General features: G+C 32.9%; 4 protein-coding genes across 11 annotated transcripts in view; 1 reads left to right on the forward strand and 3 right to left on the reverse strand.

The window, feature by feature from the left end:
• Nucleotides 1–3,348: 3,348 nt before the first annotated feature.
• On the reverse strand, nucleotides 3,349–67,220 carry LOC127730586 (histone acetyltransferase KAT6A-like). 3 transcript variants are annotated; one of them, XM_052239045.1, is made up of 12 exons: nucleotides 53,937–54,073; nucleotides 51,329–51,397; nucleotides 45,176–45,286; nucleotides 41,266–41,405; nucleotides 26,632–26,842; nucleotides 23,563–24,141; nucleotides 16,161–16,202; nucleotides 14,597–14,854; nucleotides 13,814–13,971; nucleotides 9,147–9,209; nucleotides 7,663–7,770; nucleotides 3,349–6,205 (listed from the first exon to the last, which is right to left on the reverse strand). In XM_052239045.1, the coding sequence occupies exons 2-12, from the start codon at nucleotides 51,381–51,383 to the stop codon at nucleotides 5,249–5,251; spliced, it is 2,682 nt and encodes an 893-aa protein (XP_052095005.1). In that variant the 5' UTR covers nucleotides 51,384–51,397; nucleotides 53,937–54,073; the 3' UTR covers nucleotides 3,349–5,248. The 3 variants fall into 3 exon arrangements, 2 of the variants coding, with proteins under 2 accessions (XP_052095005.1, XP_052095006.1); XR_007995173.1 differs by lacking the exons at nucleotides 3,349–6,205; nucleotides 7,663–7,770; nucleotides 9,147–9,209; ... (3 more) ...; nucleotides 23,563–24,141; nucleotides 26,632–26,842 and adding exons at nucleotides 54,592–54,703; nucleotides 55,513–56,678; nucleotides 66,391–67,220 and having other exon boundaries at nucleotides 41,388–41,405; nucleotides 53,937–54,214; XM_052239046.1 differs by lacking the exons at nucleotides 3,349–6,205; nucleotides 7,663–7,770; nucleotides 9,147–9,209; ... (5 more) ...; nucleotides 41,266–41,405; nucleotides 45,176–45,286 and adding exons at nucleotides 45,310–45,913; nucleotides 54,592–54,703; nucleotides 55,513–56,678; nucleotides 66,391–67,220 and having other exon boundaries at nucleotides 53,937–54,214.
• A 23,066-nt stretch (nucleotides 67,221–90,286) lies between these two features.
• LOC127728825 (uncharacterized) lies at nucleotides 90,287–91,167 on the reverse strand. Its single transcript, XM_052236428.1, has 2 exons — nucleotides 90,993–91,167; nucleotides 90,287–90,495 (listed from the first exon to the last, which is right to left on the reverse strand). Exons 1-2 carry the CDS (start codon nucleotides 91,075–91,077, stop codon nucleotides 90,383–90,385), a joined length of 198 nt encoding a protein of 65 aa, XP_052092388.1. The 5' UTR covers nucleotides 91,078–91,167; the 3' UTR covers nucleotides 90,287–90,382.
• A 16,975-nt stretch (nucleotides 91,168–108,142) lies between these two features.
• Nucleotides 108,143–111,234, reverse strand: LOC127730601 (uncharacterized). The gene is made up of 3 exons (XM_052239063.1): nucleotides 111,014–111,234; nucleotides 109,722–109,902; nucleotides 108,143–108,840 (listed from the first exon to the last, which is right to left on the reverse strand). Exons 1-3 carry the CDS (start codon nucleotides 111,221–111,223, stop codon nucleotides 108,728–108,730), a joined length of 504 nt encoding a protein of 167 aa, XP_052095023.1. The 5' UTR covers nucleotides 111,224–111,234; the 3' UTR covers nucleotides 108,143–108,727.
• Nucleotides 111,235–130,566: 19,332 nt separating this feature from the next.
• LOC127730600 (putative L-amino-acid oxidase YobN) overlaps nucleotides 130,567–144,179 on the forward strand; it is a 15,796-nt gene continuing 2,183 nt past the window's right edge. Inside the window, exons 1-8 of one of the 6 annotated variants that reach the window (XM_052239057.1) lie at nucleotides 130,597–130,666; nucleotides 137,887–137,941; nucleotides 138,886–139,006; nucleotides 139,533–139,785; nucleotides 140,000–140,084; nucleotides 142,543–142,683; nucleotides 143,141–143,236; nucleotides 143,495–143,697. In XM_052239057.1, coding sequence (XP_052095017.1) covers nucleotides 137,920–137,941; nucleotides 138,886–139,006; nucleotides 139,533–139,785; nucleotides 140,000–140,084; nucleotides 142,543–142,683; nucleotides 143,141–143,236; nucleotides 143,495–143,697 — 921 coding nt within the window. In that variant the 5' untranslated portion in view covers nucleotides 130,597–130,666; nucleotides 137,887–137,919. Of the gene's footprint in view, nucleotides 130,667–137,886; nucleotides 137,942–138,880; nucleotides 139,007–139,532; nucleotides 139,786–139,999; nucleotides 140,085–142,542; nucleotides 142,684–143,140; nucleotides 143,237–143,494; nucleotides 143,698–144,179 lie in introns of all 6 variants that reach the window. The other 5 variants (XM_052239058.1, XM_052239059.1, XM_052239060.1 and 2 more) reach the window with 5 other exon arrangements.

The raw sequence follows: 144,179 nt of genomic DNA on the forward strand, positions 1-144,179 counted from the left end.
TTGCAGGACTGACGGATGGACAGACAGACAGTTATACAGACAGAGTGCAAAACTAAAGTCCCCTTCGACTTCATCGGTAGGGGACTAATTAAATAACTCCCCAAAAGAGGTGTGGTTTGTGAAACAGCTGCAACTTTCAGTTTGGATTTCTATGATTTTATAGATAGCAAAAACCAAACTAACAAACAAACAACAAAACTAAATAATTCTTAAAAATGCCCATGCATTAATATGCCCTTCAAATATGTGTGTGAATTGTATTAAAAAAATTTAAAGAATAAAAACATTTGCATTATTGATTTTTAATCTACCAATATTGAAATAAATGGGGAATGTGTCCATGGGACACAGATGATGTCCCCGCTGGCATATAACGTTATAAAGGGACATAACTTTAAGAACGGTAAAAGTGACGCTAACCAAATTCTACTTAAGTTTTTTTGGAAAAACGCATTGTGTATAAGTTTCATAACATTTGGTTGAGGCAAACTTAAGTAAGAGAACGGAAACGAAAAATTCAGCAATTTTTCCATTTGCAAAAGGACATAACTCGAGGAAAGGTAAAAGTGACGCCACCCTAATTCAAACTTGATCTGTATTTTGTGGTAATAAGCATTGTGTATAAGTTTCACAACATTTGGTTGAGGCAAACTAAAGTTGGAGAACGGAAACCAATTTCAGGACGTACAGACAGACAAGGGTAAAACTTAATGCCCCCTCCGCTTTGGCACTAACTTATTGTTATCATAAAATGTTGATGATTCTCTAAAAGATATACCACAATGTATAAAAGGTAAAACAAGTTCTTTCCTGAAAAATTTTAGCCACCAGCAGCATATATATATATATATAAGAATCTTAGATTATTGTAAAACATCATTTCATCTGGATTCTTCCATAGTAATCTCCCTTCTTTGACTTCAGTTTTCTCCTATAGAAATTGGTGATTTTTTTATTAGATTTGATTGGTAAATTTGTTTAAATCTTTTGTTAGAAGCTATATGGAATATTGCACTTTTAAAGAAATAGCATAAAAAAGTGCATATTTTATTTTTTTAAATCTATACAATAAATATGGAGCACAAATATGGAGCATTGGGGCATCCTTTCATATCTTTATTTAAGCTGCTTCATAGAAATACATACTGTATGGTTTGGCAGAAAATTAAATCAAATCCACCATGACGTCTGAAACTGTATGATAAAAATAATTCAATTGGGGCTTTTTTAAACAATTTTTAGAAAAGGTGTTGAATGATTAATTTCCTTGAAACTTATTTATCTTGAAAAGAGAGATATTAACTAATCACCCAATCTTGTTAATTTAGATACTATATTATCCTACTCTTTCTGTGAACTGGGGTAAAAAAAAATAATACATTGAAGCTGAGGCTCTGCAATGTTTGTATGTAAAATTTTCATTTAACAATGTTTAACAGCACTTATTTACCTGGAGAATCGTACAAATGAGAAGATTATAAAATGCTCTTGCTTCTTTCACTAAATGAAGAACAAACAAGTAAATATAAGAATGTTATCACTTATAAAACTCATAAGATTCCAGTACACTTTATGCATTGTATCCCATCAATCTTCAAGTCAAGTTTTGTGTAAGATATAATCATGTCTCAACAGAAAATCTTTTAAATTATTTTCCTCTTTTTCAATCAATTGAAAAACTATCATATGGAAAATAATTGATATAAATTTTCTGTTCCCTGATTTTATTTATTGCTTACACAAAAATGACTTGAAGAACTGACTTATTTAAAGTCAAGTTCAAGCAGCTATTACTACTACTATCTTTTTTATCAGGTAAAATTAAATCCAAGTTGGTCATTTCCTTAGAGGTCAATATTTGTTTATATCCACATCAGGTTTGCAATGTCAAAAAATTTTCACAAAAAAATCTTTTGCAGATTATCTCGTTTGAGCAGTCATGGAATGCAGTTTATAATCAGCAGTCACTACAATATGAAAAGGTGTACCAGTAGGTAACCTATAAAAAGTTAGAAACAGCATATTTCAGAGTTCGGTTTTGTAAACATATAAATTTCACATATTCATTCAATTGAAACTAAATACTGAAGAATAAGTAATGCAAGAAATGTCACTTTTGTTTATTTTACATGCTTGTGAAAATAAATATTATTTGATTTGGTGCAGCAAAATATGCAAATGCTACACTAGACCCACAAAAAAGAAAAGTGTGCTGCAACTTTTTCATGAGGAAAAAAGTGCATTTTTGACAGTTAATAAAACTCCCTTTCTATTGTGAATTAAATTAAAACGAATATTTCCATGTGCATTGTTGGTTAATCCTCATGAGGAAGGCTCATAGCCAAATATGTGAAAGTTATATCATTTATATTAGTGTGTGATAAAAATTAGTATGGAAAATAAACGAAGATGAATTACCAATTTTTATTGTGATTTAAGTTGAACAAGTTAAAAAGGATGAGGGTTGAGATCTTAAAAAACTAGTTGAACCCTGCTACAGTTTTATGTGCCTGTCATAAGTCAAGAACCTCGTCAGATGATGTCTTATGTCATATCTTTAATGCTTTTTGTTATTTGAGCGGATGGGACTTTAATGGCAGATCTTTGATTGTTTCAATTTAATTTATTCCCAACTTATATAAATTTAGGATGGTTTAAAGCTTGGCATATTGTGAAGACACCTGTCTATTATTAAAGACTGTATGTTGCCTTCTACAGATCTTTTCTATTATGTATGTCAGTTAGGCTGATGACTCATTGATGCATACTAAACATCTTCATTTATTCAAACACCATTATTATGACATCATAAGCTTTCCAGATCCCATTTTATTTCACAGTATAAGAAAAATGTATCTATCCACATGAATAAAAGTTTTAAGAAGATTTAAGTCTTGGTGACCATCTTGGATGATATCAATGTAAGATTTTTTGCAATGCTAATGAAATGTTCAATTTGTCCTTATTTCAAATTGGTAAATGGACAAGTCAAACATGCCCTTATGAACTGTAAAGAACTTTCACAACATCTTGTCGAACTATTTTAGAATCTGGCATCATAGATTTTATAATTGTCCCTAAGCAAAACACTTTGTATCTTCCCAGCTTTGTACTATAGAATTATGAAATTATGGACTAGATAATATAAGTGATGCATTGGATACATTTCACCATATATATCCATTTATAAAAGATATATATGTTATTCATCAAGTTCATCTACATATCAAAAATATTAACAAACTGATCAAATATACTAGTCATAATACACAAGCATTACATTTTTGTGGAGCTCAATTGGTTGCTTACGAAAATGTATTGCTCCTGCAAGAAACATGACAAACATAATATATTTCCAGTATTTATTTTTGTACAACAATGCTGATAATAATACACAATTATATTTAACAACTAACTCTTTAAAAACAGTTACAAGCAAATTTTCATGAATTGGTCCAAGTAAGTTTTAGCAACTAAATTATTTAGGTACACTTTACCAACATATCATCTTGTTCCATAATAAGGTGTTAATTGTATTTGTTGCAATGACAAAAGATGAATTAGGTTAACAAAATTCTTCACCAAAACTTCCACCTCAGTGATTTTTTACACATTTTTTGGGGGTAAAATTGCTACTTAGCTGCATTTAAATTCTTAAGATTGATATTGTTATGTTTTGACAAATCTAAAAGAACCTCTTATTCTTGTCTATTATTGTTTAATTTTGCAAAACATATTCAAACTAGAAAACTGACATGTCAGCAACGGCCTGCTTGCACATTCTTATGTGAGGCAAAGAGACTTGATGCATACAAAGCAAATGTTCATAGGTTGTCAATTTTCATAAATTTTACCACCAGCAATTCATTCAGGATGTGTTCTCCATTAATATATGTTTTGTTAAAATCCAAGCATTTTGGTGGGCATTTTCGTAAATGGTTGGCAACCAATAATTTTAAGACAGAGAATCATTTATCATTTTTCTAACAAAAACTAAGTTTTTAACACAATTTTGACTTCAGGAAACATTTTGGAATGGATATTTTGCCTAAATTATATATCAATTTTTTTATGACATCCTATCACAAGAAGATGCTTCTGAAAATTGATTTTTGAACAAAGAGTAATTTTTTACCAAGTTTTTTAATATATGTGTATCTATATATTATGCTCAACAACTGTGCAAAATTTCATTGGCCTCCTATCTATACTTTTGCAGTTTTTGGGCTCTATATAAAGTAAGTAGAGTGAATTGTTTACATTTAAAATATAAGATTAAACATGAAATTGAACGCATCGTTTTTGAATGCTCACAGTAGTTGGAGAAAAGATGGTCAGGACTACTGTCTGTGCACATTTAGCTGAATCAATCAGATGCTTTAAACAATATTAAAATTTAACAATAAAATGTATATTTTCTGCAAATTCTCATATATATGTTAAAAGATGTAATTAATTAATTGACTTATATGAATTGGTAGCAAAATTCAATACAAATGTCCATTTTGAAAGGCTTATTGATCTTAAAGATATTCACAATTTCCTATTTTCCCAATTAAAAAAAAATGCACTATGAGAATTTTGACTTTCCTAAATAAAGTTAAAGTTAATTGTACTTGTATCTCCTTCATTCAAAACACTCAAATTTTAAGTTTGAACCTCTTAAAGAATTTTTTTTTTTTTAGGTTTAGCACCAAATCATTTTTATCATATTTAACCATTAAAAAAAACTGTATTTAATTTAATTAATTTAAAACCTGTGGCCGACAGACCATTAATTCACTACTTTAGACTTTGTAAAAATAGCCTGTTTAAACAATAAACTAAATAATAGGCTTCAAGGACCCTATGTTCATATTTTTCTAAATATAACAATTATGCATTAGATAATTCAAGACAACTAGAGTTCTAATTTCCCAGTAGTTTCAAACGAGATGATTATTAATTTGCTATTTTACGGATGAAGAAGTGATGGCAATATCTCACATTAGTCACGTAATTATCATTACATGAATACAGATCAAACCCTTTAAAAATAAAATGGATCATATGTATAATAAACACAAAGGATAGCCGAGATCTGTCTTTGGCTAGCACTTTAAAATGTTATATAAACTCCTAACCTGCAAAAACATACAATTCAAATTGTTATGCAGTAAAAACAGTTAAGACAGATTTTAAACTGTACATTTCAAAAAGTAAACATGTTTAGGAATAGATTTTAAATAAAAAACATTATAACATTGATTCATTCTGGGGGTGGTGGAGGTTTGGGATACTCAATAGGAGGCCCTGGTGGCAGAGGGGGTGGTGCTAAATCCGGCAGTGGTGGCTGCACCATTGGAGGAGGAGGAGGCACCATTGGTGGAGGTGGCACCATGGATTGAGCCATATACATATGATTCCAATCCATGGTTGATTGATATGCATTTCCATCGTACATCTGACCTGGTGGAGTTTGCTGGAATTGCTGGTATGATGCCATTGTGTATCCAGCATTTCCTGCAAAAGTATAATCACCACCAGGTTGAGGTTGATAATAAGATATTGGCAATGATGTCATTCCCTGTGCATCAAAAGCTTGTGACATTTCTGATGTCATCATTCCTTGTGATGATGTATAATAAGGTTCAGATACCTGTGATGTCATCATTTCTTGTGATGTATAAAAAGTTTCAGATACCTGTGATGTCATCATTCCTTGTGATGATGTATAATAAGGTTCAGATACCTGTGATGTAATCATTCCTTGTGATGTATAAAAAGGTTCAGACACCTGTGATATCATCATTCCTTGTGATGATGAATAAAGAGGTTCAGATACCTGTGATGTCATCATTCCTTGTGATGATGTATAATAAGGTTCAGATACCTGTGATGTCATCATTGCCTGTGAAGTCTGATACATATCGTTTTGTGGAGTTACCACCTGATTGTCAGTACTCTGTGCTGATGTTGTTTTTTGTACATTTTGTACAGCACATTTCTGACTTTTTGACTTGGCAGTTGTATTTGACACTGACGATTTAACAGACGTCACAACCAAGTCTGAAGATGTTGTTGCCTGTGTCTTTCCATTTATCATACCGTATGCATCAAATCTGTGTTTTTTGGTACTCTGTTTTTTAGGTTGATGTTTACCTGTGGATAGATTTCCTGTCTGCTCCTGTAGTTTTTGGCGTTGCTGCTCAACTGTATCCTGCAACTGTCAATAAAACAAAATTATTAGTTCTCAATCCTTCCCAAGTCCTCAAATCTATTTACTGGTACATGATGAAAACATACAATTTACTAGCAAGTATTAGTAGGATAAGATACAAACTACACACACTCATGAAACATTTTGTAAATTGCAGTGAACATAATATTCTCATGAATGCAATACTTTATAATACTTTCATCAATTAATATAGTATTTTGTGTATAAATAGGGTGCTGTTTAAATAAAAAAATGTACCATTGAGGGATACAATAATTTTTTATCCTTTGTGAGTCTCTGATACTGGTATGTAGATACAGATTCAGTCAGATAGAAACTTAGTTATGATTGACGTTATTGAGGTTTGAATTGGGGTAAAACGCAACTTATATTCCAGAGCTGTTTCTGAAATATATACAGACATCTCTGTGAAGTTATCCAATCACAAAAAACTCATTTGTAATATGTAATATTTTGTATTGTTTCTTGATTTTACTATGAGATTGTAGAGCAAGTAAAGACAGTTGTGGATTATGCCAGTTATAGTCTGTAAGTTGTTGATATATGAAATCTGCATGCTTCAATGCATTGATGGAGCATTATCAACATGTACATATACAGCATTTATGCTTAAGATGATGCTAGGGGCCATCTTTCACCTAGGTGTGAGCTCAATTTTAAAATTCTTATTGTGATTTTGAGATGATAAACAGCCAATATAATTCTCTTTTTTCATACAGGGTTTTTTTCAAGTGCAAGTATGGTCTTTGTGTCATGAAATAATACACAAAACCCCTTCTTTTTTGTTAAACAGATAAATTAAGTGCAATATGTCACTTCTGTGAATTCTGTGAATGAGTTTGTAAGTTAATATTCAGGGGCAGGTCAAATAAAATGTTAGAACTAGTACTGACCTCTTAGGATGCTTTTCTGTTTGTTTTCCCTAAGGCATAATCAGTATGAAATAATCAAGGACAAACTGAATCAATGGATACACAACCAATACTCACCTCTTTCAATATTTTCAAAAAATTGATATTCCAGAACAAGCTGAATCAAAGGTTAGAACCAGTACTCATTTGTTTGAATATGTTTGAGCAAATATTCCAAGACAGTCTGGAACTCGAAGTTACACACAGTACTCACCTTTTTTTAACGTTTTTCAGTTGCTATTAGAGGACTGGTGGAATAGAGGTTAGAACTAGTACTAACCTCTTGTGGTGTTTTAAGCTTATATTCCAGGACAAGGTGAATCAACGATTTGAACCAGTACTCATCTTTTTGGATATCTTTTAGTTGGTATTTCTTGACAAACAAAGTCAAAAGTTTGAACCAGTACTTACCACTTTGGATAAATTTTCAACAGATATTCCAGGACAGGCTGAATCAAGGTAAGAATCAAGTCTCACCTCTTTAAATATGTTTTAGTCCATATTCCAGGACAAGCTAATCAAAGGACTCACCTCTTTAGATATGTTTTTGAGTTGATATTCCAGGAGGGCTTGAGTCAGGGCATTAGACACCTGTAATGCCATGGCTGCTTCATCCTCTGAACTGATCATAGATTTGGACTACAACAGAAACCATTGTTTAAAGTTTTTTTTACTTGACTGTGTAATTTGATTATTTTTTCTTCATATCTATTCATTTTTATAAAATTTTAAAGCACCGTTATTTTTTGTCTGTTGAAGAAAAAGGCTAGGGTTGACAAACCTCTGACAAGCAACTGACAGTTTATTATAAAAATCTAGAGGCTCTTAAGAGCCTGTGTCACTCACCTAGGTCTATGTGCTTCTTCAACAATGGATACTCTCCATCTTTGTGATCTAGTCTTGCTGATCATTTTTGCTTACTGGTATTTAAGTTTCTATCTATCTAATATAGTTTTTCAGATAGAAGGCAACAAAGCAAAAAAAATGTAAAAATCTTTATTAAAGATAAAAACTCCAAAAAGGGGTCAACAGACAATTCAAACCATGTTGACTTAATGTAGATCTTGTCTTGCTGATTAAGGAGAACAACTCCAATAAGGGGTCTTCAGACAGTTCAAACCATGTTGACTTTGTCTTGCTGATTATTTTTGCCTATTTCAGTTTCTATCTATCTATTATACTTTATCAGACATTAGGCAAAACGCAAAAAATTAGTAAAAATCGTCATTAAATGGCAATAACTCTAATAAGAGGTCATCAGACGATTTCAACCATGCTGACTTATTTGTAGAACTTATCTTGCTGATCATTTTTGCTATATAAAGTTTCTCTCTATTATAATTTTCATGAAAATAGGCAAAAATTTTAAAAGTTGGTAAAATTCGTCATTTAAGGGCAATAACTCCTATAAAAAGTCGTCTGACAGTATGGAAGTAAACGGACAATAGTAAGATCTCATCATTCCAAACATTTCTGCCCTTGTCAGATTTCCTCTATTTATAGTAGTTTTCAAAATAATAGACAAAACTTGCATATTACCTCCATGTTCTATTTTTAGCCATCTTGGTTGGCAGGCGGGGTCATTGGACACATTTTTAAAACTAGATACCCTAATGATGATTGAGGCCAAGTTTGGTTGAATTTGGATCAGTATTTCCAGAGAAGATTTTTGTAAAAGTTAACAACGATGGACGACGACGGAACGCCAAGTGATGAGAAAAGCTCACATGGCGCGTTGGGCCAGGTGAGCTTAAAAGTCTGTGTTTAATCACATAGGCAAGACTATCACAACTTATATGTATTGATGTGTTTCACAGATAGATCTGTAGGGAAAACTTTCTATATTTATAACCACTTTTCCCAACTACAACATGTATATGCTTCTAAGGAATCATAAGTCATCCAAATATATTACATGATTCAATGACTTTGTGTATGACATCATGAATTCCTAAATAATCAACAGATATATTTTTCACTCATAGACCTTTTTAATCATCATGAATTGTGCTTACCAAAGTAGACATTAGTTCTTGTACTTGTGGTGGCAGGTGTGGCTCACTTGATGTTGCTTCAGGCTGAAAGAAATCAAATAAAAGTTCACCATTGATTCCAGCATAATATGACAGTAATCTAAGGACTGTTTCTTAACTTATCATTGCCAGTGATGACAAATAATTACATTAGAAAGATATTTCATTATATACCATAACTTTGATTGGTCGACAACAATCATGATTGAGGTATTCAAAAATTATCTTTTTTCCAAAAAAATGCAGCATCTATGAAGTGCTCTCCATGACAACATTACAACATATGGGAAAAAGTATGGTAAGTACATGTATTTATCATCTTTTAAGACTGACAAAAAAAAACTGATCTGCAAGGTCATCTGTATGCATTTATACATTATGTACTGTATTAAAAACCTAGGTAAAGCTGACAAGGAAAGGCATCACTCTACTAATGAAAGCTGTATTTTTATATAGCCTAGTTGGCAGAGTGGTCTAGGTGGTGGGACACAGTGCAGGCCGAGTTGCCACCATGTCACAGATGCATGGGTTTTAATCCCATTGAATGAAGAAAAAAAAATGCAGATCTAACATTGTTGAGTAAAATTTGAGACCAGTACATCATTTTAAGTAAATATTATAATAAACTGTTGACATAGATATGTCTCGCCTGTCAGCATAAAATTTAGAAAAAGACATCTGATGGACAGCAACATTGCTTATTAAATTTAGTTGCTGGATCATGATCTAGTGGGCAGGGCCTCAAATGGTTGACAAACTGAGATGAAAAGACAGTAATGTAACTTTATAGAAAATACTGTTGTCTATTGTAAGTAGTTCCTATCAATTTAACTTAAGCAGAAAACTTAACATTGAAAATTGCTAATTAATTGAAAGTGGCTGGACCATGACCTATTGGGCAGGGCCTCAAAATAGTTGTCAAACTGATATAAACTGAAAGTAATGCAACTTCATATAAAGTATCATTGATATATCACAAGTAGATTCTATTAAACTAACTTCAGCAGAAAACTATCATTGAAAATTGCTAATTGATTCAAAGTCACTGGACTCTGTGCCTCAAAATAGTTGTCAAACTGATATGTACTGATAGTAATGCAACTTTTCATTAAATATCAATGATCTATCACAAGTAGTTCCTACCAAACAAACTTAAGCAGAAAACTTAACAATTGTTGACGCTGACGTCGCCGAAGCCATCGATGGAAAAGCAATCCCAATGTCTCGCTTTCCGCGACGAAAATGTGCCTTAAACCTATTTATTTGAGATTTTATTAATGTAGTAGTTTATTTGTAATTTTATACACCACCCAAGTTGGGGTTATATATCTCTTTGGAAAAAGCATACAAATTTTCATAGTAAGATATTGTGTTAAAAAGAGTCAAGAAATTGACTCATTTGAAAAATTGGTTTCACTATGTTTAACTACTGTCCCTACTTTTAGAATTTGTGAATGCTTGACAGTAAAAGCCTTCCTAGGAAAGATTACCTAATATCTTAATTTCAAGGTTCAACTGGAAAACAAACTAACCTAGTGTCCCATTCATAAAAACACACTATCAGCTCTAATATCTAGAAATTTCTAAAACATTTGAGGTCTTGGATCAAATTATAAGAGTAGTTCATTCTTTAATGATAGTCCAAACTTCTGGTCTTCTGGCCAAGTATTACATGACAATATAAACTTCTGGTCTTCTGGCCAAGTTTTACATGATAATATAAACTTCTGGTCTTATGGCAAAGTTTTACATGATAATATAAACTTCTGGTCTTCTGGCCAAGTTTTACATGATACTATAAACTTCTGGTCTTCTGGCCAAGTTTTACATGATAATATAAACTTCTGGTCTTCTGGCCAAGTTTTACATGATAATATAAACTTCTGGTCTTCTGGCTTGGTTTTACATGATACTATAAACTTCTGGTCTTCTGGCCAAGTTTTACATGATAATATAAACTTCTGCCAAGTTTTACATGATAATATAAACTTCTGGCCAAGTTTTACATGATAATATAAACTTCTGGTCTTCTGGTCAAGTTTTACATGATAATATAAACTTCTGGCCAAGTTTTACATGATAATATAAACTTCTGGTCTTCTGGCCAAGTATTACATGACAATATAAACTTCTGGTCTTCTGGCCAAGTTTTACATGATAATATAAACTTCTGGTCTTCTGGCCAAGTATTACATGACAATATAAACTTCTGGTCTTCTGGCCAGGTTTAACATGATACTATAAACTTCTGGTCTTCTGGCCAAGTTTTACATGATAATATAAACTTCTGGCCAAGTTTTACATGATAATATAAACTTCTGGCAAAGTTTTACATGATAATATAAACTTCTGGTCTTCTGGCCAAGTTTTACTGATAATATAAACTTCTGGTCAAGTTTTACATGATAATATAAACTTCTGGTCCTCTGGTCAAGTTTTACATGATAATATTAACTTCTGGCCAAGTTTTACATGATAATATAAACTTCTGGTCTTATGGCAAAGTTTTACATGATAATATAAACTTCTGGTCTTCTGGCCAAGTTTTACATGATACTATAAACTTCTGGTCTTCTGGCCAAGTTTTACATGATACTATAAACTTCTGGTCTTCTGGCCAAGTTTTACATGATACTATAAACTTCTGGTCTTCTGGCCAAGTTTTACATGATAATATAAACTTCTGGTCTTCTGGCCAGGTTTTACATGATACTATAAACTTCTGGTCTTCTGGCCAAGTTTTACATGATAATATAAACTTCTGGCCAAGTTTTACATGATAATATAAACTTCTGGCCAAGTTTTACATGATAATATAAACTTCTGGTCTTCTGGCCAAGTTTTACATGATAATATAAACTTCTGGCCAAGTTTTACATGATAATATAAACTTCTGGTCTTCTGGTCAAGTTTTACATGATAATATAAACTTCTGGCCAAGTTTTACATGATAATATAAACTTCTAGTCTTCTGGCCAAGTATTACATGACAATATAAACTTCTGGTCTTCTGGCCAAGTTTTACATGATAATATAAACTTCTGGTCTTCTGATCAAGTATTACATGACAATATAAACTTCTGGTCTTCTGGCCAGGTTTAACATGATACTATAAACTTCTGGTAATCTGGCCAAGTTTTACATGATAATATAAACTTCTGGTCAAGTTTTACATGATAATATAAACTTCTGGTCTTCTGGCCAAGTTTTACATGATAATATAAACTTCTGGCCAAATTTTACATGATAATATAAACTTCTGGCAAAGTTTTACATGATAATATAAACTTCTGGTCTTCTGGCCAAGTTTTACATGATAATATAAACTTCTGGCCAAGTTTTACATGATAATATAAACTTCTGGTCTTCTGGCCAAGTTTTACATGATAATATAAACTTCTGGTCTTCTGGCCAAGTTTAACATGATAATATAAACTTCTGGCCAAGTTTTACATGATAATATAAACTTCTGGTCTTCTGGTCAAGTTTTACATGATAATATAAACTTCTGGCCAAGTTTTACATGATAATATAAACTTCTAGTCTTCTGGCCAAGTATTACATGACAATATAAACTTCTGGTCTTCTGGCCAAGTTTTACATGATAATATAAACTTCTGGTCTTCTGATCAAGTATTACATGACAATATAAACTTCTGGTCTTCTGGCCAGGTTTAACATGATACTATAAACTTCTGGTCTTCTGGGCAAGTTTTACCTATAATATAAACTTCTGGTCAAGTTTTACATGATAATATAAACTTCTGGCCAAGTTTTACATGATAATATAAACTTCTGGTCTTCTGGCCAAGTTTTACATGATAATATAAACTTCTGGCCAAGTTTTACATGATAATATAAACTTCTGGTCTTCTGGTCAAGTTTTACATGATAATATAAACTTCTGGCCAAGTTTTACATGATAATATAAACTTCTGGTCTTCTGGTCAAGTATTACATGACAATATAAACTTCTGGTCTTCTGGCCAAGTTTTACATGATAATATAAACTTCTAGTCTTCTGGCCAAGTATTACATGACAATATAAACTTCTGGTCTTCTGGCCAAGTTTTACATGATAATATAAACTTCTGGTCTTCTGATCAAGTATTACATGACAATATAAACTTCTGGTCTTCTGGCCAGGTTAAACATGATACTATAAACTTCTGGTCTTCTGGGCAAGTTTTACCTATAATATAAACTTCTGGTCAAGTTTTACATGATAATATAAACTTCTGGCCAAGTTTTACATGATAATATAAACTTCTGGTCTTCTGGCCAAGTTTTACATGATAATATAAACTTCTGGCCAAGTTTTACATGATAATATAAACTTCTGGTCTTCTGGTCAAGTTTTACATGATAATATAAACTTCTGGCCAAGTTTTACATGATAATATAAACTTCTGGACTTCTGGCCAAGTATTACATGACAATATAAACTTCTGGTCTTCTGGCCAAGTTTTACATGATAATATAAACTTCTGGTCTTCTGGCCAAGTTTTACATGACAATATAAACTTCTGGTCTTCTGGCCAAGTTTTACATGATAATATAAACTTCTGGTCTTCTGGCAAAGATCTACATTGAGATTTACTGAATTATTAATATTTGTAGGTAGTGAAGAAAATAACACTCTGACTTACCTTGACACTTTTACTATTGGAAGATTCAGATAATGTTTTTGGAGCAGAGTGGTCAGAAGTGGTATAACTTGGTAAATCCATTGACTGTTGGTCCATTGTCACCTCAGGAGTTGAAGCTGTAGGTGGTTGAATCTGGTAATTCTCTGATGTAACAGTAGCTGAAATAAGTTGAGATATGTAAAAGTGATGAACACAGTCTGTCATGAAGAATCTCTCTAATGCCTTTCAAAGAAGACAAATGATGGAAGAGACTATATAATATTTCTGCAAATGTTAATTCTATAGCATGAATTTGTGAATCTATTTCATCCTAAACCCAGATATTCATTTACAACCCCTCCCCCCACTTGAAAATGTATGAATATGGACCTTAACAAAAATTAAAATGTATCTCAATAAAATATATCTCAAGACAAAATTTCTGAATGCATTTACATTAGATCATTTTTTCCTTTGACCAAATAGAATTCCTCTCCTATTTTGTTTAGCTTAAAACAAGATATTTGAAAACAGAGATGGATTAATCAACCATCATAAAGATTCCTATCTCCATTTATCCATATTCTAATGGGATATTTTTCATTTATGATAAACTTTATCCAAAACTTTTTTCTTTTCTAACATCACTTATTTCAGATGATTTTTTTTAATTCATTTTTGAAATATATGCATCAAAATAAAAACAAAATTAATTGAATATTGTTTCAAATAGATCAATGACTATTACCAATAAGAACTTAATAAACTTATTTTATAGATCATATATCACCGAAACTTTCCTACCTTGATAGGGCGGCTTTAAAATAGATTTAGATTTTTTCCACTTTAAGAATTCTTGAAACAGCTCTTCATCAGTCAATTCTCCGTCTGTTTTTCTCTTCATAAAAGACCTCTCTTCCTCTGTCAGACCAGTTCTGACTTCTTCTACAGGACTTTTGGTTCTACTGTGGCCATAGTCCACGACAACTACTGGTTTGATAGAGACTTCTCTTGAAAGGTATCTTGAAGGTTGATAGTATGGGTCATCATGTGACCTAAAACCTAAAACAATTCCAATCAAGTTCTTTTAGTTCTTGTCAAAATTTCAAAAAAGTTCACTAACATTTAGACTACCAGTATATCAATTAAACTTATTGCTTTACACAGTCCAGAACTAAATAGATATTTGAACAAAAATCACCAAAGGGATTTTAAAGAGGAGAATCTATTTGCATCAACACATAAATATTACATGTTTTCTATGCCAAAAATAATTGACCTACATATTCAACCTATGTTACAGGCTTTTTCCTCTGACTAGTGGGGATTATAGTAAAAGTCTGATAAAAATAAACAGCTTTTTATGAAAAAAAGTTTTTTCTTGGACCCTCAACAACAACTAGACATTTTTCATCATTAAAATGATCTTGAGGTGATTATTTGTATATTAAGCAAATTGAATGGTTGTACTGTACTAATATGGTTTTGACTGAGAAGCTCAACTTCAGCCTGAACTTTGTTCTTAAAAATAAATAGATCACCATATCTTCACATTGACTATGCATCTAAATGAGCATTATTGGTCAAGATATTTGATGACAATTAGAACTGAATTTGATGTATCAATGGTAAGAAATTGTTATCATTGGTATCTCATGATTCCACTATTAATTTATATATCTAACAATCTTGTATCTTCACTAAGATTTTAGTATTGTGTCAGACTTTGTCATGAGCATGGTTATCTTTTCTAAGATTTCATTTAATGTAAACCAACTAACTTCAATTGGCAGATTTATTTGTGTTGACTTTCAGGAATAGATAAATAATGCAAATATAAATTCTGTTCTGAACATGAATACACCAAAAATGCTACAAAATCCCCAAATAAGTCAGAGTGAAATTGGCTAGACAGCACAAAATGTGAAAATAAATGGGTTTACAGCATAAGATGTCTCAGTTTTCTGGTTTCAAAATAAGATGTGTCAATGTTCTGACAATTTCTTTCTGAACTAATTTAGCATTTTCAGTTGCCACCAATAAAAATTGGCTGCCAGAAAATAGCCAATACAATTTATTATTAAAAATGGCTTGAAACACCAATCAATCAATTAATCTACAATAATTGTATGGCTGAGTTATCTCAATTTTTTGTCATCTGCATGTGTAGCTTTAAATTGAATAAGATTCAATTAAATTATTTCAATTTTTGTTTTTAGCAACACGTGTTTTTTTTTCTCTCAGTTTTTTTTTCTCTCAGTTTTTTGCTATCACAATGAGCTGTTAAAATACTTTGGAAGGTTGGAGTTTTATAAATGGTGACCCCTGGCATGTCCTTCATAAAGTAATTTCATGTTTTCTGACAAACCTCTTCTTCCGTAATAGGGATCATCCATTGGTAATCTTCTATCTACAAATATAAAATGATGAAAATTTTAGTTTATATTACCTTTGTTAGTGAGTGAATGCTGGTATATTTCATGGTTTTAAATCATGAAATGGAGATCTATTGATGCCCAATATAGGCCTAACAATTCAAAGTATATAAAATAGTGGCCAAATAAGCATTAATGGTGTTTGAGTACATTAATATTTTCTAAATCATACCTTTCTGGTGCTTTAAAGTTCAATGCATACAAAGTGGCTTATATCTAAAACTGAATCATTTGATACTGTAAATTCAGAAATTATTGTGAGGTTTTTATTAATGTGAATAATGCCACTGGATGAGCATCGCAATAATAAGAACTCACATTCTGATAGGAGAAGCATAGATCTGTATGCAGATTTTTTTGAAATCACAATAATTAAACTCGTATTTTTGTCTATTCTTGAAAAATCACAATAATAAATGCACGCAATAATTTCTGAATTTACAGTATTTATCTTAAAAGGCTAGCCACAGTTTCTAGACTTATGCAATTTGGATAAAAAGATTTAGAACATTAAGAAATATATAATCAAAAGCTTTATTTAAAATCCAAACATATAAAAAACAGTACAGTGCTCAGTATATATAATAGCAAAAATTAATTTTGGTCAGAATAGGCAGCCAATTTTTTCAAAATCATAAACCATCGAGGAGTAGCCCAAAAGTTGGTCCTAAAATAAGTTTTCTGAACCAGATTACGTAGCTATGATGTCATTATGTATACAAACAAGGCCAAAATTCAAAATTAAAAAAAATGGTTTGTTTGCCATAACCTGACCAACCGGATTGAAACCCTCCTAACTGTAAAGTTTCTATTGAAAAAAAATTGTGAAGTTATTTTTATTATCTTTATGATTTCCGGATTTTTTTCGGTACTTTTCTGTATCCAGTCGTCTTTTCCTCTTCCACTTTGGTCCCGGTCGCAAAGGTGCTTTGAATGTTAACCTGGAAGCCTGCATATACTCATGGTTTAAAGCGCTAAACAGATTCGGATGTCAGAGGTTTCATTTGAAAATTTTGTCCAGACATGGACGCCAACAAGAACTTTGACAAGCTGAAACAAAAATTTGCGGCCATTGAAGTCGAACCTGGACAGAATAACAAGTCACTCTTTGTTCCAGCATTTTTGTCTTACAAGACAAGAATTATTGCATAAAAAAACGCCAATATCGGCATTATTTGACCGACACTTGGGAGGATGTTTACAATGAAAATATAGAAGGAGAATCCTTTACAAGTAAAAGAAGCGACCAGATCACAGTGGAACTTTGTAAAACAAATAATTTTACAGACACATTCATGCCAGATCCTATCAAATAAACACAGAGAAATCTCTTTTCATGTGCAATTGTCAGAGTTCTTTTCAGTGGGTTGTGTTCAAACTATTTTAATTACTTCTACAAAGTCTGAGTCTTTTTCATTTTTATAACCTTCAAAAGGATAGAAGGGTATTTATTGTAAATAGTTACTGTTTAAAATTGTAATTTTGCATTTTCTTCATATATTCATTGAAAAGCAAATACTGTTGCCACTATCAGAGAGGTTTAATACATTTATGATGTACATGTCCAGAAAGCAATATCTAGTCATACTTAAGCAATATACATGTACTACTAAGACACTTTCAGTACTAGTAGTATTGTCCAGAAATCAATATGCCATATAATGCTTATAAATCAATATCTAGTCATTTTCATTTAATATGCAAAGACTGCATGTCTGTCAGACATATTAAAATTGTATGTCGAGTATAAAATATTTCTGGTCATTTTCATTTTTAGACATTTGTCAGAGGTAAAATGCTTTACTACTGTGAAACTGTTCTTGTAATTACTGCTACATGTAGTTTTGTAAAGTTGTATGACTTGTCAGACATGAATGCAAGCCTCTTGAATAATTGATTATAAAGTTTGCAATAAATCTGTTTACACATTAAAATGTCATATTTCATTGCAGGGAGGCACAGGTATAAGACAACACAACAATACTACCAAGAACTATACACAGGAAACATGTATCCCACATTCCTCAGACTTAAAGTTTATACTGCAATTTCAGACAAGTTACTGACAGTTATAAGACTTAATAAAATGCTTCGCTGGGCGCAGCTTGATACGACCGCAGAGGTCGAACCCTGAACAGTTGGGGCAAGTATGGACACAACATTCAAGCTTGATACAGCTCTGAATTTGGATTGTGATTAAATATTTGACACAGCATAGGTTTCTGACACAGAAAGAATGTGGTCTAAGAACTTCAATTTTTTTAATTTACCTATTATGGTCCAATGTCCAAAATCAAAATACATGGTTAGATTCAGCATATCAAAGAACCCCATATATTCAATTTTTGTTGAAATCAAACAAAGTTTAATTTTGGACCCCAATTTGGACCAACTTGAAAACTGGGCCAAAAATCTAAAATCTAAATACATGTTTAGATTCAGCATATCAAAGAACCCCCATATATTCAATTTTTGTTGAAATCAAACAAAGTTTAATTTTGGACCCCAATTTGGACCAACTTGAAAACTGGTCCCATAATCAAAAATCTAAACACATGTTTAGATTCAGCATATCAAAGTACCCCAAGAATTCAATTTTTGTTAAAATCAAACTAAGTTTAATTTTGGACCCTTTGGACCTTAATGTAGACCAATTTAAAAAACGGGACCCAAAATTAAAAATCTAAAAACACGGTTAGATTTGGCATATCAAAGATCCCCAATAATTCAATTTTTGATGAAATCAAACAAAGTTTAATTTTGGACCCTTTTGACCTCAATATGAACCAATTTGATAGCAGGCCCACAAAATAAAAAATCTAAATACATGGTAAGATTCAGCATATCAAAGAACCCCATATATTCAATTTTTGTTGAAATCAAACAAAGTTTAATTTTGGACCCCAATTTGGACCAACTTGAAAACTGGGCCAAAAATCTAAAATCTAAATACATGTTTAGATTCAGCATATCAAAGAACATCATATATTCAATTTTTGTTGAAATCAAACAAAGTTTAATTTTGGACCCCAACTTGGACCAACTTGAAAACTGGTCCCATAATCAAAAATCTAAACACATGTTTAGATTCAGCATATCAAAGAACCCCAAAAATTCAATTTTTGTTAAAATCAAACTAAGTTTAATTTTGGACCCTTTGGACCTTAATGTAGACCAATTTAAAAAACGGGACCCAAAATTAAAAATCTAAATACACGGTTAGATTTGGCATATCAAAGAACCCCAATAATTAAATTTTTGATGAAATCAAACAAAGTTTAATTTTGGACCCTTTTGACCTCAATATGAACCAATTTGATAGCGGGCCCACAAATAAAAAATTTAAATACATGGTAAGATTCAGCATATCAAAGAACCCCATATATTCAATTTTTGTTGAAATCAAACAAAGTTTAATTTTGGACCCCAATTTGGACCAACTTGAAAACTGGGCCAAAAATCTAAAATCTAAATACATGTTTAGATTCAGCATATCAAAGAACCCCCATATATTCAATTTTTGTTGAAATCAAACAAAGTTTAATTTTGGACCCCAACTTGGACCAACTTGAAAACTGGGCCCATAATCAAAAATCTAAACACATGTTTAGATTCAGCATATCAAAGAACCCCAAGAATTCAATTTTTGTTAAAATCAAACTAAGTTTAATTTTGGACCCTTTGGACCTTAATGTAGACCAATTTAAAAAACAGGACCCAAAATTAAAAATCTAAATACACGGTTAGATTTGTCATATCAAAGAACCCCAATAATTCAATTTTTGATGAAATCAAACAAAGTTTAATTTTGGACCCTTTTGACCTCAATATGAACCAATTTGATAGCGGGTCCACAAATAAAAAATCTAAATACATGGTTAGATTCAGCATATCAAAGAACCCCAAGAATTCAATTTTTGATGAAATCAAACAAAGTTTAATTTTGGACCCTTTTGACCTCAATGTGGACAAAGTTGATAACGGGGCCCAAAAATCAAAAATCTAAATACATGGTTAGATTCAGCATATCAAAGAACCCCATATATTCAATTTTTGTTGAAATCAAACAAAGTTTAATTTTGGACCCCGATTTGGACCAACTTGAAAACTGGGCCCATAATAAAAAATCTAAATACATGTTTAGATTCAGCATATCAAAGTACCCTAAAAATTCAATTTTTGTTAAAATCAAACTAAGTTTAATTTTGGACCCTTTTGACCTTAATGTAGACCAATTTGAAAACGGAACCAAAAATTAAGAATCTAAATACACGGTTAGATTCGGCATATCAAAGAACCCCAATAATTCAATTTTTGATGAAATCAAACAAAGTTAAATTTTGGACCCTTTGGACCTCAATGTGGACAATTTAAAAACGGGGCCAAAAATCCAAAAACTTAATACACGGTTAGATTCAGCATATTAAAGAACCCCAAGAATTCAAGAATAAAACCCCATTGAAATTGATCAAGAAATAAGCAATTTATACGAAGTATCTTCTTTTGCACAATACTGTGCAATTGAATATTTCTTGCTATTGTGCAATACTGTACAATTGACAATTTCTTGCTATTGCGCAATATTGTGCTATTGGATATTTCTTGCTATTGCGCAATACTGTGCAATTGAAGATTTCTTGCTATTGCGCAATACTGTGCAATTGAAGATTTCTTGCAATTGTGCAATACTGTGCAATTGAAAATTTCTTGCTATTGCACAATACTTATTAAATAATAATTTACACATCCTGTTTGGTGTGTATCTCCTACCATATCATTATTATTTGCTTTTAAATATTAATCAGAAATAACCAACTTAAAATGGAAAATTTTAAAAGAAAAAAAAAAGGAAAAAAAGAAAAAAAAAGAAAAAAAAAAATCCCCCCCCCCCAAATTTTTTGAACCCCCTTATGATTCATCACCCCTAAACTCAAATCCAGCCTTCCCTTTGTGGTATGGTACCTTGCAGTTCAATTTCAGAGAGATCCATACACTTGAACACAAGTTATTGTCTGGAAACTAGAAAAATGCTTATTTTTGGCCCCTTTTTGGCCCCCAATTCCTAAACGTTTCGGGCAATTACCCCCAAACTCAATTCCAGCTTTCCCTTTGTGATATGGAACCTTGTAGTACAATTTCAGAAATATCCAAACACTTACACACAAGTTATTGTCATGAAACTAGAAAAATGCTTGTTTTTTGCCCCTTTTTTGGCCCCTAATTCCTAAAATTTTGAGGCAATTACCCCCAAAATCAATTACAGCCTTCCCTTTGTGATATGGAACCTTGTGGTACAATGTCAGAGAGATCCATACACTTACACACAAGTTATTGTCTGGAAGTTACAAAAATGCTTATTTTTGGCCCCTTTTTGGCCCCTAATTCCTTAACTGTTGGTACCATAACCCCCAAAATCAATCCCCACCTTCCTTTCGTGGTATTGAACCTTATGGTAAAATTTCATGGAGATCCATTCACTTAAACTAAAGTTAGAGTGCGAAAAACAATGCGTCTTCGGACGACGCCGGACGACGCCAGACGACGACGACGCCGACGTCATACCAATATACGACCAAAAAATTTTCAATTTTTGCGGTCGTATAAAAAATCACACTAAAGAACAAAGACAATTTCTTTTACTGAGTTTATTAAATAGTCCACTATATTTTTCAAAAAAAGATCATCCTACGGTTCCTATCAGTCAGGCGTGGAATTCATGTAGTTCAGCAGGATGATAATAAAATGCTCCGCTGGGGCGCAGCTTGATACAACTGCAGAGGTCGAACCCTGAACAGTTGGGCCAAGTATGGACACAACATTCAAGCTTGATACAGCACTGAATTTGGATTGTAATTAAATATTTGACACAGCATAGGTTACTGACACAGAATGAAAGTGGTCTAAGAACTTAAATATTTTTAATTTACCTATTCAAACCATATCATTATTATTTGCTTTTATATATAAATCAGAAATAACCAATTTAAAATGGAAAATTTTAAAGAAAAAAAAAGGAAAAACAAATCCCCCCCCCCCCAAATTTTTTGAACCACCTTATGATTCATCACCCCCAAACTCAATCCCAGCCTTCCCTTTGTGGTATGGTACCTTGCAGTACAATTTCAGAGAGACCTATACACTTGAACACAAGTTATTGTCTGGAAACTAGAAAAATGCTTGTTTTTTGGCCCCTTTTTAGGCCCCAAATTCCTAAACATTTAGGGCAATTACCCCTAAACTCAAACCCAGCTTTCCCTTTGTGATATGGAACCTTGCAGTACAATTTCATAACGATCCATACACTTACACACAAGTCATTGTCCTGAAACTAGAAAAATGCTTGTTTTTTTGCCCTTTTATGGCCCCTAATTCCTAAAATTTTGAGGGAATTACCCCCAAAATCAATCCAAGCCTTCCCGTTGTGGTATGGTACCTTGCAGTGCAATTTCAGAGAGATCCATACACTTGAACACAAGTTATTGTCTGGAAACTAGAAAAATGCTTATTTTTGGCCCCTTTTTGGCCCCTTCTTCCTAAGCTTTTTGGTCAATTACCCCCAAACTCAATTCCAGCTTTCCCTTTGTGATATAGAACCTTGTAGTACAATTTCAGAAAGATCCATACACTTACACACAAGTTATTGTCATGAAACTAGAAAAATGCTTGTTTTTTGCCCCTTTTTGGCCCCTAATTCCTAAAATTTGGAGGCAATTACCCCAAAATCAATCCCAGCATTCCCTTTGTGATATGGAACCTTGTGATACAATGTCAGAGAGATCCATACACTTACACACAAGTTATTGTCATGAAACTAGAAAAATGCTTGTTTTTTGCCCCTTTGTCTGTGTCATCATGAAAGAATCACAACATAAATCAAACAAAACTTTATTGGCTGTCAAAAACAAACTCATAAGAGTTTTGTAGATAATGAATACAGTATCAATACATCATTGAAACAAGAGTATGTGTCCATAGTCCATACAATTTTAAAAGTTTTCATTAAAATGGACATGTGTCCTATGTTTTAAGTTGACCATGACATTTCTCTATCTACATCATCTATAATTGTTTTCAAGATAATAAAAGATACATGCATTTTGCTGCTACATTTAACCTTTATCAGCCATATTAGTTGGATGGCGGAATAATTGGACAAAATTTTTAAACTTGATATCCAAAGAATATTGTGGTCAAGTTTTGGTTTCAACTGGCCTAGTTGTTGCAGAACAAAAGTTACCAGAGGATGAAAGATGACGAACTCCAAGTGATTGCATTAGCAAATTTAGATCACATAACTACTCATTCAACATTTTAGATTTGGAACCAAAATCTTACCATACATTCTTCGTCTTAAATATTCATCCTCATCTGGTCTTCCATATCGATCTGATAGCAACCTCCCTGGTGCTAATCTATCTTCTGGTCTTCCTTGAAACATTCTTTCTTCTGAATGCCTAGGTAACAGTCTATCTTCTGGTCTTCTAGGTAACATTCTTTCTTCTGGATGCCTAGGTAACAGTCTATCTTCTGGTCTTCCTGGTAACATTTTGTCTCCTTGATGCCTAGGTAACATTCTATCTTCTGATAACCTTTGAGGTAACATTCTCTCTTCTGATAATTGTTTCGGTAACATTCTCTCTTCGGATAACTTTTTAGGTAACATTCTACCCTCTTGTCTAGTTGATGACATCTGATCATTGTTTTTCTGATAAAATGTTTGACTTTCAAATTGTCTGTTTAATGATTGGGGTTGGGATTGGGGTTGGGGTTTAGGTACTGTTCTCTCTATCAATGACCTCTCTTCCACATTTTTAATTACTGGCTCAATTTTCACTGCTTCCATTGTTTCTTGAGCTGCTGGTTTTAAACTTTCCAGATTCAGATTTTTCAGATTTTCTTTTGTAAGACCGGTTCCTGAAAAAACAAAGTAAAGCTGTTACACATATTGACAATTACAAATCTATATGTTTTAGTTCAGTGGGCATAAAGAGGCCATTTGTCAAGGAAAATTATTCAAGAAAGACAAATGTGATAATGGTCAAAATAGATTTTGCAACAGTTTTAATTCCATATTATTGGAAAGTCATTTGAGAGCATATTAGTTACCATATTTTTCTAAAACTCACCTGATTGTATGTTAAAAGCAAAACTGGAGAGAGAGTGCAATTTGAATCTGTAATGTGGTTGACACAAAAAAGTTTGGTAAAGTAATCTCCTGATAAATGTATTCGACAAAACATATTATTTTATAAACTCAAAAGAAAATGGGATGAACAATAAAAAATCTATGTACCATATAACTGCATAATTTTCTAACCTTATGCAATTTCTAGTTTGAGAGTCAATATAATTAGCTATATTTTGAAATCGTAAGCATTTATCAAGAGGAATACAAATTATTTGGACCATAAAATTGCAATATTTACCTCTTTGACATCTTACAGCTAAATAGCTGGATTTTTAATGAACCTTCTGCACCCTATAACAAGTCCAGCGAGAAAGACGTATGCCAGGGGAGCACCCTACAAGAAGACCAGCAGGAAAAAAGTACTTCAGGGGAGCACCCTTCAACAAGACCAGCAAGAGAAGTACTTCAGGGGAGTACCCTACAACAAGACCAGCGAGCAAGAAGTACTTCAGGGGAGCACCCTACAAGAAGACCAGCAAGAAAGAAGTACTTCAGGGGAGCACCCTACAACAAGACCAGCGAGAGAAGTACTTCAGGGGAGCACCCTACAACAAGACCAGCGAGAAAGAACTACTTTAGGGGAGCACCCTACAACAAGACCAGCAAGAAAGAAGTACTTCAGGGGAGCACCCTATAACAAGACCAGCAAGAGAAGTACTTCAGGGGAGCACCCTACAACAAGACCAGCAAGAGAAGTACTTCAGGGGAGCACCCTACAACAAGACCAGCAAGAAAGAAGTACTTCAGGGGAGCACCCTACAACAAGACCAGCCAGAGAAATACTTCAGGGGAGCACCCTACAACAAGACCAGCGAGAAAAAAGTACTTCAGGGGAGCACCCTACAACAAGACCAGCGAGCAAGAAGTACTTTAGGGGAGCACCCTACAACAAGACCAGCAAGAAAGAAGTTCTTCAGGGGAGCTAAGTTTTTAAAATGCTCCATAACGAATTTAGTTTAAGCTTTAATTGGAAGGAAATCTTTTATCAAATTAATTAATATTTTTTTGGTGTTTGAATATTGCTACAAGTGGGGTAGAGATGGATGTGTATGGTAGATCAGGTTTATTTCTCATCAGGTAATGATTGAAGTTCTTACCATTTGTGGCTTTGGGTGATGGGAAAGGGTAGGAAATTCATTTTTCTTGACATTGTTAAACTATTAGCATTTAGAACTTAATATTGATAATTTAGCAATTTTAGGAATGAATGATGTAGCAAAATAGGATAATAATATGGGCTCAACTTGTGGCATGAAATTGGGCATGAATTGGTAAATGTGATTTATGGTATTGTCATTCTAAGTGGTTAGGATGTTATTTTAATTAGATTTGTGAATTTGTGGAAAGAATCTATAAAAAAAGAATCAAAAGGTGACATTAATGTTGTGTGTTTTTTAGTGGATTATTATTAAATTGTGATTTGACTTATTTCCCTTTGAACAGAGATATCAATATGGAGGGAATTTGTTTTTACGTATATGTGGAAAATGTTTAAATTATTATTGAAGTGGATTGGTATATTTGAATGAGAATGCTGATAATTTGATAATTTTGGTGATGCAGCTTTTTATCTATTTAAAGTGCAGAAAACAATTAATGTGATGTTATGGAGGAGATAATTTTTCATTGTTTATTGGTTTTACATATGACTTTGATTGTTAGAATGTTATTTTGAATTAATTCTTTAATAAATTTGTATAGACCAAAATTCTAAATGTTGGGCAAGATTAAGCATACCATAGATACCCAATATTTCAAGATTATTTCAACCCCATAGAAATTGGTCAGAAAACAGCAATTCAAACAAAAAAGTTTAAAATTTTTTACCCCTTTTTGGCCCCTAATTACTAAGCCCATATGGCCATAACCCACAAATTCAATCCAACCTTTCTATTGTGATATGGAACCTTGTGGTAAAATTTCATACAAATCCATATACTTATACTCAAGTTATTGTCTGGAAACCAGAAAAATGTTAGCTTTTGGTCCCTTTTTGGCCGTAAATTCTTGAAGGTTCAGGCCATAACCCCCAAAATCATTCCAACCTTCCTTTTGTGGTATGGAACCTTGAGGTACAATTTCATAGAGATCAATACACTCATACTCAAGTTATTGTCTGGAAACCAAATGTCTTCCGACGAGGACGACTACAATACCATACCATTATACGGCCGCATAAAAAACCTAATTAATGTCAATAACAACACATAAAATACCTTCCAATAAATGGTTCAAAGCTCCACTTTTGATCAAGTCTGCAGCAGCTAATTCTGTTGATACATCAATTTCTAGTTTGACCTTTACATCCTGACGACCTTCACGTGCTTCAATGTCTCTGGCAAACTCTTCAGCAAATCCATTCTGTTCAGATTTCTTACGTGATGTGTAAGCCATCATCTTCTGATAGGTGTCTGGATAATGCTCCCTCTGTAATATGTACATGGAACCACTGAATGTATCATTTTATATAAAATCTTAATGTGAATCTTAGGCTGTCTTTTTTTTGAAGAAATATATCCTCAGCATGCAAATACTTTGGCTTATAATTTGTGAAAAGTTGAAATGGACATATATGCATTACATGACTTCTTGACTTATGCAAGTTTTGTATAAGCCTAGGTTGTGAAATATACATCTTTTCCTGTTTCAGTATTGTTCCTTGAACTGTCAAATTGGTATTTAAATGTTGGAAACTTGCTTCTCATACCAATCCACCTGCAGACATTTAATAAAAAATCTATTTTTTTGATAAAAATAATTAAATAGAACAGTGAGTGAACTCACATACAGATAACCTGGACTTACAAGAGACTATTACAACAATTTGTAATATTGAAGTAAGTAAATTGGATTATCTCCCATTTTACAAGTGGGACACTGATCATATACAGATGACCATACATTTTCTCGAAACTAAAATTTATTTGTACAAGGCTTAAAAACAGGTAAAATGCGATGCTAAAATATTTTCAATTTTATTCTCTGGACTGTCTTTTGATAGAGAGGAAGCTTCTATCCAAGTTTTGTAAAATTCCATTAAGTTTTGAATAAACTGCTTCGCTGAGCGCAGCTGGATACGCCTGCAAAGGTCCAACCCTGAACAGTTGGGACAAAAATGGACACAATATTCAAGCTTGATACAGGTCTGAATTTGGATTGTATTAAATATTTAACATATTATAGGTTTCTGAATAAATGTAGTCAAAGAACTTGAAATTGGTTATATGAATTGAATTTATATTCAATTAAAGATTTCTTGCTGTTGTGCAATACACTGTGCTGTTGCGCAATACTAAGTAAATCTGTTGTCAGACTATAAACAATTAAAGTTCAATTAATTCTCAATGTCATATTAAAAATTTATGAAAATGTAAAGGGAGCTTACATCAAAAGATATAAATAATTCACTAAGGTTTCATGAGAATTTCTGACAGCATTTTTGAGTTATTGTCCAAAAACTGGAAAATCCCCCCTTTTTTAATGAATAAAACCCCACAACTCAGAAATGTAAAATGTAAAATTTATAAAATTCTAAGAGCTTACATCAATAGATATAAACAATTCACCAAAGTTTCATAAGAACTGCTGAAAGCATTTTTGATTTTTTTTCAAAAAATTGAAAAATCCCCCTTTTTTTTATGAATAAAACCCTGTAACTCAGAAATGTAAAATCTAAAATATATAAAAATCAAAAGGGAGCTCTTGTCAATAGATATAAAAAATTCATCACAATTTCTTGCAAGTTGGTGATAGCATTCTCGAGTTATTGTCCGAAAACTGGAAAATCCCCTTTTTTTAATGAATAAAACCCCATAACTCGGAAACGTAAAATCTAAAATTTATAAAAAATGAAAGGGAGCTCACGTCAATATAGATATAAACAATTCACTAAAGTTTTATGCAAATTGGTTAAAGCCTTTTTGAATTAATGTCCGACATGTTGATGACGGACGGACAGAGGTATAGCATAACACATCCCGTAAACGGGCGTATAAAAATTTAATGATGTTCTAAAAATTCTAAAAAGACTGATCCTTATAATTTATGTTTGAACGATGACAGAATGCTGAATTGCTATGTCAAGCTTCCACTACTTTTTTTGCAGGTTCAACAAAAAACAAGAAATGATTGTAACAGGATGCTGTTACGAAGTCTCCCAAACGAAGCTCCCATAATTCGTAATTCCCAGGGTCGCCTGACATTGGGCAACGTCCATTGAAAATTGGTTTGGTCCAGTAAAGTTATATGCATTAGTGATGCCTGGGGACTAACCTTGTATATCATTCAAATCATCTTGGCATGACAAACCAGAATATATATGGTTTAGGGGTGGGGTCTCAACCATTTACAAGATACTAGAATATTGGGGGTGGGGAGGAACCCCTGGGGACTGGCCCTATACATCATTCAAATGTTCATTACATGACGAACAGGAATATATATGGTTTAGGGGTGGCGATCTCAACCATTTACAAGATATTAGAACATTGGGGGTGGGGGAACCCCTGGGGACTGACCGTATACGTCATTCAAATGTTCGAGACATGACAAATAGGAATATATATGGTTTAGGGGTGGGGATCTCGACCATTTACAAGATATTAGAACTTTCTCAAATGGCAGGGGGTCGGGATGACCCCTGGGGACTTACCGTGTATATCATTCAAACCATCTCAGCATGACAAACCAGAATATATATGGTTTAGGGGTGGGGATCTTGACCACTTAGAAGATATTAGAACTTTCTTAAATGGCAGGGGGTGGGGGTGACCCCTGGGGACTTACCCTGTATAACATTTGATGTGCTTTATCATGACAAACCAGAATATATATGGTTTAGGGGTGGGGATCTCGACCATTTACAAGATATTAGAACTTTCTTAAATGGCAAGGGGTGGGGGTGACCCCTGGAGACTAACCCTGTATTTCATTTGATGTGCTTTATCATGACAAACCAGAATATATATGGTTTAGGGGTGGGGATCTCAACCATTTACAAGATATTAGAACTTTCTCAAATGGCAAGGGGTGGGGGTGACCGCTGGGGACTAACCCTGTATAACATTTGATGTGCTTTATCATGACAAACCAGAATATATATGGTTTAGGGGTGGGGATCTCGACCATTTACAAGATATTAGAACTTTCTCAAATGGCAGGGGGTCGGGATGACCCCTGGGGACTTACAGTGTATATCATTCAAACCATCTCAGCATGACAAACCAGAATATATATGGTTTAGGGGTGGGGATCTTGACCACTTAGAAGATATTAGAACTTTCTTAAATGGCAGGGGGTGGGGGTGACCCCTGGGGACTTACCCTGTATAACATTTGATGTGCTTTATCATGACAAACCAGAATATATATGGTTTAGGGGTGGGGATCTCGACCATTTACAAGATATTAGAACTTTCTAAAATGGCAGGGGGTCGGGATGACCCCTGGGGACTAACCCTGTATATCATTCAAACCATCTTAGCATAACAAACCAGAATATATATGGTTTAGGGGTGGGGATCTTGACCACTTTCAAGATATTAGAACTTTCTTAAATGGCAGGGGGTGGGGGTAACCCCTGGGGACTAACCCTGTATTTCATTTGATGTGCTTTATCATGACAAACCAGAATATATATGGTTTAGGGGTGGGGATCTCGACCATTTACAAGATATTAGAACTTTCTCAAATGGCAGGGGATCGGGATGACCCCTGGGGACTAACCCTGTATATCATTCAAACCATCTTAGCATGACAAACGAGAATATATATGGTTTAGGGGTGGGGATCTTGACAACTTAGAAGATATTAGAACTTTCTTAAATGGCAGGGGGTGGGGGTGACCCCTGGGGACTAACCCTGTATTACATTTGATGTGCTTTATCATGACAAACCAGAATATATATGGTTTAGGGGTGGGGATCTCGACCATTTACAAGATATTAGAACTTTCTCAAATGACAGGGGGTGGGGATGACCCCTGGGGACTAACCCTGTATATCATTCAAACCATCTTAGCATGACAAACCAGAATATATATGGTTTAGGGTGGGGATCTTGACCACTTACAAGGTATCAGAACTTTCTTAAATGGCAGGGGGTAGGGGTGACCCCTGGGGACTAACCCTGTATTTCATTTAATGGGCTTTATCATTTAGAACATTTTCAATTAAAAAGTTTGTGTCTATCACGAACGGTTTTCAATTTATAATCATTTGAAAATTTAAAAAAATAAAATCCCATAGGGTTCTATAGTAAAACCCTCTTTTCTTTTTGCCCCTCAAAGTACCCCTTTATAAACCCCATTGCAAAAACAAAACCCTGATTGCACCACTAGACATGTTAGTCTAACATATTGTGAAACCCTAAGTTAATCCGACAAGCGGTTTTGGAGAACGGGTGCGGACAAGTTCAAATTTAAAAGCGGCGGAAGAAGAAGAAGAAGAAGAAGAAGAATAATAATAATAATAAGAACTGAGCAAAAACAATAAGTCTTCCCAAACTTCGTTTGGGAGACTTAATTATGTAACTAATATTTTCGTCTGATACGAGTAAAAAATTTGTGTCTTGCCTGCGATTGCTACTGTCAGTGTAAAAGTGTAATGTTGACTTAATAAAATGCTCCGCAGGGCGCAGCTTGATACGACCGCAGAGGTCGAACCCTGAACAGTTGGGGCAAGTATGGACACAACATTCAAGCTTGATACAGCTCTGAATTTGGATTGTGATTAAATATTTGACACAGCATAGGTTTCTGACACAGAATGAATGTGGTCTAAGAACTTAAAAATTTTAAATTGGACATTCACCTATTATGGTCCAATATCCAAAATCTAAATACATGGTTAGATTCAGCATATCAAAGAACCCCAAGAATTCAATTTTTGATGAAATCAAACAAAGTTTAATTTTGGACCCTTTTGATCTCAATGTGGACAAAAATGATAACAGGGCCCAAAAATCAAAAATCTAAATACATGGTTAGATTCAGCATATCAAAGAACCCCATATATTCAATTTTTGTTGAAATCAAACAAAGTTTAATTTTGGACCCTGATTTGGACCAACTTGAAAACTGGGCCCATAATCAAAAATCTAAATACATGTTTAGATTCAGCATATCAAAGAACCCTAAAAATTCAATTTTTGTTAAAATCAAACTAAGTTTAATTTTGGACCCTTTGGACCTTTATGTAGACCAATTTGAAAACGGAACCAAAAATTAAGAATCTAAATACACGGTTAGATTCGGCATATCAAAGAACCCCAATAATTCAATTTTTGATGAAATCAAACAAAGTTAAATTTTGGACCCTTTGGACTTCAATGTGGACCAATTTAAAAACGGGGCCCAAAATCCAAAAACTTAATACACGGTTAGATTCAGCATATTACAAAACCCCATATATTCAATTTTTGTTGAAATCAAACAAAGTTTTATTTTGGACCCCGATTTGGACCAACTTGAAAACTGGGCCCATAATCAAAAATCTAAATACATGGTTAGATTCAGCATATCAAAGAACCCCATATATTCAATTTTTGTTGAAATCAAACAAAGTTTAATTTTGGACCCCGATTTGGACCAACTTGAAAACTGGGCCCATAATCAAAAATCTAAATACATGGTTAGATTCAGCATATCAAAGAACCCCATATATTCAATTTTTGATGAAATCAAACAAAGTTTAATTTTGGACCCTTTTGATCTCAATGTGGACAAAGTTGATAACGGGGCCCAACAATCAAAAATCTAAATACATGGTTAGATTCAGCATATCAAAGAACCCCATATATTCAATTTTTGTTGAAATCAAACAAAGTTTAATTTTGGACCCCGATTTGGACCAACTTGAAAACTGGGCCCATAATCAAAAATCTAAATACATGGTTAGATTCAGCATATCAAAGAACCCCATATATTCAATTTTTGATGAAATCAAACAAAGTTAAATTTTGGACCCTTTGGACCTCAATGTGGACCAATTTAAAAATGGGGCCCAAAATCCAAAAACTTAATACACGGTTAGATTCAGCATTTTAAAGAACCCCAAGAATTCAAGAATAAAACCCCATTGAAATTGATCAAGAAATAAGCAATTTATACGAAGTATCTTCTTTTGCACAATACTGTGCAATTGATTATTTCTTGCTATTGCGCAATACTGTACAATTGACAATTTCTTGCTATTGCGCAATATTGTGCTATTGGATATTTCTTGCTATTGCGCAATACTGTGCAATTGAAGATTTCTTGCTATTGCGCAATACTGTGCAATTGAAGATTTCTTGCTATTGCGCAATACTGTGCAATTGAAGATTTCTTGCTATTGTGCAATACTGTGCAATTGAAAATTTCTTGCTATTGCACAATACTTATTATATAATAATTTACACATCCTGTTTGGTGTGTATCTCCTACCATATCATTATTATTTGCTTTTAAATATAAATCAGAAATAACCAACTTAAAATGGAAAATTTTAAAAGAAAAAAAAAAAGGAAAGAAAGAAAAAAAAAAAAAAAAAAAAATCCCCCCCCAAAATTTTTTGAACCCCCTTATGATTCATCACCCCCAAACTCAATCTCAGCCTTCCCTTTGTGGTATGGTACCTTGCAGTACAATTTCAGAGAGATCCATACACTTGAACACAAGTTATTGTCTGGAAACTAGAAAAATGCTTATTTTTGGCCCCTTTTTGGCCCCCAATTCCTAAACGTTTCAGGCAATTACCCCCAAACTCAATTCCAGCTTTCCCGTTGTGATATGGAACCTTGTAGTACAATTTCAGAAATATCCAAACACTTACACACAAGTTATTGTCATGAAACTAGAAAAATGCTTGTTTTTTGCCCCTTTTTTGGCCCCTAATTCCTAACATTTTGAGGCAATTACCCCCAAAATCAATTACAGCCTTCCCTTTGTGATATGGAACCTTGTGGTACAATGTCAGAGAGATCCATACATTTACACACAAGTTATTGTCTGGAAGTTACAAAAATGCTTATTGTTGGCCCCTTTTTGGCCCCTAATTCCTTAACTGTTGGTACCATAACCCCCAAAATCAATCCCAACCTTCCTTTCATGGTATTGAACCTTCTGGTAAAATTTCATGGAGATCCATTCACTTAAACTAAAGTTAGAGTGCGAAAACCAATGTGTCTTCGGACGACGCCAGACGACGCCGGACGACGACGACGACAACGACGACGACGACGACGACGACGACGACGCCAACGTCATACCAATATACGACCAAAAAATTTTCAATTTTTGCGGTCGTATAAAAAGTGAGCCCTTAAATCAGTGAAATACAGAGTTTAAAAAAAAATCAAATTTATTTTTAGATGCTATTTCTTGGTCTTGAAGATTAGCTTCTGCCCAAGTTTCATAACAGTCCATGAAGGTTTACAAATTTATCATGTAAAAAAAAAATTAATCCCAGACTGTGTAAATGTTAATTGTAAAAAACTAAGTCCATCTATCAGAAAAGTACTGAAAATGAAAAAATGTATTTTCAAAAGTTTCCTCCAGACATTATCTCTTAATCATAAAAAAGCTTCTTCCAAAGTTCTATGAAGGTTTGACAAAGTTATTGATGACTGAAAAACTTTAACCTCAGACAAAATCTGAATGTTGACTGTAAACAAGTGTGCACACGCTGAAATGTCTCACCTACTATACCGACCATTGATTTTATGTTGATAGTCCTAATTATAAAGTTTTATTACAAGTATCATATTAACATTTATGATCCATGAAAATGAGGTCAAGGTCAGACAAACCAAGCTGGAAATACATGTACACCTTTAATACAATCATTCCATACACCCAAATATAGATGACCTATTGCTTATAGTATAAAAGAAACAGACCAAACCATGGACATTTTATATTGACCAATGAACCATAAAAATGAGGTCAAGGTCAGATGAACCCTGCCAGATAGACATGTACATCTTAAAATCATTTCATGCATAAAATATAGTTGACCTACTGCTTAAAATATTTAAGAAATAAAGTTAACCAGGAGAACTGAACATTGACCAATGAACCATGAAAATGAGGTCGAGATCATATGATACCTGCCAGACAGACATATATACACCTTCCAATCATTCCCTGCACCAAATATAGTTGACTTATTGCTTAAAGTTTAAGAAAAAGAGACCAAAACACAAAAACTTAACACTGAGCAATGAACCGTGAAAATGAGGTCAAGGTCAAATAAAACCTGCCAGACTGACATGTACATCATAAAATATTTCCAAACACCAAATATAGTTGACCTGTTGCATACAATATCAGAAAAACAGACCAAAACACAACTAGATATGGACAATGCATCCCCCCCCCCCTTTTCTGCTCTGCCATATGCATGAGTATAGTTCCACATATTTTAGATTTGACAAACAGTGATGTTGGCATACAACTTGAAATTGTTATGTGTCTGTAAGACACAAATGATGCCCCCGCCTGACCATAGGAAATTATAAATTTAACACTATGTATGATGATGTAACTGTAGGAGGAGATAGCCTGAGAAACCATGATCTCTTCATGCAGCTAGTACCAAAACTAGAGGCTCTTAAGAGCCTGTGTCGCTCACCTTGGTCTATGTGCATATTAAACAAAGGACACAGATGGAATCATGACAAAATTGTGTTTTGGTGATGGTGATGTGTTTGTAGATCTTACCTTACTGAACATTCTTGCTGCGTACAATTATCTCTATCTATAATGAACTTGGCCCAGTAGTTACAGTGGAAAATATTTTGTAAAAATTTACAAAAATTTACAAAATTTATGAAAATTGTAAAAAATTGACTATAAAGGGCAATAACTCCTTAAGGGGTCAATTAACAATTTTAGTCATGTTGACTTATTTGGAGATCTTACTTTGCTGAACATGATTTTTCTTTTATAGTTTATCTCTATCTATAATAATATTCAAAATAATAACCAAAAGCTGTAAAATTTTCTTAAAATTACCAATTCAGGGGCAGCAACCCAACAACGTGTTGCCTGATTGCTCTGAAAATTTCAGGGCAGATAGATCATGACCTAATGAACAATTTTATCCTCGTCAGATTTGCTCTAAATGCTTTGGTTTCAGAGATATGAGCCAAAAACTCCATTTTACCCTATGTACTATTTTTAAGCCATGTCGGCCATCTTGGTTCGCCGGCGGGGTCATCGGACACATTTTTTAAACTAGATACCCTAATGATGATTGTGGACAAGTTTGGTTAAATTTGTTTTAGTAGTTCCAGAGGAGAAGATTTTTGTAAAAGATTACAAAAATTTACGAAAAATGGTTAAAAACTGACTATAAAGGGCAATAACTCCTTAAGGGGTCAACTGACCATTTTGGTCAAGTTGACTTATTTGTAGATCTTACTTTCCTGAACATTATTGCTGTTTACAGTTTAATTCTATCTATAATAATATTCAAGATAAGAACCAAAAACAGCAAAATTTCCTTCAAATTACCAATTCAGGGGAAGCAACCAACAACGGGTTGTCCGATTCATCTGAAAATTTCAGGGCAGATAGATCTTGACCTGATTAACAATTTTACCTCATGTCAGATTTGCTCTAAATGCTTTGGTTTCAGAGATATATGTCAAAATCTACATTTTACCCCTATGTTCTATTTTTAGCCATGGCGGCCATCTTGGTTGGTTGGCCGGGTCAACGGACACATTTTTTAAACTAGATACCCCAATGATGATTGTGGCCAAGTTTGGTTAAATTTGGCCTAGTAGTTTCAGAGGTGAAGATTTTTGTAAAAGTTAACTGATGAACGCCAAGTGATGAGAAAAGCTCACTTGGCCCTTTGGGCCAGTTGAGCTAAAAAATGACTAAGTCCAACTACCTGTCATTTTCAGAATAATTGAAATAAAATGCTTCGCTGGGCGCAGCTTGATACGACCGCAGAGGTCGAACCCTGAACAGTTGGGGCAAGTATGGACACAACATTCAAGCTTGATACAGCTCTGAATTTGGATTGTGATTAAATATTTGACACAGCATAGGTTTCTGACACAGAAAGAATGTGGTCTAAGAACTTCAATTTTTTTAATTTACCTATTATGGTCCAATGTCCAAAATCAAAATACATGATTAGATTCAGCATATCAAAGAACCCCATATATTCAATTTTTGTTGAAATCAAACAAAGTTTAATTTTGGACCCCAACTTGGACAAACTTGAAAACTGGTCCAATAATCAAAAATCTAAACACATGTTTAGATTCAGCATATCAAAGTACCCCAAGAATTCAATTTTTGTTAAAATCAAACTAAGTTTAATTTTGGTCCCTTTGGACCTTAATGTAGACCAATTTAAAAAACGGGACCCAAAATTAAAAATCTAAAAACACGGTTAGATTTGGCATATCAAAGAACCCCAATAATTAAATTTTTGATGAAATCAAACAAAGTTTAATTTTGGACCCTTTTGACCTCAATATGAACCAATTTGATAGCAGGCCCACAAAATAAAAAATCTAAATACATGGTAAGATTCAGCATATCAAAGAACCCCATATATTCAATTTTTGTTGAAATCAAACAAAGTTTAATTTTGGACCCCAATTTGGACCAACTTGAAAACTGGGCCAAAAATCTAAAATCTAAATACATGTTTAGATTCAGCATATCAAAGAACCCCATATATTCATTTTTTGTTGAAATCAAACAAAGTTTAATTTTGGACCCCAACTTGGACCAACTTGAAAACTGGTCCCATAATCAAAAATCTAAACACATGTTTAGATTCAGCATATCAAACAAAGAACCCCAAAAATTCAATTTTTGTTAAAATCAAACTAAGTTTAATTTTGGACCCTTTGGACCTTAATGTAGACCAATTTAAAAAACGGGACCCAAAATTAAAAATCTAAATACACGGTTAGATTTGGCATATCAAAGAACCCCAATAATTAATTTTTTGATGAAATCAAACAAAGTTTAATTTTGGACCCTTTTGACCTCAATATGAACCAATTTGATAGCAGGCCCACAAATAAAAAATCTAAATACATGGTAAGATTCAGCATATCAAAGAACCCCATATATTCAATTTTTGTTGAAATCAAACAAAGTTTAATTTTGGACCCCAATTTGGACCAACTTGAAAACTGGGCCAAAAATCTAAAATCTAAATACATGTTTAGATTCAGCATATCAAAGAACCCCATATATTCAATTTTTGTTGAAATCAAACAAAGTTTAATTTTGGACCCCAACTTGGACCAACTTGAAAACTGGGCCCATAATCAAAAATCTAAACACATGTTTAGATTCAGCATATCAAAGAACCCCAAGAATTCAATTTTTGTTAAAATCAAACTAAGTTTAATTTTGGACCCTTTGGACCTTAATGTAGACCAATTTAAAAACGGGACCCAAAATTAAAAATCTAAATACACGGTTAGATTTGGCATATCAAAGAACCCCAATAATTCAATTTTTGATGAAATCAAACAAAGTTTAATTTTGGACCCTTTTGACCTCAATATGAACCAATTTGATAGCGGGTCCACAAATAAAAAATCTAAATACATGGTTAGATTCAGCATATCAAAGAACCCCAAGAATTCAATTTTTGATGAAATCAAACAAAGTTTAATTTTGGACCCTTTTGACCTCAATGTGGACAAAGTTGATAACGGGGCCCAAAAATCAAAAATCTAAATACATGGTTAGATTCAGCATATCAAAGAACCCCATATATTCAATTTTTGTTGAAATCAACCAAAGTTTAATTTTGGACCCCGATTTGGACCAACTTGAAAACTGGGCCCATAATCAAAAATCTAAATACATGTTTAGATTCAGCATATCAAAGTGCCCTAAAAATTCAATTTTTGTTAAAATCAAACTAAGTTTAATTTTGGACCCTTTTGACCTTAATGTAGACCAATTTGAAAACGGAACCAAAAATTAAGAATCTAAATACACGGTTAGATTCGGCATATCAAAGAACCCCATATATTCAATTTTTGATGAAATCAAACAAAGTTAAATTTTGGACCCTTTGGACCTCAATGTGGACCAATTTAAAAACGGGGCCCAAAATCCAAAAACTTAATACACGGTTAGATTCAGCATATTAAAGAACCCCAAGAATTCAAGAATAAAACCCCATTGAAATTGATCAAGAAATAAGCAATTTATACGAAGTATCTTCTTTTGCACAATACTGTGCAATTGAATATTTCTTGCTATTGTGCAATACTGTACAATTGACAATTTCTTGCTATTGCGCAATATTGTGCTATTGGATATTTCTTGCTATTGCGCAATACTGTGCAATTGAAGATTTCTTGCTATTGCGCAATACTGTGCAATTGAAGATTTCTTGCAATTGTGCAATACTGTGCGATTGAAAATTTCTTGCTATTGCACAATACTTATTATATAATAATTTACACATCCTGTTTGGTGTGTATCTCCTACCATATCATTATTATTTGCTTTTAAATATTAATCAGAAATAACCAACTTAAAATGGAAAATTTTAAAAGAAAAAAAAAAGGAAAAAAAGAAAAAAAAAGAAAAAAAAAAATCCCCCCCCCCAACTTTTTGAACCCCCTTATGATTCATCACCCCCAAACTCAATCCCAGCTTTCCCTTTGTGGTATGGTACCTTGCAGTACAATTTCAGAGAGATCCATACACTTGAACACAAGTTATTGTCTGGAAACTAGAAAAATGCTTATTTTTGGCCCCTTTTTGGCCCCCAATTCCTAAACGTTTCGGGCAATTACCCCCAAACTCAATTCCAGCTTTCCCTTTGTGATATGGAACCTTGTAGTACAATTTCAGAAATATCCAAACACTTACACACAAGTTATTGTCATGAAACTAGAAAAATGCTTGTTTTTTGCCCCTTTTTTTGCCCCTAATTCCTAAAATTTTGAGGCAATTACCCCCAAAATCAATTACAGCCTTCCCTTTGTGATATGGAACCTTGTGGTACAATGTCAGAGAGATCCATACACTTACACACAAGTTATTGTCTGGAAGTTACAAAAATGCTTATTTTTGGCCCTTTTTTGGCCCCTAATTCCTTAACTGTTGGTACCATAACCCCCAAAATCAATCCCCACCTTCCTTTCGTGGTATTGAACCTTATGGTAAAATTTCATGGAGATCCATTCACTTAAACTAAAGTTAGAGTGCGAAAACCAATGTGTCTTCGGACGACGCCGGACGACGCCAGACGACGACGACGACGACGACGACGACGCCAACGTCATACCAATATACGACCAAAAAATTTTCAATTTTTGCGGTCGTATAAAAACAAGAATGTGTCCATAGTACACGGATGCCCCACTCGCACTATCATTTTCTATGTTTAGTGGACCGTGAAATTGGGGTCAAAACTCTAATTTGGCATAAAAAATAGTAAGATCATATCATAGGGAACATGTGTACTAAGTTTCAAGTTGATTGGACTTCAACTTCATCAAAGACTACCTTTACCAAAAACTTTAACCTGAAGCAGGACAGACGGACGGATGGACGGACGCACAGACTGAAAAACATGATCCCATAATTGGGGCATAAAAATCAAAATCCTGTGGCCATGCACACCTCCATTATGTGTTTGCACATCCTACAAAATATTAAAGCTGTACCACCAAAACTGTAGGAGGAGATAGCCGGACAAACCATGATCTCTTTATGCAGCTAGTACCAAAAAAATGACTAAGTCCAACTACACGCATTTTCAGAATATTTGAAAAAAATCAAATACCTGAGGCCATGCACACCTTCATTATGTGTATGAACATCCTACAAAATATTAAAGTTGTACCTCCAAAACTGTAGGAGGAGATAGCCGGACAAACAATGTATCCTAATACGGACAGATAGACTGACGGACAGATGGACGGACGAACAGACAGACAGGGGTAAATTAATATGCCCCTCGACATTTTGTCACGGGGGCATAAAAACTTAACTTTTACCACTGAACCATGAAAATGAGGTCAAGGTTAGATGACACCTGCCAGTTGGACATGTACATCTTACAATCATTACATATACCAAATATAGTAGACCTATTGCTTATAGTATCTGAGATATGGACTTGACCACGAAAACTTAACCTTGTTCACTGATCCATGAAATGAGGTCAAGTGCAAACTGTCTTACAGGCATGAGGACCTTGCAAGATATGCACATACCAAATATATTTATCCTATTACTCATAATAAGAGAGAAATTAACATTACAAAAAATCAACTTTTTTTTCAAGTAGTCACTGAACCATGAAAATAAGGTCAAGGACAATGGACATATGACAGACGGAAACTTCATATCATAAGGCATCTATATACAAAGTTTGAAGCATCCAGGTCTTCTACCTTCTGAAATATTAAGCTTTTAAGAAGTTAGTTAACGCTGCCGCCGGATCACTATCTCTATGTCGAGCTAGAAGTCGCATGCTCCACAAAAAACTAAGTACATTTATCAGTAAAATACGGAAAAAGTTAACAAAAAATTTTGCTCTGGATTACTGTCATAAACAAATTCATAAAGTTCCACAAAGGTTTGACAAAGTTATTGATGACTGAAAAACTGTAACCTAAGACTAAATCTGAGTGATAACTGCAAAAAAAACATCAGATTTCTTCAGTGTAATTTTAGAATGGATACTTCAGATATTTTGTAAAAATAATACATTGAAAACTTAAAGACAGATTTCCTTCTGATTGATAGGTAAATACAACAGCAAAATCAACATAAAGGCTTCAACTGAATAGCTTTTTTGTTAATAGGTAATAGAAAATACCAAAGTTTTAATTCACATATCTTACATGTACACTTACAAAATAACGTATTCTGTGTTTGATCCCTGTGATATGTGATAGAATAGAGTTACCATCACACTTTGATTCACACATGTTGCACACATATTTAGATGACAGTTTATCATCTTGTTTCTGAAATTCTGTTACATATTGTAAACCTGTATAATAAAAGATAAAACATTACAAATGTACCATGGGTTTATTAGCAAAATATCTCTCAAAACAGTCATACTGTATTGACATTACCCTTTTTTGGACATATATGGTTTAATATCACCAGAAACCCAAATTCTGTCCCAATTTCAGTCTATTGATTATTGCGTTGACCCAGTGATTCAAAATCCATAGGGGTCTTTTTTGGTTAACGTTGGACATATGGTTCAAAACATGGTCAAATTTCAGTTTTAGATGTGACCTTGACCTTTGACCTATTGGGCAATGGAATAGATTAGACATATCTGTGCAAAAAATATAGAAACATTATCTAAATTAAAAATGTTTAAAATAAAATAAAAAAGAGTTCTGGAGTAGGAAATAAAACGGACCCTTGTTACTATGCCTATGGTCCCAGAGACATCAATATTATTTTCAAGCAATTTGTATGTTCAGCTACATTCCTTAATTTAGAACTCTTTAAAATAAATACTGTATCAGACCCATCTTGTTGCAGTGGCTTTACCCATGAAGATTCTAATAATTTCTTCTTTAAATGTTCTTTATATACAAATTTACATCATATTCTTTAGAAATAGTCGTAAATGGATACCAGATGACCTTGTATTGGATCTAGAGATTATAGCAACTGGTAGTTACAATCTGACAAATGAGCAGACTGAAGAGGAAACTTTAGGAAATGTTTTTAACTATATTAAAAAGATCAATAGATTCCTTGTTTTATTATATGTATAATCTGAATGTAGTGATCCAAACTCAGAGATGACCAGTCCTTGTTTTAACTCCTTAATGCTCCTTGCTAAGAGGAGAGGCAACAATGCTCCAACCATGGGGGAAGCATGCTATCACAATACCCCAGACTTCGATAAAACAGTCGTACCTGTCGGTACTGACAGCCAAAATTTCACCAGGTCCACCTTTTTCACATTTGAGCACGGCAGATTGACCGACAGACAATATAGGTCACTGTGATTTGTTTCATCACGTTGGTAGTTTGTCAAATCATCAAACACTAGTTTCCTTTTATACCTTGCATGGTTAGAATTCATAATTTTAGAGCCAGTTGAAGTAATTCAACGGCAGAGTTACGGGTAACATTCGTTGTAGGCACACGTAATTGAAAACAACTGCATTACGTTGAAGGACATTCGTGTGTTCATGATTTCCTGACCGACCACATAGTATGGACACTCTAATTTTTTCAAAGTAAACGTTCCAGCCACCCAAGACACTCAGTCAAGAGCACCAAGGGCAAAAAACCGGGAGGTAGGTCAGGACGAGCAGTAACTGACAGGCGTCGGACCGCACGCCTGGACCCGAGATCCAACTACGAGCTTTTTAACTGCAACAACTTTAATATACGCTATTGGAGCTGGAATTACCGTGGCTGCTGGCACCAGACTTGCCCTCCAATAGATCCTCGTTAAAGGGTTTAAAGTGTACTCATTCCAATTACGGGGCCTCGAAAGAGTTATTTTTCATCACTACCTCCCCGTGCCAGGAGTGGGTAATTTGCGCGCCTGCTGCCTTCCTTGGATGTGGTAGCCGTTTCTCATGCTCCCTCTCCGGAATCGAACCCTGATTCCCCGTTACCCGTTACAACCATGGTAGGCATATCACGTACCATCGAAAGTTGATAGGGCAGACATTTGAAAGATACGTCGCCGGCGGAGGCCGTGCGATCAGCACAAAGTTATCCAGTCTCACCAATCTGACGGGCCCTTGCGAACCTGACTGGTTTTGATCTAATAAACGCGCTCTTTCCGCGAGGTCAGAGCCGTGCTTCATGTATTAGCTCTAGAATTACCACAGTTATCCAAGTAGGATTGTACGATCTAAGGAACCATAACTGATTTGATGAGCCATTCGCGGTTTTGTAAGGATTTTTTCAACTTATTTAATTGAAATTTATGATGGACCATTCGACAAAAACCACATTCATTTTGCTCATTTCCATATTGCAAATGGCGAATATAATTATGATACAGGAACTGGACTCAGTGTAAACAATAATTTTTGTCTGTATTGAAACAATATTTTCCGAAAAGTCTATATTAAAATTTTGACCTACAGCCCCAAAGATATATCAAAAGGAAACACTTTAACAAATTTTTGGATGGACCAGCAAAAGTTTGCTTTCTGTCAGTCCTTGATCTGACAGAAAAAAAATTATAAGTTTTGTGATCTCTCAATACCAAGAAGGATGCATCACAATTCTTCAGACTAACCTAAACGGACAGAAACTCTCATCTTTCTGAATAAAATATCAATTTTGTCATTTAAAGGTCAAACTTCAATGAAGAAATAGCAATTGTTTAACAGTCCACAGAAAGTTGTTACAGTGTTCCAGCTAGGATTTCAAAAGGGCAGGGTGCCAATCCTGAAAAAGGGCATTTAACGCGTGATATGATAATATGAAAAGGGCATGTTTTAATAAAGATTATAATCAAACATTGTTTGTTCATTGAATCACTGGTTATATATATATACAAGAACAACATCATTAGCCCAGAGAAAAACTATCTTTCTACTTTTTAGGCTGAAAACTTATCAAGCAGCTTGTCACACAAGTTTTAAATCATTGCTTGGCACAGTTAAGCTTTATATGCAGTATTTTTTGAAAAATGTCCTTCTTCATTCTGTTTCTATGGTCTGACACACTTTACAAGTTTCACCTTTCTACCTTTTCTGTGCTTAATGACAATACAGCACAAAACAGCTGTAAATGCACAATGTTAGGATATAGTGAACAGTGAAAATTTGGATTGAAATAAAAAATACAGAAAAAGATGACCAAGGCACCCTACCAACCCTGCTACTAAGACCCTCTTTAACTTTTCCCATAACTCAAAACACCTAAACATATAAATTCTAAAGCCAGAAGTATGCAGACATATTTTATAATATCTTAGTAGGTTACTCAATGCTAGGAAAAAATAAGATTGAGTTATCTTTCTTTATTTGGGTGTGCTCCTTCTTTGGAGGATAATAAACAGTAGAAGATGTAAATACGATCAACAATATGGTGGCCGATTTTTTTATTTTCGTATAAAAAATGAAGGCAGTCAATGAAAAATACGTCTTAATTTGCTATTTATTTCACAAAAAAAAACAATAAGAGCAATGTTTTTAACGAGTTGATTATGGTTTTCGACTTTCTGTCAATTACGTTTTCTCCATAAAACTACGGTAAACATTGCTAATTGTGCCCAAGTTGTATGAACATTTCTTCAAGTTCAAAGACAAATGCCGACTGACCGATTCTATTTGAATGAATTAATGTTGATGATCATTAAACGACCCATCCGATAAACGGATTACCTATAACAACAGATTATGACACCTGTTGTAACCGTTGATTAGCTTGGGGTTGTAAACAAAGTCATATACTTGTCGCCAGGTAAATTTTCGTAATTGGCTGATCATATCAATACGAACAAAATAATATACCAATCGATCTTCAAAAAAGGCAGGGCGCCCTGCAAACTGTAAAAAAAAAGGGCATAGGGCGGCACTCGGGAAAGGGCGGGCGGACTGCCCTGTGAAAACGACCTAGCTGGAACACTGGTTGTTAGATATAAGAAGAGGTTGTATGAGTTCCAATGAGACAACTCTCCATCCAAGTCACAATTTGTAAAAGTAAACCCATTATAGGTCAAAGTACGGCCTTCAATGTATATAAATAAACTTGCATATTCAATAGCTTACATGTTCATTTCATGACTGTTAAGAGTAATGAGTGTAATTAACTTACCTATCAATGGCTCACACATACTCTCAAAGGTTTTTGTGATTTTAGCTGGCCTGTCACATGGTACAAGTTTAATGTTGACTGCAGTCAGAGAAGTTGTCTTCCCGCTTACAGCTAAAAATATAACAGAATGATATATCATACAATCTTCACATTTTTACATAAGTGTATAATGTGCTGAATACTATGTACACATATTGTTTCTTTTGGTTTTAATGCAATTGGCACATGATATCGATAAATATGAAAAATTTCATTGTTTTCTCCAGAAACAATATTATTTCTAGAGTCTCTATATATGTTTCTAGAGTTTCTAGAGAAAAACACTGGTATTCTTCTGAAGGACAAATAATGAAAATTTTCTTCTTCCAAATTTACAAACATGTAATTCATACCAAAAATAACTAAAACATAAGTGAAATTCAGCATATTCTTTTTTTCAATATGATTTATTTTTTTATAAAGTAATTTGCATGTCAATGATCTCTGACATTGAACATTTTCTGTTAACATTAAAAATTAATATCTGTCTGATGTTATAAATGTCAAATTTCTTTAGTGATTTCTTTTTTGTTCCAAATTTCAAACAGTTACACAATACACAACATTAAATAGTTCCTGCTAGATCAATTTAATTGAAATGAAGACTTTTTTCTTCAAAATTTTTTTCCAACACAGTTCCATGTTTGTCCTGTATATAATATCTGTAACCATATTCTGTAAATTACCTTTGTCAACTTTCTGAAAAGATACAAAATTGAACAAAAGGTAAATTTCCTGATTTGTTTAAATGCCTGTACATTAAATTTTATCATTATCAGAAAAAATAATCTCTACTCTCTGTTTAGTTTTAGCAAAACAGTCAGTTAAAGTTTGCAACCACTTAATAAAAAATGTATATCCAATATAATGCATGTCCTTCTATCAGTACCAATTACTCTGCTTTTTTGTTTCAATGTTAACTACATATTAATTTTTCATGTTCAAAAATATCATTTCAAAGTCCCTTTAACAGAGGTAGATTGTCTGTAAATGCCTTACTTGAAATCCAAGGTAAATTTTCAGTGTAAATATAATGCAGAAAAGTATAAAAATTGGATAAACATAAATCTTTCAGACAAAATTATGTAGCTTCTGTCAGATACTTTTGTCAAGACAGAAATTTAACATCAAAAGACAATATTTCTATAAATGTCCCTATTTAATTGGTTATCAAAACTGACCTATCACAAATAACATACATTCCTCACCTTTCACATTGTTTCTCTGCTTAATGACGCGAACCGTTCAGTTTTCAATTGTGCCAATCTCATTTTGGAATATGTTTTCACAAAATGTATAAATTAGCACAACTTTTTCAGATTTTCAGAACATATATAATAATATACTGTGAATTTTTATTTCAGAACTTTAAATTTAAAGTATGCTTTTTTGTTGCAAATCTATGACAAATGAAAATCATGCAGGATGAATTTATTTGATTCCTGTAATTGTTGAATTTTTTAGTTATTGTCAAAAAACTGGAAAATCCCCCCTTTTTATTAATAAATTCCAGAACTCGGAAATGTAAAGTCTAAAATTTATAAAAATCAAAAGGGAGTTTACATCAATAGTTTTTTAACAATTCACCAAAGTTTCATGAAAATTGGTTAAAGTGTTTTTGAGTTAATGTCTGACATGTTGACGACGACAGACAAACGGACCATGATATACCATAATACATCCCATACACGGGCGTATAAAAATACATGTAGTATCAAAATCAAACTAACTAAATATGATAGTTTCTAAAATGATTGTTTATCTAACCAGTATTGTATTGGTCTGTTGTACATCTTTGCAATATTAAGAATTCTTTGTATTCTGTCCAACATCAGACGACCAGAAAACAATCAGCTGTTGTTGTACATCACATCCCAATGACACTTTTCACTATAACACTGACTTAATTGTTTAATTACCAATGACATGATAACTTGGTTGATAATTTCTCTCTTTAACCATAATCTATTCATTTTAAGGCATGGTGGAAAACAAAATAAGGGCGGCACTTTAAAGTCAAAGGTGGTGAGCCCCAGACTACAAGTAAGTCATTTTGATCCATGCTTAAAGTAAATGTGCAATTTAGTTCATTTATATGTTTTGGAGTTTAGTATGACGTCCATTTTCACTGAACTAGTACACATTTTCATTTAGGGGCCAGCTGAAGCCGGCCTCCGGGTGTGGGATTTTCTCGCTTTGTTGAAAACCCTTTGGTGGTCTTCGGCTGTTTTCTGCTCTTTGGTCGGGTTGTTGTCTCTTTGACATATTCCCCATTTCCATTCTCAATTTTAATAAATCTTTGAATCAAATGGTACAAGGCAATACTAGTACATGAAACATCTCTGAAATAGGGCTAATCTGAGAGCAAAAATTTGGTAACCTGTTATCAAATATCTTAAATGGTGTATTGGTGATACAACTTACATGTATGAGAGTGTTCAGGAAAATTCATAAAAACTCGTAACAACATTATTTCTTCAAATTATTTTGTTTTTCTTAATTTCAGATTTATTTCTCTTAAACATTTTTTTTGAACAAAAATTAATTACTGGTCAACAATAATAGTCAACAGCCATGGATCATCAGCAATTTCCAGTTTCCTGTCAGTACCTGTACCAACACCGGAAAGTATTTATTAACTGTCACAATTGCAAATTTCTGGCTACATTAATGTAACAATGAATTTTCTTTCTTTCATAATTTTCAAATATTTATCAGTTGGTGGAAAATCCATTTTTGTTCTATTTATGTATAAAAGGAATTGTCTTTGTAATGAGGTAAGTTAGTTAACATCATCACAAAGTTCTAGGTGTTTTCTAGGAGTGACACCAGGGGCGGATCCAGGAATTTTTTAAAGGGAGATTTATTCCCGTTATTTGAAGATAAACCACCAAGCGGAGCGAGACGGAAAAATATTTGGATATATTTATGCTAAATAAACTGCTTTGCCGAGCGCAGCTGGATAAGACCACAGAGGTCCAACCCTGAACAGTTGGGGCAAAAATGGACACAATATTCAAGCTTGATACAGGTCTGAATTTGGATTGTGATTAAATATTTGACACATTATAGGTTTCTGACACAGAACAAATGTAGTCAAAGAACTCAGAGCAATCAAAATACTTATACACAAGTTATTGTCCTGAAATTAGAAAAATGCTTGTTTTGGGCCCCTTTTTTGGCCCCTAATTCCTAAACGGTTGGGACCATCACCCCCAAACACAATCCCAACCTTCTTTTTGTGGTAGTGAACCTTTTGTTTCATAGAGATCCATACACTTAAACTAAAGTTATTGTCCAGAAACCAAATGTCTTCGGAGGACAATGACGCCGACAACTATGACGACAACGTGATAACATTATACGAACACATATATTTTGCGGTCGTACAAAAATCAAATGAATAGCAGAAAATATGAGATTTTTAAAAAAAATTGGCAATCAAAGAGGTAAGGCCTCTACACCCTATCCTGGATCCGACACTGGACATATTCATTGATATGACTGTGTTTTTACAGCTATTTTCAGTATGTTGATGAGCTTTAATGACTTTAAAATTTGGTATGTTGAAGGAATCAAACCTGACCTGAGTAAATTTTTAGCAACAGTTACTTATACTATCTAATATAACCTGGAACATCTTCCAGTAAACCACGAATCTTCAGTGAAAGTAACAAATAGTCTTTCACAGATAGGTAGACCTCAGTAAAAACTACCAACAATCAGTTAGAGAAATCAATTTATTGTAAATTCAGAAATCAATGCAACTAATTGAGTATTGCAATAATAAGAACCTGCATTCTGATATCTGATACATATATCTGAATGCAGATTTTCCTGAAATCGCAATAATTAATCTCGCATTTTTGTCCATTTTTTAAAAATCACAATAATATTATTACATAATGATTTCTAAATTACAATACTCTTTCACAGACTTGTTGAGTTCAGTTGAAACCACTTATCATCATTAAGAATAACCTATTTACTCTTTCACAGACTGGTTGATATCAGCTAAAACCACTTATCTTCAATAAGAGTATATAATTTACTCTTTCACAGACCTGGTAGATCTCAGTGAAAACCACTAATCTTCAATAAGAGTATTGAATTTACTCTTTCATAAAATGGCAGATCTCATTGAAATCCATCAACCTTTAGTAAGAGTAACTAATGTACTTTTACACAGACTGGTAGATCTCAGTGAAAAACACTAATCTTTTATAAGAGTAACTGATTTACTCTTTCACAAAATGGTGTAAAACCACCAGCCATCAGTTAGAGTAACTGATTCACTCTTTCTCAGACTGGCTGATTTCTTTGAAAAACCAACCTTCAGTAAGAGTACCTTATTTACTTTTACAGATTGGAAGATTTCAGTGAAAACCATCAACCTTCAAATCTGAGGAGTACATTATTTACTCTTACAGATTGGAAGAGTACCTCATTTACTCCTACAAACTCGTAGATCTCAGTGAAAACCATTAATCTTCAACAAAAGTAACTGATGTACTCTTCCACAAATGGTAGATCTTATTAGTTAACCACCAACCATTGGTGAGAGTAATCAATATAGTATCATGATCTATCAGGTCTTGAAGAAAACTAGTCTAAATAACTTACATTCTCAAAAAAAACCTGATAAGAAATTTAGCTTCAGCTTGGATACTGACATACTATTATCATATTTGATATGTTGTGTTTATATTGAAAAACAATCACACATATACACAAGACTTTTCTCAAAATTTGCTTACAAAACCTATACGTTTTGACTTTTAACTTTCCATCTGCCTTGAATGAAGTAGCATAAAACTTTATTATAATTATCTGACATTGTATTATCTGCACTGTAAAGGATAATTTATATACCTTTCCATATTATGTATTATGTGTTTTGAAAAAATAAAATGAATATAAAAAATATCTGAGAAAACCATTAACATATAGTGAGAGTAATTGACTAACTCCTTCTCATAAAAGAGCAGGGATATCTATTGATGAAAATTTAACCATGGGAGAACTTTCAACAGAATAAAAATCCCTAAGGTTTGAAGTGATCAAAATTATTTCTACCTCAAATTTGCTGTAAGAAATAGTAAATAGGCTGATATATATATATTTTGTCGGTTATAAAAGCTCAAAGAGCTTATGTTATTGTTATAAGACATGCCGACTTTAAATAAAGCTTTTGATTGTTTATCATATAAATTTCATTATAGAATAACCAATGTTATCATTAATTGTCATCTGCATCAAGTATCAACCCAGTCTTCCTGTCCTAGGGTCTCTTGGTTTATACCAGTGAGAGATTTCTAATCACATTCTTAAACAATCTGCAAGTCTTAGTACTTATCCTGTTGATTAAAGTACTTAAACCTCATTTTACTTTCTGAACCAGTGGTTCAGGGATTTTCCTACTATAAAGTTTTTCAGTCATTTTTTAGGACTTGTAAAAAATCTGTGATCATTTTTCATACTACATGTACCAAATCATAGTAAAACGAACTCATTTCAATGGTTTGCAGCATGCACATTTTTTGTAAAAATGTTTATTTAGATTTGTGGAGGGTAACTGTAAAATTGAAATGATTTTAATGACTTAAAATTGCAATTACCTCTGGAAAAGACCATATATCTTTCAATTCTTATAAAATGTATCGAACATGATTATAAACCAAAAATGAGTAAGGTTTCCCTACATGGATTTCTTTAGATTGTTAAGTGACATTTAACATTCATCTATAAACTTAATACTTATAAAATTCATTTAATTTGATTGATAATTGTTGTACATGTATTTGTGTAATTTGCTAATTGTTGTACATGTATTTGTGCAATTTGCTAATAATTTGTTTTTACGTTTAAGTGTGTAATTTTGTACTTGTTAAATATTTATAGGTATGCAAATCATATAAGAATTATAACAAAATATCATCTATATTTATTCAAAATTACGACTTAAAATAAAAGTACATTTTTAAAGTTCATCACAAATAACCTACAACTATTATGAACAAACAAACACCCTCCCCACAAAAATAATGTTTTGACAAAAAAAAAAAAAAATTTATCAGAAACAGTCCATAAATATTTGTTATAACTTATACATACCGTTTTGTGTTTGTTCCCCTCTACATGCATCTTGAAGGTTACAGAACCTGTACATCTAACATCACAAACCTATAAAATATATATAGCAGGGCTTTGGACACTACTATACCAAAAGTCATAATACCATAAAATGCTCTGCTGGGGCGCAGCTTGATACGACCGCAGAGGTCGAACCCTGAACAGTTGGGGCAAGTATGGACACAACATTCAAGCTTGATACAACACTGAATTTGGATTGTAATTAAATATTTGACACAGCATAGGTTTCTGACACAGTATTAAAGTGGTCTAAGAACTTTAAAAATTTTAATTTACCTATTCAGACCATATCATTATTATTTACTTTTATATATAAATCAGAAATAACCAATCTAAAATGGAAAATTTTAAAGAAAAAAAAGGAAAAAAAAAATCCCCCCCCCCAATTTTTTGAACCCCCTTATGATTCATCACCCCCAAACTCAATCCCAGCCTTCCCTTTGTGGTATTGTACCTTGCAGTACAATTTCAGAGAGATCCATACACTTGAACACAAGTTATTGTCTGGAAACTAGAAAAATGCTTGTTTTTTGGCCCCTTTTTGGCCCCAAATTCCTAAACGTTTCGTGCAATTACCCCCAAACTCAAACCCAGCTTTCCCTTTGTGATATGGAACCTTGCAGTACAATTTCATAAAGATCCATACACTTACACACAAGTTATTGTCCTGAAACTAGAAAAATGCTTGTTTTTTTGCCCATTTATGGCCCCTAATTACTAAAATTTTGAGGGAATTACCCCCAAAATCAATCCCAGCCTTCCCTTTGTGACATGGTACCCTGCAGTACAATTTCAGAGAGATCCATACACTTGAACACAAGTTATTGTCTGGAAACTAGAAAAATGCTTATTTTTGGCCCCTTTTTGGCCCCTTATTCCTAAACTTTTTGGGCAATTACCCCCAAACTCAATTCCAGCTTTCCCTTTGTGATATGGAATCTTGTAGTACAATTTCATAAAGATCCATACACTAACACACAAGTTATTGTCATGAAACTAGAAAAATGCTTGTTTTTTGCCCCTTTTTGGCCCCTAATTCCTAAAATTTGGAGGCAATTACCCCCAAAATCAATCCCAGCATTCCCTTTGTGATATGGAACCTTGTGATACAATGTCAGAGAGATCCATAGACTTACACACAAGTTATTGTCATGAAACTAGAAAAACGCTTGTTTTTTGGCCCCTTTTTGGCCCCAAATTCCTAAACGTTTCGTGCAATTACCCCCAAAGTCATTTCCAGCTTTTCCTTTGTGATATGGAACCTTGTAGTACAATTTCATAAAGATCCATACACTAACACACAAGTTATTGTCATGAAACTAGAAAAATGCTTGTTTTTTGCCCCTTTTTGGCCCCTAATTCCTAAAATTTGGAGGCAATTACCCCCAAAATCAATCCCAGCATTCCCTTTGTGATATGAAACCTTGTGATACAATGTCAGAGAGATCCATAGACTTACACACAAGTTATTGTCATGAAACTAGAAAAATGCTTGTTTTTTGCCCCTTTTTGGCCCCTAATTCCTAAAATTTGGAGGCAATTACCCCCAAAATCAATCCCAGCATTCCCTTTGTGATATGGAACCTTGTGGTACAATGTCAGAGAGATCCATACACTTACACACAAGTTTATGTCTGGAAGTTGCAAAAATGCTTATTTTTGGCCCCTTTTTGGCCCCTTATTCCTTTACTGTTGGTACCATAACCCCCAAAATCAATCCCCACCTTCCTTTTGTGGTATTGAACCTTATGGTAAAATTTCATTGAGATCCATTTACTTACTAAAGTTAGAGTGCGAAAACTAATGTGTCTTCGGACGACGACGACGACGACGACGCCAACGTCATACCAATATACAACCACAAAATTTTTTTTGCGGTCGTATAAAAATACCAATGACAATAATTTTACAATTTTTGCAACAAATTTTCTTTGAAATCTCTAGGAATAATGGGTTAAAGAAGAAATTAAAATGTTGGACATAAATACATAAATATCATACATGGAATTTTTGTGCTGTTTAAACCACTGTCACAGGTTAGGGGAAGGTTGACGCCTTCAAACATATTTAACCCAGTCGCATTCTGTATGTGCCTGTCCCAAGTCAGGAGTCTTTAATTCAGTGGTTGTCATTTGTTGCTGTATATCACATTTGTTTTTCGTTCATTGTTTTGTACATAAATCAGGCTGTTACGTTTCTGGTTCGAATTGTTTTACATTTGTCATTTTGGGTCCTTTTAAAGCTTACCATGCAGTATTGCTTTCGCTCATTGTTGAAGGCAGTACGGTAACCTATAAATGTGAACTTCTATGTCATTTGATCTCTGGTGAAGAGTTGTCTTATTGGCAATCATACCACACCTTCTTATTTTTATAACTAAAAAAATCCAAGAACTGATGGATTTTAAATCTCACATAGTCAAATATAGGCAATCCGCTCTCCATACTGAATTGTTTTTCTTGAGAGCTGTTTTATTTGTCACAAAATAGAGAATATATCATAAAACTGCATATGACTTTCTTAAATACCCTTATGATACAGTTGATAAAACATGTAAACTGTATTTTACCTCACAATAGAATTCATCAGGGAACTGTTCCTTGCCAACATCATTAGGATTGAGGTCTTTTTCCCAAGCAGGTATCTTCGGCTTTTGTTCTACTTCAACATCCATCCAGTTGGCTTTGTTAAAATCATAATCTCCACTATCTGCAGCCTCACCAGATGAATTCATAACCATCTTTAATCTTTCTTGAATTGACTTTTTGTTTTCTTCTGCAAGCTGCTGTCTTTCTCCGGTTGATAGGATTTTTTTACCTTGCTGATCTCTCCTTTCATATTTTGGACCTGTATACATAGAAAATTTATGTCTATGTTAGCAAATACATTAAAGTCATATGAAACGAGTTACTGATGATTATTATGTTAATTATTGAACCAAGGCATGCATTTATACTTAACCATTTTTACATTTTGACGAATCCATAAAATATCATTGACAAAATAAATTTCATTCAGTGATTGTTGATCAAAAGCTTTGGTTACTAATCATGTTTGGGTTTTGGTGCCTAGGTTTATCTATTGTGACCTTGATAAACAATCATCACAGAATCTTGATGGAACCTTTTTCTGGACTGCCAATTACATCTTTGTAAAACTAAATTTCCCACTCATTCAATAGCCAATATTATTTTGATGAATACAAAAGTATTTAAACATCTTACCAGCATCTACTATTTCTGTTTTAAAGAACTCTTCTCCCTCATCTTTCTTTTTTCTCTCAAAATCCATCAGCTTCTGTGTGTGTAGTAAACCTCTTGTGTGTTTCCAGTACGACTGCAAAATAAAATGTTCTTATAATACACTTATCTTATTGTTTACATGTATATACATGTAGCTTACATTTTTGCACGAAAATATTTATAAATATATATATATATATATATATGCAGGCGTTGTTTCCCACGATATCTCAGATGCAGGGGTTGGAGTTCCACTGAGGGAAGAAGGAAAATTTGCAACATGTCATAAAGTTGTCACATATTTAGATGTACAATAAAATCCTGTATATATATATATGCTATTGTGTTGTGAATATTTGTTAAATGTATATATTTATATGCTGTATTGCTACGAAAAAAGTTATTATTATATACATGCAGCTTATATTGAACTGTGAATGTTTTCAACACTAGAAAGAAGGAAAATTGGTGCTAAATATTATTGATTTGCTTAACTGGCTCTGAAATTATTTGAGTAGACTACAAGTACAAATCAAATCTCAAAAAAGTTCTTGTATACTGACACTTTGGCATAAACATGATAAACAGCAGTAAAATGCAAATGCGATTCACTGAAAATACATTAACTGGAACTTGTGTCTGCTAGTAGGATTATTCAATTTCCTATCTAATGTTTTGACTAACATTGTTTTTTTTTGTGTTTTTGACTATATAATTTTAACTCATTATTTCAGTATATTGAATTTATATTTGTTTAATAACACTTGATTTATCTGACCAACTTTGGTTTAATTCATCTTCCTTATATTTGATCATTCAAACATTTTGTGAACATCATACTTCAAATCAGATCAGATGAAAGTGTCCTTAAAGTTCACCCTCTTAATGTTAAACATAACTTACATCTGGGTTATTAAAGTTAATGTTACAGTACTGACAGTAACCAGTATCAATTTCCTCATCAGAATCCTCCTCCTCTGCCTCTTCCTGTGTTTCTTCCTTTACTTTATATTGAGATAAACTGCTATCCAACTGTCCTTGACTGACAGAACTTTGATTTTTTTCTGATACAGAGGATGGCTGAAATCCATGTTTTAACGGAGACTGCACAGTCTGTGGCCCAGGTGATGACTTAAATGCTTGCATGACTGGAGACTGTATTTTTTGTGGCCCAGGTGAAGAATGAACATTTTGTGATCCAAATGGGGGTGTTTGATGTGGACTCCTCTGAAGTATAGGACTCTGTGATCCAATAGATGTCTGTGGTTGAGGTCCATCTGATTTATCATACTGTGGTGAACTAGTTGGAACATACTGTGGTGAACTAGTTGGAATATACTGTGGTGAACTAGATGCAATTTGCAGATTACATGAAAGTGTACTTAGCAGAGGAGAATTTGGGTGAAATGGTGGTAACATATACTTTGGTTTCCTTATGATGGATTCTTCTGAATTGACACTAGACAATAAACTCTGTGCAAATGATGCTATTAATTTGTCACTTCCTGCCACCAATGCTTGACTCTCTGTAGTAATGGCTTTGTTGGCTGTACTTGAAGCAGTAGCTGTGGTAGCTGTGATTGATAACTGCACAGTGTTGTGTGCACTACTGGTCACAGGAGCTTCAGAGGAAATAGAACCAAGACTTGGTAAAACAGAAGGTCCTGATACAGAGTTGTTCTGACTGGTACTACTAACAACTGCAGAACTTGTTACAACTGATGTCTCACTTGATGATTGAAGGCTTTTCAGAAAAGATGGACTTGACAAGAAAGTTGGCTGAGACAAAGGTGTCTTTGATTGATCTGTTTTAAATGATAGATTTTCTAGCTTTTGGGTGGATTGTTCTGAAGTTGCTGGTTTAGTATTGTTGGACACAAAAGTCTCTGTACAAAGACCTGGAAGTCCTGACGTCTCTGAGACTGAAGTTTGCACACTGAAGTTTTTAGGTTCTGCGGCATGTTGCACTGATGTCTTTGTTTTAAAGTCTTGAGGATCCAACTCTTGTGTGGCTGATGAACTTTCAGTTTCATCTTTTGATAATAATGAGGTCTGCTTAGTCATTGGCTCTGAAGAAAAGAATGGATTGTGCTTGTAAATAAACATGAATATTTCCCTTACACAACAGATTCTTTCATGCTGATTTTTCTTCTGGCATATTCAAAATTTCAGAAAAATAACAATTCAAAAAGCAAACTCTTTTAACATTGCATGAACAAAACACATGTGGATTATCATAATAGATTTAAAAATATAAATGTACTCATAACATGAAGATTCCAATGGTTGAATTTAACCTTATTCGGTGCAGCTGGATACGACCACAGAGGTCCAACCCTGAACAGTTAGGGCAAAAATGGACACAATATTCAAGCTTGATACAGGTCTGAATTTGGATTGTAATTAAATATTTGACACATTATAGGTTTCTGACACAGAATAAATGTCATCAAAGAACTTGAAATTGGTCATATGATTTGAATTAATATTCAATTGAATATTTCTTGCTGTTGTGCAATACACTGTGCTGTTGCGCAATACTTAGTAAATCTGTTTTCAGACTATATACAAAGAATTAGCAAAAAAAATTAAGACCCCCAATTTTATTTTTGGAAAATTGATAATTTCTTAAATCTTTAGGAAAAAAATTGACCCCCCTTTAAAAAAAATTTTTTTTTGGCCCCTAATTCCTGAACGGTTTGGGCAATTACCCCCAAAATGAATCCCAACCTTCTACTTGTGGTATTGAACCTTGTGGTACTATATCAGAGCAATCAAAATACTTATACACAAGTTATTGTCCTGAAACTAGAAAAATGCTTGTTTTGGGCCCCTTTTTAGCCCCTAATTCCTGAATGGTTTTGGCAATTACCCCAAAAATGAATCCCAACCATCTACTTGTGGTATTGAACCTTGCGGTACAATTTCAGAACAATCAAAATACTTATACACAAGTTATTGTCCTGAAACTAGAAAAATGCTTGTTTTGGGCCCTTTTTTGGCCCCTAATTCCTAAACGGTTGGGACCATCACCCCCAAAAACAATCCCAACCTTCCTTTTGTGGTATTCAACCTTTTGATTAAATTTCATAGAGATCCATACACTTAAACTAAAGTTATTGTCCGGAAACCAAATGACTTCGGATGACAACGTGATAGCATTAATTATACGAACGCAAATTTTTAATTAAAAATTTAATAGTAAATTTATGCCAAATTTCTCTTTACCTGCACCCTAACTTTGATCAGCTTTAGATCAAGGACTAGACACCAGAAGTACAGATAGATTAATGCCATATGACATTAAGTATATACACAACATAAAGTCAAAATCAGTTTATTTATCTATTAATCTTCGTCACATGTTAGAGTGAAATTATTATGATTGCTTTTAGGTTGAAAAGAAACATGCAAGAAAGTTGTACGTATTTTAAACAAAATAGGTCCAATGTAGAGCTGTAAAATCAGTAAAATATTTGGGTTATTCTGGTATAAAATGAAAGCTTAAGGTCTTGGGATCACTGTAGGACCCTTGTTGAAAGTTTCTTTTGAATTAAAAAGAAATATATGAAAGTATACATGTATACATGTACATGATACAGGAGGGCATATTTGCCCTGTTCTGATCAGAACTTCAGAAGTACCTGATTTTGTACTACCAAACTATTGGGAATCTGCAGTGTGCTCTAATGTGCAATTAAAGGTATGTTGAATTTTTTAGCACAAGTAACAATAAGGTATTGTCTTGACATGAAATGACTGTCACTTTATTTGAAACTTCAGACAAAATAGCTATGAATACTTGAAATTGCAGAATTTTACATAGAAAGTAATTGGGCTATGAATTAGTGGTTTTATTCCTTTAGGGCTTGCATTACAAAAGAAAATGCATGATGTACATTATATACAGAAAACATGATAAACTAAGTAAAATCAATTACAAATAACTGCTATCAGGATTGGTAGAGATTAGGTCGGTATTAAATTCACTCTTTGTCAAATGCAATTTGTCAAAGAAAACAAAATAAACATAGTTTTGATTGATTCTGTCACGAACTTTGATTAAATAAATTAGCTTTTAACACAACTAAAATATTGGTGAAATGTTTTTTGATATCCTCATTTTTGACATTATACATTTGTAAGTTTTCTTGACCTTTGACATGCTTGACTGCAATCAAAACATATAAAAACCTTGTGTCAGTGGCATACATGTTTGACTGCATTCAAAACATATAATAAATTGCTTCCCCGAGCGCAGCTGGATACGACCACAGAGGTCCAACCTTAACAGTTGGGGCAAAAATGGACACAATATTCGCGCTTGATACAGGTCTGAATTTGGATTGTAATTAAATATTTGACACATAATAGGTTTCTGACACAGAATAACTGTAGTCAAAGAACTTAGAATTGGTTATATGATTTGAATTTATATTAAATTTTTTGCTTTTGTGCAATACACTTTGCTGTTGCGAATTGACCCCCCTCCTTCCCCCCACACAAACTGAATAAAAAATTTACCCCCCCCCCCCTTTTTTTTTGCTTTTGTGCAATACACTATGCTGTTGTGTATTGACCCCCCCCCCTCCACTTTTTTTTTGCAAAAAAAAACATATTTGAAGAATTTTTCCTTTATAATTTCTGAAATCTGAAATGAGAAAAAAATTGACCCCCCACAATTTCTTTTTACCCCCCCCCCCCCCCAATTTTTTTTTCACCTCCCCCCCCCCCCTTTTTCCCAAAAAATAAATTTTTTCCCTCAAGATATGGTCATAATCTCAATTCAAATTTCCAATGGAGTTTGCAACCATAATTACCCATTTAAATACATCATAAAAGTCTTTAAATAGAAAATGACATACATAATCATGGCTAAAATTAATATTCCTTAATAGTAACTTCTAAAAATAAATTGACAGCTAATAATCTCAAGACATTAGAACATTTCTTTATACATAATTCAAAAGCAGTGTAAGGGAGGTATTAAAAACGTTGTTTGGATTACCTCCCTTACACTGCTTTTAAATTGTCTTAAGTAATTGTCCATTAACCAGGAAACCCTTGTTTTTCCCCCCTTTTTTGCCCCATATTCCTAAACGGTTTGAGCCATAACCCCCCAAAGCCAATCCTAACCATCTCTTTGTGGTATAGAAACTTGTGGTATAATTTCAGAGAGTTCCATACACCGTTCCACAAGTTATTGTCTGGACACTAGAAAAATTCTTATTTGGGCCCCTTTTTGGCCCCTAATTCCTAAACTGTTAGGACCATAACTCCCAAAATCAATCCCAACCTTCCTTTTGTGGTTATACACCTTGTGTTTAAATTTCATAGATTTCTATTTAATTATACTAAAGTTATTGTCTGGAAACAAACTGTCTTCAAACAACGCTGACGACGGCTACGTGATACCAATATACGACCGCAAAATTTTTTGCGGTCGTATGAAAACCTTGTGTCAATGGCATACATATTTTGCTTTGCTTAATTCATCGATCACTGCCATCAAAATAACTTTAACTCATTCTAAAGTTATGATTTGCAATAACAAAATATTACATGAAATACATATACCGGAAAGCAGTGTCCTCTATCTCACATTGCACATGTTGTGAGAACATTTATACATTGTATACATGTATGTGTGTACAAAATGTACCACAATTACTTTTTAAGGAAAGAACAGTTGGACAATTGATATCGAACATGCACAAAACTTTAAACATGTTAATACGGAAGATCTGGTTCAATTTAAGCTATATAAGCCGACAGGTCAGACAATTTTCATCAATTCTGATTTATCTATATATAATTTGATTTAATCAGATACATGTACAAAATCATTGAAAATGTACATCTGTTAATACTACTATATGTTCAAATGTATATATAATTCCTGTAAATCAATCACTGTCAATCTAAACTATAGATACAAGTTGCAGATCGAATTTTACCCTACATATGAAAATAATATAAATATAATATTATTTATACGTCAAGTTTGCAAGACTGGCATACTAAATATAACCAGATCCATCTGCAATACATTTACTTTTCACTCTAAGAGTGCAAAGAACACTCACAATGTTCATGGTAATGTTTCACAAAAAAACGGGTACCATGATTTCCTGAGAACTCCCAAAAACTCAATATGAACCCAAGAACCGATAGATATTAACCCAAAACTTGATTTTATATGGTGTAATGCTGCCTTTAATGGATAACTATGACTATAAATTTGAGATATTTGTCATTTTTACTCACTAAAAGTACAATTTAACTTCAGGAATTCGATTTGTGTTTCTTATATGCAAGTTCCTTGTATAACAATAAGTCGACATAATTATTCAAAGGGTTGATAAGGCCAAAATAAAATATGTTTGTTTAAGATTACATACTTTAAAAAAATAGGGTAGGTAGGTCGGTATTTCCATTTTAATTTAATTTTTTCATTTTATTTTTTGTGACATAATTTTGAGTCATGCCGTTTCGTCTTGTCGTGGTCCGAGTTAATGTTGATCATGGGCCGAGTTTACCCGTATTTTGAATATTGGATTATTTCCCTTGGTAATTGATAGGAAAAAAAATGGCGGCAAATTGTTTATTTCATCACACGAGTTGCGAATTTCCTTAAAACAGCTGTCATATTCACGATTGTTAACATTGGGATGTATCAGGCAATTGATTTATATTATTTGCAACACTAACTTCGCTTTTGACACAAGTTCAGTTTATTTTTCACTTTACGAAGGAAATAAAATGACTTAGGGTCGGCACTCAAAAGTAGGGTCGGTCGGGTAAACGTAAACAGACATATATTTTTTTTTGGCTTATTATTGTCTATATACATGTACATGATATATATGTTATATTGAACTAGTATACATTATTGTTTAGGGGCCAGCTGAAGCCTGCCTCTGGGTGCAGGATTTTCTTGCTGCATTAATGAAGACCTATTTGTGGCCTTGGGCTGCTCTTTGGTCGGGTTGTTGTCGCTTTAACACATTTCCCGTTATCATTCTCAATTCTATAAAATTTAAACAATAAAGTTATCTATTTCAATTATACACAAGGCACAGGCATACCTTATGCATTCTGTGATCAAGTTTGAATAATCATATTTGGCATAGTCTAGATGGGAACTTGCATTAAAGACACACAAATCGAATTTATGAAGTTAAATTGTACTTTTAATGAGTAACAAGAGTGCATGCGCTGAAATGTCTTGCTGCTTTACTGACCACTGATTTTATGTTGAAAGCCTTAAAGATAACGGTTTTACTAAAAGTATCACATAAACTTAACATTTTTAAAGATCTGAAAATGAGGTCAAGGTCAGATTATACCTGCCAAAAAGACATGTACCCCTTACAATTATTCCATATACCAAATATAGCTGACCTATTGCTACTAGTATTTGAAAGACAGACCAAAACACAAAATCTTAACATTGACCAAGAACCATAAAACGAGGTCAAGGTCAGATGATACCTGCAAGACAGACATGTACACCTTACAAACATTGCACACAGCAAATATAGTTGACCTATTGCTTATAGTACTTGAAAAACAAAACAAAACACAAAATCTTAACATTGACCAAGAACCATAAAAACTAGGTCAAGGTCAGATGAAACCCGTCAGACTGACACATACCCATTACAATCATTCAATACATCAAATACAGTTATAATAGTATTTGAGAAACTGACTTAATTTTGATCATTGATCCTTGAAATGAGGTCGAGGTTAGTTGAACCCTGTCTGACAGATATGTAGATGTTTCAAGGAACCCATATACCAAATAAAGTTATCCTATTACTCATAATAAGAGAGAAATTCACATGACAAAAAAAACTATATCTTTTTTCAAGCAGTTGCTGAAACACGATAATTAGGTCAAGGACAATGGATATGTAACAAACGGAAACTACATAACATATGGTACATACATGTACATACAAAATATGAAACATCCAGGTCTTCTACATGTGTACCTTCTGATATATAAAGCTTTATACAAATAGTTTATATCGTGTCCCTGCCGGATAGCAATACCTACATGCACTACAAAAGTCAAAAAGTCTGAAAAGACCAGTTTTTGTCTGAATTTGCATGAATTTTTACTTGACATTCTTAATTTGTCTGAATAATTTTTAAAAATTCTTGACATAGTATGAACTTGTCTAATAAGGTTCTTGATTTTTCTTGACAAGTGTCTTGACAGTATGAACATTGTCTTAAAATTTCTCGACACTTCCTGTATCATCTGATAAGAGTCTGGATTAGTCTCGACCAATTCTTGACTGTCTTAAATTTGTCTCGATCTGTCTTGACATATTCTTGACATTCTTAATAATGTCTGAATATGTCTCGACATATTCTTGACCTTCTAAATAATGTCTGAATATGTCTCGACACATTCTTGACAGTCTTAAATATGTCTTGACACTATCTCAACAGTATAAATTTCGCCTGAAATGTGAACACACTTATTCTGCACTGTTTATGACATTCTATTGCTGTTATATACTCCTTTTTATTATGGCTAAACTAAACTTTGAAGAATCAAGGATTAATTTGGTATATATAGTAAGATACCCTTTTGGTGCAACTAAGTTGTAATACCCTGAATAATCCCCCATGTAGTTTAATTTTGATTTATTTTAATTAAACATTAAAGTAATTGTTTTCACTTGGAATATAAGTAGAAGGTATTGACAAACAGCATTTAGATTTTTGCCGTTCGTAAAACTGCCAGTCAAATTTGCTTTACTAAAATAGGTGTCTTGTATCTCTTTTGGACCCCACAATTCATCTTTTGGGTTTGTGTAGCTAAAAAAAGAGGGGGGGGGGGGGGGGGCTTTCGTTTAGGTCAAAGAATTTGTTCCCATCTTGATTCAAAAACCTTATTCATTTTTTAGAACAACCCAAAAACATTTTTTATTCAAATTTGAGTGTTGAATTTTATAAATTTTTTATCAAAAATAAATATTAATAAATAATAAAAAAACTCCTTCCTGAAAAGAAAAAAATGTTTAGATCTATATTATGCATGTCTGTTTGAAAACCATTTCTATAGAAATCATTGATGGGACCCATTATAAATACATTTTTTTTATTATTCCTGGAGTAGATAATAATTTTCTTTTAATCTTTGGAAATTATTCAATTTGTTTTTATGTTAAAATAATGAACTTCATAATTTTGATGAAGAAAATCCATTTCAATTCAATTTTTTTTCATCAAAATGATGATTTTCATTTTCATCTATCAACAAACTTTTTAAATTGTAGTGGCATGTTCGGTCAACTGATAAGTTGTATGGCTGATTACAGGTAAAGCAATAACTTCTATTTGACAGTTGCATGTACTCTGGGGTGTGGAATACCTTAATTTTATGGGGAACATCCTGTCCATGTGTTATACTTAATATATTCCAACAGATGACATTACACAAATTTTTCTTCTGTTAAATGAATGATTTGTATATCATCATAATTTGCTATTTATATAAACCACATTTTGGTATAATAAATATTCACCATATCAACATTGAATATTATGAATGTAGAATGAAATATGTCTACAGTATGATTGGTTTGAATCATTTAATTTATAAGATTTAGGAATCAAATTTTGTAATTATTTAAAAACCCACATTGAAATTGTTTTATACTTTAGATTTCATAGCCATATTTGCATTTGTAAAAATATTTATATACCCAAATTTTCAATTATTTTACATGCCCAACTTTTATTTTTGTTGTAAAGAAGGTTTCATGTCGATCCGGCCCAACGTCGATCCGGCCCAAGTCGATCCGTCCCACGTCGATCCGGCCCAACGTCGATCCGGCCCATATTTAAAGTCGATCCGGCCCAATAAAAAAATATATTTATAAGGAATAAAAATAAAGATATATATTAATTGTAGTTCATAAATGTTTATGAATTTTATTATAATGTAAAAGGTGTACGGTAAAAAAAATTGGCCTTTGACAAATATTTTCTTTAGATGAGTTTAAAACAACTATGTTGATTATGTTTTCATTACAAGTTTTCAAGATTATTGGGTATAATTATAATAAAAACGTATATAACAGAATTTAGTACAATCAACAGACATCAACATTAATCAGCAGTAATTAGCATTTTCTTTCAATTGACTGTGATCTTAACAAGTCTTTCATCCTGTGTAATAACAAATAGTTACATACACAACGGTACAAGCCGATCCCCAAGCTGATACATACAAACTCCACTTCTACAAGATGGTTCCAGCGCTCATCAAGGAAGCCAAAACTGTTTCGAGGCAAGTGCGTCTGGTAGATGAACAGAGTCTTGCCCGTTGTCAATGCACCAAGTATCAACAGTCACAGGGACGCCTCTCTTCACTATGGGAGCAACTTCAAGACGGTACCATCACCACCTCATTCTTCCTTCGTGCCGCGGGACACATGTACGACATTCCTGTGCCAGACCCAGAACCAGAAGAAGACACTGACAGCGAGTGATTGAATTGACATTGAGTGAACTGTATGACTTGTATTATGTTAGTGCATATGTGGCTACAATCTATATGTTTATATAACATTTATTTATTAAATGCTTCATGAGTATTCTTTATGTTTAGAATAATATATATAGTGCGTTTGTTCTTGGTGAGCTAATCAAATTGAACAATTATAGTGCTGTTAGTTCTATATATTAGTATATGTACTGCGTATGATAGTTACTGTATATGTTATTGTAGTGCTGCAAGTGTGACCCCTTTTATATTATGTAAGTGACAGTGTAACTGTTAGTGTAAATGATTTAAGTGTTATATATATTTATGTGAGTGTCAGAGATAGTGTGTTTGTTAGTGTGTATGAATTTATTGTTATATTATAGTAGTGCTGATATTATATTTAAGAGAGTGAAAATGTGCATTCAGTGTAATTATTTTGTTATTTATACTGTTAAAATTTGTCACAAAATCCTCCAAAGTCAATATATTTTATTCATATTTTATTATGGGGCCGGATCGACGTAGGGACGGATCGACGTGGGCCGGATCGACTTGGGACGGATCGACTTTGGGCCGGATCGACTTGGGGCCGGATCGGTTTGGGGACGGAACGACCGGATACCGTAAAGAAGTGTAACTTGAAACAACAGTATATCATATAAAGAGAAATATAGATTAAAGTTATATCATGAATATTGGTCATGATTTGTAAAACTCAGAACTGTCAAGTAAATTTAAGACACGATTCAAAATGTTCAGAATATGTCAAGCCATACTGAGAAAAAATAAGAATGTCGAGAAATTTCAAGACAGTATTCAAATGTCAAGAAATTTTAAGACCATATTCAGAATGTCGAGAATATGTCGAGTAAATTTCATACAAATTTAATATAAATGAGAATTTGTCAAGAAAAATTAAGACACAAGTCATACTTTTGGAGAATGTCGAGTAAAAGTTCATGCAAATTAAGACAAAAACTGGTCTTTTCAGACTTTTAGACTTTTGTAGTGATGTATGTCACGCACACTGCGCAGGCGAGCCAAAAATGACATATATATCTCAAAGTCATGAAAGTTATAGACTATATTAATTATAAAAGCAGTATTACTCTATATACATTAAAGTTTTCAGGTAACATCTATTGGTTCTCAGGTTCTTATTGAGATTTTGGGAGTTCTCTGGAAATCTTTAATTTGTACCACAATAAATCTTACAGTTGATCATACTTATGGTGTACATGTACATCAAATGTAGATTGTATTTATACCTTCGACATGTTTGTTTTCATTAGTGCTGCTGCTTAAAGGTAATCTATTATCTGCTCTTCCTCTATTACCAGGACTGTAATATCCCCTGCCCCTTTCTGGTAAACCTCTGCTTGGTTTCTGGAGAAGTCCCTGCCCATGACCACTCAAAGTATATGGTTCTATTGTCTCATCATCTAAGTATTCTGTTTGCTTTTGTTTTTCAAAAGCACTTGCATGTCTAGTCTGGAAATCTCTTCCTCTGTTTGCATGTGACTGGCCACGAGCAAACCCTCTGCCCCTGCGGAAAGCAATAGGAGTCACATGACCATCAATACCAGTGGAAACTGAGCCACTATTATTGTAGGTGACATCACTATATTCTGTTTCAGTGTTGACAGTCTCTTGATCTTCAAATTCTGAGTATACTGTCTGTTCTGTTTCCCAACTTTCTTGGTTGAATGGTTCGGTTTGTTGATTTGGATTTGCTTGAAAATACTCTCGATTGTATGGATTAGCATACGCTTCATCAGTGTTATACTCCTGTGGTTGATTTTGTAAATAACTGGATCCTTTCCTTCCAAGAGGATCTCGTGGACGTGGGTAGTTGGTACCAGATGATCGTGGTAAAAAAGGAGCCGGGGGACGACTACGGAGTGGTGTTCTTGGTTGGTATACACCGGGAGGGTGGTGCTGTCCTACAAATGGTGGTCGAAAGGAACGTGGCCCAGGTAATGGTGGTCTATATTGTGACTTTGAACGTTGTGATGATGGATATAACGATGCAAAACGACTCATATTCAATCAGTAGATACTTTTAGTCCCTTTGACAATCGAAGAAAATGGCGAAGGCGTGATTAAAATACGACTCGGATACGTAAATTATTTTCCGGAACTAGAAGAAATACTTGGAAAGATTGAAAACGTGTCCAGAATATACTGTTATGAATTTCACAAAAAGAGATAATCCACCGAGATATAACGCTTCCATGGGTCGCACAGCTCCCCATTAAGACACCAATGACAATATTTACCACCATGTGTCTATATGATATATATTATCAATAGTAAAATAGTAGAATCTAGCCGTTTAAAACTTTAGTGTGAACTATATGCTTAACTATCTGCAGCATTAATATCTGCTTGCTTACCTCTAATACACAACATATAAAAGCCTGAATGTGCGTATAGCTAGACTTTTTAAATCTGAGTAGATCTATCTTTTATAACGCAAAAATACATCATTTTGTATGTCAACATTATCTAGAAAATATCCATCTTTAACATCTCTGGAATGCAAAGTTTTTTAGACTTACTCTACTAGGCTTTCATATGAATGATGTCTCTTAACACATAAACTCTATCCAGTTTCTTCAAAAGTTAAACTAGTGCCGACTGTTCCTAGATTTTATTAAGCTAGACATTGCTTTTATCATCGAATCTACATCCTGGCAAACGTATGGTTATTCGTGTATATAATATGTACATTTCTGTAAATAAATTTTGTACATGTACAACGTTCTGGTGGAGGATTTCTTTTCAACATTTTAAATTTGGAAAAACTTGTGAATACGTTAACATTTTTAAAAAACTAATCCGTTAAGGGAACACAGCTAGCTGTGTTTGCTCCAACGCTAGAGGGATTTACATAAAGATGAAGGAGAAGAGCTAAGCGCATAATGTTTACACTATACTTCTACTTCAGTCTTGTTCTATTTTTACTTTTAAGGACCTTTACCGATAGGAGCGAAGGTAAAAGTCACTGCATCATTTTTTTTCATACACATTTCTTTTAGGTCCATTTCAAGTGATAGTCAGAGAGGTTTAGCTGTTTAGTTAGCTATAAAATCAGGTCACGTTAATCAAGGATCTTACTATACAAATCCTTGGTTTAATCCACCATTTTCTACATAAGGAAATGCCTGTTCCAAGTCAGGAATATGACAGTTGTTTCCATTAATTTCAGTTTTGAGCTTTCGACTTTGCCATTTGATAAGGGACTTTACGATTTGAATTTTCCTTGGAGTTCGGTATTTTTCTTATTTTACTTTTTACTGTGTCCGGCGTTATCACATATCACTCCGCATCATGCCTTTTCAAAATTTCCTTAAACACGATATGTTAAAATTTCCATGTTATTGACACAAAATCATAGAGGTCACCGAATTCGTGTTCGCTGTAGAGATTTAACTATTTATTTACATCGCTGGGTGCTTTGTTTTATATGTTTATATTTCAGTGGGTAAAAGCTCATCAGACATACGCAGCTTTACATTGTACAAGACACAATAAGGGTCGATAACTCTGTCGCTTCAGATTAGCCTGGCTGGCCCAATCTTTATACTTCGTCGATAGGTAAGTGTTAGCCATCAGTGAGCCAGGACCCCAGGCTAGCTTCAGATCGGCTAGTAAAGGGTCGATAAGTTCTTACATTTAATTATCTATGTGCACTTTATCTCTACACTAGGTAAAAATTCGATAAGAAAAACTGATTTCAAATAAAATAAACAAAAAAATAATTAAATTGTCCAAAATCATTTGCATTGAGTTTAGGCTTAATTTTTTTTTTATCAAATGACAAATTTTAAAAACAGAAAATAAAAAAAAAATCAATGTACTCATCAATTCATATATGATTTATAAAAATCACTATGGTAAACCAAGGATTTGTATAGTAAGTCTTACTATACAAATCCTTGGTTAAACCATTGAGAATCAGAAAATATTCTTTTTTTTTTCATTATTATTGTTCTGATACATATGTGACATTTTATTCGGTGATGTGAAAGAATTTGATGCTTGGAAGCATTTCCCTTGGGCAAAATATGTCGTATATTTAATTACTTTAAAACTCCGGAAATAACTTTATACTCGGTTTGATTTTAACAAGTATTGGTAAATTGGTTTGGTATACGTTTCCTGTGTAATACCTGTATAATTGTGTATTGTAGACTATGCCCAAGTTAGGATCCTGTAATTCAGTGGGGCAGAATTAATCCATTTGCGCCAATTACAGTTTTGAAAAGGTATCAATTGCGCCACTCTTTACTTTTCGGATGAAATCAATTGCGCCAATAAATAGAATCAAATTGCGCCACATTCACCTGTACATTTTTACCTATAGCATAAATGTAACATGTACTATGAATAACCTATCAACTTTAGATTAAACTCAACACTCATCAAAATTGAGAAAAAATCACCAAGAAATAAATTATTCAGTAACAGAATAGTTTTTCACATGTAAAGATGTCTGATATATCGTTCAAGAAAATAAAGTTTGATAGAGGAAAACCTGTCACCGTTGTCGAAGAACACAAATTTCGTCAGGCATTTGTTCAGAAAAATAGAGAAATTAGATGGAGATGTACAGTTAAGTCGTTGTGTGCTAGGCTATTTACAGATGAATCTAGTACAGTTATATTGAGTAGGGAATTAGATCATTTACATGAAACTTATACTCAGAACTAGAAGGACAGATTTTGAAAACAGCATGCAAACGAAAAGCAACTGATATGTTAATACAGTGTAACCTGCCTTATCCGACACCTGAGTATTCCAACATCCTGCTTTAACCGACACATTTTCATGGTCCCAAAATATGCCTATCCTTGCAGAAAAAACCTGAGTATTCTGACACCCTGCTTAATCCGACATTTTTTCAGTCTGGTCCCCCAGTGTGTCGGATTAATTCTGAGCTCTTCAAAATTGACGAAGAAGATTTAGAAAAAAAAGATTTTGAATATCTCAATTCATGTACAGTGATAGAAGAAACTGCACTCATCTCAACCAAAAAATCAAGCCAATTTCACAGAATTCTTGGAGATATTTGTGTTGTAACAAACGAAGACGATGACTTTGTTTTGTGTAAAATTGATTAAAGATAAATAAATTCATAAAATTAGCGCAATAAGATGATTTTTCAATTGGCGCAAATGATACCTATAGTTTTTAAAATGAAGTGGCGCAGAAGTAGCATTGGCGCAAATAAGTTGTGGCGCAAATGAGTTCATTTTTGGCGCAAAAAGATATCACCCATTCAGTGGTTGTCGTTTGTTGCTGTGTAACATATTTGTTTTTCGTTCATTATTTTGTACTTAAATTAGGCCGTTAGTTTTCTCGTTTGAATTGTTTTACATTTGTCATTTCGGGGCCTTCTATAGCTGACTATGCGGTATGGGCTTTCTCATTGTTGAAGGCCGTACGATGACCTATTATAGTTGTTAATTTCTGTGTCATTTGGTCTCTTGTGGAGAGTTGTTTCATTGGCAATCATACCACATCTTCTTATTTTTATATGTTTATCATATTTTTTTTTCGTTCATTATTTTGTACATAAATTAGGCCGTTAGTTTTCTCGTTTGAATCGTTTTACATTTGTCATTTCGGGGCCTTTTATAGCTGACTATATGGTTTGGGATTTGCTCATTGTTGAAGGCCGTGTGGTGACCTACAATTGTTAATTTCTGTGTCATTTGGTCTCTTGTGGAGAGTTGTCTCATTGGCAATCATACCACATCTTCTTTTTCATAATATCTACCTGTCTGTAACTTTTCAGGCTTACCTGGTGTTTACCTTTCTCAGAGACATACATAGACATGTATATATATGTCTGTGGTTTTCTGTATGTTAATGCAGATGTTATAATATGTATGGACTGTAACGAAATTAATTTTTTGCATCGAAAAAAGCTACTATAAAAATCATCCTGGTAAAAACATGCAACCTTCAGAAATTTGCCAAAAAAGGTAATGAGAATAGCAAATTTATCTGAATTATGAACACGATAAATGACACAGCCGCCATTTTGAAAAAAATCACGACATCGCCGAAAAATTCATGGTTTTTATACGACCGCAAAAAAAATTTTGCGGTCGTATATTGGTATGACGTTGGCGTCGTCGTCGTCGTCGTCGTCGTCCGAAGACACATTGGTTTTCGCACTCTAACTTTAGTTTAAGTGAATGGATCTCTATGGAATTTTACCATAAGGTTCAATATCACAAAAGGAAGGTTGGGATTGATTTTGGGGATTATGGTACCAACAGTTAAGGAATTAGGGGCCAAAAAAGGGCCAAAAATTAGCATTTTTGTAACTTAAATTCTAGACATAACTTGTGTGTTAGTGTATGGATCTCTCTGACATTGTACCACAAGGTTCCATATCACAAAGGGAATGCTGGGATTGATTTTGGGGGTAATTGCCTCCAAATATTAGGAATTAGGGGCCCAAAAAGGGGCAAAAAACAAGCATTTTTCTAGTTTCATGACAATAACTTGTGTGTAAGTGTATGGATCTTTATGAAATTGTACTACAAGGTTCCATATCACAAAAGGAAAGCTGGAATTTAGTGTGGGTGTAATTGCCCTAAACATTTAGGAATAAGGGGCCAAAAATAAGCATTTTTCTAGTTTCCAGACAATAACTTGTGTTCAAGTGTATGGATCTCTCTGAAATTGTACTGCAAGATACCATACCACAAATGCCCTAAACATTTAGGAATAAGGGGCCAAAAAGGGGCCAAAAATAAGCATTTTTCTAGTTTCCAGACAATAACTTGTGTTCAAGTGGCTGTATGGATCTCTCTGAAATTGTACTGCAAGGTACCATACCACAAAGGGAAGGCTGGGATTGATTTTTGGGGGTAATTGCCTCAAGATTTTAGGAATTAGGGGTCTAAAAGGAAAAAAAAAACAAGCATTTTTCTAGTTTCAGGACAATAACTTGTGTGTAAGTATATGGATCTTTATGAAATTGTACTACAAGGTTCCATATTACAAAGGGAAAGATGGGTTTGAGTTTGGGGGTAATTGCACTAAACGTTTAGGAATTTGGGGCCAAAAAGGGGCAAAAAAACAAGCATTTTTCTAGTTTCCAGACAATAACTTGTGTTCAAGTGTATGGATCTCTCTGAAATTGTACTGCAAGGTACCATACTACAAAGGGAAGGCTGGGATTGAGTTTGGGGGGTGATGAATCATAAGGGGGTTCAACAAATTTGGGTGTGGGGGGATTTTTTTTTCCTTTTTTTTCTTTAAAATTCCATTTTAAATTGGTTATTTCTGATTGATATATAAGAGCAAATAATAATGATATGGTTTGAATAGGTAAATTAAAAAAAATTAAGTTCTTAGACCACATTCATTCTGTGTCAGAAACCTATGCTGTGTCAAATATTTAATCACAATCCAAATTCAGTGCTGTATCAGGCTTGAATGTTGTGTCCATACTTGCCCCAACTGTTCAGGGTTCGACCTCTGCGGTTGTATCAAGCTGCGCCCAGCGGAGCATTTTATTTAAAAATCGATTAGGGACGTATTTTGCCAACGAATTAAACTGTTAAAAATAGGATGCAGTGCTAGACGTATGTTTAAGATATTACAATACAGCAGCAAAGTAATGCTATTGTTTAAGGAATTTGTGAAATTGATGTATACGAAAACGAAGTTTAAAACTTTGATAGGTTTACAATACAGTCAACGGGCAGAGGAGGGGGAAAATAGCAATATTTACAATTGATCAGGAACGTAATTTCATTCAAATTTAAACTGTCAGGGTCAACAGTTTAAGAAGGATTTATGTTCGAAGACAAAGGAAAGAGCATCAAAAGTTAGAAAACGAATCGGATTAACGAAAAAATTAGAGTTTGTTGTCAGAAGATCATATGCATTTTCTATACCTTAGACAAATTTACTTAAGATGGCGGATTGCTACGTCATCGAAGTCACGTAATGTCTTACACTCTTAGTTGGATATGTTTTATTGGTTCAAATCTTACTATACAATGTCAAATCCTTGATAAAAGCAGAGACATATAATACAATTTATATGTCTCTGATTCAAGGTACCCAACTCGCATCTGTGAGAACTGACATTGCCATTTGGCTGTGAGACGACGAAATAATTTACGGTCGACCTACTTGGAGGGCCTGCTCGAATGATTCCGACAACAGAAATAATTGTGTCATGCATCACTTTGTAGATAATGCAATGTAGATTTACTACATAACAAGTTTTAGTGGGATAGACAACTGCGGAAACGAAATATAACGAAAGTTCGCGACCGAGTATCAATTCTCAAAAATGAGAGTTGGGTACCTTGTGTTATGATATATATATGAGAGAGAAAATGTCAGAAGCAAGTGCCTGTGTTTCAAATGTTTGTCAGTATATGCCGAATCAGAATGATGTTCCACTTACTTATTCAATCATCCAATTGCCTCTGTAATATGTAAAAACGTAAAAAAATATCGATGCAAAATACAGTAACGACGTCATGAATATTTTAACCTTTACGTTGGTGCTATTCTATATCTCAGAAAGTATATAAGTTACATATATCGTCTTCGATGTTTATGTTCTGTTACACATGCTCTAGTTGTATGCAAAATTTCGTAAAAATAGTCCATGGGATCACACATTTGTGTACAACGGTTACCTGAAGACAACTGTCACTTAGTGGTAGGGAACCTACATTAATTGTGTTTACCATGTACGAAACTGTGTTTATAAATCCTTTGAAAGGAGAGGCTCAGAAATTAACATTCTCATCACTATCGTCTTATTTACTTAGAACCAATTAAGATATACTCTGATACTACGATTGAAAAAAGAAACCATGACCCGAAGATAAACAAACCAGGTTAAAAAGGGGGGGGGGGGCAAACAAAAGAACAAACAAAAGCCCAACAAGACACTTCTGAGAAAACTCAGTAATAATTCTGCGATACAGCCCCAACCAAACCCGAGGGGTGAACACAGTTGCCGGTTTTTGTACGACAGTTATTTGATTTGAAATTAACTATGAATCACAGTTTCCTTTTCCAAAATTTTTCCAAATATATATCCTTTTCCTGGAACAATCCATGTTGTAGTCAATACAGTAATAAATGATTTCCAAATTTTATTCGTATACTTTGTTAAATATGAAAATCATTTCACAATATGCATAGTCATCTTCCTGTAATTTTGATAAAGAAACCGTTGTATGTTTTTTGTAGTTATTATTTTATTGAATAGTTAAAATTGCTCTCTCATTTACGTTTACCCATCCACTTTGTATTATAGTCGTCTTAACTGGACGTTTACTGGGGAATAAATATAGTTCTTGGTTTTGTGAAATAAGTGAGACACCCAGTAATTTTTGTGTGGAATCGCAATTAATAAATCGCATATCTGTAATTTGTGGCTATATTTTCTTATAAGTCAGAGGAATCGTCTAGCATCTATCCACTCGTCTTTCATTTCTAATAACCTACCTTTGCATTTTGAAATTTTCTTTCTTGGAGACCCTTTTAATTGACAATGTGAGAAAAATCGTACTTACATATTGAGTAAGTAAATATGAACAATCTAAACATTTCTCATAAAGTTTATTAGTTATCATTTGATACGAAATTTTTATATAATTCAGAAGTTTCGACGCAAGAAGCAGACTATTACAAACTTGAATGTATATCTAAATTACAGGTTCCGAGATTCAACAACATTTAGATCAATTTAAGGGAACTGATATATTAACAACACTCCTCTAGAATGACCGTCAATAATATACGCTAGCTTTGAGTAACGATCTTTAGAGGGCATAGTAGAGTTCCAGGCATTGGTTAAGGGAAGTGACACAAACAAGAAATTTGATCAAAACAATTTCTTAGAAAAATATCGCTTGAAATATTTCACACATGCATAATCATTACTAAAAATCCTAATGGTCAAACTAGATTTTATCACAAATATAAGGATTTATTGTGGTATAATATGGATGTATGATAATTATTTCACACCCTGATTTTTATGCTGAAATGATTTATTCAGCAGTTGTTTTTCAAATATTTTTAGACTAGATAGTCTTATTGATAAAAGTTATGATGATTATAATACTCAGACAGTACGTCTTATATTTTGCCCCGTGGAGTCATATATTGGACTTTCAGCAGGACCAAAGTAACATCGCCTAGTGAGCACGAAGTATCGAAACTTAGTGACTGCACCGAGGCAAAATCGAAGAATTTTTACATAAAATTAAGATTTCTGGAATAACAAATTTACCGACTATTTAGTTGAAATAACGGGCCATCTACGGACCCACCAAAGAGTTGATGCAAGGGGTTCTTAAATGCAGGACACTCTCTTCAACCCTTTCTGACCGGACGTGGCTGCGTTTTTATACATTTTCTTAACCAATGTTATCTTTAATTGCTAGGGTACAAGTACATGTACCAGGAAAAGACTTATAGAATGTTTCTTTCAAGAATATACATGTACTGTGTTTTTTTTTAAATATAAAAAATATACCTTTCCAGGAAAAATGCACTTTTTTTTATTCAAGACTATGTTTTAAATACATGTAGATAAGGAATGACTGTAATATTTTTTTCTGTCTATGAAGAAATAACATTAAAAATGTGGTGCACACTGAACAACCCGCGTAGCGGTTTATTTAAAAGTGTGCACCACATTTTTTTATGTTATTTCTTCATTAGACAGAAACAATATTACAGTCATTCCTTATAATTTAATTCTAAATTCAATTTTCAAGGAGTAAATCATGAAAAAAACGTTGATGACGTCACGGTCACATGACAAATTTAATGATATTTATGAGCTAATAGACAAAAAACTTTCAGCCAATCTGAAAACGTGTTACATCTAAAATTAAATTTTTGCTTTTTAATGTTTATATAAACAAATAAAGACTTCTCTTATTATATTAAGTAAAACACAGATAAATTACAGGTAAGTCACGCAAAGGTAATACCATTTGTTCGCGCAAACATAATAGCTGTCAAAATGTAAATTCGCGCAACCGGGCTGAAGTACGTCCATTATTCATTTTTCATTATTCAAAATTCAATAATGAATAATGAAATAGTTCACTATTCACTATTCAATGTTAAGTGATGAATAATGAATAATGAAATAGTTTATGTTTCATTATTCAAGTTGAAGCGGTGAATAGTGAAATAAAAATAAAAAAAATGACTGTGACACTATAGCTATATCCCGTATTTCTAAATTAGTCTTTTGGTGTTATCTAACAAATATTCAAATTCATATCAGAAAAAATAAATAAAAACACTCTTTAAATTTTAATTTGATTTATTTATCTGGTTCTTAGTTTCGGAGGATAAACTAGTGGGTTTTCCTAACTATTTTTAACAGAATTTCCTTGGTTCAATGTATGGACGACCTGAATACCAAAACATATATATATATATATAAATTAAAATACTCTATGTGGTCTTTTTTTATTTTCACTGGACCTTTGCTATTCTTCATCCTCTAATCATAGATATAACAAGTCGATTGTTCAGCAATGACAATTAGAGGGGTTACGGAGGACCTAAATGCCAAAATACGCGTGAAAATTAAGAAATAGCCAATTTTGAATAATGAAATGGATATTTTGAATAATGGAATGGACTGCTGCGACCCTTTAGCGCCTAATTATAGATATACCTTATACCTCATTCGAAAGCTTATTAAGAGAGAAACAAAAGGTATATAGTCAATATGTTCCGCAACGCATATTAGAGGAGCAACGAAGGACCTAAATATCGAAATACGCGTGAACAAAAATAGCTTATGTTGAATAATGGAATGGACTGCTGCAACCCGTCAGCCCCTAATCGAGGAAAAAATTTATACACCAAATTAAAGCTTATTGATAGAGGAATAAACTGAGAATAAACGATATGTGCCGCAATGACCATTAGAGGGGTTACGGAGGACCTAAATGCCAAAATACGCGTGAAAATTAAGAAATAGCCAATTTTGAATAATGAAATGGATATTTTGAATAATGGAATGGACTGCTGCGACCCTTTAGCCCCTAATTATAGATATACCTTATACCTCATTCGAAAGCTTATTAAGAGAGAAACAAAAGGTATATAGTCAATATGTTCCGCAACGCATATTAGAGGAGCAACGAAGGACCTAAATATCGAAATACGCGTGAACAAAAATTAGCTTATGTTGAATAATGGAATGGACTGCTGCAACCCGTCAGCCCCTAATCGAGGAAAAAATTTATACACCAAATTAAAGCTTATTGATAGAGGAATAAACTGAGTATAAACGATATGTGCATGCGGCAATGACCATTAGAGGGGTTACGGAGGACCTAAATGCCATACGCGTGAAAATTAAGAAATAGCCAATTTTGAATAATGAAATGGATATTTTGAATAATGGAATGGACTGCTTCGCTGCTGCGACCCTCAGGTTCGCCAATTTTTTTACTTATTACTTATTTATTATTCGTTACTTATTCTTTATTCCTTATTCCGTATTTCTTACCTATTCGTCACTGAATCATTATTCCTTATTCGTTACTTGTTTTTCCTTATAATCTTTTCATATGTTGCCCCCTTTAACGCTTTCTTTTCTTTCCTTAACTCTGGTTTGAGGAGGTAAAAATTACCTGTAAGCGCGTATGTACCCGTTTCAGCGCTCAAATGATACCCTATTACTTGTTCGCTACTTATTCGTTCCTTATTACTTTTGATACGCTACCCCTTTTTGATGCTTTCTTTTCTTGTCTTTTGTGTTAGCTATGGGTTCGGTGAGATGATATTTCCTGTTAAAGCGGATGTCTCCGTCTTTGCGCTCGACTGATACCCTGTTACTTATTCGCTACTTATTTGTTCCTTGTTCGATTTTTATACGTTGCACCTTGTTAATGCTTTATTTCCTTTTCTTTTCTTGGTTTTTGTTCTTGGTTCGTAGAGGTGAAATTGTCCTATTAGCGCGTATGTATCTGTTTTTGCGCTCGACTGATACCATGTTACTTATTCGTTCCTTATTCGCTTATTATACATTGCCCCTTTTAATGATTTCGTCTTATTTCTTTTCATGTCTTTGGTGTTGATATAAAAAAGAAGATGTGGTATGATTGCCAATGAGACAAATCTTCACAAGAGACCAAATGACACAGAAATTAACTATAGGTCACCGTACGGCCTTCAACAATGAGCAAAGCCCATACCGCATAGTCTGCTATAAAAGGCCCCGAGATGACAAAAGTAAAACAATTCAAACGAGAAAACTAACGGCCTAATTTATGTACAAAAAATGAACGAAAAACAAATATGTAACACAGCAACAAACGACAACCACTGAATTACAGGATCCTGGCTTTGGACAGGCACATACATACAGAATGTGGCGGGGTTAAACATGTTAGCGGGACCCCCCTAACCTGGGACAGTGGTGTAACAGTACAACATAAGAACGAACTATAAAAATCAGTTGAAAACTCATCAGATGGATACAAATAGAAATACATCTAACAAAAACACAGAGTGGACGTGGCCGGGTACTTGTACATCCTTTTTAGTTCTTTTCATGTCTTTGGTGTTAGTTCTGTTTTTGCAGAATTAGAATAAGCCCGTTAGCGCATATGTACCAGTTTCAACGCTCGACTGATACCTTGTTACTTATTCGCTAGTTATTTGTTCCTTTTTCGCCTTTCATACGCTGCACCTGTTTAATGCTTTCTTTTCTGTTTTTCTCTCTGGTGTTAGTTCCTAGTTCGTAGCGGTGAAATTGTCCTATTAGCGCATATGTACCCGTTTCCGCGCTTGACTGATGCCCTGTTACTTATTCGTTCCTTATTCGCTTACCCTTACTCTTTTTTTTTAAATGGTTGTAGGATTATTCTAACTTGATTTTTTTTTTCATGCTTGGAATGAAACATTTACACAAGCAATATATTGAACTGGGAAGGGAAGTTATATAAAAATAAGGAAATGTGGTATGATTGCTAATGAGACAACTATCCTTCAAAGTTCAAACGAAGTGGATGTAAGCAATCATAGGCAACTGTACGGCCTACAACAATGAGGGGAAAAACATACCATGTAGTCGGCTATAAAAGGCCCCGACATGCAAAAATGTGAAGCAATTCAATTGAGAAAACTAACGGCCTATTTTATAACAAAACAGTTTACAGTAAAACAAATATAACAGACATGAACAAACGACAACAACTGAAATAAAAAACCCTGACTTGGGACAAGTACATAAAGAATATGACGGGTCAAAACATGTTTGTAAGCGCTCAATCTCCCCTAACCTGGGTAAGTGGTGTTACATCACAACATAAAGCATTGAAATAAGAGTACTCGCAGTTACTCAAACCCAATTACCAGTAAAAGATAAATTATGTTATCCCAGACTTATATATCAATCTTTACACATCCAACATAATTAATGTGAAGACGTCATAAACAGTCTGAGAAATGCATTACACTGTGCAATGCCCAAATATGTGTTAACAGTATCGACAGGATGTAGGAATATATATAGCAATATATATTTAGTTTTCATGGTTCAATTTTATCAAAAACAAACTCAATGTTAATACCAATAAAAACAATCTTTAAAGATTTTTCTACTGTGGTAAGTTTATAACCTTTAATGATAAATTTATATATAGGACCAATTAGTTTACATTGATCGTATTTATATTTACGGGCTTTATAATCAACATTGTCGTAAAAATTAGGATGTGATATTCCACTTTTAATAAGAACTCTTCAGGTACAGCCAAACTTTAAACTAAATATTGAATTTGGATAAGGTTTTAATTGATTTTTGATAACGAAATCCCTGACTTAATAATCTACCAGTTAAACATGTGTGCAAATCAACTTGTATCTAATTAAACACTTTATCAATTTAAATCCTTAAATAAGGGCGTGTCATGTCAGAAAATATAGAAGGGCACTTTGAATTACGTTCATTGAAATCTTAAACATGACTACAGACATGGGCAAAGAGAACATATTGTGAAAAATACACACCGTAAGTAGGGGCGAAAGGAACGCCACCATTCTAAAGGCGAAAATTAACAATAAATCGTCTCTTTTGTCTTAAATATTTGTATAGAGTTTCCGTGTGGAACTGAAATATCCGAATCTAGATAAAGAAAAATATTGCTGTATGTATTAGATTTATTCAAACTAATTACCTTTGAGTGAATTCCTACAGTAAAATTAGAAAATTCTGGATTATTTAAAGCAAAACGGATTTTTACTGATTTTGGCCATAAAATGTAATTCATAACAATACAACAAGAAGTCTACTATTAAAGGGGCGCAATTGGTACCCACCGGAATACCTACATAATTTCGTTAACCTTTATTGCCGAAACGTACATATATGTTGTCAAGAAGAAAATTTAAAGCTCTAATCATCTCATCACAGTTCCAGTAAGCATATTTGATAGAAAAGCAAAGGATATGGGTTATCCATCCATGACACAAAATGAGTACATGCACAGCAAAAAAAATAAACCAAACACACAAAAAGCAAAGGAACAGCGCTTTCATTGCTGTTCTTCATCTCTTCAAATCACAGTGAGGCCTTCAACACGGAGTAAAAGATAAACTCTCACCTTACTGCAAGAGTAAGACGGTCCCCAGCACCGGTTTGAATGAAATTCTTTGTAAAATACTTCGGGTAGACTTTGTAAGATGCAACACCACTAAATCGGGGACGGTAAAAAGACATACTGAAAAGTAGCATATTTCCCGTTTTCATTACAGAAGAACCTTATATGATTTGAAGCAATTAAATCTGCGACCATATTGTAATATAGTGTATAGAGTCGAAAATATCATAACTGTCAACCGAATTGAACGGACCATCAAAAGCACGTAATTTATCCAAAACATCCAAATAGTTTATAACACTCCAAAATAGTTAATTCAATTATTTTCATATGCTTTATTACAGAAATTAATAACAAGTTTTGTAATAAAAGTAAGGGGACCAGTTAACAGCCAAGTAAGATTAGAAGTGGAACATTTACTAAAACCCGAGAGGAAACGAAATATGCACGTTTTTGTTGTGTAGTTTAGGATGCTAATACATAGTAGGGACTTTCAAATTTTCAGAGGAGTCCTTTGGCTGTACTGTGGTAGCGACAAGGTTATTTACTATTTGACTCTGTATGGAGGCCACGGCCTTGAATGTAGTTGAATGAGTAATTTCATTCTTAAGGACTTCCGTGTAGTATTTACGTCATACCACCACCAGGCTGCTTTGTCGGCCGGTACGAACACAAAATGCTTTGCGATTACTTAAATTGTGTTTTTAGTCCTATAATTGGAAGTATTACTTACTTTTGTTTATTTCTAAATTATTTTCAAAATGTGATATGCGGATATCTACAATATTCAGACATTTTAATATTGAAATAGGAATCAAGTGAATTTTTGTGAGATTTCTCTTGTTTATACCAATTTTCACGATAGGATGAAAGAGAATCTTAAATGACCTGACGACACACTTTCCAATTTATTTTCGACGGAGAACAATATTTCTATCTTTTTAATCAGAATGTTTATACCTTTTAGGAGCATTATTTTCTTTACTGACGTTTTATGTAACTGACTTATAATTACAAATTAAACTTGTACTGGATTTTTGTATACGTATGAGAAAATTTAGGTGGTTCAAAATATGGAGGTATAATATTTTGAATGGTAGAGTCATTAAAAAAACTAGAAAAAATAATGTAAATGTATTTTTTTTTAGAAAATACCTTTTATGATCTTCGGGTTTGTTTATTCGAGGGAACAGTCTATGGTGACAAAAAACTGTTATGATACGTGAACACACATATGTTGGACTAAAAAACGATTTTTTTCATACTCGTCATAAATATTATGTAATTTTACTAATTGGCATTTGACCCAGTTTGCATACTAATTGATGTCTACCATTGTTTTTAAACATATATAGGGGATCATTTATCGTAGAATTAGAACGATCATGTTTATTTCGTTGATTGTGGTTAATGCGATTGGCATGAGACCCATGATTGCGTTGTCTTTTATCAAAAATAGTAATGATATCAATGAAGTTTTCGATATGTTTCCTTGGTCAATGATATTGTCTTTAAGACCTATGGAATACGCTGTCTGTAGTCGTTTAATCCAAGACAGTTTGCAACTTTTACGGGAATCTTTTAATTGTTAATGTGAGTGGCTTGGTTGTTTCTGGACAGTTTGAAGTGGTTATAATTTTGATAATTCAATTTTGTTTTTCTAAATGTTGGTAAATTAAACTTTTGAATTTGTTATGTCTGCGGAAGGGATATAGATGTTTTTCCGTGTTCGTTTGAAAAACTCACGTTTTGCACTTCATGTTGAATACCACATTTCGGTTTTGACCATGTTACAAGATATATGAGGCTTTGGGTTTTCAAGTTATGTCATGTGAAAAGGAGAGAGAAACAATTCTTCTGTTCACTGATGACCGAACAATATTATCTGAGGATAATCTGGAGCAGGTTTGTCATTTTTTTGGCATTGCACGGTAATATTTGTGGATGTCCACGTGCCTTTTTGTTGAATAATCTAGCTGCAGAGGCATCGCCTCTTTTAAAATAACCGTGTAAGCCTGTTCATTTTTGGGTCTATAGAATAAAGGTATGGTTACCGTCTTATGTTAATCAAAGAAGAATATTTTTTTAACTAGTGGTTCTAAAGAGCCTGTGTCGCTCACCTAGGTCTATGAGCATCTTCAACAAAGTTCTAGAATAGAATTCATGACATTTTTTTGTTTTATCTTGTATTGCTGATCAATTTTTCTGTTTAAAGTTTCTCTGTTTTTTTCTTTAGTTTTAGCCCAAAACACAAAAAAAAAGATGAAAAAATAACATTTAAGGAAATCACTCCTGTATAGAGTAAACCAACGATTTCGGCAAAATTTGACTTATTTGTAGATCTTGTCTTGGTGATCATTTTCAGTGTATATAAAGTGCGAATCCAGTTAGTTCATTTTCACTGTCGTATGCGAGTATGTCTATTGTAGAAAAAAAGATGATGGGAAAAACTGCGTTTGTTTACTTTTTGAAAATACAAAATAATTGATTTGAAAGTATGTTTTAACACAATTTCATTAGAATATAACTTTTTAATGTATAAAAACAGGACTAAAGTCCAAAAAAGTGTAACTAAAGCAGCTGAATCCATAATATTGATTACTGAATGCGATTCATTTTAACTATAAATGCGATGCATTATCAATGTAAGTGCGATCATTTCTGATGTGGATTTTTTGGAGGTGGGATGAATTTTCATTGTTGTTTTATATGATAATTCGACATGCAACAACTGAAAATAGTCTTTTAATGACTTTAATATTGATGATATTTACAATTTGAAATGCAAGCTATTTGCAGATGCTTACTTAAATATACACGGGTATAACCAACGTATGGTTGATTCCGGACGTTGTGCGTTGTATACCGTTCGTCAATTTTTTTTCAGTACGTTCGTTGCGTGTGTTCGTCAAAGGTCTGTACCGTTCGTTAGTAAAACATCGAGAACAAAATTAGCTGTATCTATTGAAATACCTATCTTTTATTTTTTGTTAGCAAGCATTTGAAACTACTAAAACTATTTGACATTTCTAACATTTCATATTGAAGATTAAAACAACCTGAATTTTGTATTTGTTTGACGTGAAACAGAACTTACTGGAGCTAGAGAAGCCCACTCATCGGCAGCGCCTGATTGCAATCCAGTTTTTTTAGAAATCCAGTATTTTGATCTTGAGTTCAAAGGTCAAGCTCATACGACGGTCAGGGTAATATGCGTCACATCGCCTTAAGATGATACACGTTCATATTAAGCATATTCAAATATTTTTGGTGAGTTTGCTATTAGTGTGTCATGCATGGATCCGGAAATATACTGGAGTAGAACATCAATGACTGTAACGTTTTTTTAAAGCTGTGTAAGCTTTGAAAATTTGTCGCGCCGTTTCATACATATTTCCTCCATATTGATAGGCTTTTGCACAACGAACAGTACAAGAATGTACAACGAACGGTTCTAAAGTAAGCAAACAAACTACAAAGAGAATAAATCGTACAGTGCCAAAATTCTGAGGTCAGTTTTTCAAATAAATGTCTGCAAATAGAATAAAACAACGGGTTTCTCATTCGCATAATGTATTTTAATCAACAACAAATCACAAAATACACGGTTGCATTTAGTGTAAGAGCCAACCAACTATGCTATATGTGTAGTTTAATCAAGTTTGAGTTACATAGAGTGTTTGTTTTTATCGATGTTTACAAGTAATTCACAAACCTGTCTATTTAAAATAGTCACATGGAGTTCATGTAATATAAATAATATATAATGCTGTCAGGGGCAGTAAACTTCGATTTCATAAACATCGAATACTTAACTGAACAGTACGTCAATTAGTCTTTGGTGAAAATATTAGGACGGTCTATCTACCAATATCGCTTTGCGATGCAGCGATTAACGTCCGGAATCAACTGTACGGCGGTTATACCCCGAACAATTTAAACATGTAATAATAAACTGTATTCAATATATCCTTGTATTCTTACAATTACGTATTTGCTTATTTGTAACAACGATTTATAAGAAATTCAAACATAAATTAAGGTGACTCAACTGTTGCTCGAACTTTCTTTACTGTATAAGATGTATACACAATTGCATGAGAAATAAATATCAATTATTCAGTCATCCAAGCGTCAAATGTAAAGCAATTGTTTGTGCGAGATGAAAACATTACCACTCATTCAATCGTGAAATGAAGATCGTCTTGCTTGCTTTGTTTGTATAAATGTTTGCTCAACTTAATTTCAATGCCTAAGCAAACATTTATACAAACAAAGCAAGCAAGCCAACTGCACCTTTAAACTACAAGCATTTGGAAAATAGCTCTAATGACGTTTTATTTGTATGTGATGTAGATTTACACCGAAACCGAAAACTTTGCTTTTTCGGTGACATGGATTGCCTTAACTGTCCAAGATATATGTATTCAATGATGGCGTGTCATATGAAAGGATAAATTTTATCCTACATATAGATTTGAATCTGGACAAATTATTACAAAAAATAGAATGGACAATATTAGCAATAAATGCTATTTTTTTTGGAATTTATTGATATATTACCCCAGACTTTCACTCACAAAGTATGCATATATAATCAATCCTTCTGACTTCACAAATTTTGCTAGAAAGTCGGCTGAATTAAGACTTTATATGATGAAAATTAATTAATTTCCTTCTGTGAAAATGCATCGCATGTACAATAGAAATGAATCGCCCCTACAGTGAAAATGAAAGTCTAGTATCATTATTCGACAGTTAACATGAATCGCATAACGAAAACCGAATAGTGGAATTTAATTCAATACCATCAAGCTGAATAACAAAACCTGTTTTAAGTTATACAACATTAATGATTATGTTAAAAGGTACATTTTTCTGCAAATGAACATTAACTGCTGCGTTTCAATCTCTTGCACGCTCTGTTCGTGAACTATTCTTAATATTTATCTATTTGTGTATCAATTTTACACCTGGATGGCTGTAGGCGCGATGAAAACCCGTTCGCATCTCATACCTATATTGTGAATTTATAAAAACAGTACACATTATGTATTATTTCTTATTTTATTCAAAAATCATCTGTTTATTTATCATTCTATATTAGAAATTCATAACGGATACAGCAAAAATGGTATTTCAGGATTCGCACATTATATACACTGATTTTTGCTTTTTAAGTGTCTATCTATTTTTTTTTTTTATAGTTTTCAAGATAGTATGCAAAGACGTAAAATATTGGTAAAAATCGACAGTAAATACTACAAAAACTTATTTGTGGTACTTATCTTGCTGATCATTTTTGCTTTCTTATGTTTTTATCTATCTGATTACTATTTTTCAAATTGATAAAAAAAAAAACGTCATTAGAGGACAATAACTCGAGAGTCGTCTGACGATTTCGACTATGTGCTTTGATCATTTTTTGAATATTAGCCAAAAGTTTTGAAATAATAGATAATAAGTAGACCTGATCATTTTGAACATTTCAACCTCTTTCTATTTGTCTAATTTTCTCTATTGCCTCAATTAGAAGCAGTTTTCAAGATAATAGACAAAACCTGCATTTTATTCCTGTGTTCTATTTTAAGCCATGTCGGCCATGTTGGTTGGCAAGCGGGGTCATCAGACATATTTCTAAACTAGATACTCTAATTATGATTGTGGCCAATTTTGGTTAAATTGCCCAGTAGTTTCAGAGGAGAAGATTTCTGTAAAAGTTAACGACGACGGCCAAGTGATGATAAAAGCTCACTTGGCCTTTTTGGCCAGGTGAGCTAAAAAATGATATACAGATAGTAGCACAGATTTATCTTGCTTGGTGGAAAGAAACTTATACAGATGGTTGATATAGGGAATAGGTTAAAATTACTATTAGTTCAAATACAGGTTCGGAAAAGTATCCCATTATCAATTATTAATTGCAACACATGTATACAGACAAAATATTTTCAATGAAGGTTCCTGCTTCTTTCTCACTATAATTGCAAGCATATGTACATAAAATGTAGTTCGGGGAGCATCAGTTGGCAGTGAAGCTTTTACTGGTATTTTTTTACAAGCATATTTGTAAGATTCTGGTCCTTACTATCATTTGAATACGGCAATGCAGCTCATATTGATAATATATTTTCTTCCTCTATATTTAGGCGCTGAAGGGTCGCAGCAGTCCATTCCATTATTCAAAATATCCATTTCATTATTCAAAATTGGTTATTTCTTAATTTTCACGCGTATTTTGGCATTTAGGTCCTCCGTAACTCCTCTAATGGTCATTGCGGCACATATCGTTTATACTCAGTTTATTCCTCTATCAATAAGCTTTAATTTGGTGTATAAATTTTTCCTTGATTAGGGGCTGACGGGTTGCTGCAGTCCATTCCATTATTCAAAATAAGCTATTTCTTATTGTTCACGCGTATTTCGATATTTAGGTCCTTCGTTACTCCTCTAATATGCGTTGCAGAACATATTGACTATATACCTTTTGTTTCTCTCTTAATAAGCTTTCGAATGAGGTATAAGGTATATCTATAATTAGGGGCTAAAGGGTCGCAGCAGTCCATTCCATTATTCAAAATATCCATTTCATTATTCAAAATTGGTTATTTCTTAATTTTCACAAGTATCTTGGCATTTAGGTCCTCCGTAACTCCTCTAATGGTCATTGCGGCACATATCGTTTATACTCAGTTTATTTCTCTATCAATAAGCTTTAATTTGGTGTATACATTTTTCCTTGATTAGGGGCTGACGGGTTGCTGCAGTCAATTCCATTATTCAAAATAAGCTATTTCTTATTGTTCACGCGTATTTCGATATTTAGGTCCTTCGTTACTCCTCTAATATGAGTTGCAGAACATATTGACTATATACCTTTTGTTTCTCTCTTAATAAGCTTTCGAATGAGGTATAAGGTATATCTATAATTAGGGGCTAAAGGGTCGCAGCAGTCCATTCCATTATTCAAAATATCCATTTCATTATTCAAAATTGGTTATTTCTTATTTTTCACGCGTATTTTGGTATTTAGGTCCTCCGTAACCCCTCTAATGATCATTGCGGCACATATCGTTTATACTCAGTTTATTCCTCTATCAATAAGCTTTAATTTGGTGTATAAATTTTTCCTTGATTAGGGCTGACGGGTTGCTGCAGTCCATTCCATTATTCAAAATAAGCTATTTCTTATTGTAAACGCGTATTTCGATATTTAGGTCCTTCGTTACTCCTCTAATATGCGTTGCAGAACATATTGACTATATACCTTTTGTTTCTCTCTTAATAAGCTTTCGAATGAGGTATAAGGTATATCTATAATTAGGGGCTTAAGGGTCGCAGCAGTCCATTCCATTATTCAAAATATCCATTTCATTATTCCAAATTGGCTATTTCTTAATTTTCACGCGTATTTTGGCATTTAGGTCCTCCGTAACTCCTCTAATGGTCATTGCGGCACATATCGGTTATACTCAGTTTATTCCTCTATCAATAAGCTTTAATTTGGTGTATAAATTTTTCCTTGATTAGGGGCTGACGGGTTGCTGCAGTCCATTCCATTATTCAAAATAAGCTATTTCTTATTGTTCACGCGTATTTCGATATTTAGGTCCTTCGTTACTCCTCTAATATGCGTTGCAGAACATATTGGCCTTATACCTTTTGTTTCTCTCTTAATAAACTTTCGAATGAGGTAAAAGGTATATCTATAATAAGGGGCTTAAGGGTCGCAGCAGTCCATTCCATTATTCAAAATATTCATTTCATTATTCAAAATTGGCTTTTTCTTAATTTTCACGCGTATTTTGGCATTTAGGTCCTCCGTAACCCCTCTAATGGTCATTGCGGCACATATCGTTTATACTCAGTTTATTTCTCTATCAATAAGCTTTAATTTGGTGTATTAATTTTTCCTTGATTAGGGGCTGACGGGTTGCTGCAGTCCATTCCATTATTCAACATAAGCTATTTCTTATTGTTCACGCGTATTTCGATATTTAGGTCCTTCGTTACTCCTCTAATATGCGTTGCAGAACATATTGACTATATACCTTTTATTTCTCTCTTAATAAGCTTTCGAATGAGGTATAAGGTATATCTATAATTAGGGGCTAAAGGGTCGCAGCAGTCCATTCCATTATTCAAAATATCCATTTCATTATTTAAAATTGGTTATTTCTTAATTATCACGCGTATTTTGGCATTTAGGTCCTCCGTAACCCCTCTAATGATCATTGCGGCACATATCGTTTATACTCAGTTTATTCCTCTATCAATAAGCTTTAATTCGGTGTATAAATTTTTCCTTGATTAGGGGCTGACGGGTTGCTGCAGTCCATTCCATTATTCAAAATAAGCTATTTCTTATTGTTTACGCGTATTTCGATATTTAGGTCCTTCGTTACTCCTCTAATATGCGTTGCAGAACATATTGACTATATACCTTTTGTTTCTCTCTTAATAAGCTTTCGAATGAGGTATAAGGTATATCTATAATTAGGGGTTTAAGGGTCGCAGCAGTCCATTCCATTATTCAAAATATCCATTTCATTATTCAAAATTGGCTATTTCTTAATTTTCACGCGTATTTTGGCATTTAGGTCCTCCGTAACCCCTCTAATTGTCATTGCTGAACAATCGACTTGTTATATCTATAATTAGAGGATGAAGAATAACAAAGGTCCAGTGAAAATAAAAAAATACCACATAGATTATTTTAATTTATATATCTAATATATATATGTTTTGGTATTCAGGTCGTCCATACATTGAACCAAGGAAATTCTGTTAAAAATAGTTAGGAAAACCCACTAGTTTATCCTCCGAAACTAAGAACCAGATTAAAAAATCAAATTAAAATTTAAAGAGTGTTTTTATTTATTTTTTCTGATATGAATTTGAATATTTGTTAGATAACACCAAAAAGACTAATTTAGAAATACGGGATATAGCTATAGTGTCACAGTCATTTTTTTAAATTTTTATTTCACTATTCACCGCTTCAACTTGAATAATGAAACATAAACTATTTCATTATTCATTATTCATCACTTAACATTGAATAGTGAATAGTGAACTATTTCATTATTCATTATTGAATTTTGAATAATGAAAAATGAATAATGGACGTACTTCAGCGTGGTATTCGCGCAAGTGTTAAGAATCAGAGGAAGACAGATAATTTTGAAAAGAACATTTTCGGAACATAGTATTTTCATTCGGATATTTGATACTGAATTGTTTCAGATCTTATTATTTATTGTAATTATTTAAGGTTCCTAAATAGCATAAGTACCGGCATATTGTTGAGCATCATACAGTAGTTATCGTTTTCATGCTGTTACTATTCAAGTTACATTTTGTGATTTGTATTCGCCTTATACAAGTTACATGTTACACTAACATCGAATATAAACAACACTGTACCAACGGATATCAATTTATTACATAAGTGAAAGTATATTATAAAACAGTCTATACTGGTTATTGTTATATGTGTGTTCCCCCCACCCCCCTTGTGTTGCTTCTGGTTCGTCAGTGTACAAACACACTACAATACAATAGTAAGTCAGCCGTGTATTTACTCAACATCTTGTACTTGAAGAAAGCCACGTAGTTATGGTTTACTAATGGCATACAACCATAGTCCGAACACAGACAATCCAACCACACTCCTATACATGTGTTGTTTGTTATAGGCATCTAGCTTAGCACGTACCCAATTACCACCTGAAAATAAAGAATACTGATATTTGTTATATTTGATTTGAATTCTTGAATAAAGTTGAAATATTTCAGTATATACACTATTAATAATTTTAATTGTTTTACTACCTGCTGACATTATAACCGAAAAGGATATACATACTATGAGTTCATCACTATTGATTATAGTGTATACTTTTTTGTAATTTACAATTAACGGAATTGGTTAACGCTATCATCAGAGTACCGTTTTTAGCGTTCGATATAAACGACTGGATTAATCCACATCGTATTCAGCATGAAGCCAAAAGTTTTGAAAACCAGATATGAATAGATATGCATCATATGACGTTGATGAAGCACACAAAGTACATGCACATACGTTTATTTATAAAACTAAGCTAAAAAAATATGAAATATTTGATTGTTTGCTTTTATAAATAGAACAAAATATGAAAAACGGCTATCTTAATAAAAATTAATTAAATTCGAATAGCAGTTCAAGAGGGTAACTAAATTGCCTTGTTCTCTGAGGGCAGTATCTTTGAGTAATCTGTTAGCATCTGGCATCATAATGAGCATTGTCCACGGAAATATGGTTGCCATGACACTGCTACCTATACACCAAATATTTCTGTTACTGGATTCATCAAACCACCAGACAGCAGCACCAGTTACAGTTGCTATCAACCAAAGTCATCCCTGCAAAACAAAATCAATCGTAAGTAACACAAACAAAAATTGTATAAGGTAAGAATGAAGTATGTCATCTATGAAGTTAAAAGCTATTCAAGTGCAGTAGCTATATATATCTATAACACACACACATGCTTATAACTATACCCTGCAATTAATTCAAAATATGATTTAATATTCCGAATTTTAATTTTTGTACTGAAGTCTACTAAAGGAAAATAGAAAAAGATTATTAATATAAAAATAAGAAGATGTTATATGATTGTCAATGAGACAGCTATCCACCAGAGACTAAATGATGTTGATGTAGGTAACCATACGCCACCATATGACCTTCAACAATGAGCAAAACCTCAAACCTTGATAAAGTATAAGCTATAAAAGGCCCCGACACGAAAAACTGTATAAAAATTCAAACGTGAAAACCAATACAACGGACAGTGGTATAACAGCACCACAAAAGCATGCAATTAAAAATGTTGATGATTTCTTGTGTTATCTTCAAAGGCAATTTTAACTTTAAAACATTGCAGCAACTCTTCGTAAGGTTGTGTCGATTGTAAATAAAGGCAACAGTAGTATACCGCTGTTCAATAGTCATAATTCGATCAAGTAAAAACAAATCTGGGTAACAAACTAAAACCGAGGGAAACACATTAACTATAAGAGGAAAACAACGGAACAACAGAAACACTGAACTACAACAAAAGCAAACGCCAACATACATAGAAACGGACTGTCTGATAACAACTGCCATATTCCTGACTTGGTACAGGACAGTTTAAGAAAAAATTGTGGGTTGAACCTGGTTTTGTGGCTAGCCAAACATCCCGCTTATATGGCAATGTTTAAAATACCGCTAAAATGACAACACTACGTGACATGAATACAGTACAAACAAACGCAAGAGCACTCAGCACAGAGAAATACATAAATAAATAATAAGTAAATCTTATGTAAAGCTGACTTTATTTACTGGCAGAAGGGGAAAATGATGGTTATCGTATTTTATAGCCGGGATTACGGATACATGTATAAACATGCGACATTTAAAACTAAAACTAAGTTCAGCTGAATGTGTATATGAATATGTTATAATTACACTAATTATATTCTGACGATTCTTATACATATATATTTAAAAACATGTTTTTGATTGTAGAACTGAGATCACCACACCCTGAATATTTAAACATGTAATATTCGTATCTGAAAATAGTTAGCTTTCAAAAGCTGTGTCTTTTATTTTTCATGTTGAACAAAAATAGTTAACATAAGATTTTATTTTATGAATCAGAAATCGTCTTTTGTTGTTTTCATTTTTTTTGTTCATGACTACGTTGTTGTTCTCGGTAACTTGGAAGTTTCTTATATTACTGAATTGCTCTTTAGTGTAGATAATTTCAATTTATGGAAATTTGAATGGTGCTCATACCTAAGTGAGAAATTTTCCGTTATCAGGCCAAATATTACCTGAAATTTTTTAAAGTTAATGCATATTGGTTTTAATAACCTTTGTTGGAGTTTATTTGGTACTAGAAAAAGGGCTATTTATTATTTATGCTGCTCCTGTGCAAAAGAAACATTATTCGAGTGTATACTGCAACATACCTGCCACTTTGCTGCTCTTCGAAAACATTCTTTCCAAATTCTCCTTACTGCTTCATGATCAGTAACCTTTATTAGAGATGGGGAAACCACAACATTTACAAAAATAGAACCTCCAGCAAAAATACCGCTGGCGGCAAATGCAAACCATTTAAATACGTCGAGTTTGTCTACTTCCATTTTGTATTTCAACATATAAAGAACGACTTACATCTATACTTACTTTACAAAAATAGCTATAAGTTTGCATGATCTCCCGGAGTTATTAATCTATTTATCGTGACTAAATTCGTGCCTTTCACGTATGATTTTCAAACATGAAAAAAGAGGTTTTTTTTAAACAACAAATAAAGCAACAACAATAAAGAATGAAAAAAAAAGTAAAAAAAAAAAAGAAAGAAATATTAATATTAATAATGAACAAAAAACAATTGCACAATCTCTAACTCAGCCTTTATGGGTTGTTATAGACACCTCTAAAGAATATTTCACTTTCAAAATATTTTTTTTTGAATTCTAAATTATCAGTCAATAACACAATTGGTATATGAAAAATATCAACCATGTCAATGAGATTTTTTTAAAAGGGCCTTTAACGAACTTTGTGTTAAAGTTCTTGTGACTTGCCAAGTTAAATTCTATATGGGGGATAAAATGGTGATTAGGGTCCTGTAGCATGATAAGAAACTATGTAGAATGATGATCGCTTTGCCACCGGATCAACACCAATAGCAATCTAAAGCTTTGAACATGGGCAAAATTGGATCTATAGTTTCATATGAAACTGACCAGTCAGAAAACAAATATGCCTTTGTCATTTATATATTGAGAAATTTTCATCATGTGTACGGTATATTGAATATGACCAATTTTGGGGTACCCTAAAAACGGTCGAAAACACTAGTTGGCAAATATTATTGTATGTGTTTGCACATGTTCTCATGAAATACCCATGACTTTTAAGATGCGTAGTAAAAACATATTTCAAAGTAAATCTGAAACGTCATAGTAATATTTGTAGCTTGAGTGTAAATAAATGATTTAAAACTATAGAATAAGTCGAAAATTATGGCTAGTTCAGATAACATATTTATTTTTCAAACTTTGCCAGAAAACAAAATTATCGGCTCACAGACATAAGAAAAAAAAGAAAATGTTTGGACAAAATCATTTTTTCCCTACAAAACCTTAGATACAGTTTCTTTTTGCATTATTTTTGTTTTTGGAAGTGAAAATTGTATGGTACCAACAACAACTTTTATCAAGTTTATAAGGAAAATATTCAGTATGGGACGATTACCCTTGTGAGGAATTGACATATCTTTATTAAAATACTTAATGTTGGATTCCCCAAGACTACTAAAGGCCCTGCCACATCAGACGTGCAGACTCTACATTGAATGTTTTGACAGTCTTTCACTTTCTAAGTAATATCTTTGTGCTAATGAAGGTTATCTGTTAGCATCAGATATTGTACTAGGATGGATGTTCAGATCATATCTTCTAGAATATTGCCGTTTGTATTTGAAAATCCAAGACATACAGTTAAGTAAATCCTACCAACCGATAGCTTAGTACTAAAACCTTACAACTTCATTATTTAACCCAATTTTCTCCAATTGAACTTCTCCCAAACCTTTCAAGCTAAATGATGTCAAGAGTCTTTCCACAAACCATCAGTACATACTTTTATTTTCAAAAGCATCTCATCTATGAATGTTAATTTTCTTCCTTTTTAGCTTTTGATTTTTTAATCTTGAAAAATGTAATTCTTTGATTAAATGCTTGATGGAGTTTCTTAGATGCTCCTGCAGCATTCTCATCATGACCAAATGTAAACAACATAAGACCACTTTCGAGTTATGTCCTTCACCGGAAACGTTCGTCAATTATGCGCACCTTTATGACGTAATTTACCAGATAGAGGGGACCGCCTGTTAAACTGGAATCCGCTTAAACAAAGTGTAGTAGTCAGCCGAGAACCAGCTTAACCGCCTGTCTCCCTGCACTATTAAAGTTCACCAAGCGTCTTCGTGATTGTCATTCTGCAGGATAAGCTAGAAATAATGTTTGTTTCGTAGATACTTAATCACAATTCCCTAATGACAGCAGTGTTGATTATCAATGATTAGAACTTAATTTGCTGAATAATTCGTGCAATATAGCATCATATTTTTTCAACCTCTCGCTCAAAATGGGAAGGAAGTGACGTTGCCCCTAAACTCACGAATGATGTTCACTAAAACCAAAGTTTTTGACGGAAATGCAACGAACTCGAAAGTGGTCTAACAGCTAGCTTAAAACGCACAGATGACTTCCAATACTTTTGTAAGAGTTGTCTCTCATACCCCAGTCCTTCCCCTTAAGCTGTTAAATTTATCAAAAAGAAGAATGTAAATTTTCATAAGATCAGAAATTATGCGAGCTCATTGTCATGTATGCTGCCCAATCAGTTCAAAATAAGAAATCTAACCAAATCATCATTCCAATAAAATTAAAATGATTTCGCGTTAAGTTTAGGGGATAAATATTTCAAACGGTTCTTGCGAATTCGACTCCCGATAAGTTAGGGAGATAAAAAAAAAAAAACCGCCCACTTAACCAGTTCATGATTATTTCTTGATTTGAGTCTTCTGGGAGGATGGTTTCCTTTGATTTTTGGAAATATTCTGCTTTGAAGTTTCAGAAGATTTCATTACTTGGTCTGTGTCGGATTTCCTTGGTGGCTTCCGGGAACGAATAAAAAATGATTCCGATAGCGATTGGAAGCAATGTGGCATCACTACCTTGCGACATACCATAGAACCATCACAAATATACAAGGATACACGTTTGAACTCGAATTCATTGTAAATGTTATAAATCGGAGAGAAAAAAAACGTGTACAGTTAAATTATCCAATGAAAAAAATCATTATCAAAGCGCGGAAAATTATGACAAAATCTATACTTAATTTCGAAGATGCCAATCAGATGTTTATATATCTATGATGGAATTAAAATTTCAATCTGACCGTATTTATGTGTCAATGTTTGTTTAATTATACATATCGGTTTTTGAATTTTTTGGTGAAAAAAGACATTTGATATAATTAATGTCTGTAATAAATGTTTCGCGTTTTTGCAATTAGCAATGATATTCGATAAGAAACAAAAAGTCTGCGAATATTATACCAGTTGGGTACCTTTAAGCTTGGTACCGTGTTTCCAGTTTCATTCAAGGAAAATGCATTGCCGTGTTTCGTTTCTTTTGTTGACTAAAAGACAAATTTCCCTCGTTTGTTGTATCACCGAATAGACCTATCACCGGATTTGTAATTGCATTAGCAACACGACAGGTCTCACATGGGGGAACAGGAACCTCTTACCCTTCCGGAGCACCTGAGTTAACCCCCCAGATTTTGCTGGGGTTCCTGATACTCAATCTTTAGTTTTTTTATGGAGTGTTTTATAAATTTGTTCGTATTTTCGTCGTTTTGCGGGGGTTTTTTTTGCCATGGTGTGTCAGTTTTCTTGTGAGTTTTAATTATCGCATTGGTTACTTCCGCCTATTCGTTTTATTTGTTAAGTATGTAATAAACCTTTTAGTTTCTTACTAAACCGTCTTCATCTCCATCTGTATACCCCAACAAAAACAGTTTGTATTTTTGTCTGTTTGTTGTTTTTTTGGGGAAAGAGGTAATATAAAACATAATCTTTTCACTAAATTCTCTACAAATAAACTTCAGAATGAGAGTGAGGAGAGGGAATGATGACCATACTCAGATCGTTTACCATGTCCATACCTGACTATAATGTATCTTATTCAAAGAAGAAATGAAAGGTGTGAATGTATCTGGTAGGTAAATTACACGGCTTGGATATTTCAAAGTATATATTCATCTGTTCAATTGCTAATTCAAACCATGCAGTTTTTCATGAATATTGAATTGATAGTCAATTGACAGAAATACAACTTAAAATCCTCTCTGTGGACATAAATAAGAATATTCTGTTGGTTCATTGTGATTTATCGGATATATCAATTTTGAAATGTAGAAAAATGCATCTCTGTTTTAAATGCTAATAATGTAAAGCCTTACGGATTAGATATAACTTAACAGATAAAATAACAATTTGGAACTGTTTTAGTGGACTAAAACAATTGTCTCCCCTTCATCTTTAGTCTTTAGAAGTCACTCGAGTAAAATAAGACCAAACAACAACATTCTAGTACTAGTGAAGGTATTTCTATGGCAAATAAGATTACATATATGTCTTTTTGAACTTAAAATATAATAAATAAAATACTTATGTTGACCTCGAGATGGATTTGGTGTGTTGTGGCTTTGTTGGTTTGATAACATGAACTTAAAACTTTTAAACATGATACAGATAAATATATGCATTAATGACATGAAAATAACAAGATAGGTTAACAGTCTTTAATAAATGTTATAAAACTTTTAGAGATTTGAAAAAAATAAGCCGGAATGGATATGAAAGGAAAGAGACGATTATTGTTCGAATGAACTCAGTTTATAAAACATGTCATCAAACTACAGGATGTAAAACGACTGCTAATAACTGACAAATAACAGTATTTAGATGGATTAGACTTGTTGTGCAAAAATAATCTTATAAAGTCTAATCTTTATGTTTTTTTCTTTTGATCCTGATGTTGTCTGTCCTTCAACTAGGGTTTTATTGCCACTGATATGTATTCTTAATTTAAAATTGTTCGGGAATACTTTGAACATTTCTTTTGTTTGAGAATACTTTGAACATTCCCCCTTTTTTTTTTAGAATACTTTGAACATTCACTTTGTTTGAGAATACTTTGAATATTCCTTTTGTTTTGGGAATACTTTGGACATTTCTTTTGTTTTGAAATACTTTGAACATTCCTTTTGTTTGAGAATACTTTGATGAGTATTTCCTTTGTTTGGGAACACCTTTTTCCCCTTTGTTTATGAATACTTTGAACAGTCGGGATTATCCTTGATTTGTTTTCTCATTCACACTAACTGAATATATCAAGACCCGTTGTCTACCGTTGCATTATCCTTATGTCCTCTGTTGCAAAAGTGTTTAGTCATATTTTGAATAGAAGACTTGTCAAGTACATCGAAGATAATGACCTTCTTAGCGAGCAACAGAATGGTTTCAGAATATGTTCTTGTTTGGACCATATTTTCACCCTATGTACTATTTTGCGTAACCAAAAAACTATGAATATGGACACTTATCTGTGCTTCATTGATTTTAGTAAAGCGTTCGACTCCGTAAACCACACACTTCTATGGAAAAAACTGTTGTCAAATGGTATACATGGAATTTTCTACAGAACTATTAGAAATATGTACTCGAAGTTGCAAAGCGTTGTGCGAATATCAAGAAACACACTAACTGAATGGTTTTCAGTCGCCAAGTGGACAATTTAGTGATTACGCTTTTTGCGTTATCCATAAAAAGCCTGATCACAGAAATCAATAATTTACATAAAGGAGTTAACATAGGGGACGACATGGTAAGCTGCCTCTTGTATGCCGACGACATAGTAATTATGTCTGACAGTGCTGAAGGATTACAATCGCATTGGACTCTTTGCACAAATGTACTAAGGATAATTTAATGACCGTTAATTACGAAAAATCTAAAGTTATGCTAATTCGAAAAACTACTGTTAACCAGTGCAGTCATATTTTTATGTTTGTTGATAAAGCATTGGGAAATACCTCATAATATCGCTACCTTGGTCTAGTCATCTGTGATCATACCGATTTTACACACTACAACGCATGAATTACTTACCCGCAGGCAGCAGAGCTCTAGGATCATTTACTTCAAAATTCTATAATACAGGAAACATGGATAATGATAAAATACAAATAAATGGGAGAACATACAGGACAGAGACACACACAAATTATAGCTATCAAAAGGTACCAGGCTTATAATTTAATACGCCAGACGCGCGTTTCGATAAAACTATGGCGTCAGTTGTGTGAAATGCCTGACTATAGGCTGTGTCGCAAAGCTTTTATATGGGATTTGAACATTTCCAATATATAAGAACATGGAGTAATGATGTAAAAACAATCATGACTGAATGTAATCTACTAGACGTGTATACCAACCTTCACCCAGAACGACATTCAACGACTCGTATCCTATCTCGTGTTAAGGATAAACTCGTTGAACTCCGTTAGTAGTGGTTAAATGGGTTAGAAGATATGCCTTAATTACAAAAACATTAAAACTGATTACAAGGTAGAGCCATATTTGAAAAAATGTTTGTCAAGACAACAAAGATCTGTGATAACCCGGATGCGAAGCGGAACTTTACCTTTAGAGATTGAAAAGGGAAGATTTCAAAATGTGCTACTTGACCAACGCCTATATAAAAAGTGCAAGTCTCAATCCACAGAGGACGAATCCCATTTTATGTTGTATTGTAAACGCTATGAACAACTGAGAACAACACTGCCACCCATGACAATTACAACACAGATTAAAATACACTACCAGTGAACATCAGATTAAAACATTTATTTTGTAATTACAGCAAGCTTGTTTCTAACTTTATTTTGAACTGTTTTACTATCAGACAATATGTGGTCAATTGATATCGTGCCTTACTATATTTTCGTCTAAATTTGAACTATATTTATTTTTTTTTTCTTTTCAATTTTGAAAACATAATGCGTATCATATCATGACAGTGCATGATAAGCCTATTTTGGCTGGCTGGAAATCACTTGTATTTTTGAATATAATTGTTTGTTATAATTCAGGTTGCACTTTAATAATGAAATATTAGTTCATTCATTCATATCTTATTTTACCAGTATTTTTTGTTTCAGGCGACCAAATATTAGCAGAATGTGCTATAGTATTAATACCACGAAAAGGTAAAGGTTGCACTAATATACTAAATATGCAAATTCTCATTTTGTAAATAGTGTGCTCATAACCAATGCCACAATTAGAGTTTTTAATGACCCCATTAAAAGATTTTCACAGCAAAAGAAAAAGTCATGAAAAACCCAGTAAGAACCAGTAGACACCCCAACCAAACCCGGGTGGCATGGAACAGTTACTTCACTTTTAAACATTTAAAAAAAATCTAAACCTTAACCTATTGATGTGATATAAAATTTAAAATGAATACCTAAACTATTGAGTCGGCAACTGTTCACTGATATTTACTAATTATATATGCATACACAGTTCAAGTTTTAAGAAAAAAAGGGGGGGGGGGGGGGTATCCCCTCCGACTGATTGCAAAATCGAATGATCTATGAATTATCATTTATTGTAATATGAATTTCATTTTGTCTTTTGATGTTTAATGAAATAATTTGCTTAAAAAGTGTGTTGAGGGAAAACCGTGGTCTATTGTCTGCAATTTGATGTTGTACCATACTTTGATAACTAAACATGAAATCAAACAAGAATTTTAAGGAAAGGAGGCGGAGCTTAGCTATGGTACTACAGTTCATTTTCATGTTATTCCATGGCTTAAACTCCATCCCATTTTTTGAAAGATATCCGCCTCTGAAATATTTAGGAAACTGAAAAAAGTGAAAGGTCATGAACTTTTATTTGTTTTCATATTAAAACAAAAAGCAATAAATCATTTGTAAACGCAACACATCTCAAGAAACATTTTTAACTGGATTTCCAAAGGAAAATATCGGTTATTAATTTGGTGATGTACGGTTGGCGGCCGGGCGGCTGCCAAATATGGTCCGTGCAATATCTTGAATACGCTTTGATGAAATCTTTTCAAATTTAGATATGTTGTTTTCTGTTACTAAATGAAGGTCAAAGTTGATATCACGATTATAGCTTTTATCGTTGTTGAGTTAGTAGCGAAAAGTGATACTTAGAGCGTTGTCCGTGCAATTACTTGAAAACGCTTTGACAAAATCTGTTCAAATTTAAATATGTTGTTTCCTGTGACTAAATGATGGTCAAGTTCAAATTTCACGATCATTCTTCCATCGACCATGCATATATTACACGACAACAACCGTTTGAAAGTGGGTTTCTGGGAAGTTATAGTAGTGACCACAAAATTCTATGGTTGCATATTAAATAAGGTTATAATCTCATAAACATATTTCTTTCATTATTGACTTCCTGATTTCTGCCTACCCATCCCTGCTTAACAAATGTTTGTGTACTTATATATTCTCTTAAATTCCAATATTATGTCACTTATGACCTTTAACCTTTCCATTTCTGAACCCTACAAAAAAAATCATTGATTTTTTTTATTTAATCCTGTTTGGGGGTCCAGATTTGCTAATATCATTTTCATGCAGGAAAATCCCGTTTGTTTCAAGTTAAATAGGATTTCTTTTCGAGTTTCCTTAATTTGGAATAGAAATACTAAAAGTTTCTGCTTTCAGTTTTAAAATTAAAAAAAAAATATGTGTTTCTTTGCAAAATCCAATTACATTTCATTAAAAGTAAAAGAAAAAACAGTTGTTAAAATTTACAATTCCACTCGTGTTTGTAATATCATTCAAGCATTTTCGGCGCATTGAAAATTCATGGCAATTCGCAGAAGATTCAGTGTTGACTGCTTCCATTTTTGTACACTTTAAAGGTAGTTTTCTTAACTTTCAAATCATTACAGGTGGTAGAAACTGTATCGTTACTTGGTGGATTTAACACAGCGGACACTTTCGATTTTTTTATTAATATTCCCTTACGCCTGACGACCTGTGTCCAGTACGATCCATTATTGCTTGTTTATCTAATACGGCTTTATACAATGTTGTTGCGCACGTCCGCTTCCCAGAATGGTTTGTGTAATTTCCAGTTAAGCCCGCTTTTCGACACATTTCTTTCATTAAACCTTCTAGTTTGTTTACACCAAGCGGCTGTTTTCCATGCCGTATTGCGTTTCCAAGCAAAGGTTTCCGATAAAAAGTATCGATCATTACCAAGAGTTAAGATATGTCTCGAAAACGTTGTACATACACCTAGGGCCTGAAAATAAATTATAAAACTAGAAATAATACAAAATATTGTATGGTGACTTTTTGTGATAATATTCATATGTATTGGTAAAATTAAAATAAACGGATTGATTAGAATATACATCTTCGTTTTTTGTTTAGTCTCCAGTCCTTTCGCCAGCAACTCCTTCATCCTCGCATCAAGAACTCTGCGAATTTGTGCAAAAGTGCCGTCTTTTTCATCAAAGAAGTTAACAAGAAATAATTTGATGTCCTTGCAATGTCTCATTAAACCATGAACTATGTAATACAACGACTTCGGAGGATATCTTTTGTTCATGCCTCCAAAACAAATCTCTGTAGCCAATATTCCATTTTTAACATTCATTGACAACACTTCTGGAATTTCAACACCATTTTGTCTTCTCGCCGCCTGCCATTCATTAAACACCTGTATGTCCCACTTCGTGTTCTTTTGTGTATTCGGATTGGTTTGTGAAGTTGTAAGTTTATCGATCTCGTCAGCAGAAACTAATGTAGAAAAACGACTAATCTCTTTTTCCAATCCGCTGGTATTTGGTTCTCGCACCAAATAATCAAGTTCAAAGGCTACAAATTCAAACATCTCTTTGCCTTCAACATAGTAAACGTTCGTTGTTTGCAAAAGTGTCAAATTAACATCTATGTTATTTGCTGCCCGTGAAATAGCCAAATAGTTAAAATAATCATCCTCAATCTCTTGGGAATCGACTGCCAACTTGATGTCATCTTCGATTTCGGTCGTGACTTGAGATAACTGAATATCTTCCTCTATTTCGGCCGCAACTTGTGATAACTGAACATCGTCTTCAATTTCAGCTGCCATTTCAACGAGTTCGTTTTCCTCCAAATCTATTAGTTCTTGAAAATTCAACATTTTAAACGGTGTGACAGTTCAATTTATCAGGTTACATAAAACCGCATGTTTTCAAGGGAGACATTTTGCTGACACACTAGATTTTCTGTATGATCTCAATATTCAATCAACATTGCAGCCTAAATACAGATATATTTTTGTAACCCACTTCAAATTTGAAAGAAAAAAAGTTCTCACCAATACGTTAGTGTTTAAGTTGGTTTGATTTACTTGTGAAGCGATGGCCTATATATTTCTTTCTAGATGTTTCTGTCAATTGAGGTTATTCCGAAGACCGCTCATTCAATGTGTTTCGAAAAGTAAATTTCAACCAATCAGCGGAATTTTAATTTTGACCATGTCTATTTTTGATGCAGATATTCGCACACTAAAATGGAAATTATAGTAAAATAGAATGCTTTTGGTAGATACAAAACAGGGAATAATGAACTATTTTTGCAAAAGAAGGATTGGATCTTGGTTCTGTGTATTCACATGATTTGTATTTCTCTCCCTACTCTTGAAACATGTGGTGGTATTTTCCGACCCAAATGGTTCACCACAAACTTTATTTTTATATTAGTAATAGGAACAAATTATATATACCACGTGAATATATACCTTCGGATTCGTTTGTTTAAATGTGTTAACTCGTAAGAACCATGGTAAATTTAGTACTTATAAGATAGTATTAGATTTTTAAATCCATCTTGTATGGCAAATGATTAGTATAGGCTTTATCTTTCGTTCAATTTATTTGATTAAATGTACGTTTGATGTTTGAACAATGATATACCAGAGACATAACACAATATTATATGTCTCTGAAATTACTATGCATTGAATGTGAATTGAATTGCTTCGGAAGTGTAAGCAGTTACTGCTCAACTAGTCTCATTCGTTGTGTTGCTCAACACATGAAAACCTAGAAATAAGTCGTATTCAGTGATATATTATATACGTTTTAGATAATTTTAGGTAATTTCCTTTTGTCGACACCATACCTTAAATACTTCTGAGCAAGTCCCTTTAATATTTGGATAATCTATGTCACCGTTACTTTTTTCTAACGTATAGAGTAGGGATCATTATACACATGTGAAAGGGCTCTCACCGTTTTGTTTTGTTTCATTTTTTATTTTTAAATTGTTACAAATGTAGTTACTGAACAATAAACTGTTGACACAGAGATATGTCTCGCGTTTTGTAATTTTGATGGTAAAATGCAAGATTGAAATTAAAATAGCAATTAATATTTAGATATGTAAACTATGCAAATCATTAAGAGTTGAATGCACTATGACTGAAGGTGCAGGGCCAAATAATCTCCATAGAAATGTGAAATACCAATGCTTATAAAACTGTAATTCAAATACCATTGACTTATCATAAGTGGTTCCCTTTAAACTAACATAAACACATACTTTAAGTTGTAAAATATGTAAAAGTTTCAAAGTCAATGTACCATGACTAGGGGGTGGGACCATATAATCTCCATGCAAATGAGACTTGCAAATACCAATACAACTGCATATCAAATATCATTGACTTAACATTAGTCGTTCATTTAAAATGATGTAATCACAAACTTTAACATGTAAATAATACAAAACATTCAAAGTCAATGAACCATGACTGTAAAGAAAGGGGGAAACAATCTCCATGGAAATGAGATGTGCAAATGCTAATTCATCTGCAAACCAAATATCATTGACCTTCCACTATACCAGTTCCCCTTAAACTGACCTAATCACAAACTGATAATTTAAACTAAGCAAAAGTTTTAAAGTCAATAGACCATGACTGATGGGACGGGGCAAAACAATCTCCATGGAAGATTATCAGATTTTCAAAACAGTTGTATAGTGCGTTATCATATTTGTAAATATATCTGTTATGCTGTTCATACGCGATAAGGGATGAAGCTTTTTGAACAAACTCTTACAACATAATGCCCTGTGACAAATATTTATCCGAACTGTACACGTGAATTATTTGGTCCAACTGAATTAAAAGAGAAGTCTAGCTCTGTTAAAAGAGCGATTGTTTACTTTGTCGAGATCTAGGTCCCAATGGTAAAGCGCTTATCATTTTCACAATACACATAATCATCTTTCTGTAATTTTGATTTAGAAAAATTTTGTTTGTTTTTTGTATTTGATATTTCATTTAATAGATAATTGCTCTCTCATTTACGTTTACCCATCCACAATTTCGTATTAAAGTCGTCTTAACCGGACGTTGACTGAGGAATAAATATTGTTCTTGTGTGGAATTACAATTGATAATTCGCATCTCTGTAATTTGTGGATAAATGTTCTGCAAATTCGTAGTAATCTTCTAGCATCTATCCACTAGACCTTGATTTCTACCTACCTTTGATTTTGATATTTTCTTTCCTAGTGACCTTTTTAAATGCGAGAAGAGTCCTATCATAAAAATTCGTAAGGGTTCCGCGGAACCCAGTGTCTCGCCTACTTTTGCTGTTAATCGCAGGCTCAACAAAAATGAGATGAGGAAAAACTCGATACATTTTTTTTTGTAAGAAGCTTTTGTCCAAGTTTGGTAAAAAACCAGGATAGTTTATGAATCTAATAAATGTCTTAAAAAATTTAACTGCAGACTGTATGCAATGTTAACTGTAAGAAAAACTAAGTCCATTTATAAGTAAAATTTGGATAAACAAGTACAAAATTTTAATAAAAATTTCCTTCTAGATACTAGCTTTTGATCATAAACAAACTTCTGTCCATGTTTGGTAGAAATCCAGGATAGTTTAAGAAAGTTATTAAAATTTGAAAAACTTTAACCACAGAGTGAATGTAATGTTTCCTGGCAGAAAATCTAAGTCCATTTATAAGTAAAATACGGAAAAACAGGATTCTTTTTTACAAAATTTACTTCTGGATACTATCTATTGATCATAAACAAGCTTCTGTCCAAGTTTGGTAGAAATCCAGGATAGTTTAAGAAAGTTATTTAAATTTAACCACAGAGTGAATATTTGTGGACGCCGCCGCCGACGACGACGACGCCGACGACGCCGACGGAATGTAGGATCGCTATGTCTCGCTTTTTCGACAAAAGTCGAAGGCTCGACAAAAAAGAAAGTAAAAATTAATAATCTAAATATTTTTCCTATATTTTGTTAGCTTTTATATGATGTAAAACTCTTATATAATTAAGAAGTTACAAGAAGCAGAATTTTAAAACCTTGAAAGACTATTGAAATGATAACAGGTTCCGAGGTTTAACACACTTTAAATCAATCTAAGGGAACTGATATATTAACATTACCCCTCTAGAATGGCAGTCGTAAAATATAAACACTAGCTAAGAGTAACGATCCTAGGATTTCGATTTAGAGGGAAGACGAGAGAAAGTTCCATGCATTGGTTAAGGGAGGAGACACAAACAAGAAAATATCGATTATTCAAAATCCTGCTTTTAATGTTGAAATAATATATTCAGCAATTGATTTTCAAATATTTTAAGACTAGATAGTCTTGTTGATAAAAGATATGACAATAAAAATATTAAGATACTGCGTCTAATAATTTTAACCCATGTTCATATTGAAGTGCATCAGAACCAAAATAACAACGTCTTGTGAGTATCGACACTTATTGATTGTATCAAGGGACCAGACCATATTCAAAACCCCATAAGTGATTGTTTTTTTATTTTTTTGTCATCTCCAACTATTTTCTCATTTTGAGAGTTTGGTGAATTTGGTATTTTAGAAAATCTTTGATAGCCTGCATTTATTTTATTTACGACTTTTCATTATTAGACGCTGAGTTGACATATTGTATAAAGACCTGTCTATTAGTAAAGACCATATGTTGATATATAGATGTATTTATTTTTTGTGTCGTTTGGTTGAGGTATTATTGACGTATATCCCACGTTTCGTTTTATGACGTTTGTTTAGGACCATAATAATGTCAATTTTGTTCCTGGTGGTTCACTGTCTTTTTATGATATCTTCTTTGAAGTTTTTACAAATCTGGCTCAATTTTGCCACTTTAAGCGACATTGGACTTTTCATGTTCAATGTAACAACACTTGTAAGAATATTCTAAATATTCTAAACCATTGTATATTGTTTGATATGATTGAGTTCACTTCTCGAAAATGAAATCAAAATCAAATTTCAAGTATGTTTTCAATGTAAAATTTTATCACAATGGGGTTCATTTTGAATTTCTGATCGGCACTTTAGTATTAGCACTTAATGAGATACTTCAAGGAAACATATCTGTCGAGTTTGACAGCAATTAATTCAGCAGTTCTTGGGTAGACTTTAGTAAAGTTTAGCAAATAAGAAACTAGAATTGACCAAGGCTGCTATGTTAGTTGACGAATTGGTACTAAAGTAATACTTTTTAGAAAAATGCTGTGTAAGAAACTTTAATGCTAAAGTTAATTTCATGCTGTTTAGTGGTTCTTTAAGTCATATGAAACGAGTTTCGGGTGATTATGATGTTAAGGAAATTGTTGAACAAATGCATTCTTATATTCCTAACTAAGTCCTAGGTGCATTGTTTTGCGTTTGTTACGAGTTCAAAACGAATCATCGACAAAAAATATTTCATTCGGTGATTGTTGATCGGAAACTTTGGTTGCTTATTAACTTTAGGGTTTTGTTGCCGAAGTTTTTTCGATCGTGACCTTGGTAAACAATCAACACATATTCATGGAGCACGTGAATAAAAAGTGTGGTGATAAAGCAATGTTTCTTTTTGTTTATATTTTCAACACGTTTACACGCGTTCCTATTTGTCAATTAAACTTTGTAGATAACAGTTGTTTAATGATTTGGTGTTTAACAATGTTTCTTTCAGAATCAGTTTTATTCCCTTTTCATACTGTCTACTGTTTCTTCATTCACAGGTTTTTTTTCACACTTCAGCTGTGCAATTGTTGAATTTCAAAAGCGAGATGTCATAGTTTAGGTCACTTTATACGAAAAAAAAGTCGGCGTTTTAGAGTATGAGACGACAATAATTCACTTGCAGTACATTTCTGACGATTTGGATACAATAAAGGATTTTCTTTTAAAAGAGAGTCTATCTACACGTAGTTTATAGTTAAATCTAGACATTCAAGTACATGTATATAAAGCTTATTAACCTTTTTTGCATGTTAAATTATCGTACAAATTTAAAAAAAAAAATAATTGAAATGTAAATGGTAGGTCGACGACTGACCCCGTACCCAAAGTGATGACAATAACTCAAACGGACTTTATCAAATCTGGTACCAACAATGCAAGTTTACATAACAAAAAAAATATTGCTTTCTTAGGAATTGGGATTTCAATGATAATTTTGATGACGTTTTCATAAATATGTTATTTTTTCGAATATGAGTTTATAGAAAACGATAGTTTTACCCGGCCACATTAGTATACGGCTATGTTATAAGTTAGGAATCAGTGGAAGCCAGTACATATTCGGAACAAAGTAATTTTATTCGGATGTTTTATATCGATTTATGCAATTAACAAGTCAGCATTCATTTAGATGTTTTTAATTCAATTTACATGTTAAGCTATCATTAAATAGAAAACAACACTATACTAATAGACTATTTTCATATTACCGACTTTTGACTCCGGATTATATAATTTGTCGACTGGTTACCTTGGACATCATGGTACTCGGTCAAGTAAGAGCAACCAAAATAAGTAAAATCAAACATATAATCGGTGTAATTTGAGGGGAAAGTTTACTGTTTTCCGATGATTTTGTAGTGAAAAAAAAAATATTAACCAGGTAATTTTCCCCCAAAATTGTACCGATTGAAAGCTTGGTTTTACTTCTTTAGCTTGCTCTTACCTGACATGGTACCATGATGTCCAAGGTAACCAGTCGACAAATTATATAATCCGGAGTCAAAAGTCGGTAATATGAAAATAGTCTATTGATATCGATTTACTACCTAAGTAAAAGCATATTATAAAACAGTCTTTGTTTCTTGCTTTTATATTTGTGTTCATTTGCTTTCAATTGCTTCTGGTTCTTCAGTGTACCCACACAATACAATACATTAGTAAACCAGCTGTGTATTTACTCAAGCTGATAGATTTATCAACTTTGTTAAGATTTACTAATGGCATACAACCACAGTCCGAACACAGACAATCCGACCAAACTCCTGTACATGTGTTGTTTGTTCCAGGCATCTATCTTAGTACGTACCCAATCACCACCTGAAAAAATTAGAATAATTTGATATTTTTAAATAAATATTTTTTGGGAATTTTTATTTTTTGTAAATTGTTTTGTTATAAATCGTTATATTTTTGATTGAAATATTTCACATTTTTTCATGTCCTACTAGCAGTATAACAGAATTGATATAAATACTCTTAGTTCGTCACTATTAATTATATTGTATATAGTTTTTATAATTTACAATTAAAGGAATTGGTTAAGCTCTCATCAGAAGACTGTGTTGTTTTATGTTGCACTGTTCGTTTATACTTTGTACGTACGTGTATTTTCCTCAACTTTTAACTGTATACATTCTGATACTTAATAGAATTGAAAAAAAAAAACGTTTTCAGCGTTCAATATACATGACTGGATTTACCCAAATAATGTTCGCACGAAACCAAAACTTTTGAAAACCAGAATTATGACGTTGATACAGCACATACACGTATATATATTTATTAAGGTGGTACCAAACACCTTGACTTAAATTAATTTGGCTCGTTTAATTTTCATAAAATTTTGACAAAACATTTACTTTTACCCTTTGACTAAAATATAAAAATTTCAAAAAACTTGAACCACTTACTTTATCGGAAAAATGTCATTGGATATATAGTAGTTTGACAAACATAAATTTGGATCATTGAGAAGCTTAATATTTCCTTAACAATAGAACGTGATTAAATCATTCAGCTGATTTTTACAGAGTTATCTCCCTGTAGTGTTATGTACCACCTTAAACCAAGTAAAAACTGAAAAAAAAATGAAGTGTTTGATTTTATGCTGTCATACGAGGGAAAAAATGAAAAACGGCTATCTAAATCAAAATTCTTTAAATTCAATTTCTAGCAGTTCAAGAAGGTAACTTAATTGCCTTGTTCTCTGAGGACATTGTCGTTGAGTAATCTATTGATATCTGGCTTCATGATGAACACTGTCCACGGAAATATGGTTGCCATGACACTGCTACCAATGCACCAAAGATGTCTGTTTCTGGATTCATCTAAAAACCAGACAGCCCCACCAGTTACAGTTGCTATCATTCCAAGTCCTCCCTGGAATACAAAATAAATCACAACTTTTTTAACAGAAGTAGTGTTAGCTCTTTGGTCGGGTTGTTGTCGCTTTGACACATTCCCCGTTTCCATTCTCAATTTAAATTAGAAAAAGAAAGAAGTATGACTTTTAAAGTTTCGTAGTTCAAAGCCATTAATTTGTAGTACCTTTTTATCTATAGCACTCATACATGTGTGTGATTGTAATCTGCAATTAAAACAATATGTGATTTAATATCTAACATTTTGATTTTTCTACTGAAGTTAACTTAAGAAAATTAAAAAAAAAATGTTATTATGCATGTTTTTGAAATTGTTGATGGCAATTTTTATCTTCAGTACCCTGAACTCTTCATAAGGCTGGGTCGATAGTAAATCTTATGTAAAGCGGCTGAGTCGATTGTAAATCTTATGTAAAGCTAACCTTATCTAATAGCGGGAGGGAAACAACCTGTTTACCTTGTATATTCATAGCTTGGGTTACGGATTCATGTAAAAATGCGGCAGGTAAAACCAAAGTTCAGTTGAATGTATATATGGGCATGTTATATTTGCCGCTTATCATATTCTGGAGGAGATTCTTATATATTTTCGAAATGTTTTTGATTGTAGCAGATCTTCTCATCCTGAGTATTATAACATGTGATACTTGTCACTGTACACTGAGAAAATAGTACAAGCTTTCAAAAGCTGTGTTTTGCATTTTTTATGCTGAACAAATTTAACAGTTCATTCAACATTTTTTACATGAATCCGAAATGAACTTAGGCTAATGAACTAATTTCTTCTTTTGTTAATGACTGCAAGTTAATTGTTATTCTGTAAATGAAAAGTTTAATGTATTCGTCAATTGCTTTAATAAGTTAATTTTTACGGAAATATAGATTAATTTCATACCGAGTGGGAAATTTCCAGCGCCGCTATCGAAAGATAACGTACATTTTCAACTGTTTGCATATTGGTATTGATAACCCTTTGTTAGAGGGTGTTTAGTATTGTGAAAATGCTATTCATTATTCATTCCGCTTCTTCCGAGGAAGAAATGTACATTTTCGTCCGTCTCAAGAACGTACAAAGCTTCCCTCCCACAACATTTCATGTTGGCACATACCTGCCACTTTGCTGCTCTTAGAAAAGATTCCTTCCAAAATCGCCTTGCTGCTTCATTATCAGTACCCTTTTTTAGAGCAGGCATATCCACAATATTTATATAAATAGCACCTCCGGCAAACATACCGGTAGCTGCAAAAGCTGACCATTTTAATACGTCGAGTTTGTCTACTTCCATTTTGTATTTTAACGTATAAAGGTCGAATAACATCTATATTTACTTTACAAAAATAGCAATCAGTATGCATACCAGGTATATCACGTGGTTTAAGGTAAGATCAATAAGACGAACAGATAGTAATACGTAGTAATACCAAGCATTGATGAGCTTCTAATATTTCTTCCAACAAAAATTAAATGGAAACAATCCGTTAGACATGCTATTAATACATTTTGGAGTAATAAATTTAGGTCTTTGAGTAGAGAAAAATCAACCCTGATTAGGCTCTGTACTGACATTATCAATATAGGAGAAATACATCCAGTTTGGAAAACAGCAACAGAAATTCCGGGGGATACAAAGAAAGCCATAACAAAAGCTAGAATACTAACTGGGACCTACCTTTTACAAGCAACCAAAGCTAAATTTAATATAGGAAGTGCAGACCCAATTTGCCCCCTTTGCAAACTCGAGGAAGAAAACCTTCTACATTTCCTAACTAGATGTCCATCTCTGGAAGGGGTCCGTAGGAATTTTTATGCCCCATTAAAACAGGCTGTTATAAATAAAATTGGGATTGATCAGTGGAAAACAAATTTTCAAAATAGGGAAACATTAAGCCAATTAATTGTTGACTGCAGAAAACTAGCGGGTTCTATACTTCCAAACGACAACAATTTTTTAAATATGGTTGAAACAATTTCTAGAAATCTGTGTGATAAATTACATCAACAGAGGTTAAGTCAGATTAATGCTCTATCATAATATAAGCATCCATTAATAATAACATGGAATTGAGCTTTCTTTCGATCCTTTTCTGAGCACAAAATAGTGGCGTACATAAAGAACGGTTAGAAGTGAGAAGTACATGGAGGACAGTTGAGATATATATGTACTTGGGAATACGTTGATATTAACAATAATATACGTAATATACAGACAATTGCTGTATCAAAGTGGTAGCTGATGCCTTTTAGAATATAGAGACATATTTAATAGTGTCAGACCACGGTTTTACTAATGTCATAAAGTGAATCAGTGTCATTTTAGATTTTAGACTATTTTTAACGAAGTATCAAAGTGAATAACTTTTAATATCGTCCGTGTAAAATAAGCCCATCGTATTTTAATATATGCAATTGCGTTTTATACTGGGAAATAACAAAGTGATTTTAGCTGTATAAGTCCGTGTAATATAAGCCCATTGTGTATAATCAAGAAATTGATGTGCTCCTAACCACAGGAGGAAGTTACTGAAAGAAGAAGAAGAAGAAGTAATGTATGACCTCCAAGAGTTCCTTCAGCCTGATAAAGTTCATGGCTTCTTATGCATGATTGACCAAAAGAATTTTTAGACAACAAATAAAGAAACATCAACAAAAATTAAAAGGAGAGCAACACAATAGAAATAAATCTTAATATCGATAATGACCCCTCCCCCCCATAAAAAAAATAGAAGCTAAGTAATCTTTATACTACTCAGTTTAAGTTGGGGAATCATTCCATAGAAAATTGAAAGCCACGTTCCTACCATCTACAACTCGAGAGATTCTAAATAGTTTTAGTTTGTGTTTATACGAGAAACAAAAAGGAAACTCAACCGTTATTGTACTATCTCTAACCCATTCCTTTTTGGGTTGTAATATAATACATGTTTTTTTAATCTAAATTGTCAGTCAAAATAACAATTGGTTATGTCAAACATATTTATTTCCATTTGATTGAAAGGAAAAGAGAGGATTTGCCAAAGGGCCTTTTAAATATTCGTTTTAAAGTGATCTCACAACAATCTCTTGCCCAATTATTATTTTTTTTGGATAAAATGACGATAAGGGTTATGTAGCATGGTCAGAAACTATGAAGCATGATTATCGCTAGACGACCCGATCAACACCAAACGCAACCTAAAGCTTTGTAGATGTGCAATGTTCCATACATAATTTGCTGTCATACATTCGTTCAGATAAGTTGTTTAGTTTATATAATGAAGACAAAAATGTTCATTTTCATAGGATCAGAAAATATGTGACATCAATGTCATGCATGCTGCCCGATCAGTGCGAGTCGAGGAATTCTTACCCGAATCACCATTCAAAGGAAATTTTGAAATGAGTTCGCTTGTAGTTTAGGGATATAATCATTTCTTCGTGCAAATGAGATTAGAAAACCAATTCAAAATAAATATTTCTTGATTTGAGCTAGCTTGTTTAGAGGATGATTTAAACAAAAATCTGTCAAAGTTTCAAAAGATTTCATTGCGTCCATTGAAAGCATATGTGGCATCACTGCCGGGCGATATACCACAGAATCATCACAAATATACCAGTCAACAAAAGTAACGATTGACAAGTTTGAACACGAATTAATAGTAAAATATAATAAATAGGAAAAACTGTTTACCGTTAAATTACTAAATGAAAACCGTTCCTTAGCAAAGCGATTCCATATATGCTTCAGAAAATGTGATCGAATAAATATTGTGTTATTGACCGATGGTGCGAAATGTTTTGACATTATCGGCACCCAGTTTCGAAGATGCTAATTATGTGATTATATAAATCTGCGAAGGAATCTAACTTTAATCAAACCGTATTCATGTTTCAAATTTTTAGTTTTAACTTTAAATATCGGTTTTTGAACTTTAGGGTAAAAACAAAGACACTTGAAATATTTAATATATAATATAAAATATATAAAAAATTTCTCGTTTTTGTAATAAATAATGAATTTGATCAGAAACAAAACTCCGTGAACATTGTACCAATTGTTTTTTTTTTTTTTTTTTTTTTTTTTTTTGACTTGGTAACGTATTTCAAGTTTAATTTATTGAGAATAAATTGCCTAGAATAGCAATGATAAACCTTTTTGTTGGCTACCAAAACCATATTCATTAACATCAACATAACCCCGCAAAAAGAGTTTGGTTTTTTAATGGGGGAGGGGTATATAAAAACATAATCTTTTCACGAAATTCTTTACAAACATAACTTGAGTGTGTATAGAGAGGGAATAATGACCATATTCAGCTAGATTAGCATCTCCATACCTAACAATAATATATCTATTATTTTTAAAAAAGTTGTCTTAGTGTGAATTAATCTGATAGGGGAAATTACTCTGCTTAAATAATTGAAAATATACATACATCTTTTCAATTGCTTTCTCGTATACCATTCAGCGCTTGATGTGAAAGCTGAACAAAAACTTTTCACTTTTTTAAATAGAGTTGATAGTCATTTGACAGATAATCGAATAAGATTAAGGAATACATACCAATTCAATATTATTAAAAAAATTCTGCAAGGATCTTTTTTTGAAATACTAAATAAAATACTTATGTTGACCTCGAGATGTTTTATGGTTTTGTTGTCTCATTTACATATGCATTACTCTTTGATTTGTTTACTCATTTTCACACTAATTGAAAAGATTTGATTTTACCAATCATTTTGTAATTTCATTTTTTCAGGTGACCAAATATTTGCAGAATTGTACTATAGTATCAATACCATGCAAAAGTAAAGGTTGCAGTAATATACCAAATATGCAAATTAGCATTTTGTGAATAGTGTACTGAATGTCATAAATACGAATATGAATGACCCCATTAACATTTTTACATAGCAATAGAAAGATTCATGAAAAACATAGGACTAGGGAAACTTTTGGCTTCATTCAAAAAACACCTTTTTTAAGAAAAAAAAATCATCTCAGCCTTGTTGTCGTTCATGCTGAACTTTGCAGGAATTAAATTGAAAAGTTCACCAGAATGTAAAATAGTTAAATATCTGGCAAGACATTGAAATGAATTTGAATTTAAATGAACATTGACTTTAATATTTTCTTTCAACATACCATTAACGCTTTAATGTCTCAATAATATTCACTAAAGAAATCGGAAATCTCAATCCTTGACATTTCTACAGACGTGAAAGACGGAATTATGTCAACAGATTTGTATTACAATCCTATTGACAAAACACCAGTATCTTTCTCACAGGAGTTGTCACCAAAACATCCCTGAAATCAATGCCTACAGTAAGACTTTCAGAAATAAGCGGACTTGTTTAATCACTTATACCGCGATAAAGCGGCTACAAGAACTTCTCAGCCACCTGATCAACCAGGGCTACAGAAGCCAAAGAAAAAAAACCCAACAATACAACGTTAGTACAGGCTATTCACCTGCAAATTTTCTGACCGACCATCAAAATTTTGATAAATTGCCATTCGTTAACAAGGACAATTGGATGGAAAATTGTAAATACCCTATCTTTACCAATATCCTTCCCGAGTCATCGCGACACGCCTTCCGTAGACCAATATATATAGATATATCAAATGATTCAGGAATCTTATTAGAATGTTTTTTTTATCCTGAAAATGACAATTCAATATCCCCGGGTCACCGCGACAGGTTTCCCGTATAGCAAAAAATCTTAAAGACTTGCTAAAAAATGAAAACAACACGTTCTAAATGTCATGCGTCCTACGCTTTTTCTTGGATTAAACTTCATCAGAAACGCTCAAAGCCGAATATTTGAAAGCCAATGATGTATAAGAACTTAAACAATTGAAGAGCTATATGACTAAAAAGGACCTAAAAATAGCCAAATCATCTACGGTCAACTTTGCCTGAGGAAGATGAAACCATAGTTTCTTTCAATTTTTAAACGGACAATTTTAGAAAAGTTTGTTATAAATCATGTCAGTACAGAAGCACTGACTACTGAGCTGATAATACCCTCGGGGACTGATAGTCCACCAGCAGAGGTATCGACCCAGTGCTGTAAAAAAATAAAACAACACCTTATAAATTTCATGCGTCCGATTGGCTTTTCTGGATTTTTAAATTTATTAACGGACAATTTTAGAAAGGTTTGTTACAGCTAATTTGTCTTCTCTATCTGGATCTTTGTCAGCAGGTTGCAAAAAAAAACAAATATAGAAATGTAAATCTAAAGTAAATGCAGCATATTCTTTTGTTTTCATAAAAACGTATTTTAAACCTTTAAAAACCTAACCTTGTATTCTATATTGGTTTGCAAATCACGCATATTTTGTTACGATAACACTGACAAGGTCCTGCTGACAACTGACAAAGATACTGACATAGAAGGCAAGTTAGCTCTAACTAGCAAGTCTTTAATATTTTTTGGTCTACAGAACCGTGTCACGATGACTCGGGGGATAAAAAAAATCTAATATGACGACCTATATATCGTCAATCAGTATAATCACAGTATACCTACTTTTAGCCATGTCGAGTTAATTAACTAGACAATCTTTATTCTTATAAACCATAAGTTACAACGGTACAGAGATATACATACATATAGAAATGAAAACAAGCTTATTTATAATAACATCATACACAGAAACATACACACAAGCATACACCAATTACCAGTAAATACCCACATACACTTATATCAGTATGTACAATATATACAAAATGGGGGTTATGTTATTGCATAGAGAACAAATGTTTTATTTATTTTACGTATAAATCTACATAGTTTTTCTAATTTAAACTTGTTTGTACAGCTCATTATTTCTTTGAATTTCAAAATTTTTGGTCTTTGCCACACATCTTCATCTATTAGGTGTTTCCTGTCAATGTTAAATGATTAACATTCCGGAATATAATGATATTCATTACCAATATAGTTATTATTACATTTCAAACATATTATATTTTCCCTTTCTATACCATTCCACTGTCCTGTTTCTATACGTAGTCTGTTTGTGGTTCTGAAATTCCAAAGCGTATATATATATATATGTTTATCTTCCAATATATTTAAACAGTTTTCAAACTAAAATGTTTCTTTAAATAATCTATAATTAATAAATTTTGATGAATTCAACATAAGTGAATGCCATTTTCTATCTAAATTGATCATATAGGCGCATCTTTACCGAAGAAATAAGCCAATCTGAGCTGGAAAAATCTGATATGTCCAAATATAGGAATAGCCAGTATCATCAAACACTTTTCTAATGAACTTTAACCTTTGCGATTCAAAATGATTGTCGACCGACAATTTGTATAATAATTGATATGCTAAATAAGATAGTTTTGAATCCTTTCCAGATAAAAGTCGTGTCCAATATGCAATCATTTTTAGTTTGATATCTAGTTGAACAGGAAAATTGCCAAGTTCGTCATAAATCATATAGTTTGGGGTGGATAATTTCAACTTAAGTAACAATTTACAAAATCGTAATTGTACCCTTTCGATGCATTGTATATTTTTACAAAATCCCCATACATCTGAGCCATACAAAAGAATTGGCTTTACCATTTTATTAAACAGTTCTACTTGACATTCGATTGATAAATTATGAATGCGACCTCTTTTTAAAACCTCATACATTGCTTTTGTTGCCTTCTCTGTTTGCTTTTTTATTGCTTTACTGAAATTCCCGGTCCTGCTAAAAAGTATTCCAAGATAGTTAAATTCCTGAACTATCTCTATACCTGCCCCATTTAAAGAAAACTTTAAATGTGCACTAGGCCTTCCCCTTGAAAATACCATGGCTTTGGTTTTATTAAAATTTACCTTGAGTCTCCATATATTACAGTACTTTCCCAATTTGTTCAATATGTTTTGTAAATCTTCTTTTGATTCAGACATAAGGACTGTGTCGTCTGCATATAGGAGGACAAAAAGTTTCAGGTAAATGTTCAACTTATCTTCTAGTAGATCTGAAATCTCGTTTAGACCCTCTAGATTTTCCGTTTCTAAAAAATCTTGCAAATCATTCAGAAAGAGAGCAAACAGAAAAGGCGACAAATTCTCACCTTGCCTTACCCCAATATCACATGAGAAATTGTCTGACTTGTGATTATTATATGTAATACAAGACTTAATATCTTTGTAAATATTTAGAATGACATTATATATTTTTCCTTTAATACCATTTAAAAGTAGTTTATACCAGAGAGCCTCTCTCCAAACCGTGTCTAACGCCTTTTCAAAGTCGACAAATGTGCAGAACAGTTTCTTTTTTCTATATAGCGCAAACGCATTAACAAACAACATTGGCTGTTCCACGTTTCTCCCACCTTATTTATATTCGACCAGGTAAACTCAATTTGCGACGGTAAAATTTTATTGTAGATGGCGCCGGCGTTTCGGGATCAAATTCTACCTTTGAACTGGAAAAAGTTGTCTATCAGATAAAATAGTAACATAACAGCACTAAATTATACTTTTAGAAAGTTGAATGAACTCAAACGAAACCGAAAATCATCACAACAAGGAAACGTAAACAAACGATGCTAAAATGTGTTATTATCCAATTTTTTTTATACATATTAGACATATAAATAAAATTCTTATTTAAATTCATCCAAACCTATTTAAATACATTATTGTAAATAGTTTAAGCATGTCATTAATTCAGTTTGCTCCGTTCTTTTACGTCAATTGAATAGTGCGTTTGTTTATGGGAACGGCAAATATTTGCCTTCACTTAGAGCGCTTCGATCCAAAAGAATTGCCGTATTTGTCCTATTAGAATCGAAATAATTCATGGGGGCTTGAATATATCGTGATTTTACCACGGGTTGTCCCTTTATGCTGATATTTTACCCCTCGCTATCGCTCAGGGTAAAATATTTGTCATAAAGGGCCAACCCGTGGTAAAATCACGATATATTCAAGCCCCCATGAATTATTTCTTAATTCTAACATGACGTTCTTCAAACGCTTTGAGTACACACCCGTGGTAAAATATGAATATATTGTTTGGGCTGTTCCGATCGTACTCCCGCGTCATATGCTTTTTTATGAATGAGCTACCCGACGTCATAGAACGATGACGTAAGAATATAAACATTTTACGGGAAAATACACGCTTGTGAAACCGAAAATCATCACAACAAGGAAACGTAAACAAACGATGCTAAAATGTGTTATATAAGCCATTTTTTGTATACATATAAGACATATAAGTACAATTATCATTTAGATTCATCCAAACCTATCTAAATATGTTATTGTAAATAGTTTAAGCATGTCATTTATTCAGTTTGCTCCGGTCTTTTACGTCAATTTAATAGTGCGTTTATTTATGGGAACGGCAAAAATGCCTTCATCTAGAGCGCTTCGATCCAAAACAATTGCCGTATTTGTCCTATTAGAATCGAAATAATTCATGGGGGCTTGAATATATCGTGATTTTACCACGGGTTGTCCCTTTATGCCGATATTTATGGGCATTAGTAGGCTACCGAATAATGGGCATTAGAAGGCTACCGATGTACAAAACTTGTAAATTCATTTTTGATAAACAAAACAAGGGGAAAACTGTGGGAATTGCATGAACTCCAAACGGAGCGAGACCGGAATAATTTTCTTTATCTCTAGTATTCAGATAAGATTCATGTTATATCTTACAGAAAATCCTTTAAGAGGTGCAGAATCAAGTTGGAGGTAGGAAAAGACCTTTCCGTTTCCAAGATGGTCTTCGTGGTGAATGTAGTACAAATGAATAGTTTCTGACCGTAAATAATGTATACTTTTTTCTAACAGCTGGAGTAATGAGAATTCCAGCAGTACATTCTATCACTAGATAATTCATAAAAAAGTTAAACACTGCCTTGGTGCCATTTATAAATTACTATCCAGGAACATACCGATTGGTATGTGGACGAAAGATAAAGAAAAAAACGTAAGCAAAATCGTAATTTATGAATTATGTTTGGTTGATATTTCACGTATAATAGGTTAAACAAATATTATTAAGTAAACGTAATATGCACATTTGGGAAAATCCAAATGGCTAACAGCAAATAGCTGACATATATGATATTCTAAAACACTACTTATATTTTCAGAGGTAACGTTTGCCCTTCAGAAACTCCTGTTTGTTAACATAGATATTTTTATAATTTAGATTAAGATGATAACCGCAAAATTATTACATGAACGTTTACAAGGATGTGGTTGTTGCTTATGTAAGTACAAACCCGGTAATAAGTCTAATTCGGTAAGTCACAAAAAGGAGACGGGGTTCGGGTTGACTTACTGGGAAAAAAACGCATTAAAGATACTAGGCTTATAATTTTGTACACCAGACGCGTTTTTTGTATACACAAGACTAATCAGTGACGCTCCAATCAAAAAGTAGTACAATGTATTCAAAATTCAAGGAAGACCATAGTTAAAGTAAAAGTTTTTCTAGTCAGCTATAAATATTTTACGATGGTAAAAAGATCAAAATATTTCAAATGCTTTTGAATTATATTAGAATGTTTGCGAAAATAATAATTCATGCTTCAGCTTGCAAAACTTTTCAGATTAAAAAAAAACAAAATTACTGTCATTTTTTACAATGACATTGAAAACATTTTATTCAAAATTTTCCTTGAAAATTTCCAGTTTGAATTCAGATTAAATGTTGTTTTGGATTGTTTCTTGTTATTGATCACACCAAGCCTATTATGTTTATAACAAATTTTAGAGCATTACTTTATTAAGTCTGTGCTAATGTTCTTGAGGCTAGCCTGTAGTAATATTCATGATATGGGCCTGTTTTTGATGAACCGCACTTGGTAACTGTACATCTTGTATCATGTATAGTCATAACTTTCGTTAAATGCCTTTAATATGATTAAATTGATGCTATATTAGCATGTGCTTATAGAAGGAAATACAATAATATGCCGTTAAATTAAGATATTTTCCGGGTGTTTCATCATGAAATATATTTTTTTTGAGATTTTTAGATTAAATGTCCCTGATAGTTAATAAATAATCATCTAAACTGTTTTGAGATAGAACCGTATGTCACTGCATTCATTTTCCTTGCATGTGGTATCGTATTATCATTATTGACTGTATTTTGAATGAAATATCCAAGACAATCCGTAGATAGCCATATTTTCATCCTTTGCCATATGATATCTAGTTGTTCCGAATTTTCCGTCCATTGTACTAGTGAGACATTGCTCCAAATGTAAGAAAGTTCTATAGGAATGTCAGATATTGATATATCTTTAACTATTACTATGATATTTGCCATATTTTTCATCATTTTCTCGTATTTGACTCTTTCAATTTCAAATAAATAGTCAAGCGAATTTTTAAAAGATGGTGTGATTATAAACATAACATGTCTGCTTTGTTGTATACTTTCAGCCTCTATGTCAAAACGCGAAACGCCAACCAGAAAGTCTCTATCTTTCAGGCAAACTTTAAGCCCCCATTCATCTTCTACTTTAGGAAGTAAGACAGTTTTTATCCAATACATAGAATCAGTCTCATACGAAACATAAAGGTCGTAAGTATATAGTTTTTTGAATTTTGTTTCGATAAGATTACGAAATTTTTGATAAAGAAAAACACATATTTCCCAACGTTTGCTATAAACAATCAGCAAAAAGGTACCCGTGATGCATGTTGCCATCAATAATGAGGAAATAGTAAGCCAAAGCTTACTGTTACAACTAAATAACAATTTATTCATTTTATCATAAGCTTCCAACGTACTGATAACTGTGCCATTGTTTATGATACAGTTGTATGACTCCTTGTCGAATTTAACCTTTGTCTGTTTCAACCATCTAATAAATTCTAAAGTATTGCAATTACATTCAAATGCATTGTTGTCAAGTGTAAGCGTCAGGCCATGTTTTTGGTTAATTCTATCGGCCCAATCACGTGTATTTTTATCAATGGTTGTCAAAAGATTGTTTCGAAAATCGAGTACTTTAATACTATTGAGTTTCAAAATCGCCATTGGGATAGACTCAAAGTAATTTTTTGATAGGTGAAGTTCCGTCAAGTTTTTCATATTTACTAACAGATCATCGAACAAACCAAACAGTTCATTTTTTGCCAAATCCAGATGTTCTAAGGATATAAACTTGTTGAATAGCTTCTTAATAGATGGAGCGTATTTGTTTTTAGGATTGGTTACCACATGGTGTAAATTAGCGTCTCTCCAGATGAGTGTTTTTAGAGAATAAGAATGGAATTGCTCCATTTCCATTGAAGTAAAACAATATATTATACCGTCAAGTGTAAGAGATTCAAGTTTGCTTTTAATGTCTGGTTGAAACATTATACTTGTTGATGAAAATGAATAAGACAGATCCAATACCCTTAGGCTGCTTCCTTTCTGGACAACAAACGCTTTGAAGAAGTCATTACTTATGACATTGTTTATCAGTAACGTTTCTAAAGACTTCGGCAAAAGAATAAAATTATCGGCAAAATCATATTGCAAATCTTTGTCATGGCTTCTATCTGGCAACTTATACCGTACAGGAATGTATGAATAAACAAGCGTTTTAAGAGATACTGCCATTCGAAAGAATGATTTCAATTCAATCACCTGGATGCCAAAATTAAAACTAAATCTATTCCCCCTAAAATTCATATATGTTATGCATTCTGGTCGATCATACGAAAATAAAGAATTTGGCTCGAAATCAACAATGCCGTTGTCAGAAAGATCTAAAATTTCCACACAAATAGTTTTAAGATATTTCATCATTTCAGCTGATACAGTTATCGCATACGGATACCGTTTAGTACTAAACCTCGCACAGTTCATACTGCTAAGAATTAAAGTTTCCATTGACTTGTTTTTGAAAACATTTAGCAGCTTCAAAGCCTGTATTAAATGTACACATGATTCAGCAAAATTTAGTTTTATAAGATTCTCAAATTTAGAGAGGACTCCAGTTTCAGCCTGAATAAAGTTCCGTGTACATCCTGATAAAACAAGTTCCTCCAAAGAAGGAGAAAAATGTTCAAATGTGTTATTACGTAACACTTTTAGATAACAGTATTCAAATTTCAAAGTTTTAAGACTTTGTAAGTTTTTAAACCCTGGTCCAAAATATGGATACGGAATAACATCTACGGCAAGGAACGACATCTTTGTCAAAACAGCAAAAGATTTATCTGGATAGTGTTGTGGAGTTGCACTTCTTGTTGCAATTGTTGGTTTATTTCGACGTATGTCTAAATGGGTCACATTGGCTAAATGTTTAAATAAGTCAGGTGTATACACATTGAATACATCTAAAGAGTTATCAGACATATTTATAGATTGTATCTGATACAAACCAGCAAATGCGTCGATATCAATGCTGTCCAATTTATTATTGCTTAAATTTATCTCTATAAGTATGCTGTATCTCGAAAAAGAGTTGTTCCTTAAAACTGCTATATAATTGTTTGTAAGATCTATGACATCAATATCTGGAGGCAGATTTATTGGCACGTTTCTATATCCTATTCCTTTACAGTCAGCAAGTTTTATTAAACCCATCGTGTTGTTTTGCATTTTGATTTCACACTGCATCGAGTATTGAAATGAAAGCCACACAAATACTACTGTCAGTAAGGAACAATAGTCCTCGTCATTCTTCTTCATATTAAAACGGGTGATTCTCTATCATATAACATATAACATATACTATGAATTAAATGCCTTATTTCACGATGAAAGTTCACACAGATGTAGAGCAAATCCCTCTGTACTTTTAGTGAGCGGAAAGACGTTTTATAGTAGAAATGAAAACCGCCTCCATTGTTTGTAACATGTGTAAGTGGTACTAGACTAACAATATTATATTCTATTGTGTTACAATAAATTAGACGGAAATAATCATTTAGTTGTAAGTGTTTAATTATAAAAAAAAATTATAACAAAACGCAAGTATTGATGATTATCATGAATCATATTAATTAAACAATGCCATTTAGCGATCACGTACGCGTTTTGTAATTGAAAAGAGGTGCAACATGGAAATGATGACTGTAAATATGCGTACATAATTAAAAAATATATACTCCGTTTGAGAGTAACTATAACAACTATATGCATGTTAGTATGAAATTAAAAAAAAACTTTCTTATCTGCTTCAAGATAATGATGATCAGTGGCTAGTTAAATGCATATTCAAGACTAGACCTTATAAGTGATACGAATATGCAACCTGCTTTGTACTAGACCAACGCACTGAACCGGATTTTAATGTGCTAGTTCACACGGTAATAGTCAACAGGAAGACATGTCATCAACATAATTGAATTTCCTAATACCAATATCAAATAAGGAGATGTGGTATGATAACCAATGAGACAACTATCAATCAGAGTCCAAGTTACATTGATTTATGCAACTGTAGTCCATTTCCTAAGACCATGAGTACCGTGAGTATGCTGCTTTACCAAAATAACTTACTGAACTGAACAGCAACAAATCACAACTAGTACAATTTTCATGAACAAAAATCCTATTCCTTCATCTCCAAGTTCATCAATATGAACTACAGTCATTTTCAATTATTGTACAACTATCTGCAAAAATACTATAGGCACTGCAGAAAAAGAATTCTCCAGCATCAAATCAAATATTTTATATAACCCACAAATTGGATCATAAAAATAAATGAAAGATATCCGTCAAAAACGTTCGATACCAAAAGTTTAGGAAGCAAAATACTTGAAACCTTTTGGAGCATAATACCCACTAGTATGAGTACCTGATTGCATGAAGCATTTTGGAGCATACCAATCACAAGTAGTGGAACCCGAATGCATGCATAGTTTTATATCATAAAACCACAAGTATAGGAACCAAAATATATGGAACGTTTTGGAGCATAAAAACCACAAGTATGGAAACCAAAATACATGATAAAATTGAGAATGGAAATGGGGAATGTGTCAAAGAGACAACAACCCAAACATAGAGCAGACAACAGCCGAAGGCCACCAATGGGTCTTAAATGCAGCGAGAAACTCCCGCACCCGGAGGCGTCCTTCAGCTGGCCCCTAAACAAATATGTATATATATACTAGTTCAGTGATAATGGACGTCATACTAAACTCCAAATTATACACAAGAAACTGAAATTAAAAATGATACAAGACTAACAAAGGCCAAAGGCTCCTGACTTTGGACAGGCGCAAAAATGCGGCGGGGTTAAACATGTTTTTGAGATCTCAAACCTTCCCCAATACCTCTAGCCAATGTAGAAAAAACAAACGTACAACAATACGCAAAGTAAAACTCAGTTTAAGAGAAGTCCGAGTCCGATGTCAGAAAAGGAAACAAAAGAAAATAAACAAAATGACAATAATAAATAAATAACAACAGACTACTAGCAGTTACTGACATGCCAGCTCCAGGCCTCAATTAAACTGAGTCGTTTTGAAGCATAAAATCAATAGCTTTGGAAGCCGAAAACATGAAACGTATGTGAGCATAAAAACAAAAGTTTGAAAAGCCAATTACACGAAACGTTTAGGGGCATTAAAACCAAAAGTTTTGGAAGCCGAATCCATGAAACGTTTTGGAGCATAGAAACGACAAGTATGGGAACCCGATTATATCAAACGATTTTGAGCATAAAACCCAAAAGTTTTGGACGCCAAATACATGCAACGTTTTGGAGCATAGAAACGACAAGTATGGAAACATTAAATACATGAAACGTTTTGGAGTATAGAACAACAGCTTGGGAAGCAGAATACAATGAAATATATCGGAGCATAAAACTAAATGTTTGAGAAGCACTTTACATGAAACTTTTAGGGACATAACAACCAAATGTTTTGGAGCATAAAAACCACAAGTATGGGAACCCGATTGCATCAAACGATTTGGAGCATAAAAACCAAAAGTTTTGGAAACCAAATACATGAAACGTTTTGGAGAATAGAATCAAAAAGTATGGGAACCCGAATACATGAAATGTATGAGCATACAAACCAAAAGAGCCTTATTCATAGCTGTAAAACTAGCGTCAGGTTAACTTTGCCTGATGATGCTGTAACCTTTGTTTTAGTACGTTTAAGTACCTCATATTAGATATTGCATACAAAAATCATAACTAAAAATCATACTTGTAAAATATTAAAGTGGAACTGCAAGGTGAAATATGAGTGGATACGGGTTTGGTTATATTTTTTTTAATACAACTAATACAGGACTATGAAAGCTCGAGGGTATGATCATCTACCCAATGATAAAAGTATTGATTAATCACACACATTTAGATCAGTTGTAAGCTGACAAATGATATTTTCCCGAAAAATATTATTGCATTTCCTCAGGCAACGTAAACCTCTCACTTGTACAGTGGCGGATCCAGAATTTTTCATAAGTGGGGGCCCACTGACTGCCTAAGAGGGGGCCCGCTCCAGTCATGCTTCAGTGATTCCCTATATAATCAACCAAATTTTTCCAAAAAAAGGGGGGCCTGGGCCCCCTGAAAAACCCTCTTAATCCGCCTCTGCTTGTAGTTATTTATCTCTCCTTGTGTACTAACTTTTTGGCTGTTTGCGTTCCTGATAAGGATGAAACATACACAGCAGTTTTCACCTTGATTGGTCAAAAATGTAATTCTTGAAATATTTATCAAGGCAGTAAATAAAATTAATCAAATCTATAAGGTGTTATGTAGCTTGCTTGACTTTCCCGACTTATCCCTCAAATATCGCTCATTTAGCCTGAAGGCTTACGGGTACGCACTTTCATAATCTTATTGTCAAGTGATAGTCAGTAACAATACATGATAACAACATATTTTAACTTCCGCCCGAAAACAGTTTACAAGAAAAACGGATATAAATCTAAAATTATATATATGGGCGTATAATACAAAAAAGTTTAAACAATATCTCATTGGATACTAGAATAAGGTAAAGATATTTCTCGAAAAGAGACATTCGAGAATCCCATTCAATGTTATCAAAGTACATCAGCATCGTGTAATCAAGAAACCCTGGTGGACTATCAGTCCCCGAGAAAAATGCTTATTAACAAGTGCTTAGGTAGTGGCATCAAATAAAACAATTTGGTTGTAAACTTTTACTTTATAAATCATGTAACTGAACAAAATCCCGTGTTATTGGCAATGAAGTCGGTTTCTTGTATCACAAACAAAGACGGTGAAAACGGTACTGATTTTGTGTGAGATGCAGCTAGTTGCGGGTATAGATATGATACTGGTAGTGTGTGCACATATTAAACCATTAGTATTATGTATGTGCTAACCATGTGTTGTTTCATCGTTTTATTTTCTTATTTTATTGACTTGACAATAGATACGAATTTAATTGTCCTTGTGTTCTATTCAAATATTGGTTTGGCCTTTCGAAATTAAACTATTTAATTTTTTTTTGAGTTTTTAAAGACGAAATTTAATATAACACTTGCAACAAAGTCGAATTTCAATATGTAAACATTGACATGAAATGTCAATTAATGAATTATTGTTCTAAGGACTAAACAAAAAGATACTTGTTTTTTTTATATAGATTAGACCGTTGGTTTTCCCGTTTGAATGGTTTTACACTAGTAATTTTTGGGGCCCTTTATAGCTTAGTTTTCGGTGTGAGCCAAGGCTCCGTGTTGAAGACCGTACTTTGACCTATAATGGTTTACTTTTATAAATTTTGACTTGGATGGAGAGTTGTCTCATTGGCACTCATACCACATCTTCTTATATCTATTGTAATCGATATAAACACCAAAAAGACGAAAATGAAATCAAAAGGCACCGCTATTGCTACGTCCGATGAGTATTAATTTACCCAAAATAAGGATGATAGTATGGGACAACTATCCATAAATGCCAAAGAATAAATACAGGTCACAATAAATCCACTTGAAATTCTGTAAAAGAATTTCGAAAGTTCGAAATTCAACTGCATCATTTATGGTTTATGGAGAACTTGTGAGGTTTCCACTCGAAATTCGGGTCAAATTGAGGATGATTTCTTTTTGGAGTAAATTAGTATTAAATGAAAATAAACTTAGCAGTACTTTATACAAGTTAATGCTATGTTTAAAAAGCAATCATGGAGTGAATTTCAAGTGGATAAACCACATAGAATCTATATTTAATGAGTTAGGCATGAGCTTTATTTTTTTAAACCAGTTTGCTGTATACGAAAAGGCTTTAGTAAAACAAATTTTGTGTGACCAGTTCATACAAAAATGGTACAGTGATTTACACACCACATCGCGTGGACAATTTTATTCACTGTTCAAAAAGAGTTTTGAAATAGAAAGATATCTTATTAATTTACCAGAGTCATTTAGAATTTGGATTTCAAAATTTAGAACTGCAAACTTACGATTGCCTATAGAAACTGGTAGATGGTACAATATACCAAAATCAGAAAGAAATGTAATTTATGCAAAGAGGATATTGGTGATGAATATCATGTATTATTTATTTGTAAAAATGCAGAGATAGTAGAATTGAGAAACAGATATTTACCACAATATTATAGAAATAACCCAAACATTGTAAAAATGGAAGGTCTTTTGTCACTTTGCAATATTGAACTATATAAGAAATTGTCAGTGTTTATCAGAAAACTGTCTTCTCTTCTCTAAATTTTGTTTCTATTAATTTGTTAATCACATGTTCATTTCTGTCATATTTAATGTATATGTGTTATCAATAATGACCTCTTGTAACACATTGTAAATGTGTCTGAGTGTTTTCCTAATAAATCTTGAAATCTTGAATAACTTAATACCTTAATACCGTCAACAATCAGCAAATTCCATACCATTAAATAAGATACAACTCTTGGTCGACATGATGAGGCAACATTCAAGTGTTAAGAAACGGCATAATTAATTATACAACAAGAAAACAAAAGAAACGAAAATTATGGCAAACAGCAACAATAATTTCTAGCTCTTGGCTTAAGACAAGCACATAAAAAATGATTTGCTTTATGCTATCGCGTGACCCGGCACCGAGTGTATTTACGTTCTTTAAGTGGAAATTAAAGTGATTCTTTTACCAAATCATATATTTCGCTGCCTAAAATTAACTCGTTCCAGCCATACGTCTGTTTATATTTACAATACATGTACTAGCAGTTAGCCTCTATTGTGTAATTCGATTCAAAGAAATGCCATATGTTTTTTTTATGTGATAGTTTATTGACTTTGTTGAAATAAAGGTAATTTCAGACTTAAGTTACTGTATTAGTTTTTCCAACATTTCATCATCATTTACATAAATCATTACAACTAAGAAATTTGTGAATTCTCTATATTAATAGTACGTGTCATTTATTGTTTTTCATCCGGAAATTTTCGTTGCATAATTAACTTTAATCTAAATTTAGTGACCCTCTTGTCAGTTTTATTTTCTGAAAATTTCGGGATCAGTTTTCCGACTGTTGAAGATTGGTTACAAAAAATGAACCATTTGTTCATTTTGCGTAATGTAAAATCAAAATTCAAAATTATTTTTATTTGTAAAAATGCAAGTATTTGCAAATACAGGTACAGTTGAAAACTTAAACACAAACATATGCGTACCCACAACCCTTCACATATATAGTGTAATCAGGATATATTACAAATCAACAATTTACAAATACCGATATAAATTGAAATAAACATGTTTGAATTATGATATACATTGTATTGTGATATAAATTAAAAGTATTAAGGGAATAAGTATCAGAGTTCCCTGTCACTAGAACTAATGATTTCTTCATGGCGCAACCTAGTTTCTTTACTTTTTATTTCTGAGATGCAAATGAAGTACTAGGTATACATTTTGCGTTTCTCAGTCAAAAACAAGCAACTTTTTCCATTATGATTTTTTTGTTGTGATTGCAGAATAAATGAAATTGTATTTCATTTTCTATATATCCACAAATTTTATTGAGCAATAAGATTCGCCCAACTATATATCTGTTTTGGGCATAGTAAGGGTTAAAATGCAAAGAATACGACAGTCTCAAAAACGAAATTTGAATTTAATGTTCCGACCAGAAATGGATGCTTATAAGTACATTCCGTAAAGCTAAATGAACATCCATACAGGACAGATATTACTGCTTGTCAGGAGAAATCTTAATAACTATAGAACCCTATTACCTTACAATGCAACATATCATATATACTAAAAGATTGCCTAACTTGGTTTTGTGTCTTATTTGTCTCCTTAAGTAGTTTTTTTTCAGTATTTATAAAGTTTTTAAAGAAAAGTGCAATCAAAATTTGACCAAGAAAATACTGATTCTAAAGACTTGCTTCATAAAGTCAAGAAAATCGCAATACATACATTTTGATAGATACATCTGAAACCCTTTAAACAAAAGTTATTACGAGAAAAGATAATCGTAAGTCATGAACATTTCAGTATAACTTAGAACGATCAATTTTTATCGTAAGTTTTTTTTTTGTGAAAAGAGCTGCTGGATCATAATCTTCTTGGTGCATGTAGGTTAGTTAAGATATGAGTATCGTACGTTTATTTTATTCCGAATTAGACGTGACCTCGTGAAACATGTCTCATATGTAAAATATTGATAATAATAATAAGAAAAACGGAAAAACCATTTTTTATACTTTCCTTTTGATAATTGTTGGGAATTTCTCCGTGGTTTTGATAAAAGGAAGTACTTAAACTGCATATATTATATAAATTTACAAATAACCAGTATTGTGAACTGTAATACAGGAACAACAAAGGTGGTGAGTTTTATGTTCCAATCAAATCTTAGAAATGTAATCCTAAAGAATAATACGATATGTCTGAGATTTAAACAAATTCTTTCTTCAAAGTAACGATATTAAACATTTTTTGGGCAAAACTAGTTCGTACCAATTACAGTTTATCAAATACTTTTTTTTATCAATAGTTCTAAATAAAATAATTTGTCAGTAGTAAAAGATCTGGTGACTTCAACTATTTACTAGCTGATCGTGCAAGACCTGATGGCGAGGCTGCGTCTTTATCAAATGTTTCATACATGTTAGTTGTACTGTTGCCCTTTTAGATATGTTTTTGTAATTATATATGTTGGGTTTTGTATTTTTGACGTTAAACCCACATCTTCTTTTATCATGGCATATCTAATTTTCGTGTTATTCTTTTTAATCAAAGGGATATAAAAAAATCCGTCACACTAAGGGCTGAATACGATCCCACATTGGACCCCGCCGAGGGCGTAGCCACTAGGTAGATCAAGGAGGATTAACAGACAGTTTCATTCAGTCTGACTACTCCAGTGGGACGGACTTTCACTTAATTATCAATAAAAAATCATGTCATATAGTAAACAATAAATCGATTAAAATATTACCGTAACATTAAATGTATGTGGTATTAAATCAAAATTAATGTACCCTGAATTTTTTACTTTACTTGATAATTATGATGTTGTATGTTTTAATGAAACAAAACTTGACGATCTGGATACAGTAGAATTGGATAATTTTATTTTTCGTTTTAAAAACCGTAAAAAGTATTCAAATCGAAAATCTGGTGATATTGCCTTTGGCTATCAGAGAAATTTAGAAAATGTTATTTCCCCAATACAAACTGATTGTCCTTTTGTTCAATGGTTTAGTATTGACGAAAAAATATTTGACTTAAAAGTAGTGTTATATTTGTAGTAATACTAAGCAATCAAATGTATATATAAATGTAGAATCTGGTGAAAATAATACATATATTGGGAAATGGAATCATGATCAAGTTAATTAATATAAAGAAAATATTGACAAAGAAAGTATATCTAAATTGTTATCTTTTATTATGACAAAAACTGAAAATGTTCAAACTGTTGATAAAAATACTATTGATGAAATTGTAAATGAAATAAGAGATGTTTTACTCAATTCTGCTAGAAATACATTTGGGGAGTTCGTACAGAAAACTTATGGATATGATTTCACGGGAGGGAAACAAAATCACCGTGATTGGTTTAACACAGAATGCCGCCGGGAAAGGAGGGCGTTTAGAAAATCAAAAAGGTTATATAAACGATATGGTTCACGCATGTTCAAGGAACGTATGAGACGTAGTGAAACTCTATATAAAAAAACCATGGATCAAAATATCAGATCATTTAATGTTAATTTACGTTCAAAAATGAAAAAGATGCGAACAAAAAACCCGAAAGAATTTTGGAAAATTATAAATCGAGGTAGAAGAAGGAAAAAAAATGATATTATTATTGAAGATTTGTTTTCCTTTTTTTAAGGATCTGAATAAAAATAACGAAACAGAAAACCGATACATATTAGAAAATGATGTTAACGAAAATTCATCAAATGTATTTCTTAATGCTTGTATCACTAAAGATGAAATATTGAAGGCCATAAAAAGCCTGAAAAATAATAAGACACCTGGAATGTCAACTTGATTTATTTGAGAAAATGGTTTTACCAATACTGTTATATGAATCAGAAATATGGGGTTTTGAAAATATAGATATACTTGAACGTGTACATTTACAATTTTGTAAAATGATTTTTCATTTAAAACAGTCCACTCCAAATTTCATTGAATATGCAGAGCTTGGCAGCTACCCCATTACCGTGTCTGTAAAGTTAAGAATGGTTAATTTCTGGAGTAGACTTCTTAATGGAAAAGAAAGTAAAATTTGTGTTATATTATACAAACTTGTATCTTTATATTATAATGATAACGGAATAGAAACTAAGTGGATATCATATATTAAAAATATGTTTGATAGTTGTGGTATGTCCAATATATGGAATGCACAGTTTGTTGATAAATGGGTGTCAAAATGTATTGAGCAAAAACTCAAAGACCAGTTCCAACAAGAATGCTTTGCTTTTGTTGCAGACTCGCCTAAAACTTTATGTTATCGTGTTTTTAAAAAGAATTTTCAATTTGAAAAATATTTTTCTTCTTTGCCTTACAAATTTATTCATACATTTTGCAAATATAGATGTGGAAGTCACCACTTGCCGATTGAGTCTGGAAGGTGGCAGGGTTTACCGAGAGAAGATAGAATCTGCCGTCTCTGTGACTCAAACGACATTGGTGACGAGTTCCATTACATTATGAATTGTGGAACATTTAAGTTGGAAAGAAAGAAATTTTTACCGAAATACTGTTTGTCAAACCCTAATATCTATAAATTTGATCAACTGTTTAACTCATCAAATATTGTAATATTAGAAAAACTATGTAAATTTATCAAAGTTATAAATGTGAAAGTCAGTCCTCCAAGTTAATTTCAGTGTATTGTTCACACATGCATGTAAAAATTGTACCTTATAGTTATATTTATGTATGTTCTCTATAACTATGTAGTTGTAGTTTTATGAGAAATAAAGTATTCGTATTCGAATACAATTAACTAGGATATATGAACTTCGTATAAACTGTCATCGTGTATTATTATCTTGGGAGATAATATACTGTAATTTCATAACACTTTATTACTAGAAATATTTCTAGTGCTTTCTTTAAGCCGCACACTTTCATAGAAGTTGCTATCTTATTTGTAATTACATAACACTTTATTACTAGAAATATTTCTAGTGCTTTCTTTAAGCCGCACACTTTCATAGAAGTTGCTATCTTATTTATAACAACGATAGCTTACAGTTCGAGTTCTCCTCAAAAGATGGTCATTGACGTGGACGATACCAGACTTAGCTAGTACGACTACATTATTCCTCTAATTGATTCTGTTAATGAATGTAAATCACAAACTTTTATGAAACCTTTGTTTCCTCGAATGATAGCATATCTGTTAAATCAAAATAATAATAGTTGAGTCCGAGCTGTTCTGTTATGAAATAATTAATTGCACAGAACGATGATAAGGAGGATTTTCATATATTTAAAATTCTCCGAAAAATAAAATGTACCGCAGCAAATTAGAGACAACACAACAAAAACTGAGTGATGAGTTGAAGTGGCTTATATATCTATAATTGTACAATTACGCTTCGTATAAGGGAAGGACATCTGGATACAGAATTTCTATCTTTTTTTATTTCGATTTTTTTGTTTGTGTTGCATGAATTTGGTAGATGATAAAATCATATCTATTTAATTATTGCTTACTGTAATGTTTTTTTCCCGACTATGTCCTCTATCACTTGTATGACAGATGATTATCATCGCATGAAAATTCTCGCCACAATATGTCTATTTAAAAAAAACGTGAGCTATATCATGTTTGAATAAAACATTGGGATAAAATTAATAGGAGGTAGACACCATTTGTCAAAGAATTTGGATCTGTATATAAGTGAGCTGGTGAGAAATGGCACTAACCATGCTGTGTGTGCATATACAGTCGGCAAATTATATGATTTTTAGAAAAAAGTTAGTACTTAGTATCCATACTTACTCTTGTGCTCAGAGGATATAAAGATCCGGTAAATAATCAAGTACCTCAAGCAAATTAGTTCGAATAAAACTATTGTTATAAATAACTTCCTTGGTCATTTCCGAAATCTTCAAATTTATAATTGTGTGATAGTCGAGGGAACCAATAAAAAGTAACACAAAACAAAGATCAGATTTAAGTCGCTGTCTATGAGGTTACATAATGTTTATAAGTACGCACATATATTTCGGTTTATATAAATGAAATCTCAGGTTTCATCAATCAGTATTTCCACATGTAGGCGAGTGACTTATTTCAAAAAGACTCTTAGTTAACGACTTTAATGCACCCACCTAACACACGGCTGTTCTATATATCATTCGAAAGCTAATAATCTGTACTTTCTGTTTTGTCCAGTCGTAAAAAATCGTATTCTGTTAAATCAAGGTCAAAGGTCATGAGAAAACATTCCAATTTTGCGATTACTAAACAAAAGGCCGTTTTCTAATTCTTGCACCATAAAATTTTTCAAAAGATCATATGAACTCTATATAACATAATACATTATTTCCAAATCAAACAAAAAATAAGAGGTTATATGCGCAATATTTCCCGAAAATTGAAATTCATCACAAATCCTAAAAAAATTAAAAATTGTTCCAAAAGCAAAATATATCTTGGGGGATTGATATTTATATGCTAAAAAAATAGAGAAATAATATGTTTTAGGTCAAGGAATATTTGTTTTGTAATTTTAAGATGCAATTATTAATTATTGTTCATAGAACAGCCTTCTATTGAAGTGTTTGCAGTTGCCCAAAAATCTGCCATCTGCAAATAGCGATCATTTTGTTATTCTATGTTAAGATAGCACATCGCTAATTGTCAATATCAGGGAGGAGAATGATTTTCCATAATAAAAGAAAGGGGTATTTAAAGTTCGAAAAGAATATGTAGGAGCTAATTGAGGTGAAACATGTTTTTTACGAAGTCAAACTTATTTACTTTTTTTAATCGTGTTTAAATGCAAACATGAGTTTGCGACTAAATCGTAGGCAACATTGAAATAAGTAACCTTGTTTAGAAACACTTGGTTGTCTAAAGCGGGATGTAAACGAACTACATATAATGCTGCTGCTTCTTATTTAGTTTAAAATCGTGTTAGACATATTAAATGTGTTTAGAATATTAATCTCTTTAATTATTTGAATAAAAGATGCTTCTATATATCTTTATTCTCACAAACCAAATTTCAAAGGTATAGAGATAGGATTGAGTATTTTTAACATAAGCTTTTAAAATACAAATGCAGGTCATTGTGTATGTAAAACACTATAAGCAGTTATGAAATAAAAAAATGAAAAAGTTGAATACCTTCCTGACCTCATAAAATCATTCGCTGTTTTAGGCAGTGATAATTTTCATGCTGTGCTGTGTTTTGTGGACTGTTGTTCGTCTCTTGGACTTTAATTCTATTTTGTTCGTGGTTTTAATTAAGTTTATTTGATTCATGGTTTGAGATGTTGATTGTCCCTTTGGTATTATTTCACTTTAAAGATATTAACTTGCAGTAATGAAAATCGGCAAAAAAATCGCCTCAAAGTAAAGTGAAGAAGATTAACGCAATAAGACAAATATCCGCGAAAATAACTTAATTTGCTCACGGTGATATATATATAGAACCAAATCGTTATTATGATACATTTAACTACAATGATCTACAATTTTAAAAACTTTTACTATTTGAAGAGTTACGAAATATATCAAAGGGACATCAAACTCATAATTGAAAACGAACTGACAAAGCCGGGCAAAAAACTAACAAGACAAGCAACAGTATACAAAACACAACATATAAAACTACAGATTGAGTAACACAAACCCCCCAAAAATATTTGGGGTGAACTCAGGGGCTCCAAAAGGGTGAGCAGATCATATTCCACATGTGACACCCGTCTTGTGGCTCGTGTAATTCCTACCTCGGTGCCAAGCCTTATTCGGTAGGTGACATTCAAGGCAGAAATGACGGTATTTTGGTTACGTCGATTGGAACTTATCAGTCGTCATCTGGCAAAACAGATATTTCATAATTGTCAACCAACTCGTAGTGGCGCCCATAAAATTTTCAAAGGGATGATTTCAACTTTGCATTTGAACTCTGGTTTAAAACCATGTTCAAACCACCATTTTTCTTCAAATGTCCTGTACCAAGTCAGGCATATGGCAGTTGGTATCGAATAATCTGTTTCTTTGTATGTTAATGTTTGTTTTTGTAGCAGTTCAGTGTTTCTGTTATTCCGTTGTGTTCCTCCTATAGTTGATGCGTTTCCCACGGTTTTGGTTTGTGACCCGGATTTGTTCCAGTTACTAGTAAATCGATTGATGACTATTGATTAGCGGTATACTATAGTTGCCTTTATTTAATATCTTCATTGTGAGCAGTTACGCACTATCACGACAATCGTGAAAGTAAATGCAAGCTCTGGAAGATTGTATCAACTTGGAGATATATACTCCACAAGAAGATGCCGCGAAATCGCGTTACAATTGGGCAAGTGTTTAAATAAAGAGTTTTATTTAATTTTGCGGGCAGTACGTCGACTGAGCATGCAAAGACAAATTTAGGAAATGCAAAACCCTACATTTATACGTCATATCATAAATATTCCGACTTGTTATTATTTCAGAGGAGTTGAGGCTCAATGAATTCGGTCTCCTCCTTTAATAGTATAGATATGCAGGTGTTGCTATAATGTTGCTACATAGAAATGAAAAGTTTATAATTGGTTAGTAAGAAGTGTTTTTATGGGTTGATTTATGCTCATCTCTTTTGTGGTAAAACTTGTTCTAAACCAACCATCATCGTCGATTTCAAGATAAGTGGTAGAGTAAACTATATCTGTTGAGTCTTTTTTTTAATTTCAATGGAAAATACGAGTCCAACATTGTGACAAATTTGGCACTATTCAGCGAGATGACATCATCTATATAGTGGAAAGTGAAGTTTCAAGATAATGGTAGCTTCTTTTCAGTCGTCATCAGAAGCTCTTGCATAAAGTCATCCTCGTATGAAAAATGAACTAGTCATTCAAGCTATTCAGAAAGTCTAGTTGTAACTAGAATCGTTGCGTAATAATGGATTTTTTTCTTCAAAATTATTCCTATTTAATGAATTAATGCATTGAAACAATGAACAACGCAATTTAAGCAATCAAGAATTCAAGTTTTATAATGTGTTTACTGGTTTTTAAATTCTTTTAAATTTGAATTTTCATCAATTTATTTTTTATTTATTTTTGTCTAAATTTTCAATTTATTTTTTATGGTTCACATTAAATAAATAAAAGGTCTTTTCACTACATCAATATTTATAATGAAGCTACAAATCAAACAATTAGAAAAGTCAAAAGATGTTTATTTCAGTCTGGTAGTCTCTTAGTTTCGCCCCCTTTATTTCAAGCAAAAGTATGATTCGCACACATATTTTTTTACTTTAAATTTTTCAGATTCTTATGAATTTGTTTATTAAATCTTATATTGACCTTATACAATGTTTAAATAGGAAGAAATGCTTAAAAGCTGTTTTTTTCGCAGATGGCGGTATATTGGGCAACTGCATGAGTTGTTATGATTTGCTGTTTGATTAGAAGTAAGCATAATTTTAGGAAATTTATGATGTCAAAAACTTTTTTGATAGTTATTACAAGGTTTAACTTAGTTTTTAGTGATTAGCAGTTGCATCAGAAAGAAAAATTTGGGTTTTCACACATTATGTCAACTTTTACTCGAATTTCAGGAAACATGTGCTGTCTATCAAAAACACGTTTTAAATATTTTAAAATGCATTTGATTAATGACCGTTAATCTCTCTGCTAAAAGTTTAAATGGTTTGCATATGTGAATTTAGTATATAAAAGTCATATTATGCAATCAAGCTGAAATCTTAGAAAATATGCACTTATTCGTCCTTGGCCTTTGATCTTGATTTGACGGAAATTGCACCGTACGATTTTTTTACGACCGGGCAAAACAGATAGTACAGATGTGTAGCTTTCAAATGATATATAATTTAGCCGTGTGTTAGGTGGGTGCATTAAAAATTTAATTTTATGGTTAAAGTCGCTCGCCTAATGCGTCCTTTCTCTTTTACCACAAAACTTATAAATTTTTGTGTTTGTGATGTCAGTCACGTAAGAAATTGATAATAATTAATGGCACTGTAAAAAAGTCGTGTTTTTTAATTTCCTATATATATGTTAAATTTCCATGCACTCAGATCATATTTCTACATTTTTAAATCTCCGCATAACATTTTTCCAAGAACATCTTTTTCTTATAATTGCTACTGTATACCATATAAGGATGCCTAAAAGCATCCGGGAGTGTTCTATGATGACACTTCAGAAAAATAAGCTCAAAAGACCGACGAACACAGAGATATATTCTATTATTCTGTTGAAGTTGAAAAAGAAATAACGTTAAAAAATACACATCGACAATGGACAATTTGACATTTTTGTACATAAGTCACAATAATATCATTCAGAAAATATTTATTGCAACTGAGTTTTTTTTCCAATTTCAAAAGCACAGATCTTCAGTACGGCTACAAAATGATTTCACGACAGAAAATTATAATTGGAGGATTGAAACAATTTCAATTTTGCCGACAAATACAGCGTCATTCAAGTCATACAACATCCCCTGTTAAGAGGTAAGTGAGGTATCAGTTTCGTTAAATTTTAGTTATATTTTTTTGTTTTATTCTAAATTGAATATAAATGTCGAAACACCAAATTGGACGCTCTTTTTTGAAGAACTCTTTAATTTGTTGGCATTCGTAATTTTGGATTTTATATAAAAGCACTTGGTTCAAATGGATAACTGACTATTTTGATAGATAACATTCTTTGAATACATTATTGTGCTGTTTCTATCTGAATTCTTTTACTATGATAAATACAAGTTAGAAAGTATAAAGAAAGGCAAATTAAGAAATAAATAATCAAATAAAACGGGATCGACAGACAAATCCATGACTGGAAAATGATGAGCAACAAAAAAAACCCAAAAAAACAGGACTATATATATAATACGGACTATTCATATAATAAAATGCTGACTTTGCTCTAACCATTTTCGGAGCAAATGCTGCAGAAAAGCACAAATTTTAATACAATTTTTCCACGATTAAATTGTATGATATATTTTTCATTATTATGATATAAAATCTTTTGCAGGATTGCTGCACATCCAACATTTAATTGTCCATACTTGGGATCACTTCCAGTCCAACAAGATGACTACTGCAAAGATTTTTATATGGAGATAGTAAATGGCAGTTTAGAATCCGCCTACAAGAAATTTGGTCCGAGTACATGTTTGGAAGGAAATGAAGTTAAGCAAAGACTATCAGGCAAATCTGTTCTGATTGTTGGAGCTGGTGTGTCCGGGCTTTCGGCAGCTTTTGAATTAGAAAAAGTTGGACACAGTGTAAGATTTGATGTCATAATGTAGCGGCTAAGAAAATTGACATTCTTCTCATTCACGAGTTCCGAGAACTTGATATGACTATGATAAACAATGTAATTCGTTGATTTGATTGCTTTCGCGGATTGTCATTATATAGATATAAGAAGATGTGGTATGAGTGCCAATGAGACAACTCTCCATCCAAGTCACAATTACGTCTTTATATATATTTCAGACACACATTATTGAGTTACAACACAGAGTTGGCGGAAGAACAAAGACTCTTCGTGATGGATTCTCAGATGGCCTGCATGCTGAAGGTAAATCTATGTCCAATATTGTTTACATAGGATTAAGAGGTATAGAGCTACATTTTTTTGGCTATATTTTATACATTATTGTTTATTAAACTTATTTTAAGGCAGTTATGGTTGGATGCATAGAAAAACACAGAACTGTCTGAAGTACATTTGTTTATTTGGTCATAGTTTTGTCTTCAGTTGTTTATGTTTTCTTCTGATGTGAACATCTATAAGACATTACCAATGTCCATATACAAATAAAGTTAGAAAAATCATGAGTGAACGTGCCATAAGTTTATTAAGAATCTCTGCCTGTTTCGATATTTCTATATAATCGGTTAAATTATGAGCTCGTGTTTGCGATCAAATGGTTCAGAACCAATTTTCTTAGTAGAACTTTGATTTATAATCGTTTCCACAATTAAATTATATTAAAAGTCTTTTCCTTGAAATTTTCCTGTATAAAATTGAAATCTTTCTAGAGTAGGATTTTTTTTCTAATTCATAATGTTTGAAATGTTAGAAGTTTAATTCTTTCCACTCTATATACTGAGATATGTTTGACTTTTTGAAGAGATTTCAATTTAAGATTGATAAAAAAAAAATACAGATACTTACATAATACAAATATGAAAGATTCGAATTTTATTTGCTTTGTGTTTTCTTAAAATAAAAAATGGTTCATTCGCAGTTATAATGACGTAGTCTGCACAACTTACATCTGTACCTGATTTACGGATATTTCTCATTATTAAACTCCGTTGTATTTCTAAAATTAATCTTTTGAAATATAATGTTTAAGCAATATCCTATCAGTCTCGTTATAATACATATTTGAAAATTTAGAAACATGGCGCTGACAAATAGTATAAATAGTATAGACCAACACACACACAGCCACTTTTCTTTAAAAAAATTACCTATATACTTTAATGTTATATTAAAGTATATAGGTAACTTTTTTCAGAGACAAGTGCCTGTGTTATTTCGGTAAAGTAAAGTGAAGTGTGGCGGACACGTAGCCTGGGATTCCGGCTCACTGCTCGACAGATTTGGTCAGGATGCCAGGCTAGCGGACACATTTTTATATAGATGGAAATATCCGCCATAATTATACATGTCTTAATTTGTAAAATGCCATTTCTTAATTTGTAAAATTTAATTTGTAAAATGCAATTTCTTAATTTGTAAAATGTCATTTCTTGTACTTTTTCATCCGTTACATGAATTTCTACATTTCTTGATTTGTGAAATGTCAATTTATTAATTTGTTAACGTATTTTCTTCGTTCGTTAAGTGGAATTCTAAATTTCTTAATTTGTGAAATAATATTTCTTTATTTATTGAAATATATTGTCTTAATTCTAAATCGTAACTATGAAATTATAAATTTCTTTAATTTGTAAAATGGAATTTCTAGGTGTCACGGTATAGGACTTATATTTTTTTCAATCGAATCGAAATATAAAAACTCTCTATCTGTGAAATGTAAATTCTTGGTTTGAGTCACGTTTTTGGAAAATGTGTCAATGTAATTGTTACCGCTGACAGCCAATGAAAGATCATGAGAAGTTCCGTTTCTCAAGCAAAACTACAAAGTTACAAACCAAGAAGTTACAAATCAAGAATGAAATAGTTCCACAATTCCACACCTGATTAGTGGATAATAGGCTCGGACCTACAATAATAGAATGGGGTTGTTTAAAAGAAAAACATAGAAGGGTTTATGAAAACACATATTTCGGAATACAAAGTCCGTTGAGTTATACTTATTAACTTTATAAAAGCCAAGCTTGGGGGAAAATAAGGGGGAATTGTATGATCTTATATTTGCAATCATGGTTTGTATCTGTTATAGTATCTAAATAACTGTAAATGTAAAAATGTTTAATTCCTGTGCTGGCATTTTCACTTCAAATAGATTCGAAAGATCTTGATATATGAACTAACTAGAAAAATCTTCTTGAACACATGTTTAACACAAAAATCAGTAAAAAAATATCCTCCTCCCATATTCTATGAAGCTTTCAAGCTTGAGATGATATCCCATACATTCAAAATTTATGAATTCGTTACTTTCCAATTAAAGACTTTTGTGCCGCATTTGATATAAAAAAAGGGATTTTTTTAACATTTAAAAAAAATCCTATCACCAGATCAATTACAAAATAAAAAAAAAACATAAAATTTTTCGATATAGCCTTAATTAATTTTAAATGGAAAAAAACAACACTGATGTAATGCTAAAAAAAAATGGGTACGAGTTGGTCAATGTACGAGTGGTTAATTACTATAGTACTTTTAAGTACACGACAACTCGTACCTTTGCAAACTCGTACCTAATATTCACCAACGGACTTTGGTGTTCAAAGTGCAGAATCTGTTCCGAAATCTGTGTTTTCATAAACTCTTCTATGGCAAAACTATTTAAATTGACTCTTTTATGGCACCAGGGAATCTTTTATTTCATATACAGGTGGAGCAATGAGAATCCCACCAAATCACTACCTGACTGATGGGTACATTCAGAAATTCGGCATCCCTGTTCGCCCCTTCATTAACTTCAACGATAATACTTGGCTTTACATTGATGGAGAAAGTAAAATCAGAACAAAAGGTAATAGTATCTTGTTATAATTGACAATATGTGTTGCATCAGTTATTACGACAAACATGTCGGCGAAAACAAATTTAACCAGCAGGTGATGGTGCAGTTGACAGTCATTTGTGAAATAAAATAGATAAACCTTTCTCGCCTCACATTTAAATTGTTTCAGACTGATGTTCAATTAAATAATATTTTTCAGATAATCTTTGACGAATACAATTGATGCCATGAAAATAATTGTGATGTATATTCTAAACATAGATTTATAGTCCACATTTCAGTATTTGTGTTTAATCTGTCTTTCTAGGCATAATTACACGTGAGAGGACATCAATTTATTCCTGCATTGATTTCCCCGTTTCTTATACTAAAAATACATGATAAAAATATAACATACACATATTAATTCAAGATATATCTCCTGGTTAAAAAAATATAATTACATACCAATGTGTTTTTTTTTCAGAATGGAATGAAAACAATCGATTTTACTCTACAAAGTTTTTTCCTGGATGGGACTCTCATCTGCAATCTGATATACGGCCAAATGTGGACGGCATAAGTATGGTTTTATATTATTATGCTTTCAATTAAATGTTATCTACAGTTTTAAATTTTAAACAATTTAATCTGGTAATAATGCGAATTGTATCAGCGAATAGAAACAAACTAATATGTTCATATATTTAACATTTATTTATCATTTATTTAATACCGTCATTGTTGAAATCAGGCAACACATTTTCTTTTTCCTTTTTTTACTTCCAACATATTTTGGTAGTTATTATTGTATTACAAATATTACCATTCTACATTGTAGTGGATTTATATAAGCGTACAGTAGGACCCGTGAAAGAGGATTTGTTTTCCCTGATCAAAGAAAAGGGGCCACAGGAAGGCTGGAAAGAGTGGGTAGAAAAATGGAGTAAGCTTTCTGTAGATGATTTCCTCAGAACAAACATAAACTCCGACTCATGTTCTGCTTATCGGCCATGGCCAGAAGCAGCTATCAGAGGATTGCAGGTGATTAGAAACTTCTCTGTTTAACTATATGAATCAAAATGTTACAATTCATCTGTTTTCTGTATTTTAAAAACCACGAACATTTGTGTTGTTCATTTCTAATGAATGATAAAAGATAAGAAAGACGTGGATAAAAAACACTTTCAAATGCCAGATCAAGGTAGAAATGCAAGATATTATTTATTTACAATAATTAAAATATTCAAGTGGTAAATCTAAATCGTTTAAATCTTTGTATTGATAAAAAAAATCAATATGAAGATTAAGCAGACTGGTTTCCGTGTGAAAAACCTTATTTCATATGCTTGTTCTGTGAAAAACAGGACAACTATAGGGTTAAATCAAATAAATAAATATACGTCATCAAGGACCGCCCATTTGGGGGAGAGCTTTCTGTATATACTACTAAAGTCCTGTCCTCTTCTGATCGGTAGATAATGTTTTTAAGGTAGCTACCATATGATTTTTAGGTGGGGGGGGGG

The sequence above is a fragment of the Mytilus californianus genome, unplaced genomic scaffold, assembly GCF_021869535.1.
Source record: "Mytilus californianus isolate M0D057914Y unplaced genomic scaffold, xbMytCali1.0.p SCAF_2, whole genome shotgun sequence".
NCBI lineage: Eukaryota > Metazoa > Mollusca > Bivalvia > Mytilida > Mytilidae > Mytilus > Mytilus californianus.

Bases quoted from the DNA above. Each gene is read 5' to 3' on its own strand.
- LOC127728825 (XM_052236428.1), bottom strand. From the start codon at position 91,077: ATGGCAACCATATTTCCGTGGACAATGCTCATTATGATGCCAGATGCT. The intron at 90,496-90,992 runs GCAATTTAGTTA...CTTTATTTTCAG, and splicing joins TACTGCCCTCAGAGAACAAG to GTGGTAATTGGGTACGTGCT.
- LOC127730601 (XM_052239063.1), bottom strand. From the start codon at position 111,223: ATGTTATTCGACCTTTATACGTTAAAATACAAAATGGAAGTAGACAAA. The intron at 109,903-111,013 runs GTATGTGCCAAC...TTTGTATTCCAG, and splicing joins TAAGAGCAGCAAAGTGGCAG to GGAGGACTTGGAATGATAGC. The intron at 108,841-109,721 runs GCAATTAAGTTA...TAATTTTTTCAG, and splicing joins CAATGTCCTCAGAGAACAAG to GTGGTGATTGGGTACGTACT.
- LOC127730586 (XM_052239045.1), bottom strand. From the start codon at position 51,383: ATGTACAGGTTCTGTAACCTTCAAGATGCATGTAGAGGGGAACAAACA. The intron at 41,406-45,175 runs GTAAGTTAATTA...TTTATTATACAG, and splicing joins TATGTGTGAGCCATTGATAG to GTTTACAATATGTAACAGAA. The intron at 14,855-16,160 runs GTTTGTCAGAAA...GAATTGTTTTAG, and splicing joins TCCCTATTACGGAAGAAGAG to GTTTTAGGTCACATGATGAC.